General features: G+C 36.6%; 2 protein-coding genes, 2 long non-coding RNA genes, 1 other non-coding gene and 1 pseudogene across 8 annotated transcripts; 3 read left to right on the forward strand and 3 right to left on the reverse strand.

Annotated features, from left to right (window-relative positions):
• Positions 1 to 26,240: 26,240 nt before the first annotated feature.
• Positions 26,241 to 26,313, reverse strand: Trnan-auu (transfer RNA asparagine (anticodon AUU)). The gene has a single exon. It is a non-coding gene; the product is annotated as a tRNA-Asn (tRNA).
• Positions 26,314 to 33,872: 7,559 nt separating this feature from the next.
• LOC134651184 (voltage-dependent T-type calcium channel subunit alpha-1G-like) lies at positions 33,873 to 82,576 on the forward strand. Of its 4 annotated transcripts, none has more exons than XM_063506226.1 (34): positions 33,873 to 34,029; positions 35,189 to 35,322; positions 35,783 to 35,880; positions 43,905 to 44,076; positions 46,563 to 46,842; positions 48,246 to 48,338; positions 48,448 to 48,680; positions 49,092 to 49,206; positions 51,122 to 51,202; positions 53,601 to 53,754; positions 53,890 to 53,928; positions 54,344 to 54,537; positions 54,646 to 54,829; positions 54,905 to 55,115; positions 55,241 to 55,450; positions 56,387 to 56,504; positions 58,760 to 58,915; positions 58,992 to 59,126; positions 60,068 to 60,238; positions 60,652 to 60,846; positions 61,197 to 61,498; positions 63,395 to 63,567; positions 64,593 to 64,759; positions 66,276 to 66,384; positions 67,957 to 68,105; positions 68,794 to 68,942; positions 71,752 to 71,944; positions 72,366 to 72,515; positions 74,413 to 74,574; positions 75,337 to 75,555; positions 76,179 to 76,371; positions 76,504 to 77,073; positions 77,485 to 77,714; positions 80,494 to 82,576. In XM_063506226.1, exons 1-34 carry the CDS (start codon positions 33,937 to 33,939, stop codon positions 81,265 to 81,267), a joined length of 6,606 nt encoding a protein of 2,201 aa, XP_063362296.1. In that variant the 5' UTR covers positions 33,873 to 33,936; the 3' UTR covers positions 81,268 to 82,576. The 4 variants fall into 4 exon arrangements, with proteins under 4 accessions (XP_063362296.1, XP_063362294.1, XP_063362297.1 ...); XM_063506224.1 differs by lacking the exon at positions 56,387 to 56,504 and adding an exon at positions 57,912 to 58,077; XM_063506227.1 differs by lacking the exon at positions 53,890 to 53,928 and having other exon boundaries at positions 33,874 to 34,029.
• On the reverse strand, positions 76,106 to 104,781 carry LOC134651222 (uncharacterized). Its single transcript, XR_010097084.1, has 2 exons — positions 104,636 to 104,781; positions 76,106 to 76,346 (listed from the first exon to the last, which is right to left on the reverse strand). It is a non-coding gene; the product is annotated as an uncharacterized LOC134651222 (long non-coding RNA).
• Positions 95,644 to 98,587, reverse strand: LOC134650729 (uncharacterized; annotated as a pseudogene).
• Positions 104,782 to 117,532: 12,751 nt separating the features above from the next.
• Positions 117,533 to 118,023, forward strand: LOC134651221 (uncharacterized). Its single transcript, XR_010097083.1, has 2 exons — positions 117,533 to 117,617; positions 117,956 to 118,023. It is a non-coding gene; the product is annotated as an uncharacterized LOC134651221 (long non-coding RNA).
• A 20,498-nt stretch (positions 118,024 to 138,521) lies between these two features.
• On the forward strand, positions 138,522 to 140,336 carry LOC134650730 (uncharacterized). The gene is made up of 2 exons (XM_063505662.1): positions 138,522 to 139,474; positions 139,932 to 140,336. Exons 1-2 carry the CDS (start codon positions 138,674 to 138,676, stop codon positions 140,331 to 140,333), a joined length of 1,203 nt encoding a protein of 400 aa, XP_063361732.1. The 5' UTR covers positions 138,522 to 138,673; the 3' UTR covers positions 140,334 to 140,336.
• The last annotated feature ends 3,188 nt before the right edge of the window (positions 140,337 to 143,524 follow it).

Below are 143,524 nucleotides of genomic sequence, written 5' to 3' on the forward strand. Positions count from 1 at the left end.
TTGATATTTGTGGCGTCTGGAGAAAGTAATAGCGATTACTTTATAATACGATTTGGAAGTTGGATTAATTAGAAATGTAGTAGAGTTTGGAGTTCTAGACTTAACTTGTCTAATAGGCTTACGGAATAGAAAAACCTAATAAATTCAGTAATTTAGAGAGGTGTACCTGTAAATGAAGCAAAACGCCTAATGTACACATAAGTGAGAAAAACGGCCATCTCGCCTTAAATATCGCTGTTGACAGTAATACACCAGGCGCCAAAACACAAATATACGGTTATCATTGTCCCCTTTCCACTCTTAAGTTTATTTAGGCACGTTACACATATTATTTCGATGGCTCATGGTGAGCTCGTGGAGGGTTCTAGTTAAGAAAAGTAATACATATATGTATATACTCGTACCTATTCAATTGAGACAGACAGTACACTTCTTCTCTTCATATTTTTTTATTTTTTGACAACACATTTATCTCGTACAAAAATATTGTATTATCAAAAGGACTGACAACGTTTAAAAGCTTGTTTTACATCGTCATTAATATTATTTTTAAGTTACTTCTGAAGCATAATTTCGGCGTAAGAGTGAACTCTTAATTGCGACCGTAAAATCTTTGTTTGTGTCCAAAATCACCGAAGCCCCGTTCGTTACCGGCCTGCATTCTTCTCGGGTGAAGCTTCTTTTCATCTTTACAGATCACTTACCGCACATTGGCGTTCTCGTATTACAGTGATATTCCGGAGACGAAAAAGTAGGCAAACTGACAGAAATTTGAAAAAAAAAACTGTGATTCAGCCGTCTTCCCTGAAAATAAAAGCCATAATATTAATATAAAAACGTTAAAATCAAATGACTCTTCCTCATTTATTAAATTTTGACCGTAACCATAACCACTCAAGTCAATTGTAAATATCTACAAAAATTTAGTTGTATGGTTATAGGTGCAGATGAAATTGAGCTATTTATGTGGTTCGTAGTAGTTTTCAAGTTAATGAGAGCGTTACTAAGAAATAAATGAAAATATTTTATTATTTTAAGTAGAAACACTACTACCTATAGGTATGTAAATTATAAACTGAAATATATGGCATATACATACGTGATGTGACTCGGGTGGCCTAATGGTTCGATCCTAGCCCCGGGCACTGGAGGCTTTGTTCACTTTTTCTTTCGTATGACATCTATTTTACTTTATCAAGAGAAATTATTTTTTATTATGTGTCTTCATATACCGTTCAAAATGTTGAGTCTAAGGGAGTTAGTCGACGTCTCTCCCAAAGTGCTCCATTTTATTCCACCTGGACGTTTTGTTTCGGCGTTCGGCTTTCGAGAAGTTCTTACTACTGTTTTAATGATCGCGCAAAACTGCCGGCTCGGATTTTTTCAAGTGAGCAACAGTTGGCTGGGTTTGTTGTAAAAGTAACCTTAATTTTATGTTTGGCCGAGTTTTGCGAGCATTTAATTATTTTTGTTAGTAGAACTAATTAGGAAAGTGAAATCAGGCAACCGAGTGGATTTTCATTATTTAATAACATGTTTAGTAGATAGAATACATTATTGAAGGTCGGGTTATTTTATGATGAAAAAGACACAGTTTAAGTAAGTCCGTGCGTTGTTTTAGGACTAAGCAAATAGGTGTAACCTTTTATCATTTTGCGAATAAAAGGAATCTCTAAAAATACATATAGACATCGACACACTGAAATACTGATACGAATATTTATTAGATATGTACCTATACGTTTTATTTTAACTCGTATGTGTATAAATGTATTTTATAAAGCAATTAAAAATACATCCCGACGTTTCAACTCAACCATCCTATGTACGGATGTAGGTATTATAAATGAATTTGTTTGCTTATTTTTTTATTAATAGTTATTGCGGTAACCGAAGAAAATTTCATTTTATGAATCAGCAAGAATGTAGTCGAAATAATAATTTACTTATTTTCATTACAAATGAAAAATATTACAATAGGCGTAATTAGTACAAAAATAACAATACATTAGCAAAATACCGTGATCAAAAGCCATATAAAGACGTGCCTTTGTCTGAAGCAGCGAATCACATCCGAGTTTCACAACAAAAACAATTAATCGGCATCTTCGTAATAGTTCGCTGGCAGAGTCGAAGTTGGATAATTCCCTTTTGTGGACATTTGGGATTACCTACAGATATACGAGTAATCGTGAAATAATGGTTGTCCTTTTTTGCTACGAGTACCTATTATAAAGTTTGTTGAACGCTTTTTATTTTTAACCATATACCCTCAGACAAAGATTAAAATGTAGCTTATACTGGACGTTTTTATAGAAAATCCAAAAAAATATTCCATAGAGAACATTAACTTAATTCACCGAAATAAATATAATATATATGAAATAGCTCAGTTTTTCACACAATTTTTTGTATCATAATTACTCACACTCTTACAAAGACCAACTTTAATTAACTCAGATAAGCAAAAGCTAGACAGATTCTAAGTCACATATTTACTATACCGACCTATAATCAGACAAATAATAAAAAACCGTAAGAGAAAAAAAATGTGTTCATTGTCAGAAATTACTAAAATGCCCTTGCTAGGATGAATATGAAATTCGATCGCTAGGGACCTCATCCCTCATAAAAATTTAATTCCTTGACCGTACCAAGTAACACTAACTTAGTAGACACCATCATTTTATCTACCTGGGCTAGAGTGGTCGTAAAGTTCAAACTGCATATTGGAGCTTTGGCACCACTGGCACACTTTATGGCGCTACTCAGAACTACGTATTACCGATATTAATATTTGATTAATTTCAGAACTGCAGTATAAGTTATTAATGGTTAACGTAATTGTTTAATTACCTACAGGCACTATTGTGTTGTTGGCAAAGCATTGGCGTATAATTATGTATTAAACTATGGTTAATTAATGGCTTTTATTATATGTATTATGTCATAGCAATTTCGCCAGCGCATGGTGTGTGTATTAGTATTAAAGTTATTTAAAACGATAAGAAAATGACAGAGTTTTAATGAATGACTTTGATCTTGGTTTACTTTGTGTCACGAGAAACCGTAGTTTTACTCAACTACTTACGGGGAGGGTTCCAATTTTATCAGTATATATTGTATGTGTCTTGTGTAAATATACGGATACTTTTGTGCCGTGTGTTCCACCGTAGTGTCATTACTGAGGCTGAATACGTTGTCAATCTATTCATTTTTATAACAGGGGTGACAAAGGCTATGTTTTGAAATCGACTTTGAAAGAAGATAAAAGGTTTTACGAAAACAACCTTAGTCGCGTTATCTTTTACGTGTTACAAGTTTAAGATATTTACTTTATGAATGTTCTCTTTTGTTTCAGATAACAAACTAATAAACTTGTGACATTCCGCCATGGCCCCGCCTGCTCCGCTCGCCCCCGAAAGACACCACTCCCTCCGGCTACAGACTGACTCCTACCTATACAGTTGAGCTCTAAACATGGTTAAGTAGTGTAGCATAAGACTTACAATAGTACAATGAGCTTATAAGTTAAGTGGATGAACGAGATGCCTTACTACGGGTATCGAGAGGGGGAGTCGGACTCGGGAGGGGGGTCTGAGTCCGACGGGGGCGAGGACTCGGAGGGGGGGATGAGTACGGAGAGCTCGGCGGGGCAGGGGCTGCCTTATCCCGGGTTCACCCCCGTGGCGCTGCGGTACCTGACGCAAGACTCGAGGCCGAGAAGCTGGTGCCTCAAGCTGATCACCAATCCATATCCTTTTCAATATGATTTTATATTAATTATTAAGTGCTTTATATCTTATATTTAGGGCACCAACCAGAATTCACGGATTGATCAACATTACTCAAGAAGTACAGTGAAACTTCCAATACAATTAAATTTAGCGAAAGCGACCCTTAAATAAGCAAATTGATTATTAATTTTGTCACAGATTTCCCTTCATTTGAACATCAAACTGCCTCAATAGATAACCGACGACCAACTGTTTTTCTTGTGCAGATTATAATGCAGGTGAATTTCATGTGAACCTGTTTTTGTACAATAAAGTGATTTACTACTTACTACTACTTAATACAGTTTCCCCAGAAACTTCAATCGTAATAAGTATTAACATCATCAATAACGTCTATCATATTTGCCATATTTAAGAGCCCATCAACGTGCACACTAGCGCCACTGCTAAATAATCGTTATTATTTAAATTTAAAGAAATATATTTAAAAAGGGGGCCGCTACGTACTGTATCTTGTATTAAAGTACCTTTTGAATACATCGAGCCAGTTTCTATGTTGCTGGATTCGTCAATCTATGCGTCCAAAGTTAAAACGGCCGTTTTTGTTTTGAGTTTATAGATTGACGAATCCAGCAACTAGTTTGACGTATTCAATAGGTACTTTAATACAAAATACAGTACGTAGCGGTCCCCTTTTTTAAAATATATTTCGTTAAATTGAAATAATCACGATTATTTAGCAGTGGCGCACTAGCGCACGTTGATGGGCTCTTAATAAACTCGGGGCCAGTAACTACCCGTTTACCTAGTTCAGTAATTTGTAGACAAACTTAAACGCAATGTGCGTGTGCCGTACATTGGCCGCTAGAGCCTGTGCGGAAAGAGAAGAGTCGTGAAATGTATGGGGCCCAATACATTCCACGACTCTTCTCTTTCCGCACATACTATATTATTTATTTATCCGACCGGGGCGGGAGGAGCGACATTTCTTCAGCCACGTTTTCCGTGTGATTGCTGTGAGGTCAGACCCTGAGCTATCGCTTTGTAGCTGCGGTACATTATTAACAAGGGCCTGAATAATGAAGCGAAGCAGACCTATTCGGCCAGCTGAACGAAAATGCAATATGACTTTGTAATTTAATAACGAAATATAGCTATTTTAACAAGTTATTCTTGAAAACCTGCCAGACAAATTATAGTGTTTACCTGACAGGCAAATTATAGTGATTCCACTAAAATACATATGATGTAATCAACCTTTCTGTAACACCTATAATTATGCAATATATGATTATCTTATCTTTAAAAACACGAAAATCAACTAACTTGACACAAGTTATGAAGGTACTAATTCTTACCTTAATTAATTTATATATTTTTCCAGCACAAATGGAATAGACATAGCTCTGATTTGACGTCAATCGAAAACATATGTTTTACCTAAAATTCCATGTCTGTTATAATTTGTTTAGTAACGCACGTATCACACATTCATTCTCATGTAATTTTTCAAGCGATAACTTTATTGTATAGTTATGTATAGTAATAATGGCATGTCCATCAGAATCAGCTCACTGGCGTAACTCAAGCCTACCCGTTTCACATGTAAATTCATCCGAACGAACGTCAAGCCGCTCAGAGCCCGTACCATGAGTCACTGACAGTGTCAAAACTGACATATACGCTATCGAGAATGTAATTTACTTTCTATTCAGCTCGTTCGCACTAACATGCGAGTACGAGCGAGATGTATAGAAAGTAAATTACGTTCTCGATGCGCGTTTATGTCAGTGCCAAACTGATGGTAGCCGTACTGTTTATTTGTTCCAATGTTTTTTTATGCTCGGTGCTCACAAAGCTCTCAAGAGCACACAAATCGGTTTGAAACATTGACATACGTACTGTTCCAGGCAAAGATGCACAATTTCTGTTTATGTCCTTCCTCGTTTTACTTATCTACATTTAAGTACAGTTAGTAAAACTATTAGAGTTTGTGCGGAAAGATAAGAGTCGTGGAATGTATGGGCTCATTACATTCCACGACTCTTCTCTTTCCGCAAAGATTCTAGCTCAGTTTTACCACAAAATAAGTTTCAAAATATAAGTATAATACAATTCAAACGGATTACATCGCGTATCATTGAAATTAAAATACATCCCGATGTTTTGAACCCTTTACAGCGTTCGTGGTTTTCCCGTTAACCACAAACGCTGTAAAGGGTTCGAAACGTCAGGATTAGGTATTTCAAATTCATAATTTCATGAATAACTAGTATGGTAACCGAAGACAATAATTATTTGTATATCCATTGTAGGTAGGTACCTAATACCCGCTGGATTTCCAATAATAGTGCCCAGTAGTATTACTAGATGGGTCACTCACTAAATCTCAGGGGGCCGCAATCAACATGGCTGAACTACTGTCTACAGGAGCCCATTGATACCAATAGTACCAATACTTGACATATTTCCATGCAAAAAGCTATGACACTACTATGGCAAACAAATAGGGTTTTCGATTTAAAGTTTAAATTACAGTTTTGCTATCATGTTTGTTCACAACTTTTTGTATAATCCATCCAGTGCAGGGATGTTGCGAACATCCGCATCCGCATCCGCAACCGCGGAACTTCCGCATTATTTTCAACATCCGCATCTGCATTCGCATCCGCATAAAATCGATGCGGAGCTTATGCGGATGCGGATGTCAAACAAGTCGGTACAGGAACGTCTTAGCGGCGGCGTAAGTGCTAGGTAATTTCGTCATTACCTATAACGAAATCGTCTAGATCCAGAAAAGTCGGCCAAGTTACTGTTTATTAAATATAACGCACCTATATTCTTGCTCAAATACTAAACGTTTCGTTTTTTTTAATAAAAAAATACTAAAAATGTAATATTTGACGTTTTCTAAGTACCTAATCTTGACATCCGCATCCGCATCCGCGGATGTTAGCCTTTAAATATCCGCATCCGCATCCGCATCCGCGGATGTCAAAAAATCTGCATCCGCAACATCCCTGATCCAGTGTTCTAATACTTGTTTAATTTAAACTTAGCACGAGTATAGGTCTGCTGGTGCTCTAAATAACTCTATATTTAGGTAATCTACAATATTTTTATTTTTGAGTTAAACAGTTAGGTACAATACTTACAATGTAATACGATGCTCGTAGCATTACGCATTCTCCTATTCAAACTTTTGCTTTTCTTAATATGATTTCTTACCTTAGTGACGTAAACAAACTAACCTCAGACGAAACAAAAGGCCTGTAAAACTACGTCTGATTTACAAAGCTTAGTCGACGTAACAAGATATATGGCCGCTAACTACGTATCATATAAATTATTAAAAGAATCTGGTTAGTCTCATCCGACGAGCATGTGGGTAATAAACGCATATTATCGTGTATTCTCGCCGACGGCGCAAGGTAAAGGATTCCGCGGCTTGTACAGTCAGCAGCAGAAGTTGCTAGGCGGGCGAGGTGTTCAAAATTACCTTGACACGCTCTTATTCTCTAAACAATAAAGTCGCGTCAAGATCATTTGGAACACCTCGCCTGCTTAGCAACTTCTGCTGCTGACTGTACTAACAGCAACACTTAGGTATAACTGACCTTATGTGAACCTTGTGTGTTTACGATAAGGTTCACATGATGTCAGTTTAACAGAGTGGACGATGGTACTACCTATAAGGTTTATAATAACGCCGGCTTAGAATACGTTTGTGCCATATCCATTTTTGAGCAAAATCGTTTTTTAATGATTTTTAAATTAACAAAAAATATGCTATAATTGACACTAATCGGCACTGACGCAAAGGTTATTGACTGATCGGGACGAAAGGAATGCCTCCAAAAGGGGATCTAGATCTCAGAACCATTGCTTGAGGGCAGCGCACAACCGGTCGCTGTAATAATCGATGGACACCTTGTCCAGTTTAAATTAATGTCTATAAATACATCGATGATACGATACTTTTTAAAATAAAACGTAGAAAAAAGGTACCTAAACTGCACAAGCATAACTAGATATTTGATTTGTGTTTTTTTAAGTAGTCACAATACTTTACATTACATTTATTAATAAAGAATAAGTAACCAAGCTCTTCAGCGACCGAGGTCGCCCTGATAAATATCAGATTCAGTTTATAGTTTTAAATATGACTAAAACTGTATTCAACAGTTTTATTACAAACCATTACAAACATATTTGGGATGAAATCCAAATTTAATTTCACTGCATCCCAACTGAAACTAAACCCGCATGGCGGCCACAGATAATGAACAGCAAAATAATGGCTCCCCTACACGATGGGCCAGCGCCGGCCACTCCAAGGGACGCATTTATACGTTAGAGGGAGCAAGTGATATTGCTATCTCATTCTACCGCATGGCTGCGTCCCTTGGAGTGGCCGGCGCTGGCCCATCGTGTAGGGGAGCCATTATTTTGCTGTTCATTATCTGTGGCCGCCATGCGGGTTTAGTTTCAGTTGGGATGCAGTGAAATTAAATTTGGATTTTGGCTTCAAAGCAAATCAGGAATTCTTTGGAAATAGTTTTGAGTTACATAATACGATTTTACCTTGTTTGTGACTTGTGCTCTCTTTGTTTGCAAACTAGCGGCGGTAATGTGTGTTATGGAGATATGAACAATGAACTTTGTCAAACTATTTAATAGTTACACGTATAAAAAGTTAGTAATGTTTCTGAAGTATTAATATTACATTACATTTGCTTGTTGTATCTATTATGATTATACTGAAATAAAGACAAAAATGTAGCATGCGTGAAGTTACTGTGATAAGTATTGTGAGCTGCCGTAGAAATCAAATATAAGACCAATCATAATATAAGATTCTTACCATTTTTTATTTTATTTTGTGTTAATAAGTGAAGGTTTTGTCAAAATATGACTAAAAATATTACAGTTTATGATTATGTACGTATGTTTTACTGCAGACAAAATAAAGTCCCAACTAATCCCAATATAAATTAAATTTCATCTCAGAAACTTTTAGACATTACGATTTAGCAAAATTAGAAGTTACACAACTTTGGGAACAAATCAATATTTTGTTTCAGTTTATAAAATTAGAAGTTAATAAAATCTATCTGCACATTAAATCGATTGCGCTAATAATGCGAAAATGTTTGATCGCGCATGTGTAATACACGTTAAACGTACGTCTTATTTTAACGCATCTGGTCAGTTCATAAAATTGTCCATAACAAATAAACAACGTGGCATTGGCCCATTTCCAAGAGAAAAACTGGAGTCATGTTTGAAACCGTATCAGTCTGAAATATTAAACTAGAGGTTAGTGATACCAGCTGGTTAAGAGTTACTCGAAACCGCCGTCAAAAAGCCGATCCCAAAAATCTAGTAATTATATACATATGAAGAAACAGAGCCTTGTAGTGTTTTGTATTTTTGTATTTAAAACTTCTACTCGCTCTAATTGCTTCGTATTACAATATCTAGCAACGAAAACAGTTAAAAATATTTAAGTAAACCAAATTATACCTTTTCACAATACCTAATACATAATAACCTAAGTACCTAATATTACACAATAAGTACCTAATATTTTTCTGATCGTGTTCAGATTGAGATCGTAAAAATGATCGTGTTTTGTAGGTATAATTAAACTTTTTAGTTTTAAACTAGTTTTTAAGACAGTGCTACGCCCTTGCAGGGAGACCATGTACCAAATGTTTATGTAATACCTTATTATAACCATGGTTTATGCATAAAATAAATGAAAATGAAATGAAAATGAGATATGTATAGTTCTGAGGTGTTTTAACTTTGGTGAATTTGACTCTTTGATAAAATTAAAAAAGTGGCTCCCATATAAAAACAACTTTCAGTGCTTTACGACTACCTCAAGCAGAAAGGTATGATGGAATATATTCGGCGAAAACTCACAGAAGTCCATACATTATAATATGATTGTATTTTTATTATAAATTACAATAATTACAGATATTTAAAATAAAAGAACTGCTTTAATATGTGCATTCGGTAAAAAGATATACCAGATCATGCATGTCCGGGTTTCATCGTTTACATTATTTAAGTATTGGAATTGTCTAGTTCGATTTCCTCACGATGTTTTCATTCACCGAAAAACGACTTACAAGAAGCACTATACACCAATTTATATATTTATTCACATAAGTACAACATGTTGCAAGTTTCAAAGACGGTGAGCTGAAGATCTTACACCACCACTATCATCCCCATTGTACCCTAAGCAGACTTAAATTACACGTGAACCTTATTACCACTAATACGGCTTAAGTCACAGTTAAATTATCGTAGTATTTTGACTTGAAGAGAAAGTCGTTAAGGCTGCGTTGCCACCAAAGCTGTGCGAGGATGCGTAGGTAGGAATGTGTTTGTCATGATCCAATAGAAACCCTTCATTTAGGTACCTATCTTCGCTAAGCGCAGCGCTAGTGAAAACAGCTCAGTGGAGCGAGGTTTTTGTACATACAAAACAAGTGAAGAATGTGAGCGAAGAATGTGTTGCGAGGGATGTGGTGAGAGGAATGTATTACGAGGGATGTTTTGCGAGGTACGAACGCGAGCGAAAAACATTAAGTTTATGTTGTGTTAATGTACTGCATATGTTACTTACACCGAGTGTAAAGGTGTACATTGCCCTTATTGTATTCTCGTGTCCTGGGCACTGGACCGTGTAAAGTGTATTTAACTTTAAAGCGAAGGACAAGCAAGTTAATAGTATCCATTATCATAATATCTTCCTTGTTGCTATCTCGTAAATTAGAGGCCAGCTTATTCTGAATATATTCATGATGGTCGTTCTTATCTTGTCTACGTGACAGCGTGATAAAACGGTATCCGTCACTGTTGTATAATACTGGCTAATCAATATTTTGAATTTATACTTCTTCTACACATTATGTATTCCATTGATGTATGTTGTCACTTCAATAAACAAAGTCAACAAACAACATTCGTTATCAGCACGAATTTATATTTTAAATATATTTACACGTTTAAAACTGCGTATTCTAACATTTAAAAGTGAATCGGCAAGTTTTTACAATATGTGCGTGTATATTTTGTGAAAATCCGTGAAGATTTAACAGTTCACAAATTTTCCAATATTTTCTGTTTTGACATTGGAACAGCTGTAATCATGTCAAATAATACCCATAGTGCAATAAAACCACTTATAAATAGAGAGGGATATTCATCATGGAAGTTTAAAATCCGTATGTACCTCATACATGAAGATTTATGGGAGACCGTCATCGGATACCCTGAAGGTAATCATATCTCAGCTGAGAAGAAGTTGCGTAACGATCAAAAGGCGTTATCAAAAATATGTCTCACTGTAGATGGTATGGCTATTACCCATGTAAGGTCATGTAAGACAGCTAAAGAAGCTTGGGATGCCCTGGCGTCCGCTTACGAGGACAAAGGCTTAGGGCGGCGTATAAGCCTCGAACGGAAGCTGTACAGGTACTGCCTTGATGATTTTGACTCTAATATAGAAACTTACATAAATGCTGTCATGTCAACTGTGCAAGATTTAGCCGATATAGGCAAAACAATGGAAGATGCTTCAATAGCTGCAATTCTTCTTGGAGGCTTAAGTCCTCAATATGCACCCGTAGTAATGGCTTTAGAAAACTCGAATATAGACATTACTGTAGACCTTATTAAGACGAAATAATTGAATGAATTGAATAAGCCAGCCTTAGATAACCCTAGTACTGCTCTTCGAACCCGAATGAACCCGATTAAGCCTCAATCGAAACAAAAGAAGCCGGTAGTCTGTTATGATTGTATGGAGCCAGGACATAAGCGGCCAGATTATCCACATAAGAAGGATAATAAGAGAAAACCCGTTAATCATAAGAATTCTCTATGTGCGCTGAATGTTAATGACGGCTTTCAAGATGATAAATTCTTTATTGACTCTGGTGCTTCGGCGCATATGTCGTCAAGAGTAGATTGGATGGAAAACGTAAGAGGTTCTTCAACTGGGACCGTGACTATTGTAAATGGTGAAGTATTACCCAGCAAAGGCGTCGGAGATATTTCTATTACCAGTTGCGGTCACAATACTGATATAAAGAAGATTACGGATGTAGTTCACGTACCGAACTTGAAGTCTAATCTTATTTCAGTCAAGAAGGCGGTTGATAAAGGCTTTAGCGTAGTTTTTGATAAAACTGGTTGTAACTTTTATGATTCTGATGCTTTTTCCTGTAAAGGTGATGTAATTTTACATGGTTCTGATTGTGGTGGACTGTATTCATTAGACTGTACAGTCAACCCACCTCGTCAATTATCCGCATTTGAGACACACTCCGATGTTTCTAGCTTCAAGCTTTGGCATAGACGTTTAGGTCACCTGTGCCGCATTGGAATGGATCAGCTAAAAAAGGGTAACGCAGTAGGCGTCGACTACACAGCGGTAGACAAGGAACCATGCATCTCCTGCATTGAAGGTAAGCAAAGTCGAAAACCCTTTAAAAAGGTTTCACACAAAAAGTCAACCTCAGTTTTGGAACTTATTCATTCAGATGTCTGTGGTCCCCTGCCTGAAACTTCATTTCAAGGCAATAAATATATTTTATTTTTTATAGACGATTTTACTCGTATGACTTTTGTGTTCTTTATTTCTTCAAAAGCTGAAGTAAAGAATAAGTTTCGTATTTTTCAGTTATCTGTGGAGCGGGAAACTGGAGCCAAAATCAAGACATTGAAGAGTGACAATGGAAAAGAATATGTTAATGGTGAATTCTCGAACTATTTAGAAAGTCAAGGAATTCAACACCAAACTACAGTTCCATATAGCCCACAGCAAAACTCGATTGCAGAGAGAACGAACCGTTCTATTGTAGAGAAAGCCAGATCAATGCTTTCTGAAAGTTTTCTTTCTAAAGCCTATTGGCAAGATGCTGTAGAGATGGCGGTGTATCTCAAAAATAGATCACCCCATCGTGCTCTCGAAGGCAAGACGGCGTACGAGAAGTACGGTAAGATACCAAATTTGTCTCATCTGCGCGTTTTTGGATGTAGAGCTTTTATTCAGGTCCCCGAGTGCCATCGGAAGAAACTGGACATGAAAGCGTCTGAACATATTTTCGTCGGATATTCAGAAGATCCACGAAGCTATTATTTCAGGGACGTGAGATATCCCAGAAAAATTGTGAAAAGCAGAGACGTCACTTTCTTTGAAAATCATTTTCGCGATTTAAAAGGTAATAAGTCTGGTGTTGATTTAAATGAACCATCACCTATACGTCTTCTTCTAAGTTCAGATGTGAACTCGTCAAATAGTTTAAATGAACCTACACCTCAGGTAAGTACTGTCACCGATGAAGAACATAATCATCAAGATATTGTACGTGTATCAGAAAATGTTGACTCTGACTCTGAAGTTACAGAACCGTGGTACAACGCTACTAATGAAGTTGAACAAATTGAAAATGATTCTGCACATTCATCAGAAGATGAAGAGTATGATACTGAAGCTGCGGAACCAAGGTATAATTTGAGGCCCAGAAACGCTAAACCTGCTGCCAATTGTGTATGCATGCAGTCTTCATCCCTTAATACGATGAATGAACCTACAAGCTATTCGCAGGCTATGAATGCAGAAGATAGTGATATGTGGTATCGAGCTATGCAAGATGAATACCAATCACTCCTTGAGAAAGAAACGTGGGTTCTCGTTAACAGACCAGATAAAAAGGTCATACCTTGCAAATGGGTCTATAAGCTGAAGAAAAATGCACATGGTGACGTAATTAAATATAAAGCAAGGCTTGTAGCCAAAGGCTTTAATCAAACTTATGGTGTTGAATATTCTGAAACTTTCTCTCCAGTCGTTCGTAATTCTTCACTGCGCATGCTTTTCGCGTTGGCTGCTGAAAAAGGTATGAAGATGCATCATTTAGATGTGGATACGGCATTTTTAAACGGAGATTTGGAGGAAGAGGTGTATATGAGTCAGCCAGAGGGATTTGCTACACCTGGACAAGAAGGTAAAGTATGCCTACTTAAGCGTTCGCTTTATGGCCTCAAACAAGCACCGAGGGCATGGTTTAAAAAATTAACCGAAATTTTAAATCGTTTAGGTTTTAAACAAACTCCTTCGGAAGCATGCGTTTACACTAAGAAGGTTGGTACCGAGTCTATAATACTCGCCTTCCATGTCGATGACATTGTCATATTCTATAGAGAAAATAAAACGTTAGACAACGTCATAACTGACTTAAAGAATTATTTTAGCTTAAAAGTGCTAGGCCCGTTGAGCTATTATTTAGGTTCGAATATTAGTAGCAAACCTAATGAGATTAAATTATCTCAAGAAACTTACATTAAGGATTTACTGCGAAAGTTTAATATGTCGGATTGCAAGTCTGTACCTACGCCATTGGAAGCAAAGAAGTTGTTGCCGTGTGAAGATGGTAATGTAAACAATTCGTCGTTATATCCATATCAGCAATTAATTGGGTCACTGATGTTTTTGGCTGTAAATACGAGACCAGATATCGCTTATGCGATATCGTATTTAAGTCAATTTAACACTAAATATGACAAAAGTCATTGGATTGCCGCAAAGCGACTGTTGCAGTATTTAAAAGGCACTATCGATTTGGGCATTATTTACAGGAAAGGCGGTGGATGTCTACACGGTTATGCAGATGCAGATTGGGCCAATTGTCCTGTAGATCGTCGTTCCTACACAGGATTTTTCTTCACCATGGCCGGTGGCGCTATTTCTTGGGAGAGTAAGAAGCAGTCCACCATAGCCCTTTCATCAAGTGAAGCGGAATTTATGAGCTTGTCGAGTGCGGCAAAGGATGCTGTGTTTCTGAGGCGGTTGATGTTTGAACTTACTGGTAAGTTGACTACTATACCAATTTATAATGATTCACAGTCTGCGCAAAAATTGGCACTGAATCCAGTTCACCATAACAGAACCAAGCACATAGATACAAGATTTTATTTCATACGTGATTTATTAAATGACAATATTGTTAATGTCATTTACACTCCTACTTTGGAGATGTGGGCTGATGTGCTAACTAAGCCGTTAGCTCGTACAAAGCATCAGAATTGTGTGAAAGGTATAGGTTTATGTTTATAATCATAATTTTGATTACGAGGGAGTATGTTGTATAATACTGGCTAATCAATATTTTGAATTTATACTTCTTCTACACATTATGTATTCCATTGATGTATGTTGTCACTTCAATAAACAAAGTCAACAAACAACAGTCACTATCAATCGCGCGGTGTTAAAAAAGTGACGGATATTTTGTCACGTGGATAAAGCTATTCATAATAAGCCTGCAGAATACCACTCAACAACACGCTAGACGTCATATTGAATTGAATGCACAAAATAAAAAATAAAATATTTCTCCATCCAAATATCAACTAATAGGGTGTACGAATTTGATGTTAGAACTTCGAAAAAAGGTCACGTCAACATTTTATCGTTCCATTTTTGCTTGCCACGAAAACTAAAATTAAAAAAGTTTTCCCTCGCGAGTTTTTACGTGAAACGAATGCGTGTATAATGATCCGTACAATCAAAAAAAAGGTTCTTCATTAAAATGTGGAGGGTGGAGGAAAAAGGGAAAATGCTATAAATGAAAGATCCTTGGGTCTTCAATGTATTGTCTCCAAGAACTTTTCTTTGATATAGGTATTCCATTGTATATTAAACTCATTTTTACCACTCAATAAAGATTTTCACTCATATGTAATGAATTAAAATATGTAACTTTTATTTTTTATGGGAAAGTTTATTAAGAAAACAAGTGAAATATTGAACAAAAACTTCAATTGTCGGGCTAGTAGATATAAGTTATTTATTGATTAAATATAACACTTAAAATAAAAACTTATAAATAAAAAATTTGGCCTAGGTCGTGGTCGCTCGGTAGGGTACCCAGAAGGCTGGCCGCATTGCCCCTCTGCAGGATGGCAATGCTGATCCGCTGGGCAAAATATTGGTTATAGATATAGATATAAGTTAACTTTTAACTACTAAAAATATTTGGCTACTTTAATAATTGCACTTCTAATAAAGTTATTTGAAAAATTAAGAATAGTAATTCGGGGGTTGATAAATAATAATATATGTAAGGCTGTTAAGTAAAATATTGAAATGTATTTTGTATTGATCAGATAGAATAAGCGCGGTTATACTTAATATCTATCTCATTGGATTAAGTAAGTGACCCTTATAAAAACAACTACTGCTAAAGTTTTCTCTGCTATCTCAAACAAAGATCATCTGGTAAACATTATTGTATTATTTAGTCTTTGAACACGCTATTACTCGAATGGATGCATGTGCATTACTCTCGTTCAGACTCACGTTTGAAAGAGATGTCGAGATTAACATAATAGTTTCTACTAGTATAAAATGTAGAAAGGTTTCCTTTGAAAGCAACAAACAGAATGTTGCACAAGTTGCAGTAATAACTTAAAGCAAAGCACTGGAATACGCGCAAAAAACAAGCCCTCATGTAAACAGCGGAGAGTTCATTTTGAAATGGTTTTTATACAAAGCAACGCCTGTTCCTAAACGTACAAAGCGTTCTTGCTCCGCTTTTGATACGCCATGAGAGAAAATCAACGGAAAAAGTGTTTATTGTTGACTCCCCGCACGCCCGCTAACGCTATCACGTCCCTAAATAGAACAGGTTACCTATTAGCACAATGTACACAGCGAGGTCTACTGAAACGTTTCGTTTTACGGATCTTGCAGTTGCATTTTTTCTGGAGGTTGCGAGCCGTAATCCGTCGCAAAGCCTTCAAATGAGTGTGCTTTAGAAAGTATGTTACATGTTGAGAGTCGTGGAGAATAGTTCACTATTTGATGCTGAGTTTTGTGCTTTATCTGGGCCGTTGCGTCACTCTTAATGCTTCTGCTGCTCACTGTTTCTGCAATGCGTGGATCGAATTTTCCATCAAGTAAAAAATCATGCCGGTAGGTTGATAAATAAAAAATGAATGCAATTAAAATATATTATATATAGTATATATAGTAGTATAGTAGTATATATATAGTAGTATAGTAGTATAGTACTCGTAATTTGTACCTAATGAAATATTAATGTTTGATTGCTGAGGAAATTTATCTTTAAGTAAAGTTATGGTTTAACTTTCATAAACTGAAACTCTGATATAGAATAATGTTCTCGTGAACTTATCTGCCACTCCATTATGACTCAAATTTAAATTTTCTCTAAGAATTAAAGTTTAACACAGTTCAGTGAAGAACCGACCTTGTTAGCTAACAGTACATAACTTACAAAGGCAAACAACTTAAATTCTTACCCACGCTTGAGAATCAATGTCTTCAAACTTCTGTATCTAGCTAATGAGTTTGACTTACGCAAATTTCGTACAGTATCAAGTTCAGTACTTAGTACTTACTTGCTGCTTGACAGTAACTTAAGGTGTTATTGAGTTACAAGTTACAAGCAAGTATTATTTATTATATCAAATGACATTTTATTGGAGAAATTCACTCAAGAGTGAGTAAGATTACTATTTAATTTATGAGGTTCATGATAATGAAACATCTATTTTCTATTGATATTTGTATATTTATTCAATCTACCGTCTACAGTAGCTTCTTTGAAATCTGACTTCGATCGTTCCTATAAAAAGTAGACCCGTTTAAAGTTACAAATTGAACCATTGAGAAGAGTAATGGTGTGACTTGCCGTTCCATTTTCAACATATTTAACGAGCAATGGCTCAAAACCGTCAGGGCATTTGTAAAGAATAAAATATTAAACCGGGCTCGGAGATGATTTGAAATCTAGCGAGTTTCTTTAGAAAACGCACTGGCTGGAAATAATGTAGCGGATTTTGATTTTGTTTCCAAGGTAAATGCACTGTTACAGATCCATCACTGCAAAGTATGAAACAAAGTCGCTTCAGGCTGTCTGTCTGTCCCTATGTATGCTTAGATCTTTAAAACTACGCAACGGATATTGATGCGGTTTTTTAATAGATAGAGTGACTCAAAAGGAAGGTTTATGTATAATTTGTTAACCCGTGCGAAGCCGGGGCGTGTCGCCAGTATTATATAAAGTTATAAAATTTGACTTTATTTCAAAATATAATATGTATCATGCATATTTTTTGATTAACTATAACTAACAAGCCGATACTAATGTGCACTGACATCAAAACGGTTTTAGAATGATATTGGAATCAAATCAGTTGTCATTCGCGTGGGCGTCTCGCTCGCACTAATAGTTGTGCGGACAAGTCTAAAGAAGCGAAATAAACGCGCGTATTGTGCAATTAGGGCGATATAACAACATGTTAAACGGGAATCAAATAAAAACCTAAAATACGAAGACACGGTGTTCTGATGATTTGAGCAGAATTCAGAAACATTCTAAAACGTACTAGAAATTCATGTTACTTACCAACTTTCATTTACTTGCATCCACGTGCAGTTTAAAATGTAAAAGTACGACGCATTGATAATCATATATATATCAGATTATGATATTTCAATCGCTGAGATGCGTCTCATAGTCGATTAAGATACTACTAGGTTTAAAATTGTACATCTATCATAATTAAATTGAATTGTAACTATTTCAAATGATTGGTTAATACGTAGATGATACTAAACTGGGCGTATAGGCACTAAATCAATAATACTGTTAAATGTAATTCGACACCGGCCTTGTGTAACAGAAAATGTAATGTGGTCGACGCGGTCGGCCTTTGTTTGAGCTGTGGCCGATCAAATTGCTCCTATTGTAGGCCGAATGGATCAAATGGTAGGTACCCATTTGATCCATTCGGCCTACATCATGATCCTAAGGAAAGTAGCTAAAGTGACTAGTTACATATCGGACAAACCACTTATTTATCGGGTTGTTTTTAGACGAGTTGCTTTATAGGCCGCTTACGTTTTAGACTATCTGCCAATTTGCCCAAATGATTTTTAGGTGAGTTGACGCTGTAGACGACCTGCGTTTTTGACTATATGATACTAACCCCCTACTCGTAGGTATTTAAATTATGTTAAAATAGCACGTTAACTTTATTTGTAATCGTGATTATATTAGCAAACTTTGAGAAGCTACATTTTGTTTGGGCTATCTACATTTAATTAAATTATTTAACCTATTCATCCAAAGACGTTCCCAGTCTTATGGCCATCACTCATGAAGGTGTAGTATTAGAGAGCATTTTATATTTATTTATAAGTTTATTTTCAGTTTTACTTTTAATGATTACCCAGTTAGTTTTCAGTAGATATATAATTTATACTGTATATTGTTATTTTATGTTGTTCCATAAAATAAATAAACATAAAAAACTAATCATATTATGAATTATATAATAGCATATATCTAACTCCTCTAGAATATAGTAGTAACTAGGAACACAAGTCCGGGGTAAATTATTTTGACAAAAACAAGCGCATCTAAACATTTACGCTGATGATATTTTGAAATTAAACAATATTATTTTACACTTTTTTAATCTACGGTTACTCCCTGGAGCCTTTATCGAGCTCATTAAAAGATAATCAAAATTATCGGCCATTCTGAAAAGGTCACGAAGGTATTTTTGCTGCGACGTTATTCTATAATAATAATCGGTTGGCGAGCTCAGGGTAATCCAGTATGACTACGCTCTCCTACGCATAGTTGTTGCAGCAGGGCTAAGGAGTCATTCCTCAACAATCTCATTCCCCTGGCTATTCCTATTCGCAAATTCCCCGGAGTTTCGTTCAGCAGTTTTGTTTGTAGATGGAATTTGGCACGGGTTACACAGGCCAGGGGAATGAGATTTTTCAGGAATGACCCGAAGACGGTCGCCTCTTTATCGTCTGCCACCATGCCTGTCACGTTCTAACAAGTAGGTAGGTATGTATGTGCGAAAGTGACGCATGACACGACAGGTCCCAAGATCTCAGTTGCACTGGCGGCCTAGCCAAGGTAACAATCGCTTGCGCTTCGCCATAGAATCGCTTTGTATCTCTCTATCACTCTTCCATATTAGTGTGACAGTGACAGTTGCGTTTCGTTCGCTACGGAGCGTTAGTGATTAACACGTTGTCTACGGGGCCTGGTTAGAGTGGTTAGCCTGAGTTAAGTGTTCGATCCGACTGCTTTCAACGACACGTGCAATGAGAATATAATATATTATGACGTGTACGTTAACGCGCGCGTCCGACCGTGGGATTCATTTTACACGCGATTAGAAATTAAAAGGATGGATATAAAAAAAACCCTGATATCGCCTCTTTAAAAATATCCTGTTGCGATTTGTTGTTAGATTTTCCCTGAATTTCATTAGCTTAACGACGTGTTAATGGTTTACCGTTATATTATCTAAGTAAATTATAATATTCAGTTAATTGTAGGTATAATATTAAATACGTAAGTATTTGAACTTACCAAACAGTTATAGGTACTTTAAGTATTTTCGGGTACAATCGTTTGTTTAACGCACATAATTTATTGTCATGACTACATACATCAAGCGATTTCGCTTTTTGAGTGGAAGTCCTGTTGCGTGGCCACTTCTCGTGGCCAGTCCCTACAGGGATAGATGAAAGTGGTGATGCCGATCCCTGCTTGATTTTCAGAAAAGTTAACGACTGACAAGAAGAAATTAACTGATGAGAATCCACACGCCGCTACAGTGTGAGCGAGACATTTCTGCTCATATACCTATAACGATGTCCCGCTCGCACACCGGAGCGGCGTACGGATCCACATTCAATGTGGAGACCGCGCCTAAAACGGGTCGCATGCGCATGTCCGGAATAAATCGCGATCATTAGCGCGCAAACAGTTGACCAATAACCCGCGCAGACGTAAACTTCCGCCATCTGACGGCGACGCTCGAGTCACCATGTTTTCAAAATTTAACTTTATCGATCAACATGAACCTAGAATTCGATTTGATTGATCATTTAGACTATTTTTGAATGAGTTTTGCCGTAAATTGTTCTTCTTCACATCCCCAATATACCCATTAGTACACAATTAAAATCTAGCTGCCTAGTTTAATGCCTACATGTCATAACTCATATGCATTAAACTGCCTAGCTAGATTGTTTTCATACCGCGTCGGGTGCAATCGAACATATGGCCCGCCTGATAGTAAGCAGTCACCGTAACCCATAGACTCCTGCAACTCATGCTAGACCGCCTGAGGTGATAAAAGAGCGTTGCCAAACCTTTAATAACATGAACACTCCTTATTTGAGCTAGAAACATCAATATCATTTTACAAACAAGATGATACTGTTTCATTATTATTTGGTGATTTTGGATTTTTTTACGTTTATCCAGCTCTCCCTAACAGCAATTCAGATTATTGTTTTTTAACTTTTTTTTTTATTAATTTGTTCCAGGCATTTTAAGCTACATAGTTGTTTAGAACGGTTCAATTAGAAAATTAGATGCCAACTCGATTTTAAGATTTATGACACTGCAATTATGCTCACTAATCACTATCAAACTGCCTCATAACACAATCAAGTGATAAAAAAATCAAGTGATTCAATTAAAACATTATCGAAGACATTGTGGCACTGATAACCATTAGAGGCGATCGGTGTGAAACGACTTCCCTCGGTTCATTATTTAAATTACTCTAACGACGATCAAGATGAAGATTTTAAATTGCATTGACGACTGATTTTTTTTGACGACTGCCTGTGAAGCCGCGGTCCTGGGTTTGAATCCCAGCCACAACACAAGCCTTCTTGAGCTTACTGTGGGACTTAGTCAATCTGTGTAAGAATGTCCTATAATATTTATTTATTTATTTAAGTGGGGCTACTGGAAGGAAACAGTGGAACATCGATAGCACGAATCTCAAGAGAAACGCCAAAAACTTCGTGTTAACGAGGTTTCGTCTTATAGAGGGCATCAACTTAGGGAGCTAGGTCTAGGCTAGGGCCTTATGGGTTTTTGTTCGTCTTACGCAAATGCCCTGATTGTCCTGAACTCCTGAATATTTTTAAGTCTTGTCAAAACAAACTAAAGCTCCATTATTTAAATAGCCTGGATCAACATTACCTACTTTTGTTCCTGTGCTCCGCCACGGCGCCATTATTTATCTTGCTTAATTAATACTGAAGGTAAATAATAATTTGATGCATTCTTAAGTCCGTGAATAATGGCTCTATTTAACCGTGACGAAAATGTATAAAAGTAGAATTATACTGGTTGTTAAGGGGACGGTATATGACGTTTTCGATTTAGAGCTCACTTTGTGCAATCAATTTGTTCAAGAAATGTTTAATAACTGCATTAAATTATACGTAAATTTGTTCACGAAGAAGCCGTGTACCGGCTCTTCACGCCATAATATTTTTTATTTGCTGTAATTCTCTACAAATCGACACTAAAAGTATCCAAAAATCTAAATATGGAGTTCCGTTTGAGCAACACGCATTACAGTTTTGCCTTTGACAGTAATTGAGTTGTTGTGTGATTTTGAAAGCTAGATAACTAAACTAGCAAATTATTATCTACTTATATTTTTACTCACAAATACAACACAGAAATTCAATCCCAAATGTAAACTTTCGTACAATTTCCATACATTGACGACATCACTCAAAATTCTTCTTCGAGTCAGATGGCCGCTGGCCTTGGATCGAAGCAGACGTGTACGTCGTCGTAGCTCGTTTTTGACATTATTATAGACATTTCTGGACATTTCATCATATACGCATACGAAAATGTATACCAGTAGATAAATTGTATTTCAAAAAATAGGGTAAATAAATATAATTAAAATTTGATTTGTTGTTATTTACAGGTCGTAACGATCGAAAACAGCAGTAAACTATCCTGAAACAATACGATTAAAATCGAATTTAAGTAACTTGTTCCTTCAAAACCCGCTTAAAATGAAAAAAGTTTAAAGACTCGTTTTACTGATTGGGATTGATTTTCATTACGCTGGTATCGATTTTGCGTCATTAAAAAAAATGTATATGACTTCTGTACGTCAATGACTTTTGATGTCAATTGTAATCTTGTATTTACGTTAGAGAATTATATATTCATTTAAATATTACTTACCTATTAATACTAAGCGTAATTCGTTTAATACCTGAAAGTCTTACAGTGTCTACACCTACTTTGTTGCCGTTCGTTCCGTCTATATGTATGCGATTACGTGCTGTTCTGATAATCTTCAAGAATCTAGAACAACGGCAAGTCCAGCATTTAGTACTAACTAGTTTTTGCGGATTTGGAGACCGAGATGAAGCTTACAGGCCAATACCGCAGCGGCCTCTGGTTATTGTTATGTGTATATATCGAGTATTATATAAATTTACTATAAAAAAACAATGTTTTATTTCAATGACATTATGTGTGTAGGAATCGTAGGTATGTTTCGGTGATTATAAGAATTTTGTCCACACAATAATTGTGCAAAGCAAAGACATGCTTTCTTTACTGTATAAGCGGTATGGTACCGTTATTATTTATCAATACCGGTTCGTTTTGAAGTTAAAACTATACCGGTTGAAATATAAAGTACGGTACCGGTATAAAATTACAGCAGGGACAACCATTTTTATAGGTGTACCTACAGTCAGCTGCAGAGAAAAGGTACCACCCTTGCAAAGATGATTGTATGCAGGGGTGGTATATACCTTTCCTCTGCAGCTGGCTGTACCTAAACCATCATTGACCGAGCGTTAGCGAAGGTCTCCGATTCAACTTGGGCAAAAATGCTTTCGTATATCCGAATTCTTCTCCTTTGCAAATCAAATTTCTCAACTGATTCTGATTAACATTTGTAAGGAGGTTCGGTACTCGGTAGTTCGATATAATTATTCGGTTTCTTTTTTTTGAATAATTAAAAAAAAAACGTTTATTTCAGACAAACATGGTCCATATTTTGTTAGTACATCTTAACAATTTTTTTAAACTTATAGCTAAGGTTAACTTAAAATAAAACTTAAATAACTATCATATTAAAATAGGCAGAAATTGACATAAAGGACTTAAGCGCCAGTAGGGTCTGTGACACTTAAGACCATTGTGATTATTAGGTACTTACTGGCCCCTATTTCACCACGACCACGGTGACAGATGCGACAATTGTCGACATCACTGTTGCTGACGTCACAGGCCTCCAAAGGCTACGGTAACCGCTTACCGTCGGACGGGCGATGTGCTTGTTTGCCACCAACATTTTAATAAATAAATAAACTCCATTATATTGCCACTAAAAAAATCTTATTTTGTGGCAATTGTCACTAGAAACACGACAATTGTCACGAAATTGCGACACAGAACTCATTTCCTGTCAAAACTTACTGAAAACTCTTTGAAAAATCTTGTGACAATTGTCACAAGATTTTTTCGCAAGAGAAGTGTCTGTTTTATCCGATAAAATAAAGTTTTTTTAAATAATACAATGACGGTGGCAAACACGAATACGACCCGCCCGATGGTAAGCGGTAACTGTAGTCCATGGATGCCTATAGCGTCAATAATAGTGATGTTTTATAAATGTCGTACCTGTCACCGTGGTGAAATAGGGGCCAGATTACGCCGCGCCGCGTGAAACGTGAAGTGCATTGGGATAAGTGCATACCGTTCACTCAAGGAAAAAATATCCCTTATAAGATCACTCGTGTGTCTGCCATTTTGTTAAAGCCAATTTTCACCGTAATTACTGGACTAGTTCAATTGAAATTTGGTACACATATGTCAAGTAAGGAAGTAGTAATTAAGTCGGTGATCCGAAGATGGACTACTAACGTAAATAAATGAACTTTTTTTAACTTTGCGGCGATTTTGGTATCATGTGACATATCAGATATAATACATAATTAGAAGTAGGTAAGCAAAAATGTACCATAACCTATCTCAGAATTGTATTACATATACAAAAAATAGTTAAACGCCAAAAGATTAATGGAAGACCTATGTCCTATAGGTGAGTTGGTCTTAAACAAAACATGTGCAATAAAAATGTGTAACTGTGGAACCCATAGTGAATCCTACTCGTAGATACATGATCGGTTTTTATATTATGTACCTATAAGATATTTTCTACTTTATACTTTATAAGTGTACCGACATAATATTTACTTATAAGCAGTTGTTACGTAAAATATTTACAGATTTTTTTGGAAGTATGTGTCACATCATCATCAGGTACTAGTTTTTATGAAAGCGACTGCCATCTGACCTTCCAACCCACAGAGGGTAAACTAGGCTCTTATTAGGATTAGTCCGGTTTTCTCACGATGTTTTCCTTCACCGAAAAGCGACTGATAAATATCAAATGATATTTCTTACATAAGTTCCGAAAAACTCATTCGCGATCTCCGAATTGCAATTCGCACGCTCTTACCGCTAGGCTACCAGTGGTTCCTAGGCCTTCAGCGATTTTTTTGAAGTATGTATACACAAAAAATTATTTAAAAATGTAACATTTAAGGTAGGTACATTGTAATTAAAATAAGGTAAGGCACATTCGATGCGTGAAAAACAAGTTCTTTTGTCTAATTATAATCGATCGGCAATCACGCGAGCGCATAAATCGAAAAATATTTTTTTTTTCACTCCCTAAAACTCCCTTAACCTAATAACAGTAAAACAAAAAATAAAAGATATAGGGTTACCAACCAGCCAAAGAATTATAAGTAGATATATGCACTTATCCCAACGCACCTCACGTTCTACTCTGCACGGGGTTCATTGCCGCTCCTACCGCCGTAAGTAACTATCAACACCTACATTATATTTTTTATTTTCATTTTATTAATTTAATAGCGAAACAAAAGGCATACCACATAAAAGTAAATCGGTAAAGATATTAGGGGTACATTAGCCAACACTGTTTCCATATATTTTCAAATTTTATTTTGTCCGCCTTATTGAAATTTTGCACCCTGCCGGAACGTTATTTATTTAAATTCTCATTGAATTGATTTTGCGCTTTATGAAAAGTCGTATAAAAATTTTACATCTGACTTAATGACATCTGGTTTTATTCGGTTTAACTTTAGAAAACGCGTATCTCGACAAAGCCATAACGTAGAAAATTGTCAACAACCAAATGAATTATTAGAATTTAAATACGACACGTGTGACATGAACAGACAAGGAAAGCAATATTAAATGTATTGTTTCTCTTTCTTCTTTCAATGGAACGCTTTTCCTAAAAGGAGGCCACTAAACTCAAAACGCTATCTTAAAAAAAACTTGATGGGTCAATGACTTGTCCCAGTAAAGTGAGGTAGTGTGCGTGAAGTGCGCTTGTGTGTGAAATGGGGTAAATTGACAGAATCTGAAAATTTACCCACCTCTACCGTCACCTTAAGCAAACTAGCAAACCTATTGTAATTAAACAATAGATTTAAATTCATGCGCACTGAACAGTGCTTAGACATACGAAGGGTTAAGCTTAGAATAAATTTAAATGTTACTTTAAATACTAAATTTAAATTACTGTCTTGGGTGAGACTTGAACTCACGGCCTCTGGATCAATACTCCAGCGCTCTGCCGTCTGAGCCACCAAGATCTCATCCATAGCCAGCAAATCTTTCCACCATATGGGTCAAGGGGACCCGAGCGACATCTACCGTAAGAGCGTTACACTTGTTTAACGGCTACCGGAGTTCCAAGTCATATTGTAAATTCATCAGTTACGATGAGCTATACCCATACTATTTTTTAATTTTAACAAGCAGAAACGTCTGCGATCGATGCTATTAAGCTTTTTCCACTTTTAAGTTTATTCTAAGCTTAACGATTAATTCAATATCATATCAATGATTGTTCATGTTGATATAATATTGAAGATGTGTAATTTATTTCTTAGCTTACATAAAATACACACAAGTCTGCTGAAATTTTGGCAGAAGGTACTTATTTAAAGCGAAAAATGCACAAGTTACAAAAGAGTCTATTTTGTTATTTTAATTTCAATTCTCGCCAATTGATCTATTTAATGTGTTCACAGGAGTGAAAATAATCACACACTCCCTCTGTTTTTTCCATATTACTGCAATTGCTATCGAGCTTTACTCTATACACTAATACGTATCAGTGGACGAGAAACACTAACGAAAAGATCGAGGCAGTAAAAGAAAAAATAAGTACGTAATAAATAAATGAGGTCACAAGGTCACCCTAAGGGTTGTTAACAACGGGAAACAATATGCAAGAAATTGACGTTGACTACACAGACGAAGACGCAAGGACGAGTATACAGGAACCAAATACATACCTAGATGAAAGATAATAAAAACAAGCAACAACGGTTGCACTCCGGGAGTGCCGATAGAAGTGAAAACTCACCTCACTATGTTACCGACGCCCGGTAACACGATACATACGTTTAGTGGAGGTATTCTATTTATTTATTATATATTATTATCATTCTCAAATAAGATCACACTTTTTTATTGACATGTTTATATACATACTGCCATGACAACGTCAAATTATTTGAACATAGGCAAAGAGTCTTGAAAAGGAGTACGCAACATAAATGTCAAATAACATTGAGTTTTTCTTTATTGATTTAAATGCCATTTAAATTATGAGTGGCCACCTTACGGGGCTTACGGTCACGTGATCGCCTTACGCTGTCTCGAGTTTATCATTTTTTCCCCATCTCAAAAAGTGCCCAGCGAAAGAAGTTTAAAGAAGTTTTCACTTCAAAAATCCATAAAAAAAATTACTCTTCGAGGCAGTTGTGACGCTGCAGCAACAGGCGCAGGCAGGTAATAAATAGAGACAGATATTTTTCATACTAAATACGCGATTGAAAGAGACAGATACTGTCATTATCAAGCTGTCATGTAGACAAGACGACCATCATATTAGCATAAGCCGTACATTTGATTCCCAATTAATTAAGCTCTTGTATAATATTCGTAATTAAATACAACACGTGCAGTATAATTGCCGATTCAGAAGCTTAGCCGAGATTATAGGATTATTGTTATAACTATTAGTAATCTCACGTTGACACGTGTTCCAGAAGGTTAACCTATAATACTAATTGATTGTAGCGTTCCTATTCAAATGTATAATTATACATTTGAATAGGAACACTACAATTAATTAGTAGCGTTATAACATAACATAATTTATGTTACAGGATCTGGAGATGATTAAATACATAAAGTTTAAACCCAAATTTTAATATAAATGTGTTGAGAACTGACTACCACTATTTGTAAAATGTTTGTTAATTGTAACTTATAAATAGGTAAGTATTACATTTAGTCCTTGTTTTACGGTATAATACTTATTCCTTTTTCTTTACAGTTTTAAAGAACCGTATATTTTTGATATGCACAGTTATGTAGATTTCCTTAAAAATCATATTAATACCGTTTTTTGTCTTCATGAAAAAAGTACCTACATATTTCGACAATTTGAATATTAGACATGTTTTTGTTTACCCTACTCAACAAAAACAAACAGATCAGAGTGATCTATCAAGTAATTAAGAGCTCGCCCATAGTCTACCCTCATTCCTTGGAATTGGCCCTATTTGTAAAACAATTTATTTTCTTATTTACTCGTGGAACTATAAATATAAACGATAAGAAATGGATATGGGTTTCGCGAAAATAGGAAAAGTTTGGTTGTAACATGGCCGTCATGGTCTTACGAGTATGAATCAACGTAATTCTGTTTCAATGTCGATTAGGGCACAAAATCATATAGGTAGGTACCTATATATGATGGATGATCGCGGATTTTTACCATGATTCGCGTTTTTTTTATGAACGAGCGAGCCTTAGTGAATAGTGGGTGGCAGAATAGAAACCCGCTGTTATTTTAAGCGCGAAGAATCAATATGATATTTAGGTTTCCCATTTTAGGATTTTTAGGACATAAATGTGGCAGACTCTACAGCGCGCAAAGGAGCGTACGTGAATATCAAGAACCAGTTCAGATTATTAGCGTGAGCGTCAGTGTCAAGTTTAAATATATTTTCGATTTTAATTACCTACACTATGACAGACAGTCCAACGCCCAATAAATACGTCGTATCTTATGTTATACCTTTAAACGAGAAATTCTTGTATATTTATTTATTTATTTATTTATATACATATATTTCGGGGAACTCGGAAACGGCTATAACGATTTCGATGAAATTTATATGGTGGTATTTATATGGTTCGGGGGCGAAAAAACGATCTAGGTCTTCTCTCTGAGAAAACGCGCATTTTTGAGTTTTTTAATATATTCCGAGCAAAGCTCGGTCTCCCAGATATTGGTCCATAAACTCCCCTTTATTATTTCTGCAAAAAATATAAATACTCCAGGCTTCAGCGTTTTTTAATCACCTATTGAAGAAACCACACATTAAAATTCATTAACGGACAATTCTCGGAAACCGAACAAGTAACCAGTTGGCCAATCACCCGGCTCTCGGCCATGTGTGGCCACGACGTACGTTTAACGAGCGTTTTATGGCTGACTGGAGCCGTGCTGACTAAACGGCTTCGGTTAAACTCCAAATTAGTTCTTGATTACCATTCAAATATAGAACTAAGTTTCATGTGGTTAGGGAATATTTTTAAGCGTGCTGGAAAGTCGTGAGGACAAATTTGCGGCTGTATCAATTTTAATGGCAAACAGTTATTTTTATTGGAGGTTATTGGCAGTTTTAAAACTTAACTTCCGTTACTATGCCGGAAACTGGCGGCGAATACATATGTATGGGTGTAATATTCCGTTCAAATCTGTTCTTTAGTAAGTTCAGTCTAACAGGTTAATGTAAACACAATTTTGAATGAATAACATCACTTTTTGACACTATTTAATAACCTACTTACGCTTTTTTTAGTAACAAAACTTTATAAAGATGCATTTCAAGCGTTAACTTTAAGAACAATTAGCATTTAGGTCTGTCTGTGTTTTTGCTGCACATCGTACTGTAGGCTTTCGCAGTTCATAACGAATAGCAGTTAATAACGAAGTTAGCTCTGGGCCAGCGGTTCAGTTCGGACGGGTGCACTGAATAATTAGGCGCTACCTTTATTGCGGTTTGTTCCGTGACCACATTCACGTCGGTCTTAGCCTGGTAATGTAGACTTTGCCTTATAAAGAGTTCTTTTAATATAAAACACACGTTTAAAAGTCACTACTTTTAAACGTGTGTTTTATATTAGAAGAACTACCCACTGGTAGGAACATAATAAAGATAGTGATTTAAAGTTTGATTGAAGTAGGTACTCGTAAAAAGCCTTGCTTAATATGTATGGGGTAAATTATGAACAACAATAAAATTAAAACGATAAAACGATTGAACCAATGCAAAACTCGACAGAACGATGACATTTTATTATAAGCCCCTTATTTAGCCTTATAAGATCTTGACATTGGTGTTTCGTAGCAGGAGTTTAATCCCATAAATTGCGAGGAACTTTATCCAGCAACATTACCGGAATGTCAAGGTGTATTTATTTTCACAACAGGTGTTATTAACAACACTTACCAACCATACGTCCAAAAACAAACACTGCGTAAGTTTGACCTACAACTACGCATTGGTATTGTGTGACCAGGGACCAAATTACATTAGGCACATTACCACAGACGGATAAAATGACTTTTATGAACAGATAGGCAGGTGCTACATGATCCCCGCAAAGCCGGTAATGCGAAATAAAACAATATCGCCGCTATACTTACTCAACCTCGTATCTGCAACACTCATTTGATGACAAAAACACCCGTATTCCGAATGAAAGACGAGCGACATTTCCATCAAATGATTGTTGCAGATATGAGGTTGAGTAAGTATAGCGACAATATCCCGGCTGATTTTCATGGGATTTGATTCCCCGCTGCGACCTACTTTGAAAGTCATCGTGTTTTCCTCGCTATTACCTTGCAAATTTCATTCAAACTGGCAATAGAATAGTGTAAGGAGTAAACAAAGATCTTCGGAAAAATACTTTAAACCTTCTTTCCGTAACCTATTTACCGTACGATGTTTCCAAGCTGTTTTTCGGCTGTTAGAATTCGATAGATCTTGATCAACGAATATTGAATAAGTATCTAATTAGCGTCTGGTTGACGTAATTGGTGACCGAAGAGCTGGCGGCTACCTCGCAACTACCTCTACCTCTACCTCGCGGCTATCAGCATTGCGATACAGCGAGGAAATGTCGCCAGCATCCTTGGTATAATGCCTCAAGGGCCTATTTTAGATTTAAGCTAGTTTTTAATTTCTTTTAGTAATACACTGTATATATCTTGTTTGTAAATAAATGATTATTTTATTAATATTCTATAGCTGAGGTTACTTTTAGATTGTATCTTTGTTTACACGTTTACAGCAAAAACAATTTTACTTAACATATTCAGTAGGTAGCCATTACATCGTTTTCCCTTACTTAAAAGCTTCTCTAGCATAGTAACAAACCAAAACACTTCACATTACTGTGAAAATCTTTAGCAAAACCGCTATGGAAACCGAAAAGAAAAAGGTGCCTACAATTAGATACAACCAAGTCGGGAATTAGCCAGCTAAGTTAGGATTGCCACGCCTAATTTGCTTAAGCTTCCACCCTCTCTAACCCTTACGCTCTATTTATACGTAATTGGGTTCCCCTGAACTGTTTAGATGAATGCTTCGCACTCTTATAGACATTAATTACACTCAGGCGCAATAGAAACGGGTAACTTTAAGAAAGTTTTTATAACTTTAAGCAAAGCCTTTTTTAAATTGCATATCAATGTTTGATGGACGATTATTTAGGTACCTAAAATTAATGAGGTATCATTTCATTTTATTATATCAACTATGAACTCAAAACGTATGTGTCATCAACCAAAAAAACGTAAAATAAAAATATACAGACAAACCGTCGCAAAGTTTGTTCAAAATGAAACGCATATACGCATAACTCGCATAAGTACCTACTTACCATAGTAATTTAAATAAGAACAAAGACACTTATCACTGTACTCGAACAAACACATTTATATACGCCTCAGAGAAAAATCTCTTCTCCCAGGAAATAATTTCCCTTCACACGACTAAGCGGCCATTTTGGAATGCACAATCTTTCACCAAATGTACGTGACTTGCGAATTCTTTGTCTTCCATTTGCCTGTTACTTTTACAATGGCTTAAGTAAGAATGAGGTTATGGGATGATTTATAGTATTTTCAGCTACCTTACCTGTTTACCTGGAGAAGAATGATGACGAGATAAAAGTTGGCATCTATTTGTTTGGGAAAACTAGGCGAGTTTGAAAAAAAACAAGAAAATGGGTCATGGACAGAAAAAGCGTAATTGGCATAGATATATTTGAATAACTAAATGTTAACAGTGTGATCTAGCACTACGAAGCTGGTAATCCAAAGAACCCTAAAAAACCCACGTCCGAAAAAAAAACTAGTTTAAGCTTGTTTAACAAAAAAGATATACATTAAGTGTATAGAATTATTATTACCTACGTGTCTCAATAATTAATATGTAAAGACAATAATTGTTATAACAACTTTGACTGTGACATATTAAGTAGGCGTAGGTAAGCCGCAATTTGAATTTTATGCACGAACTTTCTTTCAAACTTACTTATGAGAATCTACAGATCTTAATAACGCCTTAATAACTATAGAGGACACAATAATTCTAAAGGTAAGTAATAAGTAATTTTGTTCTTCTACACGTTTTGTCATTCACTTGAAATTCAGTTGCTATTATCATAAGAACTTAAATGAGATTATATAGGTACCTATATTAGGCTATATTACACGAAGAAAATTAAAAAAATATAACTTTTTAAATGCACTCATTTTTCAAACTCACGCAAACAATGCAAAAGCAATTTGAACCACTAATGTAAACTCATTTGCAAACTTCCGTGAAAATTAATCCGTAAGAACGTCGAATGCGGGGTCTTCTAGGGCCAACAAGTCACATGGCCCTGAGGGGACCCCGGGCACTTGTGACGTTGTCGATGTAAGCGTTCACAATTATGAACATGGCCGAGTCCCGTAATGACTTAGGCCATTGTGCGTCATTATGCCAGGTATAATAGACGCCATTTAAGTAACCTTTTCATTTGAAGCTGGCTGAGAAAGCAACTTCGCGATTGAAATTTTACTCAATGACTGATGACGTTTAATAGATATTTAGGTGACAAGCGAAGAGAAAAACAAACGTTAAGGATGACGGAGTCGCTTATTTCAGTGATTTAAGTGTGTCAGCTAAAGGATTTGGGGTAAGCCAGAAATTTGGACATTTACCTCACAAAATTTCTTAAATAATATTGCCAATTTGTTAAAATCGAATAATCCTCCCTCGAATAATTAATTTTAATATCACAAAAGAGAAACACGTGTTCGTTAGTAAAGAGATTTCAATGTCCCATTTTAATCCTTTATGGTTGCATATGAAAAATAAATCGTTTTACTCTTCAAATACTGGATATCGTCGGGTGACAAGTAAAAGTCACTAACTAACATCATTGAAATTATTGGACAATAAACCGTGTTACAAGTGTAATAAAGTGCATTGTTACTTTAATTTTTTGATAGTACTTAGTGACTTTTACTTGTCACCCGACGACATATTATAACTATATTATTATATTCCTTAATAAATTATGTTTAATTCATAAATGTTAATATTTCAGATATGTATATAAGTGCCTAAAAAAAGTTTACGTTCGTAGTCGATTACTGCTTCATACGGTTTTTCCCGTGTTGTCGGCTATACTCGTAGCGCGTAGCTCGCGCTGGCAGTGATGTGTTATTACTGAGGGCTACACTACGGCGTAGCACAAGTGAGCACTACATAAAAGATATAATATTTTATGTAGTGCTCAGCCATAATATTCTAACTTAAGATACGTCAAATATTAGATATAGAAACGGTATGGACAGTGTCAACCAAGTGTCAAAAGCGACGTTTCTTCAAAGAAATACGTCACTTTTGACACTTGTTTGACACTGACATATCCGATCCATATCGTTTCATTATCTTATATTTGACGTATCTTAAAGTTCGAATATGGCTGTAAGTGTTTGCTAAAATAGCTCCTGATATTACGTAAAGCAAAAATGAACTAATAGCATTTTTTTTCTTTGTATTTTGTCTGTCCTTGTGCCACACTTATGTCCTTAACTAAGACCCACGTGGTTCGAGAGAATCTCCATGCTTGTGATCCTGCTCAACTGCGTGACGCTGGGCATGTACCAGCCCTGTGTCGACGACCAGTGTGTTACCAACCGGTGCAAGATATTACAGGTAAGCATTTATGGTAGACAGCCATATTCGAACTTTAAGATAAGTCAAATATTAGATATCTAGTTCATAATCCGAATCGGGCCCAGAGCACAGGGCGGACACGCCATACATCAAAAATGATTTGCGTTTATATGTGTGCGCGGCACGTCTGTACACGCGTCATCGTCATTGTGTATCTGACGGACTTCTGGCATGCTCTCAGTAGAGCGACTTACGCACACATTCATATCGCGGCCAGTCGCGGGGCGAGGTAATCCGAGTCGGGGCAAGGGCGGTGCGTGTCCGTTCTGTATGATAATACTATTACTTATTCTGTGCCGAGAGTCTGTCTGGATAGAGAAGAGTCGTGTGATGTATTGGGCCCCATACATTCCACGACTCTTCTCTTTCCGCACAGACTCTATGTGTTATCCACCACTGTAAGATAATACATACCACACATGTATGTACGTATAGATACTGAAAAGAACATAAAGTACTTAAATGTCCTGTTCATTACTGGTCAGCTGCCTATATCCACGATGCTACGACGACGTACCGATGTCTTCTTCTTCTTCTTCCTCGCGTTATCCCGGCATTTTTTTTTGCCACGGCTCATGGGAGCCTGGGGTCCGCTTGACAACTAATTAAGTAGGATTTTATGGCAGGTAAATATAATCAAGAGGAATAATGTTTAATTAATTAATTTAAATTTGGCTCCTCATTTTTAACAATTCATACATAAAAGTCAGAAGAATTCAAATTTAATTTAATATGCTTTCATGAATTATTTGCCTTTATAATTCACGGGCACAAACGCAAAATATTTAATTAATTGAGTCAATAGGCTTTACTGTGTGCTCGAATAAAATGAATTATAACAGTTGTGGTCTGGCACATTCGTATTTTAAAACAAATTAATTATGAATGGCGTGAAACAATTAAAGTCACTTTAATATTAAAAAAGTTAATCTAATAAGAGCGAGTCAAAGCTTTACGTTGTCTTCTGAACGTTTTTTTTGCGAAGACTGGCTGGAAAGAAAAGTAAAAGCTGAAACACCAACCAAAGACTTTCATTTGTTTAAAAAAAGAAGATTCTTTCCAAACGCGCGTAACGGGACAAACAAGAGAGTTTATACATTTTTGTTGAGACGTTTTTCTTACTTTGTAACATTTGCAGGTTTTCGACGATATTATCTTTGCGTTTTTCACGTTGGAGATGACGATCAAAATGGTCGCAATGGGGGTGTACGGCCACGGCACTTACCTCGCAGACTCCTGGAACCGCCTGGATTGTTTCATTGTTATGGCCGGGTAAGTGGTTAACATTTGCTTACTTCTTTGGTTGGTTTCCTGAAATTAAAATACTTTACATATGTAAAAAGAAACGCAGTGTAGTTTTGGTCGTAAATACCTTTACTACGTTACTTAGGGCTATTATAGAGGAGGGGCTAAAGACTAATTTTGCAAATAGAGCATTAGGTATAGGCTAGCAAGTTACTTGGTCGTGTTATACAAATACTGCCAATTGAGTTGCTATACTTGCTGTGTCACTACATAGTATAAAACAGAGTCGCTTCCCGCTGTCTGTCTGTCCATTTACTCGTATGCTTAGATCTTTAAAACTACGCAACGGATTTTGGAATTTTTTAATAGATAGAGTGATTCAAGAGGAAAGTTTATGTATAATTTGTTAACCCGTGCAAAGCCGGGGCGGGTCGCTAGTTAATATTAATAAAAAACTGAGTCGGTAAGATTATTTTTTCCTTCACAGGGTTTTAGAATACGCGTTACATGTGGAGAATATCAATCTATCGGCGATAAGAACGATTCGAGTGCTGCGGCCGTTGCGGGCGATCAACAGGATACCAAGTAAGAAACTAAATTAACTTTAAAGGGGCCTGTCAGTTAGAACAAAAAGTTGATAGTTCCGAACAACGTACAGGCACAGAATAAATAATAGTACTAAGTACAGAAGACTCACTCTCTAACAAAACGCGTCTGTTACGATCAGCACAGATATGGCCGCTAGGTGGCGGTGGCGACAGCGCCACGCGCGGCTTATGGCTTCCCCAAAATTGGGGCCGAACGGAATCGCGGAGTGAGACACGCCTGGCAGAGGCTGATATCGTCCGGCGGACTGATAATTATGGGGTCCCTTAATATTTCTAGTAATTAGAATGTTACGACTGATTTCGGAAAAGAAAACCGACGATCAAGGGTCTGGAAGGGCGTTTTCTATTGTTGATAAACATCTTATTTTTGACCTAGCAAGCGCGAAGCGTCTACGTACGTTACGTTTCTGCTTAGGCAAAAATACTGTCCGGCTATTCACCTCCATACAGGTCACGTTATAAAAAAAATGATTTTTTTTGTAATATAATTATTAAATACATGTTTCTTTCGTCGACTTACTTTTTGCAATTTTTTAAATGGTGGCTTTCTTGATATCTATCTTATTTGTAATAAGGCTACAACACTAACAGAATTATTCATAATATAACTACTAAATTCGAGCAATTTATTTGTAAGGAAAATGCTGAAAAAATAATTCAATTTTAACTTTAAGAAATTTTATAACTTCAATAAAAACAGTACCAGGAACTACTTTGAATAATTAAATTGAACAGCAAATTTCACAAAAATTTATGTTGTAAATAAACGCTTCGTAGCAATCTTCAATTACTCACTAAAAGCTTTCTCAAACTAAATAAGAAACTTAATATAAGAACCCTGTTTTAGGGTGTTTACACACTCATCAAGCGTTAACGTGGTGTGAGGAAACGGATACTTTTGTCGAGATAGGGTGAATTTAAATTGGGATTGCTCATTTCAAAGACAGTATTGAAATATGAGCCAGGAAACAGGAGTCGCAACTACGAGCATACATTTTGCTACAAAACGAGCATTATTTGTACCTATTAGAAATCGAGAACGGTTATAACGATCTCGATGTTACCTTGGGCCTGCAAAGATAATCCAGCTAGGTGTAATCATAATAGGTATACCCTCGTGATTTCTGGTACAAAGCAGGGGTATTTTACGAGTATTCATAAGCAAATCTTTTATTCAATGTTATTACTTGAAATATACAAATTACCTAATGAAGAACGACTGAGTTCACTTTCAGCTATGAATTTTACTATAGTTACATATAACTGGTTGTTCTTCACACAGAACAAGTAGAATGGCGATGCGAGTAGGGTACGTGTCGCCGCCGGTTATGAGCAAACACTCGCATGTTAGTACTCGCCCGCGCTGACCGAAAAACGTAAACATGCCTTTTGCGCCACAATAACGTTCAGATTAAGAAGCCAGACATCAAATCTGTCTAAAGGAGGCGTATCCATTCACCAGGCATACAAGTTTTTACTACCGTTGCGCGAGAAATGTGGAAATGTGGAGAGGAACGAGCGGCGACACCGGTTCCGATACTAACTGCGCGCGATAGCCGTTCTAACCTCTTTAATATGTTCTGTGGTTCTTCACATTTCAGCCTCCTTTGTCGACGTTTTCGAGGAAATCTAAGCTTGTTTATAAAAGAAGCTAGGTATATCAAAAGAAGTCTCTGACGTTTCTCCAGCTACTCTGTCCCTGACATTATCTCGATTGTCCCAAATTTTCCGTTATGAGATAATTAAGGAGAAGGATTTTGCACTGATGGAATTTGATAATATCATTAAGATTCGAGATATGTTGAAATGTTTCGTCGTTACACAACCTTGGTCTACGTGTGAGAATGATTACGTAACATAGATAAGTATGTTTGGTAGGTATATTAATATGAGCTATTAATACAATCGAAAAAAGTTTTTGAAAAAATCTGGTTAATTTAATATTTTAAACTTTTAAAGGAATACCTGCTTAACATATTTGTAATGCACTATAAGTATGTAACGCCCTCACTATACCTAAAATATACATAATTGTATTATAAACAAAACGCTTCGTAGCAAACTTCAATTACTCACTAAAAGCTTTCTCAAGCTTAATATATTCAATATTATTAGGTTTTTCATAAAATACTTTGTCTTTATTAACCTAAAAATACCAACCAATTACGTTTTAGAATCACGTTAAGTATAAGAGTATTACAAAAATGTAATATTCCGCTAAGCACAAATGCAGCGACAGAACATTAGAATTCTGCATTGCTTAAAATTTAACCTTTATTTACTCGTATTAAGGTTGTGTTCGGTACTGGTCGGTAGAATGTGAAGTGAGCTTTCGTAAGTAATGTGATCTTGCAGAAATAACCCTGAACTGGCGCCGAGCGAGCGTGGGTGCGATCGATCGCGCAACAAGTAGCCTGCAGCCCGGCCGCAGCTCGGCGAGGCTCGCGTTTGTACAATATCACAAATGCACACGATTTTCAACCTTATATCAATGGAATAAGTTGAAATTTTGTACACGTATTTGTAGCCGTGTGCACTGTACAGTCAAAATGGTATACTCATACTGGAACATGTCACTTTTAAGCAATACGCTCGTTACAGTTTGCCTACTGCTATAAAGCGCAGTCATTGGGTTGGGTCAATTGGGTCAATTTGTGCGATGAATGTCACTACCTATTGTATTATTTCTAGTAGGTACTATGTGTTGTTTCGCTAATATGCCCTATAAATTGCAGTGCTTAAGTGTCATAAGAAACTAGACGCCGCCAAACATTAGAATTTACGCTCCCATTTTAAAACGAGTAACGAATACAAATACAAATACACACAACTTTCCAAGAACACATTTTAAATATTACATGTACCTAGTTTTTTGGTTCTTTTTATTGTGTGATTTTTCTTTCTGGGTAGGTGCAACAGATATTCGGTATTCGGCCGAATAGTAGGAAACATTCGGCCGAATACCGAATATTCGACAAAGTGGCCGAATAGGCCGAATACCGAATAGTTGCCGAATATTCGTGGCATCTCTAATTTCAACATATCGTTTTAAAATGAGAACATAACTTAGATTTTATGGCGCGGCTTTTTGGCGGTGGGTTCTTGTAACTCTTAAACTGGTGTAACATTCATAAGTAAACAGGATTACCAACATTGAACAATAACGCATATTATACTAATTGGAATTAATAACACTAAGCACATCATAAGTAATCTATTATCCTGTACCATTTCCAACATTACACATAAGATCTGATATCAATATTTATCTAAGAAGCCGTTCAGGACCTACGCTGAATGAATTACAACACAAATATTCCACTTACACGAGAGAGTATCGATCGAGCAACAAGTAGGCTGCGCCACCAAACACCTTATAGCTAATAGAGACTGAGTGTTTGCTGACTAAGAGAGCTCCAAAGTATCAAGTCTGGAGAGTTGTTGCGTAGGTAGTCGAATAGCTGAGATTCTTACAAGTCGTAGGTAATTAGGCACCGTAAAATGTTACTATTTTGCTCCAGTATTTGTTCCAAATTAAGGAAATTATGAATATTGTTTACCTACTTACCTTACTTAGGGGTTACACATAACATACAAACATAACATTTGCATATTTTAAACGTTAAATGCCTATTACAATCAATAGAGGATTCACGTGTCAGTTTTTCCCATTAATGAAATAAATAATACTTGATAACGCAAAATAAGGCCTTTATGGTCGCTTGATGACGCCGTAAAAAGAAATCGACTAGATAATTTCAGACGAGTAATAAATAAATTATTACTAATGACTGGTGTGGATGCCACGGCTCCAAAACATTAAAACATCGTTTTGAGCATTTCTGAATAATTTAGTAACCACAATTATCAAGTGGCGCCGTTAATAGCTTTCGTGCTGCAAATTGCTTTGGAAGGGCCAATGTACCAATGAACCGAAAGAATTACGCAGCAATTATGCTGTTTGACCGTTCAAAGGACTTCTACTTACTTGATTTTTACTCGTAGGCATCTCCTAGTTGTGTCCGATTAATTTCGTTTCCTCATTCTACTTTGTTACATTATATTTATTACGACTCGAGTTTTTAATCTGTGGAGTACATAATTTTTTTGCTCTAAATGGATCTATATTTAAAGCTTAAAGCTCTCTCAGTTTGTAAAGAAAATGACTGAAATACAGTACAATAAAAGGAGTAGTCAAGTGCATACTTTTACCCACCAGAAAGAACGATAGAAAGAATAAAAGAAACAATAATAGGAAACAGAACTAAGTAAAAACCGTTGAAACACTGAGCTTAATTTATTTATAGCTGAGTAACGGTTTTGCGCGACCGACTCAATTAATCGCACTGCTGTGTAATGGACGCCAACTAGTCGTTATCGTGTTTTGTACCAGCATTTATAGGATTACTTTATTCTAGTGCTTGAAACTTTTATTAAAGTGTAGTTTGCATAGATCGCCTGACTTACGGTATGAAATTAATACTCGTTCCTCTAGTCGTACCTCCTGTACGAGGAGAGGCAGGGTTGTATTTTAACAAGATATAGTAAATTAATGGGTAGTTTAAAAGCAGTTTAACTAACAACCGGTTTTCTACTATGTATACAAAGAAACAAAAATATATACGTACGCAGTGAAAAGCTAAATAAAAATGTGTAATTAAATAAAACAAAGTGTGTCAGTATAAGTAAGTGTAGTAAATTCTTTTCGAAAATAAGACGTAGACGCTTCAAAGTCAAAGTCCGTACAGAGTTAGCTTAAACGGACTCTACTAAGCCAAGAGAACATATAGGTACAATTAGGTACCAATTTCAATAGGGAAATTTGTAAATATCAAGCTTACCTCGTCGCCGCGTAATTTTCTCTCAGCTAAGGCATTGCTTAACTGATGCTAATAATTTTAATTGAAACGAGTACTGAACTGTAAAGTGGTAAAGTAAATCTCCCGTCATCTCCGTGGTGCGCCTACACTCGGCGCTCATCGATTACCGGGGGATTAATTGAGAGTCCGCTCGCGCGAAACTGTTGCTCAGCGGTAAATATGTTCTGCCATCAGTATTACAGAGGATTTTTTCGTTTATACGTAGTTAAACTGAACAATTTTATAAAACTTAAAGTTACAGTTTTTAAAGTTTAATCGGGACTTATAATATACATAAATACATAGTTCACTTAGACCGAGCATTATATCATTTGAACGTCTACAGCACTAAGTGCAGACAACGAGCGGCGGATCCTAAATAAATAGCAATCCAGCCACGGCCGTTGTTTGAACCATTAAATTAACTTGAACGCTTGCAGAACTAGAACGCAAGTTACGGAGTTTGTGTACCCGGTCAGGGCGCGTTTAGAGAACTTGTTGAAACCTAAATAAAACAGCTTTAAAACAAACTACACTCATTCCTAATAATGTATTTACTTAGTCTGCACTGCCAATTTTATATGTATAAAGTACCATGCTGTGTAAACAAATTTACTAAGTTATACCTAGTTCAAAGTCGTGCGTCCCGTCTCGCGTCTCTCATTAAAGCTACCCAGTAATAAGCGAATGGTCTTTTAACAAAATGATTCGCAGCACTTACTTTATATGTAGCAAGTTATTTTATGAAAGACGTGTGATATTAATGAACGTATAATCAATCTGCCTTCAATAATTCCTTTTTTTCAGAGTTGTCTTTTTGAAACGTAAAATAAATAAATACTGTAGATACTGTACTAAAATATAGAGATAAGATCTAGCTAGCGCATCGCCTTCAATTTAAACTTAGAATCCTTTTTCGCTTCGTAAAATAATAAAAGGTATGTACTAGTTATTACTGAAATGAGAAAACACACGCCGCTCCGACCCCAAACGAATGAGATCTGGCCAACATAATGATGATGAGATACTTACGCACCATCTTGCTAGATAAATTGAATATCTTGAAAGTTTGACATTGTTTACAAACCGGTCCAATTTAGCACAAATTGATGTTTATTCCTTGGTGTTTACAAAATAAATTTACAATTTGAGAAAGGAAGTTTACCATCCAGTCATATTATTCAAATGAGCATCATTAACATTATATTCCATGGCAATTCAAGCCAGTCATTAATATTTAAGAGCCCATCAACGTGCACACTAGCGCCACTGCTAAATAATCGTGATTATTTAAATTTAACGAAATATATTTAATAAAGGGGGCCGCTACGTACTGTATCTTGTATTAAAGTACCTTTTGAATACCTACATCAAACTAGTTTTTATGTTGCTGGATTCGTCAATCTATGCCTCCAAAGTTAAAACGGCCGTTTTTGTTTTGAGTTTATAGATTGACGAATCCAGCAACAAAGAAACTAGTTTGATGTAGGTATTCAAAAGGTACTTTAATACAAGATACAGTACTTACGTAGCGGCCCCCTTTTTTAAATATATTTCGTTAAATTGAAATAATCACGATTATTTAGCAGTGGCGCTATAGTGTGCACGTTGATGGGCTCTTAACAAATCTCGCTAAGTCGGCACTGATCTCTAATAACCATGCCCTGCAAATAAATTGGGACAATGCAACTTACACAATTACACACAAACCATGGAAGGCAAAGTTGGAACGCTTTGTAAGTATGTAATACGAACATGTGACGTTGCTCTACTAAGCGAAAATCCAGCGCGCGGTTAGACACACATCGGCATCGGCACTAATTTGCTTCCCACAATTTATTGCCCCTCGGAACCAATTTTTCCTCAGCCAAATGAGAAATTTGATTTATTATGACCACTGATTGCAATGTGTAAGCTGCAGTCACATTTGCGTGGCATCCGAAACGCGTGAATTAGTAAACATCGCTTCAGCATTAGCCTGCATGCATACATCTGACATTTATCATACGTTAAGTGCGCAGTGGGATTTACTCTAGGAATTTGCGTATTTACATTGATGCTAGTTGGATTACTATGAGTCACACGTAAAACAATGTGCAATATGATTAAATTTGGCATATCTATTAGTTATAATTTACCACATACTTATTTGTTCTTTAATTCTAAAGAGACAATGCAATGCTAATAGGAGAAAGTGATCTTATACCCTTCAACGAGCAATTCTTGTATATATTTTTTTTGAGGATCATGGAAACGGCTCTAACGATTTCGATGAAATTTGCTATATGGGGGTTTTCGGGGGGAAAAGTCGATCTAGCTAGGTCTTATCTCTGGGAAAACGCGCATTATTGAGTTTTTATATATGTTTTCCGAGGAAAGCTAGGTTTACCAGGTATTGCTATTTATGTGACTCATGTGTTTTTACGTTTTTTTCGTGTAGATAGTTTAGGTTCGGATTTGTAACAAGATCGTTATTTTAATGCATTATATCGAAAACTGTTAAAAAACCCTAAAGTCGTATTTCAAGAAATTTATCATGGTGTTGTAAAACCCTTTATTATCCTTATTCGTCCCACTAAACCGTAATTAATCTGATTTCTTAAGTACAATTTATCCGTGTCAATAGCGGTAGAAATATCCTTAGCTGTGGACGGGACGGGGGCTTTGAAGGGGCTAATCTTGATTAAGAGTGACTAACTTATCAAACGAACTTTGCAGACCCAAGATTCACTTAAGACTTTAAAAACACTTCCTTGCCTGCTTTAAAGGGATCTTAACCTGCTTTTAGCCTGCCTTTAGATTCTTGAGAAAATCTTAGATTTTTGTGAAAGAGTTTTCGTAAAAGGGCCGAAAAACTTATTATGTATAAAAAGTAGTTCAGTTTGCTAACGGGCACAATATGTTAAGTATAATTTGTTTGTTTTTATGTATTGTTTAAGTTACGTCCCACGTTCGAACCAAACGTATGCTTTGATATCGTCAGTTTTGTATAAGTTTTGGTACAATGATAGTATAACTAAAAAGTTTTCTTTTCAAAGCGAGTCAAAGACAACCGAATTTATATTTAATTATATTTACACATTTTTATGAATAACAGCGCTCAATTTATTTAACCCATTAAATTTTTATGTATGTTTCACAGGTATGCGAATCCTAGTAATGTTACTGCTGGATACCCTGCCTATGCTCGGCAACGTCCTGCTGCTATGCTTCTTCGTCTTCTTCATATTTGGCATAGTGGGGGTCCAGCTGTGGGAAGGGATCCTCAGGCAGCGATGCGAGATGGTGCTGCCACCGGGCACCTTGCGACCCAAGTATGTCCAACCACCGTTCATTTAAATAGGGTGTCGAATAGATACTTTTGAATTTCGTATTCAAATTAATCATATGCAAACAGATGCAAATGATTTGTGGAATAATAAACTAATTAATGATAATTAACAATTAAGCTTAGCTTTGCGCTCGATTTCAGTGCGGTTTAATTATCTCCTATTTAATATATTATCTTCCATTACTAATATTCAAAAGTATCTAGACCAATACCGAAAGCAAAAAGGAGACTATTTTATCGTGTTGTCCTCTTTTTCATAAGCTCATATCATGGCGTTTATTTGCTGGAACAAGCCAACGCTGTCTACAAAGTTGGTTAGAACATTGTGGATGAAAAATTAATTGAAATGTTTGCGTTATGTTACATTTTGGTCTCTAGGCTCGTAGCGGCACGTCCCATGCTAGCGTTGACAGCATGCAATATTTAACGCTTCACTCGCGGGCACATCCATGGCTCCTCATAATCATTTGGCATTATATTTTATCGTTGCATACTCAAGCAAATGCAATGTCGTCGGTACACCTATGTTCACTGTTTACCAACGCGCATGTTTAACGTACAGAATGGCTTTATTGACAAGCTAACTACACACTTAAATATTGCATCCCGTCAATTCACATATTTAACAGATATATTTTTGACTGACAATACACGCATGACGAATCATTCAATAATGTAGCAAAAGATAGACCACAGACATTAGTAAACGTAGCATACATCAACATACCCCGTTGTAGTAGTTTCGACTCGCAGAATTTGCTACATTGTAACTGATTATAAAATCATAGCAACAAAAATGTAACCATTAGGAATGATAGACACTAACCAACCCTAACATTACATTGTTTCTGAAAGCTAATAGTTTTATATGATTGATTATCAATCAACATTAAATAATTATGTGAATGTCTGTTGGAAATATTGTGACAAATAACTCGTTACATATTCAGATACTAAATTTAAAATGCCTTCAAATAACACTCCTATAACACGCCACAGTTTCAACAAGGCATTCACATTTTTAGACATCCAAGTTGCAAGTAAGGTCTAGGTACATGACACACGTCACTGCTACCTCAAATTTATGTTCCAGAGACCTGTCCGAATGGTACAGAGTGCGCGTCAGAGTCAACTCGTAAGAATTAGCGATCAAAATTAATGTGTTTCTATTAAGAACATTGAAATCTGTTGTTTCGTGTATCTTCACACATCTGCGGTCCAGATGTGCTATTGCTAAATTGCTTCCCTTTCCCAAATTGGCATTTCTACAGCAACCTCCTAAAACAAATTAACGTTAACTAACATTTCAAATTAATCTTACACTAATTATTCCTGGTCTTTAGAAATCCCAGTTTGCCCCTAAACAAGCAATATGCTATCTCTGTTAACTGTACCTTTCAGATTATATTGGAAATATCCACATACTTCCACGAATATTTCAAACACAACATAGAATGAATACCCATTGAAATTTTGCTGCACAAATACTAAAATCTCGATTAAATCTTGAAGTCACTAAATTGATTAAAGTCTCTTAATATCACTATACATCTCTGTCAGTAACACACACATACAACTTATTAATCTAATCCACCTAACGTTTTACTTTACACACTATCGCTTCAAATTACTCGTATTTCAGTTTAAAGTCTGTCCAATTGCATTAAGGCGAGTATATAACGCCCCAGTTTAAAGGCCTCTGTAAAATTCTTACGGCGATGATCGAGGGAGGAGGAAGGGCTTAACGACGGTCCGTCGAATGATGTGGGTTACGACTTACGGCTACGTACCGTGTTCCGGCGGGTAATGACGCCCGTTAAACGGTAACGACTCAGCCACTGCCGTTTATCTGGACGATTCACTAATACTGACACTTTAAGCTGTTACGACTTTTACTAACTTCATATTTAACATTTTAACGTGTTGTTTCGAACCATTTTTCATTGGTGGGTGTATATAAACTATAAATATTTAAGTATTATTAGAATTTTAGGTGAACAATAACTTTTTGTGTCTCTTCTTAGGATTTATTTTCATACACCACTTAATTACAAATAATCTATTTCTTAAGTAGGATCATATTTATCACGTATCTTATGAGACAAATTTTTCGGATAACTTACCACTTAACTCTCGTCATTTATATCGTTTTGTAAAGAGCATTCGTTATACTTCTATAGTGAACACAGCATGAACATTGCATGAATCTTGTCTCGATCGTTAAAGCCAATGAATGTCTTTATTGCATGTCCCGTTAAAGAATAATATAAGTATCGCTTAATTTGCTTTTATCATAAGATCATAACGCTACCCAGATACTAAAACTACCATGGTCATTTAGCTTACCATCATTAACATTTCATATATCCGTATTGAAATCAATGTCAGTAACAAAATTCACGGTTAAGAAAACGAATTAAAAGCAAACAATTGCTTAGCTTCAGTTTCAAGCGTCTTTCTCTTACGCAGCATATCGTTTTACTACGAGTTTTCAAAAGAGTTGGACTACATTTGCACAACGCCTGAAGACAGCGGTATGCACCTGTGCGGGGACTTCCCGCCGTACCGCTACGGTCCGCTCGTCTGCAACGAGACCGCCAAACCGTACCCGTCCCGCAATGAGCCGACAAACGTGTCTTGTGTAAATTGGAACCAGTACTACACTAACTGCACTCAAAGGGGTTCCAACCCGTTCCAAGGCACGATCTCCTTTGACAACATCGGTCTCGCTTGGGTTGCTATATTTTTGGTAAGTTCTCTAATGTTTTACAAAATGTATACCTACGAGGGGTGTTCAAAATATTCTCGGTATGAGAATGAAAACAAACAAGTACGAAAAGTTTGATATTTTTATTTTTCGATATACTCCCCCCCCTATGTTCATACACTTAAAAGATCGATCAATTTTTTTTTTTAATCCTGCATAAAAATATTTTTTATCTTTGGTGTAAAAATGCTCCTCCACTGCCGCCTTCAATGCTTCATCATCGGAAAATTTATTTCCACGCAGATCCTTTTTAAGATTGGGGAACAAAAAGAAGTCGCTGGGGGCTAAGTCCGGACTATACGGTGGGTGAGTAACAGTTTCAAACCCACATTCAACAATAGCTGCCTTGGCAATATGAGCAGTATGGACGGGGGCGTTGTCATGCAGAAGCATAACACCTTTGGTTAACTTTCCTCGCCTTTTTTCTTTGATTGCATCCTTTAATTGACGTAGAATGTTAGCGTAGTACTGTCCTGTGATATTTACACCTTTTTCTTTATAATCGATCAGTAATATTCCTTCACAATCCCAAAATATCGTGGCCATGACCTTTCCAGCTGAAGGGATGACCTTGAACTTCTTGGGATGAGCTGAACCCTTAATGTGCCACTGCATGGATTCTTGTTTACTCTCTGGGTCATAATGATGAACCCAGGTTTCATCTCCAGTAACTATTCTTTGCAGCACCTCATCAGGATTTTCACCGCACAGGTCAATAAAATCGGAACAACAAGCTACACGCATGTCTTTTTGAAGCCGAGTCAGCATTCGCGGAACCCATCTTGCACTTACTTTTGACATATTAAGATGGTCATGGATAATATCATGTACGGTACCAATAGAGAGATTGGTTACTTGTGCTATAGATTTTACCTTCACTCGACCATCTTCCAATATAAGTTTTTCCACTTTATCAATATTTTCTTGTGAAGTAGCTACTACAGGCCGGCCAGGTCTAGGGTCGTCTTCAACACTCTCCCTTCCACGTTTAAACTCGCTTGACCACTTTTGAATGGTAGATAAAGAAGGAGCAGACTCACGGTAAACACAATCCATTTCCTCTTTTATGGTTTTTTGATTTTTACCCTGTTTTGTCAAGAATTTTATCACGCATCGATGTTCTAATTTAGTTAACATTGTCAATTCCCACATGATGTTCATGTTTGTTCAGCAATTGCAGAAAAACAAAAGAACATCTCGGTTCGAATGATACTTTTTTTTAATGTCAATGAATAAACCTTAGCGGCCAGTAACGAAATAAATTTTAGAAGAGGTTGTAAGATATCAATACCGAGAATATTTTGAACGCCCCTCGTAACTACTTACATTTACAAATGTTGTACACGTAGGCATCTCCGTTACTCATAAACATTTGTTATTTTAAGGTTATATCATTGGAAGGCTGGACAGATATAATGTATTACGTGCAAGATGCTCACAGCTTTTGGGACTGGATCTATTTTGTTCTTTTGATTGTGGTAAGTGTATACAAATCTGATATTACGGACTTGAGCCAAGATGGAATCGTAACTTTATAGCACATAGGTAATCACTATAAAAAAAATGAACTGTAAGGAATATTTCTAGATCGGATCATTCTTCATGATCAACCTCTGCCTCGTCGTCATCGCGACCCAGTTCAGCGAGACGAAGAAGCGTGAGATGGAGCGCATGCGCGCTGAGCGCGCTCGGTTCACGTCCACCTCGACTCTGGCGTCGTCGACCAACAATAGCGAGCCAGCCACGTGCTATGCCGAGATTGTCAAGTATGTGGCGCATCTGTGGAGGAGGTTTAAACGGAGGATGGCCAAGAAAATCAGGTTAGATTTCTAACTTTAGTTGCAAATTAGTACGGAAAGATGCGGTTTCTGCCTTTGTTTCTTATATATCACGAAGTTTTCTAAATAGGACAATTAATTTTCCAAAGAGTATCTAAATATTATAAGGACAATTCATCTATGTAGACTCTAGAGGGATATTTAATTGTTTTAATTTTATTGTATTTATTATTTAAATCACTACATGGTATAAAACAAAGTCGCTTGCCGCTGTCTGTCTGTATGTATGCTTAGATCTTTAAAACTACGCAACGGATTATGAAGCCGTTTTTTTAATAGATAAGGATTCAAGAGGAAGGTTTATGTATAAATTGTTAACCCGTGCGAAGCCGGGGCGGGTCGCTAGTACAATATAAAAGACAAACCAACAGTACATGAAACTTTACTTTTTAGGCTATACCGATACCAGCGAGCTCAAGTACAATGGCGAACAAGCAGAGAAACACTTCAACTGCCAGCAAACAAGCCTAAGCAACACCATCCTTGCTGCCCGCGGGTACATCCTCAGGTACACACATATTACTTGCAGTAAGACCTTCTAGCATCTTTAGACCTGTACAGACCTACTATTAGTAAATGGAAATTAATTTATGGACCGTCTATCTATTGACTACTTATTGTAATATGATAAAAGTAGTCCTGAATTGTATCGTCGCAGCACATAATAAAATTATACGACTCCTATTTCCTCTGAACATTTTTATAAGGTGTCCTGCATATTTTAGCCTCCTAAATATTTAACCTGTTTTGCCGAGACACTACTTAACACAATTCACAATGAAAAAATATTCGTCCATTAAAATTTATGATATAATGTTCTTCAACTTTCTACTAAAAGTAATTGAAAATGTTATAGAAAAACAAAAACTAAGTACTCGTAAGTTCTAAATTGTTGGTCTTAAAGTACCTAATCCCAAATTCTCGACCAAATTCACTCAGTAAAATATTTTCCCCGAATCTATTAAGCCTGACGCATCATGCCCTGGGGTAATTTAGGAATATCACTGTCTCGCTTTCACTACTTATGAAATTTATGAATGACCTGGGGACCCTACTCGCCCGAAACAATTACATTAGGATCAACATAATATTTTCACAAGCCATTACTTAATTCAACATTAGGCTTACTTTAAGAGTAGGCGCGCACGAGCAACTTTGTCTCCGCAACTTTGTGTTTTGTCTCTGTCGCACTTGACTTCGACACTTGAGTGCGACAGAGACAAAACACAAAGTTGCGGAGACAAAGTTGCTCGTGCGCGCCTACTCTAAGACGACATCCCACTTTGTCCCCCACGATGTTGCTTGAGACCGATTTAGATTTGACCAGTTACTAACGCCAGTACTAATACCAGGGCTAATGCAGGTTACTTGCTCTCTTAGTTCGCATTGCTCTTTTGCAATTAGGCCCAAGAGTATTTTTATAAGTAGTGCCTATATGGATACTATTTTTTGTGGCTTTAGTCATAAGAATGTTAGATGTAGGTACAAAAAAAGCGGCCAAGTGCGAGTCGGACTCGCCCATGAAGGGTTCCGTATTTAAGCGAATTATGACGTATAAAAAAAAAACTACTTACTAGATCTCGTTCAAACCAATTTTTGGTGGAAGTTTACATGGTAATGTACACCATATATTTTTTTTAGTTTTATCATTCTCTTATTTTAGAAGTTACAGGGGGGGGACACACATTTTACCACTTTGGAAGTGTCTCTCGCGCAAACTATTCAGTTTAGAAAAAAATGATATTAGAAACCTCAATATCATTTTTGAAGACCTATCCATAGATACCCCACACGTATGGGTTTGATGAAAAAAAAATTTATGAGTTTCAGTTCGAAGTATGGGGAACCCCAAAAATGTGTTGTTTTTTTTCTATTTTTGTGTGAAAATCTTAATGCGGTTCACAGAATACATCTACTTACCAAGTTTCAACAGTATAGTTCTTATAGTTTCGGAGAAAAGTGGCTGTGACATACGGACGGACAGACAGACGGACAGACGGACAGACAGACAGACATGACGAATCTATAAGGGTTCCGTTTTTTGCCATTTGGCTACGGAACCCTAAAAAGGAAATTCAGTTATCTTTTTTCCATATTATATATTTAAGGCAATTAATATTTCAACTACTGACATTACGCACGGTCTTCAAGTAACATTTTTTCGCGGGCTATATTTGTCGCCAATCAAATCTTCAATCAATCAATCACGTCTTTTATTATATATTTGTTAACCATCTCTAAAGATTTTTTTATTAAACCCGAATTCACTTCCATTTGTGATATTTTACGGAGGCGTAAGATTATTATAGTCGATGAACGAGACATATAGCTCATCCAATAATAAGCCACTCCACCGGTGTTCTCATTTAGCTACTTGTACAAGTACTTGTATCAAACTGAACCATCTCCAATATAATTCTCAGACCGGGAAAGAGGAGGGTGACGAGCCGCTGGGGCGGCCGAGCCTGTTGCGCGTGCCGTCGCTCTCGGCCGCCGACCTGGAGGTAATGTGATAATGCTTCAGATAATTATTCTACTCACTTTGCTGACTGAATGAGCCCTTCATTTAGACGGTGCGAGAATGCATGCGAGTTTCATTACATTGCGTCATTTGATCGGTCGGCAGAATTGATGTAACCTCAATAGTCCGCAATGTAACTAAAATCGTATACATGTTCACGCGCCGTCTAAATGAGCCCTGGCTCATGCATGTTTGGCCTCTGTTTATTGGGCTAAAGGTATAGGTAAAGTCAAGTTTAAAAATATAGGTGCATACAATTTACTCAAAAGTATGTCCCGTAGTTCTTAATCCGGTGACATAAGAGCTATGAGACTATTATATAGATATTTTTGAGTATGACGAGTGCATATTTTTACACTTGACTGTACACTGACATTTCTACAAAAGAAAGCTCCAGAAGCGTCACTTTTGACACTGACAGATCATATCCCAAATCCAGATCAAATTCATAACAATCATAACCTGTTATTACAATCAGAATAAGCACCCTTAAGCGTACCACGTAGGCTCGTGTGTGTTTTTAGCCGCATTTTATTGGGAAAGGGATAGGGTACACGGTACACGGTATACTGAGGCGCTGTGGATCCCAAAATAATCATCTTAAATCAATTTATATTATTATATAGGTACCTACTTACGTAAATGGCATGTTCGTATAATCTTATTGGTATAAGAGGCTCAAGGTAGGTAATTACTAATTTAGTAGAAATTGTGTTATATTCGTGATAACAACATTATAGAAGTGCTATAACTATTTCAATTTATAAACTTTACATAGTGGAGTCTCCCCGATAGGTACGAGTATGTGTCTTAAAAGCTATGATATGAATCAAAGAAGAAATGACAATTTCGCGTGCAGTGAAATCTACTCATGTTACGCCAAATACACCGTGCACTCAATTTTACAAAGCGCTCCTCTGTACGGTATAGTTACGACAGTGCACCATCTCGTAATCTAGGCTAGATCAATCTGAAAGTTGATGCTGGAAATTTACATAATATACAGTATAGGCGCTCGGTACTCCGGCACCTGAAATTTTTCGGGGTCCGGGAGATACCGTAAAACGGGGTGAGTAGGTTTCGCGGGGAGAGGTGGGTTATGAATGGGGAGAGAAGGTTTGAGAGGGGGGTGAGAAGGGATTTTAAGGCTACTGCTACAAAAATAATGTATTCCAATTTAAAATGGAGTTACAGTAATACGCATAATAAAAAAAATCGATCCAACAATCTGCCAAAATCACCTTTGTATGAAAACCCCTCTCACCCCAAATACGAGGCACCAGGCCGGGTGAGGAGGGTTTTCCTCTTTATTTTCAAAGTTATGAAATGGAACTACACAAAATAAAATAAAAACTAAAATACAAACGTCCGGAACACTTATTATATATGTCACCGTAAAATTGTAAACACTCGTCATATTATAATCTCGCTAGTTACATTATAAACTGACGGTAGGGAGATTATAATCTAACCTAACCTAACCTACGTTAGATTATAAACAAACGGGTTCACAATCTTACGGTGTCATATACACCATTCAGTTTTCATATGTAAAAATAAAATGTTATCGAGGTTTAAATTTCAGTTTTGACCCTACTCACCCCATTTTACGGTATACAATGGAATTTACTTGAGGTTATTATAGTCGCTTAAAGGATAGATTGCAAAAAGATAGTACAGCAAGCTGCAATTTATTCATTAAGCGGTCATGCAGTTAGGTGGCTAGCTGTACGTAAAGAGTTTTGAAATCGTCTACATTTTAATTAATGTTGATTATATTGCTGTAAAAATATGTATAATTGTATCAGAAGATTCCCTGTTATATTTTCTCAACTTAGAATAATGGATTATAAAAAATATCATAACATTTTTGTACAAGAGATCATATAAGTATGTAATACTTGTTCACTTACTAGGTTTTATTGATCCTGATAAAAGTTCATGATACCTGTTGCTTTTATTTACTCGTGTCATGGATGTACGAATGGAACAGATAATGTTAGGGGTGATCTTTTAGGCGTACGTGACGGCTCGGCTGATGCGACGGGGACGTGTATGTTTACAATTATGGCTCTTTTATTAGGGTTCAAAAGGCTTCTATTTTACATCGCCATATAAATAATTAAGGGAGCGTAAAGACAGAATTACAGCTGCGGTGAAATAAAAATGTGGCTCACCTGACATGATGTTTCAGCTGTGGAGCTTTACAGTCACATCAAAAAGCTATCTTGTTTACGTCTACGAAATGAAGTAGTTGAACGACATGTTGTGGACATTTTAAACTGCTTCAGTTTATAATTTAGACTAGTCACGTGAAACATTCCAAGCGCTTGTCTGGATGCGAATAAATCAGGTGTAAAGTAAGCAATGTAATATTTTAGAACGCGTCAAACCTATCGCTCCTGTCACCGCCATCACTGGCTCGAAGGCGCTCATCAGTAATGTTCAGCGATACAGTTCTGCTACACACACCGAATTCTCCCCACGGCGGCCATCCTCACAACGTCTGCTCTTCGGAGAAAATGACTCAAACAGGTGCTGTATCTAATTAACTTAAATAACCGTAAACCTCTTGACTTTGCAAACTAAAAAACTTCGCTAAATTCCTTTTCGGCAATCATTCTATTTAACAAAATTTTCCAAATTTTATAACATTATAAATATTTATAGATTCATTGTGTCAACGTGACTGGCTTAAGAGCCACAGCGGTGAGTCTAGAGACGGTAGATCTAGACGATCTATTAGACGGGCATGAACAATCTGGTCTATACTTGCTTCTTTTACTCTTCATAGAGATCAATAGGACGGTTTAGGTACTCTTTGCGTTAAGAACTACTATAATCTGCTTCTATGTTCTTAACATAATTGTAGTAAACTTCCTTCTCTAACTACTACCTACTACTACTTATGTACTTATATATGTATACATACTTAAATCTATTGTTTTTAATTTTTGCTATTCAGTCTAAAGCATCGGTTATAAATAAATCTATTTTATTAAAGATTTTTTTTTAAATACGCAATTGTTGAATCATCATTTTTCCGATGTTTTTGATGTGTTAGAAAACAACTTAGTCACGAAACTTATGAACGCACTGTAGTGACATTAATTTGGGGGTGTAGAGTTCGACCTGCCGACAGGCGAAACTGCAGAGGAGAGAGCGGCGGCCGTTGGAACCATGTCCTGCCAAGAACTCCTGGCACTGTCGGGAGCCTTATCAGCAGCACTGCCTTCAGGACAAGTTACTTTGGACTCCTTTTTTGAAGAATTGACTAAAGGCATTAGCAAAAGGGCCGGTGAAGACAAAGACTGTAAGGTAAGGTGAAAATTTTGATGACCACCATAGAAACTAAGTATCCGTAATTAAATGGCGTTGCCATAAAATTTAAAAATCAACCTTAAACGTCTGCTTTGTCTCTTATAGGGTCATGACATAGAAGACTATTCATGTTGTGCGGAACTACTGGCAGCCGAGGCAGCCGCAAAAGAAGCGCGAAAGGGACGATTTGCTAGTGCTTGCTCCATGTTTTGGCGAAAAATATCAAAGTTTTTTTCTTTTTTAAGAAAACATATAAAAGATGTAGTCAATCACAAATATTTTCAGCAAGGTAGATAATTATATCACAAACTAGTTAAAAATTTAGAAAATATATAGGTTTACTGACTACATATTTGTATTTCAGGTATACTATTGGCTATACTAATTAACACTTTATCCATGGGAATTGAGTACCACAATCAACCCGAGGAATTGACAGTAATAGTAGAAATCAGCAACGTCGTATTCTCTGCAATTTTTGCTGTTGAAATGATTCTTAAAATCATAGCAGAAGGTCCCTTCAAGTATATTTCCAATGGATTCAATGTTTTTGACGGAATCATTGTAATCTTAAGGTAAGTTTTTTTATACTTTATAGTACAGGGTTTTGGTGAACTTCACAGAAGGGTTTAATATGGAGCTTTTTTATTTGTTTACTATAAGTTACAAAAATAATCCTTTATATTAATTTGTTAAACAGTGGATTTGAATTAGCGCAAAGCTACGGAAATGAGAAGGAACTGGCCGGCAACTCCGGACTCTCCGTGTTGCGCACATTCAGGCTCCTGCGCATCCTAAAGTTGGTCCGCTTTATGCCCAACCTGCGCAGGCAATTGTTCGTTATGCTCCGTACCATGGACAATGTCGCAGTCTTCTTCTCACTTCTAGTTCTATTCATTTTTATATTCAGGTAAATAATTAATAAATTTACTATTATCATAAGGTAATTCTGTGATGTGTGAACTATAAACGTTGTTGGGGTATATTAAAATAAAATTAAAATTAAACACTTAAATAATTGGATACTAAATTGCATGCCTTAAATAAAGTTCAAACCAGAATTGACCAATTTTTAATTTTACATGAAGGATAAAACAAAAATGTCGGAACTGCTTTAAGTTTTGTAGAATTCTTACAATTTTCCTCAACTTTGTGTTCATTTCAAATCTCTTCTTTGTCTACCAACAACTTAATTAAACGGTTTTGTTACGTTCTATTAACTGACGCTAAATTTTATTACAGTAAAAAGAGAGAAATATACTTAGGGAAATTTTAAATTAGTAAACTTCTGAATCCTACCTTCCTTTTCTTTTTCTTCTTTAACCTTCCCATTTATCACTGTAGGTACCTAACTAAGTAGTTTATTACCACAACCCCTACAAGCTCTGATTGACTGCTCAATCAGTTGTTAATTTTTCCGTAGCCCACGGCGGATAAAGCTGACTCTCAGTAATAAATACGAAATTCTGAATGTTTCTAAACTGTCACATCCGCATCCCTTCCCCTGTGCACTGCCTAACTGTGAGTGATTTCTCCTTTTCTTTCAATCTTATCCTATAAATGTGAATCATTTCTGTCTGTGACATTCTACCCACTACACACTACCACTGTCCACACTTTTAACATCTTTACCTCTTCTATTATTACAAAATTCATAGTATGTGTCTATCACGCTTTTGTGCTTTGCGTCCATTTCAGTTATTAATTAACACCTGCACATCATAATTTATAATTTTAGACCATCTTATTTTCTTATTAATTATTTCATCTCAATTTATCTCCTCCTTATATTTGAAAGGCCTAAAGTAATCGTGTTATCTAATTGATATTGCGTGGTAACGTTCAGCATCCTCGGTATGAACCTCTTCGGATGCAAATTCTGCGAGAAAGACAATGAGGGCGATGAGGAGTGCGACAGAAAAAACTTTGATACGCTCTTGTGGGCCTTTATCACAGTGTTTCAGGTATTCAATATTTTCAATTAACGTCCTAACAGATAACCCAGAAACAGACTGAACATTACTAAACGCTTTTACGGGTCCGTCAGCAGTCAGCACTCACGACAGTATGACAGTACTAATAACAACATTTTTGGTGACCGCTATATAACTAACCACGCGAGTACACAAGCGACTGTTCACTCTGCTGCAAGACACTCTTCAAATTTACTGCATAATAAAACGAAACTCAATTTGAACGACGGCTTGCAGCACTGTGCTTGTCAACAGACGTTCAATCGCGTATGCTACCTTAGAACCCGCGTAGTGACAACTCTAGAACCATCCGTATCTGATTGATCCAATCATTAGTCGATCACCATGTTGTGTCGTTCAGTACTCCCATCAGACGCCGTCAGGAGCACATACGTTAGTCAGTGAGCTTGGTTGAATGTAGGTTAGCTTCAGATGTATCGGAGCCGAGTCGCGGGTTACCCTGTTCGTCAGATTCTCTACTCCCACTACCACAGCTGCAATCAGTTTATACAGTATATCTCACTTTGCATGCTGCTTCTAATATACTATCTTATGCATTATTTTTTCAAAATTTGTGGGAAATTTTGGTCAAATACTCTCCAGCAGAAATGGTACTATAAATGACCAAAAATGTCCACTGATTTTGCTCTCAGATTGGCGTCTTTATTTTTCTTCAGTAACATAATCTAATTACTCTGACCCTTTTCTTCAACATTTTAACTTTTAACTTATTAACGCTTAAAAGTTTGGCCCACTCACTTTATTTTCCTATTATCTTTTTCCTTTTGCATAACTAAAAAATGAACTTGAATTATTTATTGCAATTAAACATGAATGATATTTAATTGAGCATATATGAATAAGAATTACGAATGGTTTAAATCTTTATGCACCATTTATTTCGCCTTTTTCTATCTATTCATTATTTTATATATTGCATTTGTTATTTTTTTATCATAAGGACATGAGGCAGTTTATTATAAAAATGGAATGATAAACTAATATTAGTCATCAATTTATGGAAATTGGGATCTTAATGCACTTTATAACAAAATTTAATAAATATTATAACTTTAAGGTTTATCTAACACGTCCGCTGGTGTGACGTTCCAACGGCGATAACACTGCTTTGCATCGTACTTAGTTGTAAACTTTAGCTTACCATACCTAAAGCGTAATGTCTGGTGTTTGTCTGGTTACATTAAAAGCTATTACCAGACTCAGGCCAGAATGTGCACAAAGTAACATTCGTGCCGTAGTTCACATTTATTTAACACTAGTATATATAATAGCAGTGTTACCGTCGCACTGCACAGAATGTCGTCTGGATGGTTCGGTCGCGGCGATGCGCATAGCATTTTGTTTTTCTTTCATTTTTTCATCCGCTCCGCGACGCAGTATTCTGGGCATGTATCTATTCGGTGGTAAGTTTTGCAAGTTCGTCGAAGACAACGGCTCCGAGCGCGACTGCACTTGCCCCGAGATCATCTCGCACCACCCGAAGTGTGAGTGCGACAGAAAGCATTTTAATAATATCCTGTGGGCAACCGTCACCGTCTTCCAGGTAAGACTCGTGAGACTGATGTGCACAAGGTAATTTTAGAAGATTTATTTGCGATCCCAAACGAGTTTCTAGTAGAGGGTATATAGACACCGCGATTTTCTCGTATTTACCATTCATAAAAAAATCGGCAAGAAACGAGTTCATCTTATTTGACAGCTTTGGCAATGATGTGAAAAAAGATGAACGATGATTATCCTTGTCTGGATTTTTATGTCCATAATTAGGTATTTGACTTGGCATGACCGAGAAATTCGCCGTAGACAATTATATTGGTTGATGTATAATTTAGAGTTGTGGTATTGCATTTTATGGAGCGCTCCGTAGTTAATGCATCTTGCTTGTAGCTAGCTCTAGGAATGCTGGACCCTCTGCTTGTATATTTAGGTCGCCGTCCGTGTTCCCTGTCATTACCCTGTATATTTGCGTACACTAACACAACTGTCAACATAACACTAACAGTTATTAACACGCTGAATTAAAAAGTTTCTTTTGTTTTTTTTATTAATATTCAAAGTAACTTTTACATCCAAAACACCGAAAGGCACGACTTAAACACTTTAATGACAGCACACCTTGCTTATTTTGATTTATTAAAGAGATTTGTGAAATTTGAAGATATTCAGTGTGGTAGAGAGACATCGAGCGGATGATTTGAATTCTCAATGATCATATAATATTTCAGGTGTTGACGCAAGAAGATTGGAATGTTGTACTGTTTAATGGTATGGAAAAGACGAGTCATTGGGCCGCATTATATTTTGTTGCCCTAATGACTTTTGGAAACTATGTGCTATTTAACTTACTGGTGGCTATTCTAGTAGAAGGATTTAGTTCTGAGGTAGGTCTGATCTACGGATTTCCACTTCCTTTTCTAAAACCTTTGACATTTGACGTGAGCGATGCGATTCTTCTAGCGGAACGAACGGAGGGAACGAGAGCAGCGCGAGCTGGCAAAGTCTAAATTGTCTAGCGAGTGTTTCTCTGACAACAATGAAAATCAATATGACGAGTCGAACTCGGGATCACATTCCAGTGACAGTTTCTCTCAGGTGAACCCTTTGTGTTGGTGTTAGTCATAGACTAGGAATCCTCTAGACGGAGTTTAGAGCAATTATTTCATGAAGCCGATGCTGCCAAAAATATTGGGGTGCGGGGGACGAGGTGAGCGAGTCCCGTGCCGTGATTGGTCCGTTCAAAGACACGGACGTCACACAAAGACACTTTGACTCGAAAATGGAGTAAAACTACCGTAACATATTTGTGGCAGAGGGGGTAGCGCTACTATGCTCAGTCTGGAGGATGTCTTGTCTGTGGTGTTAGTTGTTCTTGACTGCGCTTTCTGCTATCCTTCTTGACGTGCCTCAAAAATGTCTAAACCTTCTTCTTGATTAGCCATCTAGAATTAGGTAGGTATTTGTGTGTGTTCAAAGAGCAAAGAGTTTTTATGAAAGCCTTTTCTGTCGACCATTTATGTGAATACAGATGAAGAGTATTGTTGTTAATGTTTCACAAGAACATTAATTATTATTGCAAAATTTTCATTTTTACCCATTAATGCCCGCGGTACACATACACACTTCAGTCAAGTTACTTTGGGACACATCATTTGATTATATACAATATTTTGATCTGATTTAGTATAGTGAGCGTGGTTGTTAATGGGTCAACTGTTTTGTATTGAAATAAAAGGGATTTTGGTGAAGGTATCCTGAAGATATTTGGCACACATAATATCTTTTCAAAATTTCCATGCATGCATCACACCAATCACAACTCCCTTTTTGAATTTAGCAAAACATACATGCAAGTAAACATCAATTACAATACTCTGAATCTGAACATACATTTGTGATCGCAGAAAAGGTTTATTACATGCATTAAACATGCTCTTCGCTCTTAGTATATTGAGTACCTATGTGTATCGTTGTGAATCCTGTTTGTTGCATACCTACGAGCAAATGGTTTTAACGGTTTATATGGTTTTGATTAGAACGAAATAAAAAACTATTGGAAATCAGCTGACGACGTTCGCAAAGCCAAAGACGATGTAAACGGACACAAGGATAAAACTATTCGATCACGAAGAAAGACGACCAGTTCAGGACATCATCCGACGCTTTGCAAGGATTGCGCACAGTCCAACAAGTGTAATTTACAAAAGGTAAACAACAATAATAAGTACATGTACTTAAAATGTATATACATACTTGAGAATATAATGTAGTGAGCGTCAGGATGACAGGACCATGATCGCTATTTATAGCGAGTGTTACTCCAAGTTTTAATACCTATTTAGTACTATTTGGTACCTGACATCAAATATTTGGTCCCTCAATAAACATCGAGAAATATTGAAAATAAAGTGGTCAGCCATTCTGACATCAGGTTGACAGGACCAAGACCAGTTCCCCTATTTGTAGGCGTTATATATGTAAACGATGTATAAAAGCAAGATGAAAGAAACTAATTGTAACTATTTACAAGAGTAGAATAACCTGACCATAAAATGTAGGTACACTATAGTTATCTCAACACTTCCCTCACCACATACTTAATACACAACGTTTGTTATAGGAATCCAAAATGCTCGCAAATAACACTGGAGTAGATGCACCGAACCTACCCATGATCACACACACAGCCGCCACACCACAGGACTCACCGTCCACCACCCTGGAACCCGGAGCATCGTTTAGGGACTTCCCCGTGACTCTCAACTTGGAAAAATCATCAATGCTGTCCAGCATGGAATCTATTGATAGGACTTCGGTATGTCTGATAAAATATCGATTAATATTCATACCAAAAATACTGTAAGAAGAATCGGGTATAATCAGGAATAGCTAGACGGACTAGAACTTATATTCCTGTAACTACAACGTTAGTTGGAGTTACAACAAATTAATGCTTATATTTTCACCCAAATGTTTAAAAGCGCGTATTAGAATTTCTCGAAGGTTGGCAACGCTGAAGTAGCCTTTATGCCGTTGCTTATTTCCATGGGCAACGATCATTAAAAAATCCGGACAAGTGCGAGTTGGACTCGCCCACCGAGGGTTCCGTACTTTTTAGTATTTTTTGTTATAGCGGCAACCAATAATTCAGTATTTATTTTCCAGTGCACCAGCATACCCGGATTACTTAAACCTCCCACACTCTCAGGGGTCAACAGCTATACTCTGACCCTGCACTCGGCCGCCTCACAGTTGGGAGCAGAGAAAGCCAGGCTACCCCCCCTGACTTTATCCCCCCACCCCGCGCGACCCCTTTCAGTGTCATCCGGTTCTTCGACCCCCACGACCACGAGATCGATGCCATCCCCAATGATGCCGGAGAAGAATCTCCAGATCGTGATACCGATCACAAAAGACGATAATTGTATCAATGCTAGTGATAAGTCTAGTCTTCTAAGCTCCCAAAAGTAAGTAATTTACTTGTTTTATTTCTAAATTGAGAGCGGGATATTCTAATCCTATTAATATTTCATTACTTCCCCGCTTTCAATATTTCATTACCCGTATTAACAATTTACTGGAAATTAATTCCTGTAAATTTGCTAAAAATCTTCTTAAAACCTCTTGCGATCTAATGAGTATTTTAATAACAATAGGCCAACCATAAATGGGTGATTCTTAAATTGTGTCCAATATTTTTTTTTCATAAACGTTTTTATTTTTCACATATTATTACATATATCAAAAGTACATACAAAAAGCAATTTTTTGATTCATATGGTCAAGCTTAATACCCTCGGGAAAGGTAAATAAAATGAGTACATAAACACGGTTGTGACAAAGTGTCCCTCAGTCGTGTCATTTCGGCATTTTGGTGGCCAACTCGGCTATTTTGATTTATATAGTTATTTTAACATTGCCTAATTCACTCCTATGACTACGATAAACCTAATGACAGCTCAGACGTCGAAATCCATCAAACTATAAAGGCTGTAGAGCGTGACAAAGAATTCGATACACATCATACATACATACAAGTGAAAATCATTTTTTTTTTGCTTTGGCAGTCGGGCAATAATAGCAAATGATCTGTAGCTAATAAAAATGCATTACTGAAAAGTGCATGTGCCTCTAAATTAATCAAACAAATTAAGAATGACACGACCACATGTCTATATGTCACTAACGTGGACTCAAAAGTCCGTGGTGGTGACAGATTTTTGAGGCCACGGTCGTGATAATTTGGAACATGTTCGATATTACATAAACATTTCCTTTGATTTTGCAAATGTTAAATAATTAGCTTAATCTGCAATGTATGAGGTATATCTTATGTTACAAACAATAACGTGAAACTGCAACTTACTTTTAAAACTCTAACACGGCGGTGATGCGTTAAGAAGGTTGACCATTTTATCAAATGAACACAAATAAATAATTTTCGACAAAACTTCTCCCTGCAGCCATTTGTAAACCTGACAACAACACAGTGTTGCTGTTCTAAAAAAACTTTAATAGGGCTGCCAGTGGTAAACATAATTTTCTACCGAGTACCGCATGTTTATATTACCACGCGCGGTGGTGACGCGAAAACTAATCACACAATGTATGTTTAAAATTATATAAAATCGTTATAAATCCATACAATTTTTAAACAGTGTTGTAGAACAAGGATTAGTGTTTTATATTTGACATAAATTATTGTAAAATCACTTCATATTTTTAAAAAAAAAAATCAAATATCACAAAATCTGGGGAAGTCACACTACACGGTCCGTGACATTTCACACTTGTAATTTTTTTTTAATATGTTTCTAATACTCTTAGGACAATACATTGGACTGTACTTTTCTTACGACAGACAACTAATACTCATCGAGACAATTCTAAAAACCCCTAACACAATTAGGTTGCGTTGTTTCATCACAGAGTTCCTATGGCCACTTCCTGTCTCCATCATCAGATCAGTTCGACAGTACCATATTATTGTATTGTCATCAGAACTACATACAGCTGCCAATTTTCATGACGCTACGATCCTTGGAAGATGGTTAAATTAGTTACCTTAGATTCCATTACATGTTAGTTACATACCTACAGGTCGAGAGTTCCTATGGCCACCTCCTGTCTCCATCATCAGATCAGTTCGACAGTACCATATTATTGTATTGTCATCAGAACTACATACAGCTGCCAATTTTCATGACGCTACGATCCTTGGAAGATGGTTAAATTAGTTACCTTAGATTCCATTACATAGTTACATACAGGTCGACCTAATAAAAGCTTGTTAAAAAGATTCACGTCAATCCAATATTCATCATTTCTGAAAGATATATTTCAATACAAGCCCACACTAACAGATCGGTGACTCTCCAAAGTCCACCATTAACCGGAGAGGACAAATGCCGAGTCCAGCGCGGCTACAGCTGGCGGCTGTCCCGGCCGAGCCTCAGGAAAAAAACCAAGCACCGGACCGGATCCGACTCTGAAGCCATCATACTGAATAACGGACGTGACCATGTCGCTTGTAACGGTAAGTTTAGAAGAGTACCCAGTACAGACAAGATATCCTCTGCCACAAATATACGGTATTTTTACTCCATCTTCGAGTCAAGTGTCAGAATCCCGTGTCAGAATGCCGTGATTGGTCCGTGTCTTTGAACGGGATTCGCTCACCTCGTCCCCCGCACCCCAGTATTTTTGGCAGCATCGGTTTCATGAAATAATTGCTCTAAACTCCGTCTAGAGGATTCCTAGTCTATGGTACCCAGAAATACAAAACAGTAGAACAAACTTCAGTTGCTTGTATACCTATCTTATTATAAAAAATACAAAACTTCAACCATTAACTCTTGGTCTCCACGTTAAGCAATAAAATACTAGATGAAATAAAGAGCAGTTAATATTTTAATGGCTTCAGACATAAAATCAAAAAGCTACTGAAGCCGGCTATTTACGATCAGTTTCAGCTGAAAACTATTGTTTGAAACTTGTCGTAGATCCGGTTTTACGGGTCATTAATAACTGGTCTTGCAAAATGATACCATTTTGAGGGATCCGGAGATTTGTAATGGATTAATGTTTCTAGATCTTGAGTAGGTACTTATTTTATATCCCAGATAGTAAAATTACAATTGATTGGTTCATTTGCTACCCAATAATTATATTTTTGTACCAATTTTTGAGACAGTCGTATTTTCAGCTGAGAAATAAAGAGGATTACAATTCATAATTGCCATATATGAGTCAGAGAATTCAAGTATCGTTCAACAATAGACATATTTCGCAATTCATTAAATATTTAAAAATCCTTCATCACAATTTTAAGAGCCTGGCTCTTGTCGGTGGAGTAATCGCCATTCCGTTCTTCTCTCTGCCACTGTTTTGAGCTCCTGATACGTAGTGACGTATCAAAAATCAATAAAAATCAATGTAGTGACATTGATTTTCTCTTTGCCTTGGTCCAAAAACGCACGTCTCGGCCTTCCTCTGCCTCTCTTTTTTTCTATTTTTTTCCCAAAATCCTTAACATATTTTAATTCCTCACTATCAATCTAGGGTCCGGCCTCCGCAAGAATGAGCTCCTCCTCTCCTCGTCCATTATAAAGAACGACACGCAGTCAGAGATGCCCAACAACAGGACCAAGTCGCAGCTGCCGGCTCCCAGGGTGTTACCACAGACCGCCAGGAAAGTGTCCGCTCACACTGCACCTCTGCTTCCCGATGTAAGTAAAATACTGATGTAAGTAAAATATTGTGCAGAGGCACAGTGAATATGAAGCCAGGCGACACACAGAACTCGACACTAAGCGTGACGAGCTAAAGGCCAGACCACCTGTGGCCATCACATATAATTACGTCGGAGGGGTGCTGACCTGCAGCGAGTGTGGCCGCACATTTGCTACAAAGATTGGCTACGTCAGTCACCTGAGAGCGCACCAGCGACGCTCTCAGCAGTAGAAAGCAGTCGCTGTGGCCGAAAACGGCTAGGAGATTATGAAAATACTAATCAATTAGACTTCTTGAATCATAAGAACTTGTTTAGTTCTGATATCAAGATCAATGTATAATGAACGTAAGACTTATTTTTAAAGTCTCAACGAAAATAATGATAATATAATACCTACTTATGAAGCTCTTCCTTTTTCTAAGTACTTTGCTTTTGTAATGTTGTTCAATGTAAATTTTAATTGTTTCCATAGAACGTAAGATAATTTTAAAAACTTAATTTTCTTAATTGATTAACTACCTAGGTACAGTATACGAGAGCTCATTGTATTTGCTAAGAGTAAATGTTTAACTAGGGCAAACATGACCTACTTAGGTATTTGTCTAGATACTGCCACGCTGCGCTGCCGCTAACCAAACTCAATTGGCATTACCATTAATGTCTCGTATTACAATTCGCATTTTGTTAATAAAATGGTTTTTATGGGCGGGCTTGGGTTAACTTGACTTAACTTTAACACATTCACGCGCTACGACCGTAGCCGATAACACGCCTTTTCCGCTTTGTAGCTAAAATCTCCTACAAATAATGAACCCGCCTAGCAGCTCGCTGCCAGTGTACAAACAGTAACACTCTTAAATAGATCTTATTACAAATGGCATAAGGTCCACCCATGTACGGTTAAAAACGCGATGGTATATGTTAACCATAAATCCCTATGGCTGATTAGAATAAAACCGCAAAGTCACATTTCCAGGCTAACGCCCGTAATCAATCAAATGTCGTATTCGTCAGTTATCAATTATTATTACCGTGCAACGACGTCACGTAACTTTTCGTAATGTCGTTTGCAATGAGATACTGAACGAAAATGGTTTATTTTGGTTCACAATATTATTATTATGATGAAGTTGTACTTGTCTTGAATATAAATTCGATAATTGTAATACCGTCAGGATTCTGTTGTTACAGTTAGTCAGGTTATTAATATAATGGAAATTATAAGATAAATTCATGCTATCGCTAATTGTAAAAAAATATTTGGAAAGTAAAACGCCCTATGGTCGAAACATATCACTTTCGGTTGAACTTTATAGAGATTAATAATGAGTCAATCTCAGAGCATGAGAAATAAAAATGTTTTCTATATAGCTTCCTATTCCTATGTATTTACAAGTAAATAAGTTTATTTCATGTGGGAGGATAGTAATCCTTTTCCTTAGCCGCAAGATTAGGGGTACAACTGTAGAAGAAATAATATAATAAACTTTTTAACAGATCTAATGTTATAGGAATCTTGGAAAGCACCAGAAGCTGGATTCTCATCGGACTCGACTGTCCGCCTCGACACCGTTAAATCACCTCCTCATCGGCTCTCCCTCACCAACGATTACTTAACAGGTAATTAAATTACATTCCAAACTAGAACTCCACAAAAATAATTCCACCAACATTAACAGGTAACAAAAAAAACGGTACGTGTTTCGCCTCTCGACGAGGCATCTCCACAATTTGATTGATAAATTGCCCTGTTTAACATAATGGCGAGTTACCGGCATTCTCACGGCGTTCACGTATTTCAGCAGATCGATATTAAAGACTCTTTATTAAACATGCCTCGGGCGTAGACTTCGAATTTATAATTTACACGTACGAGATGTGTGAATTATAATGTATAATTATCCTTGGTGCGTCGTGAGCTGAATGACAACAATTTATTTATGCACAGTATTCGAACGAACCAAAAGTAATGAGACTTAAAACTTTTACGTACATTATACGTCCGTCATGTAAAGTAAAATTCTCAAAAGAGCCCTTTTTATATCCTCAAGATCTCTTAAATACTCTTCTTTACTTCAATGAAACCTAAATCATATTTAATTGGAACACATTTGTATTTTAGTTTGTACATAACTGACAATTTACTCTTACACTAGTTCAGTCGTCTTCACACAATCGGGTCTCAGCAGCTGCATGTATTAATCACACACAACTCACGAGAATGCACAAAGCACATTGGAATCAGGCATGAATAAGCTTGCTAACAATTCTCTATGTTGTTGGGAGAGCGGCAATTATGTCGCTAGAATAAACCAATTAACAATATTGGCACAGGACACGCAATAATACGGAAATCGTTTTAGTGTCTACACTTGTCCGTATACGCATCTAAGTTCCCAAGGTCAGTCATTTAAAAATATTTTTGGATAAATATAGTAATAATCGAATTTAAACTAATATACGATTATTATTATTATTTATAGTAATGTACGATAAATCGTTGTTATTTATTGAAATTGCACACATACATGGTACAAACGCGCCGGTTATTTGAACGTTCCGTTATCGCCTTGCTAATTAAACTGAGATTCGGTCAAGTTTGAGTCAAACTTCCGTGAAGGAGTGAGATGAATAGTGTTGTAAATAACGCTCATTTCGAGGCTTAAAGACTCGAACCCTTAAAGGTGACAGTCCATTTCCAACTGCAGCTGCACTACTGTTCATTTTACTATGGAAATTGACAGTAACAGCGACGCGTTCAGTACCAGTAGTGCAGCTGCGGTCAGAAATGGAATGTTACCCTAAGACTCTCGAGGCTTAACGCCTCAAAGGCGGCAAAGACGATTTCTTACATCCATACGCGTGAAATAAATAAATACAATTCTCAAATATAGTCGTGTCTTCAAGATTTACGAGTCTTGAGGGCTCGAGTCTTTAAGCCTAAAAAGAAACGTTATTCACAGCACTGGAGATGAAGCATGGCCTTGCTGAAAAAAAAAAAGCATTATTCATTCACACTGTTAGAATGGAATAGAAATAATTTTATTCATGAGCACAAACACAAAATAGAAACCGATGTAACTTATATAACAGAGATATAACAAGAGATATAACGATATAACAGAGAATAAAAGGATAAAGTGCCACGAAATGGCATGTTCAATTAGACTCAACTATTGTTTTCTCCACAAGTGACGACAGTGTCGGAAGTGAAGACGAGCAACCTGCCTCCAACACCGCCGCAGCTGCAACTAACACCGAAGTCTCCGCGCCACGAGACGCCTGTGCCAGCACGACCCAAGAACCAGTCGCTGCCGCTTGTCAAGCAAATTAATGAAGAGGTAAACAGCGTAATTACGTTAATGTTACTGAAGATTACTGTGATCTACATCGACTACATCCACATGAAGAGCTTTTCTTTTAAAACGAAGCGATGTCAAATCGGCACGTAATCTACTATTACGGCTATTTTAGATTTAATCAAAGCACAGAGGAGTTGAAACTGAGCGGCTCCGTTTTTCGACTTGTTACTCTAATCACGCGTAAGACATGTGGTTAGTGTTTTGTAAGTTGCCTTAACAGTAATTCATTATAGCTTAAGGTAATATTTAATGTTAAATGGAATGCTCAAGTATGTAAAAATAATTCCCATAAATATCTCAGCGTTCATACTACGTCTACACTTATTCACCTTATTTATTTTCGTCATATGTGAAGGTTTTAAATTTGAAAGGTCGTTAAACATTTATAAGTATCCTGTTTTTTTTTCTATGTAAGTAACTAGTATTGTTAATGGATGTTCAAATACACGAGTTGCTTTCTTAATTGTCTGTGTATTGTATTAATGGGACTATTATACAAATTAATTCACTGAAAAGGTTTAACCCTTCGTATGTATTAGCACTGATCAGTGCGAACGAATTTAAACCTTTTGTATTAAACAATGGGCTTAAATTTGTGCGCACTGATCAGTGCTTAGACAATACGAAGGGTTAATTAACAACATTATTAATAAGCTTTTATTCCCAGGTAACGATTAACAACAACGTCAGTATAATAACATCGAGGTTCGACCGGCAACGGTACCGGTTCAAAGACCTGTTCCGATTCATGGAGCCCACGGGGTGCCTCAAGGAAAAAGAAGACTGGGCTCTGTACATATTCCCTCCGGGAAATAAGTAAGTCGATATCTCTTCCATGTGTAGCTTTGTGAGTGATGTGAGGCAGTCAGGGGAAAATTAAACATCTAATGATAACATACTCGAAATAAATATGTCTGCGTATGACGTTAATAAACATTTCTTGTAATATATTTAGGATGAAATATATGAATATCAGCTTTTAATATGCTTTACACACGGTTTTTAGTACTTAAGAAAAATTAAACTCCACAATTTGTCTGTTACTGTTACCGACATACTCGTAGTTTTTTGACTTTCTGGCGAAAGTTGAAAGCAAATTATAATTAATTAATCAATTGGAAAAATATCACAGATCGACCTAGTTACAAACTAAATAAGAGTTTCAATTTAATAGGAAAGAACAGTTTGTCCGAATCTTTCATAACCTTAAAATTATAGGTATGCAAATTTTAGAATAGGTACCGTCATTGAACTGTGACAAACTCAAGTATAATTTACTTCGATCAGTCGAGCAAGACACTCTCCTTCAAACTTTTTAATTAAGTTTTAGTCAAAGTAACTCTTGGGCTTATTTTAGCTTGAAAAATTGAACGAATGCTAGCTATGAAACACTTAATTAAAAAATTCACTTCTACTCCAGTTTTCCTTTATTTGAACCAAACGAAAGAAAATAGAAAATCATTTGGAATCCCAGTTGTAAAATCATTCTATTGGAAAATTTAAACAAAGATCCACATTGGAATACAGCCAAGATTCACTTAGGTTTAATACAAGTTGCAGAAGCAAGTTCTCATTGTGAGCGGCCTTGTAGGCGAGTTGTTCTTTTGTTTCCGTAATAATAGCGCCGTAAGAGAGACCAATTCTGCAGTTTGCCTACGCCTAGCTAATTAGTTCAGGTACGGTTTCTTAATAATAAATGGGAGAAAACAGAATAGTTGCATTTACTTACAGCACAGTTAGTTGTACAAACGGATATTCTGAGTCTGACTGCTCAGCAATGCGGATTACAATTAGGCCAGCTGTACCGTTTGTGGCCAGTAGGTACACCCTTTTTAGCCTTTTATTATTTTAATATACGATAAAATAAATTGAATTCCGACTCGTTACCGTAGGTATAAAACCTAAAATAAAAAATATTTGCATATAATCACTAAAATAACTAAGAAATACAAGCCTATAACTATAAGTAAAACTAAACCTAAACTAACCTATAATAACTACCTACTCGAACAACCCACCCCGCATCGTTCCCGGCGAAAAAGGTGCCCATCACGCTAGCCGCGTTTCCGCGTTAAATCTTCAAACTCGAACTGTTCCTAAATAAATACCTATACCTAGGTTCTATGTTTTGCGCAATATACAGGGTGGCCCATTTAGATCGGTCAGTATGGGAAAATCTGAAACTATAAGACATACGACGATCTCTTCTTAGGAACCATGTCATCGATTTTAGTAACGAGAAAAACTGCATTCATACATTTAAATTTTTTTTATGTAAAATGTATTGAAAAAAATGGTGGCTATTTCGAAAACATACTAAAATAAATTAAAGGATATGAATACAATGCATTTTATTCATTTCAGACATCATGTTTCATAGTAACATTTACTGCTTAAGACCTACACAATCGATATCTAAATAGAAATAATTTTAGATATTTTTTTTTAAAACGTCCGGGTTCGATTCCCGAGCTGAGTACACATTTTTTTTAAATGTATGAATGCAGTTTTTCTTGTTACTAAAATCGATGACATGGTTCCTAAGAAGAGATCGTCGTATGTCTTAATAGTTTCAGATTTTCCCATACTGACCGATCTAAATGGGCCACCCTGTATAAGTAGTTGTAGGTAATTATTCGAAGTAACAATATATCTGCCCAACATTTTAATTCAAATTTAAAATTCAAAAATACTTTTGTCCAGCTAATCCAGAAGATTATTTTATTCAAATTGCAAGCTTACTCGGGAAATTAATGTCTTTATTGTAATTTTATGGGCTATTAGAAATTAAGAAGGCTTCTCTGTCTTCGGAAAATGTTCCGACATTGCGTTTTGACTCTAGATTTTATTACATACCTATTAATTTTAACATCCGTCAACTGCCTTAGACTGCCTTAATTTATTTATCTACAAAAAAATATTAATGTATGTTTCAATGAGATAGGAAAGGCGAATATTTTAATCAGGTAATACCTATAACATATACCTATTACCTTAAAAGGTAAATAGTCATACAATTGAAATAAAACTATTAAAACGGATTATTCAATTCAATTTCGGACTGCATAGGTCCATACAATTATATCGCGTATATTAAGTTTATTCTACATCCCGACGTTTCGACGCGCGATATAATCCGATTTAATAGTTTTATTTCATGAGTAACTATCGCGGTAACCGAAGACAATATTAGTCATTCAACTATTATAGATATACTTAACAGATTTAATGCATGATTTAATATTTTTATGGTCGATTGCACCACACCGTCTGTCACCGTTAAAACGTTCACTTTTTATATGGGATGTTTCATCGTTCACTGTTGAGTTGAATGACATATATTGATCAGTCCGTCTAGAGTAGTTATGTGCGGAAAGAGAAGAGTCGTAGAATGTATTGGATCCCATACATTTCACGACTCTTCTCTTTCCGCATAGACTCTAATGTGGTTGGTGCAACTGGCCTTTGAACGTCACGCCTATTGTGTGCGGCGTGTCATCGTGAACCTTGTCGGAATGCACATAGGTTGATATTGGGCTGTAGCCGCGCGCGTCAGTTGACGTCTTTGATGTTCAAAGGGTTAACCAAAGACTTTTTAACAATTATAAACTGGCTGTTTTCGTAGGATACGTCAGCTATGCACGTGGATGGTGACCCGCGGGTGGTTCGACAACATCGTGCTGCTCTTCATAGCCCTCAACTGCATCACGCTGGCCATGGAGCGGCCGAACATCCCTCCCGACTCTAAGGAACGGGCGTTCCTGGCTAGTGCTAATTATGTGTTTACTGTTGTCTTCGCCGTCGAAATGTTCATCAAGGTGAGGAATTTTCTAGCATCTTACCTTGTCTTTTTCAACTATAAACTCATTAGATCTTCGGGATTTAAAACGTTCAGTAACCTTGAATAGAATAGAAAAGTTTTTATTCGTAAACACACAGACAATACACATATATGAGCCGTGGGAGTGGACGGGTTAATTACACAAAAAGAACATAGTACATTTGTACATCATTTGTACAGTGTAGTAGTTAGTACATTTGGGTTTCCGTATGCTTTGTATTTTGTGTATGTGATTTGTGAAAAATAATGAGTCATTTGAGAAAATTAAAAGACCGGCCACAAGAAAAAAAAAATGGCGATCACTCCGCCGACAAGAGCTAAACTATGACTAAACTATGATGATGATGCTTTGTCATGTATATTTCAAATGCTAGAAGTTATACAATAGTATTTCACAGGTGGTGGCGTCAGGCATGTTTTACGGGCCGGATGCGTATTTCACGTCTGGCTGGAACATCATGGACGGCTCGCTGGTCATCATCTCCATCATCGACCTGCTCATGTCACTCGTGTCCGAGTCCAGCCCGAGGATCTTCGGTATATTGAGGGTAAGTAATTATAATATAGGTATGTAAGTAATTATGGTCTAGTTTAGTTAAATATTTTAAAATGAAAATACATTTTTAAGTACAAAACTGCTATCGGTAAAAAATAATCATAATACAAAAACCATCCCGGAATCTCGACGAAAGCTCTGCTTTTTAAGCGTATAGAAAAATAAACTATGATTAAAACTATTTTACAGTACATATGGGGCTACTTTTCCGCACTAGTGCGTAAAATAGCACTTTTCGTGCGTATGTCGAAACTTTAAAGTGCCATATGTACTGTAAAACGTTGTTCGATACACGTGCGAATAGGTAAAACTATTTTGGTATAAAAAAATTAATAAACATCCTTTGTACACTGAACGTGCGTGAATCTAAACACGCTTAATAAAGTGTTCTCTCTAGCGTATTTCGTAGCGTCGTAGCGTTTCGTAGCGTAGCGTAGCTTTGACAAAATAAAACCTATTTTCCATGGACCTCTATTTTCAAGTAATTTCCAAGAAATCGTAATTTCTAGAAACGTTGAGTTCGAACCCGTTAGCCATCATTTTCACAAATAAATCTCTTCGAGGTTTCCAGAGTTGCGAGTGATTGAGAGCGAGATTTATCGAACTTTTTACTCGACTTTCACCCGCCTTGTAAGTTTTAATAGTGTAGGTTTAGAGTGGTCCAATGTTTAAATTTCTTTCACTGACGCTTGAACTAATAATTACCTATCGCTGAAATTGGGAGTCAAATCGAGAGATAGTCCTTAAGATCCTTAATAATTAATCTTGGTTTGGTTTGTACTGTATGAAAGCGAAAGCCTTTATTTTTAGGCATATTACAATACGCCTACGAATTTCAAAGACTACCACTGATTCTAACCCTACACACTTCGCCCTGAGAAGATACCGGCTTTTCCAGATTTTCAAAATAATATACATCGAATCTTAGAAATACGTATTTCTTCCCGAAAACATATGATTTTTTTTACAAAAGGAAAATAAATGGAAATTAATATTAAACCTACCCTAAAATAACCCAAAAAATAGTAAAACAATCGTTGTTTGGTGAGATATTAGCTCACTATTATAAGGATATCATTCCAAACGGAAGAAGTCAAAACACTCAAGTCTCATAATGTGCAAATGTAATTCCTTTACAGTAATTAACCGAGCACTAGCTTTATGCAAACATTCTTAGCATTCGTTAAAGTTTAAGTGCAATCCCAAGAAGTTAGTTCTACAGCATTCATAGCAGCTAATCCTTTTTGCTTTGCAAATTTCTTACTAGTGGAATGTGCCGCTTTCTAGAGATAGCATTTTATTATGGTACAAATAAATTTCCATTTACTCTGAAAGTGGGTCATTGTTTACATCTAAGAAGTGACTTGAATGTAATATACTTTGACCGTTATGGCCAGCTGTTTGAATGTACGAAGTTCACGTACGGACGTCAGATAATAGTTATTTTCGATACAAGTGCGAAAAAGAGAAAATTCGAAACGAGTGACGATAAATTAAAACACGACCGAAGGGAGTGTTTTAAATCGACACGAGTTGCGAATTACCTATTCGCACGTGTATCGAACAACGTTTTACAGTATATATGGCACTTTAAAGTTTAGACATATGCACGAAAAGTGCTATTTTACGCACTAGTGCGGAAAAGTAGCCCCATATGTACTGTAAATGTCATTCTAATATTGGTGTACGTTCGAATTTACGTGACGGTTTTGACACGACCTTGAAGATTGCCACCCTGATTAGTGATTGGTGCACGCGAAGAGAAGATAACTCGTGCATGAGACACGCGCCAATTGCCAAGACAATCATCGAGGTCGTATCAAACCAGTTCAAAACCATAACACATAAATCTGAATCGGCTTCCTTGTCACACTGGTGTCCATTTCTAGGTATTCAGACTACTAAGATCCCTGCGGCCGCTGCGAGTGATCAACCGAGCGCCCGGCCTCAAGCTCGTGGTGCAAACCCTGCTGTCCTCGCTCAGGCCCATCGGAAACATTGTGCTCATCTGCTGCACGTTTTTTATTATTTTCGGCATCTTGGGAGTACAGGTAAATATAACGTTACGGTAACGTTACTGCCAATTATTATCAATGTGTCTCGTATTAGTGGCTACATTATTTTATTTACTATCTACAATAGCCTCCTAAGTTCAAGAAGCAATTGTTATGTTTTTGGACATGAAACCTTCTATTATTCAATATAGGTTTGTACACAAAGCTTCACAATGTAACAATAGATGGGATTCAAGTACCTAGTTGGATTAATCCAAACGAACAAATTCCAAAGAGTACCTACTCGGTACTCGTATGCACTCTGAATATTTTCAACATTCACGAAAGAACGTAGGAATGCAAACGCTCTATTTGGGACAGGGGCGGACGTGTGCTGCATTTGCCGAATTTATCCGTAGCAATACCGCATCCTGCTGCACAATGTCATCTGTATGAGCCTTGAGACCGCTTTAAGTTACATTAACATGTTGGACAAGTTGGTTGGTGACTTTCGTGTGGGTTTGACAAAATTGTCTCAATAAAAATAAAACGCTAACAAAATTTCAGTTACTTTAGAATCGATAAATTGAGACGAAGCTTGTGAGTTTGTATTTGCCAGCTTTCTTAACTCTATTGAAACGTACTTTAGGTTATTCACCGGTTAACGTTTTAACTTTAAGGTAACGTTTTGAAAAATTACAAATTTAGTTAAATTATGCAATTAGGTTGTTAAGATACGTTTTTACGACATATTACCTATTTGGAAAATGTATTATCCAATATAGCCAACGGAATAACCTAATCTTTTATTTGTTACAGTTGTTCAAAGGCGCATTTTTTTACTGCGAAGGGGCGAACATAAAGAACGTGAAGAACAAATCCGACTGTTTAGGCATCGAAGGCAACGTGTGGGTGAACAGGAAGTACAATTTCGACGACCTCGGCAAGGCTTTGATGTCCCTTTTCGTACTGAGCTCCCGGGACGGATGGGTCAACATTATGTATACGGGGCTCGATGCCGTTGGCGTTGATCAACAGGTACTTACCTTATTTAGTTTAGTTTATTTAGAAGACATTGATTGTTGCTATTGTGAATGGAACGGAACTTCTAACTTTTGTAGACAATTTCTAATGGTTTTCAGATTTTGTTCTTTGAAATTCTTATAAATTCTAGTTCAAAGTATTCATTTAAAATGTAATGTATACTAACAATCGCTTTATATTATAATACAGATATTTAATTAAGTATTACTTAGAGATTAGACCATTATACTAAATCTCGGCTTTAGTTTAACATCAATCACTTATTCTAAGAAATGCCTCGTAACATTAGCCTAAAGCTCATATCAAGTTTATTCAACTGTTATCGTAGAATTTCTCGCAGAATAAATGTTACCACGGACTCGGCTCACCTCCGCACGGTTTATTCTGAAAGCGAACAACTCGAGCACACTTGTTGAATTTGTACCAGTAACACTGACGACCGTTATTGGAAAAGTTTAGACTGCACATAGTTTTTCTTGAGTTGAGCGACTATCGGATTTTTTACCCGATTCGCCTTTTCAAGAATTTAAAGTACATTCCATCGTTTACGAAAACACTTTACTGATAAAACGTTATTAAAAAAATTATAAACATACAAGTGAACTCCTTGCCAACAGCCAATAGTGAACTACTCTGAATGGCGTCTCCTGTACTTCATCGCGTTCATACTGCTTGTGGGGTTCTTCGTGTTGAACATGTTCGTGGGAGTGGTGGTGGAGAACTTCCACCGCTGCCGCGAGGAGCAGGAGAAAGAGGAGCGAGTGAGGAGAGCGGCCAAGAGGCAGCTGCAAATGGAAAAGAAGAGGCGAAGTAAGTTTAACTAATAAATTTCATATCTCTGATGAGTTCCGGTTTATCTGTATAACCAACCCTATGTCCCAAATTGTAAAAGTTTATGAGAGAAGACTGATTTCAGAGAAATTTTTGTTTTTTCTCTTTCAGAAATGCATCAAAGACCTTACTACGCGGATTACAATCAAACGAGACTATTCATCCACAACGTAGTCACCTCCAAATATTTCGACCTGGCCATCGCCGGAGTCATCGGCTTAAACGTAGTGACCATGGCCATAGAGTACTACAGGATGCCTCCAGTACTCCAATACGCCTTGAAAATATTCAACTACTTCTTTACAGCCGTCTTTATTCTAGAAGCAATCATGAAACTAGTAGCATTAGGGTTCAAGATATACTTAAAAGATAAATGGAATCAATTGGACGTAATAATTGTTATTTTGTCTATAGTTGGTATAGTGTTAGAAGAATTAGAAACAAATATAATACCAATAAACCCTACAATAATGAGAGTGATGAGGGTGTTGAGGATAGCAAGGGTGTTGAAGCTGCTTAAGATGGCGAAAGGAATCCGGGCTCTGTTAGACACGGTGATGCAGGCGTTGCCGCAAGTAGGGAACTTAGGACTGTTGTTTTTCTTATTGTTCTTCATTTTTGCCGCTTTAGGCGTTGAGTTGTTTGGACGACTGGAGTGTTCTGATGAGATTCCTTGTCAAGGTGAGTACTATATTTTATTTATTTATTAGCACGCAATTATTCACTGTCTGTCATATTTGATTTTAAAAGATAACGAGATCACCATACCGAATAATTATTTCTTCTTCTTTCAAACCCATAATTAAAAGGCCACTTTCAGTATGTATCTTGACGTTACACGTTCTTATAGAATTACGTATTGTACCTATGTCATTGTTGAAATAATAAATCTCTAATGTCATATACACATTTATGATCAAAGCATCGATTGTATTTGTGTATATTGTATTCACATTTCAAGACAACTTTTATTTATCCCTGGGTAGCTGACTGCCAATTAGGCAGATAGCTTTAAAAAAACATCTATAAGGTTTTATTTAGCATCTAAGAAGCCAGCGAGTGCAGAAAGGTTAATCCTACTCCACTCCTCAGGTCTTGGCGAGCACGCCCACTTCGCCAACTTTGGCATGGCATTCCTCACGCTCTTCAGAGTCGCCACCGGCGACAACTGGAACGGCATCATGAAGGACACGCTGCGCGAGGACTGCGACAGCAGCGTGGACTGCGTGCGCAACTGCTGCGTCTCCACCATCATAGCACCCATCTTCTTTGTGGTGTTCGTGCTCATGGCTCAGTTCGTGCTGGTCAACGTTGTGGTCGCTGTAAGTATTTTACAATGACAACCAAGCTCTATTAATACCAACCAGGCTATGTCAATGATCCAAGCCATATCGTGGATTGCGTGCCCAACTGCAGTTTTTGTACCAGCATAACGTCCATCTTCTTTGTGGTGTTCGTGCTCATGGCCCAGTTTGTGCTAGTCAACGTTGTGGTCGCTATGAGTACCGTTACCGAGCTATGTCGCTTCAGGGTTGCCACCGGCGACAAATAAAACGGCATCTATCATAAAATTCATAAAGGATATGCTGCGCGAGGACTGCGACAAGCACATATATTTCGAATATACAATCAGCGAAACTATTAGCCACCAAATTTGTATGCGGGGGGTCCTAAGCTAATTACTTACGTAACACAATGATATTAAACATCAGTTGATTAAGAGAAAATTACATTGAAGTATAGCATCAGCGAGGTTTACTAATGAATGGGCCAAAAACGTTTCCCAAAGTATCACATCCCAAACTATGTTTCCCAAATTATCATTTCCCAAAAAAATGTTTGGCAAAACAACTTATCGCAATTTTTCAGTTAGCAATAGTCTTTTTTAGCAAGTTATTGTTTAGCAAATAATTACTTGGTCAAGTTTCATTTTACTAAGTATTATTTAGTCAAATGTATCATTAAGCATAACTTACATGTCCCAAAATATTACATGGCATACCATTTACATACCAATAGAGGGCCTGCAGTATTTTTATTTTTGCTTTCATTTGAAATACTTTATCATTTTGGTTATGTTTTACGCAAACGGATGTAATTTGTTGAACCATGAACAATAATATTTCTGCAATAATATTTTCTAGAATTATATAAGGACCTAAAATAAAAATTAAGTAATTAAGATTCGGTAATCAATGGGATTGGCCGGTCAAAGTATTTAGCAGATGGCGCCAGCATAGATTGCTCTGTCAATCCCTAGAATTGTGTCAAATTCTTGTTTTTTATATAGAATTTTATGCCCTAGATGCCAGCCCTTTAAGCCAAATCTCACAGAACTCAACTAGAGAAGGGGCAAGCCCCGGCAAGCTATGATGGTGCCATCTATGCAAACCATTGACAGTTGCCAATCCTATTCAGTGTAGTGTAACTGGTAAAGCGGTATCCAGACGGGATGATCAAATCGATCGATTTGATCAGAAGTGAAATTGACTTGATTTTGACATTTTGATGATTAAAAATTTAAAAAACATAGTAATTTTTTTGGTACTGCATTGTACCTACTATAACTTAATTTATGAAGATTACCCCCAGTCTGCATTACACAGAACTGTGATTTTTTGGTATTATTTCCAGTCAGAATCACGAGCTCTTTCGACCCTAATACGAGAAAAAAAGTGTCCCCAAAATTTCATACAAATGCACCAAAAATTTTTTCTCAGTTAGAATGGAGAAAGCTACTGATTCTGAGTAGAAATATTATATCAATTCAAAATTCTAACAGAATGAAATTAGGTTCAAATTTAAATAGAGATGCCTATTTGCCTGCGAAGCGACAATTTGAGCAAACATCTTTTTGGAATATAATATTAGCCAATAAAAAACGTTTGTTAAATAAGTTTTTGTCCTAATAACATTTGACAAAGTAAAATCATGCCAAATGATAATTTGACCAAATAAGTTATATGCGAAGTGTAACTTTGCTAAAGGTTCCTTTGGGAAATGAAACTATTGCGATAAGTTTGTTGGGAAGTGAAATTTGGCGAAATGTATTTGGGCCAAACGGAAGTACACCCATCAGCGAATATGGGAATAAAATGGTGAATATTTAAGACGTTTGTGTGGGCTTGAACGAATTTCAACAACATTCACTCAGGCCCGATTTCACCTCGCTCGGACATACATATTTAAATATTTAAAGCGCTCCCTTTAGCGGTCGAAGACGCCCGTCTTAATAGTCAAACTAGCTTTTACAGGTATCTAAATTGCACGCAAATTTGCCAGACAATACTTACCTTTATTTCAGCCTTATCACAATTTAAATTAGGTACGAATAACTGAGTTGACTTTTGTTAAGAACTAGCAACTATAAAACTGACTATAAACTACATACATAGTCCCATGCCTTTAACATGCAAATTTTTGCCCCGTGCGAGTTGTGACCACTCCGACCCTTTGCTTTACATAACAGAACTTTGCCACATGAAAACTACCCACTATTAAAATTACTTTAACTGTAGATATATTTAAATTCAGAATATTAATGAGCACGTGTCGACCCCGCGTTAATGGCAACTTTTCCCAGATAACATAGATGCGATTCGAAAGTTTGCACAACTTCTGTACCCGTATCTAATTATACTGTCATCGCCATAACCCGCTGCTTTTATGATAATAAACTTAAGTAAGTAATTGCGCCTCGAATTGTCGAGAAAGTCCATTCAATTACGGCGACGGAAATTCTAGACAAAATTTTCCGAATTATGGCGCGTGTTTCTGGAAGGATAAGACATTTGTAATAACAAAAAAATTTAGATATATTTATTCAATAGCCCATTTATAAATTACGTCATTTCAAATTAGGGGGGGGGGGTCTGGACATCGGATGATGGTAGCATGACGTACGAGGAAACGGGGTCATTAGAAGCATGATTTTTGGATGATTTTAGGGGAGGGGTCATAAATCGTCAAAAATAGATGACGTAATTTATGAACAGCGCCTTAGCTGTAAAATTTGAGAACTCTGTTTTCTAAATTGTAATCTCTTCGAAGGTATTCACAAAAAAATATAGGTAGGTATTTATCGATATTTCTTTCTTGTAGGTCCTAATGAAACATTTAGAAGAATCCCACAAACAAATGGAAGACGAAATCGACATGGACGTAGAGCTGGAGCGCGAGTTGGAGCGCGAAATCGACGACGAGGAGGACCGCGCGCTGTGCCGCGCGCTCGAGCAGGTGGCGGCGCCGCGACCGCTCAGCAAGGTACCCTCCCTCCCGGCCAACTTCACCTACAGCGAGCCGAAGCACCCGCCGACACCGTCCCCCGCACGCCTCGCCCGTCGCCGGCGCACGCTTCACTCGCACCACGCTTTGCTCCCGACGTCGCTACCGCCGAGACGAGCTTCCCTCTCACCTCACGCGTTTGGACGTCGTCGACAGGATTCTACCACCGAACCCCCTGCGGCTCTCTACGAGGAAGACGCGCGGTTCATCGACGCAGACGACGCGGACGAACTCGACCCCGGCAGCCCCCCAAGACGCGACTCCTTTGCACAAAATCGTAGGCAGCGCGTGGACAAGCGCAACTCTTTGCGCGGCGAGGAGGCGAGGCTTCTCCGGCCGGTTCTGCTCGCTGTGCCTACAGCTCGACAGAGTGCTAGGCCTAGCGGTCCTAAGAGAAGAACCTCCGAATCTAGTGTAAGTGACGCGAGTCAAGGCTCGGCGCGACCTCAGCTCGTGCCCGAGAGCGTCGAACAGCCACAACCTATCAGCGAAGAAGAGAAGATCAGGATAGTAATAGCGGAGCGGCGGAAAATGGACGCGACGCGGCCGGAGCCCGAGGAGGGCGTCGAGCTGGCGGAGCGCGGCTCCTAGTCCCGGCGGGGCCGGCCGCACCAACACCACGAGGTCTACATCTAGGCGCCCAGCGCCCGGGTGAACCTCCCTCCCACCTTCCTCCCTCCGTCTTCTTCTGTCGAACGGTTTGGAACTATTGATGTTTGAACTCGGTTGCACGACAGTGATACATTGACACAGATTTTAAAAACATGCTTATAGTTTCGACTTTAGTGCGGTGTTACGTTTTCGGTACGACCGATTGAGTGATAACGTGTATGACATTTGGTGTGATCATTTCCCGTCTGTAGTCTTCGTGTCCTTCACTCCGACTCTTACTTTTCCTATGCGGCCGGTTCAACAACTAGCAAAGAGACTTCAATAAATTTAAGCTAAGGTGTAATAGAAATAGGTAGATAGGAGTTTAGGTCTAGTCAATTTGTTGTGGTGAGATTTTTTCTACGAGAGCTATGGGTACTTCAAATGTTAATTAAGTATTTTCAAATAACGGTGCTTGCTGTTGAATTGTATTAGTTATTCGTTAAAGTTCTCCTAAAAGTGTTTCCAAAGAACCTCAACGAAGAGTATGATTTATTGTATATTTGTATAATTTATTTTTTGTTATTGTGCGTAGCAAAATTATTTTATTTATTACATGTAAAAATATAATATTTAATGTTGTTAAAATGTAAATTTTATGACTTAAGAATGGGTTTCGAATCATTGAATATTAGAATAATGTAATCCAACGAGTTGAATGAAAAACGCCTATGGATATCTATTATTTAAATGTTTTTAGTTTGTACTTCAAAACAACCTTCTAGTCAACGACTGTCTCTCATACTAACTAGTAAATTGTTATAGCTAGACGTTGATATAGTAAGGATCTAAAACAGAACCAATAGTTGGCGAATTGATTATAACTCTCTCTAAGAATGAAAAAGTATTTTCTGAATATAAAATGAATCCTATTTTCTTACAGTCGTGTACGTAACTTAGACGTGTAACTGGCAATACGCACATACAGTTAGCGTAGAGTATTACGTAGTGTAACGCAGTGAACTTAGGGTGAACAGAGATTATTGTGAAATAGTAGCCGATATGTTCTGCACAAAATTATCGTTGGAATGTTAAGTGCTATCATTATTTGTGCCAAATTTACATTACTTTACTAAACATGGCGTACTGAATATAAATGAATTGCTACTGATTAATCAGTCATTCTTACAAAATGAGTTTGCGGCTTAGTCCCTCTACATGCATTTTATATGAGGTCTCGGTAATTATACCGCAGACATATTTTCTCCGAATGTCTGAATTGCTTTTCAATTATTTTATGTTAAACTCAATCTATACCTATCTAAGCAGAGAGATCTACCTAATCGCATGAAATATTTTTGACTTGTTTATTCTTTTAAAGCAAAGCAAAAATAATGCCAAAATATCTTAAGTAGGTAACTTTAGTTTTAGGAATCCTTTCAGTACCACTTCTGATATGAAACTCTAACTCGAATATGGAAAAGATTTTTAAAAGGCATTTAATGTCATCTTGGGTATAAAGTTAAAATACTCATAGGTACAAGGGGTGCCGAGTTGTTGTAGGTATCATTATATACTTTCGCTCTGCAGTCTGTCGTTCTGATTGATGAAATTTAACACGAAATTGAAACAGAAAAAACACAACGAAATTGGCTGCCATAAACAATTAGATGCACGACATCGGTACCTACAGAGTCACGCAAATTATTGTTTCTTTCTTTCGTTGAATCTACCCCAGTGTCTTTAAATCCGTTTAAAAATCACAAGAGTCGGTCCCTGGCCTACGAGCGAATTAAAAGCGTAGTTAGGGAAGAGAGCAATAAATTTTATACTTCAACTGTGCCTTTCCTATTTCTAATGTACTAGCTTGTGAAGTCGATTGTTGGAACTCTGAACTTATATGTATACTGTAGGATTTGGGGACTATAAGCTATTTATTGTAATATAATGTTAAATTCTTCAAATATATATTTCCAAAGAGATAGCTTCTAGCGGTTTCAGTATTTTGTTATTCTGAAGAATATCTTTGTAGTTTAATTTTCCAAGCATAATACTCATATATTAAAAAGTCTACAGATATTTGGTTATATGCCCAAGGATTACATTCTCTTTACTTAAGTATGATGTAATAAAAGTTATTATTTTGCTTTCGTATTGTTCTATGACATTGAGAATCCATTTCGTTAAGCTTTAGAATTGAAAACGAAAAGGGTTAATCACTTAGATTACTTTAGATTTGTCAAATTCGAGATTTCAATTTAGTAATAAATCAACATTTTATTAAGGACATCAACAATTGTTAAATGTTAGCTTCAGATCAATACAATATCTAAGTGTTAGAAAAGTTCATAAATTATATGTCAGATTTATTATTGAAACGGAATATACCTATGGCATCATTGTAAAAAGTTTAAATGGTGAAGCTAAACGCTCGTGTGGGTACCTACTCCTTTCCTTACTGTCACTCGTATCTGTATTGATTGTTACATACTTTTAACGTAAGTAATATTACAAGCTGCGGTAAAATCATGCAAAAGCAAATGCCATCAGCGTGTGTTGTACGTGACATTTCGCTCTCTGCGCAAGTTTGCTTTACCGCTCTAACCATTTTTTTGCTCGCATTTATTCAAAATATTCTACGTTGAGTTTACAAAATCCTCAAACATTGAAAACAGCTAGTTTGTATTCAAGGAAAGACAAGCTAACGTCCACATTAAATATTTCACTTGTTGCTCCTGTGCTGCGACTGTGCCACTGCATTTTTAATGTATTTTTGATTAACCTGCTTACCTTTTTATGATTTTACTTTACATAACGTCTTCCATGTCTCCTTATACAAATAGGTTGAAATTCTATCGATCGGGGTTTTCCACAAAGTAATCTCCTAAGATTAATGGTAAATTGTTAGAAGCGATTCTGAATTACTTATTCCAGCGTCACGTGGTTGAATTGATTGAAGGGAATTTAGTAAAATTAAGAATAGCATTTCGTGATAAAAAGTAAAATTCGTGATAAAGATTAGGTATTGTTTTTCGGTACTGATTGTATGATATTTTTAAGAGGTATGAACAATGTTCATTAGAGTACACCTGTTACAATTAGCTGGTGATCTGTCAAGTTACGAAAATGTTAGGTTGAAAAATAAATCTAAAGACAACATGCTGCGTTTTATTTCCACGTGGTCTGTTCCAGGCGTCTCGAAAGCCGAGCAGGTTATTTATTAATACTGGAGAAAACTATCCGATCGGAAATATAAATCAGAGAGCAACACGTGCAGCTGACAGAGTAAGTTATTGGATTTATTGTGATATCTAATTTAATTTTTTTTTTCTTTTCAAGATGTTATCTCTTAAGAGGAAAGGGGACGAATACATTTTTACTTTTATTAACCATAGCTACTTATGCTGCTGGATACCCAAGGAGAAAAATGGGGACTAAGTTTGTATGTAAAAGAAGACGTCCACTCTCGTCTTAATGATGGAGTTGCAGCAAAGCTTATACTCCATATAATATAAGCGTAAGTGCCAAAACCTTGTATGGCGCAAGATCTACGCATACAAGGATGCGAAGAATGGAAGAATGGAAGGAAGGATGGAAGGAGGAGGAAGGATGTGCGCATACAAGGTTTTGGCACTTACCGTTATACATATATGGAGTATAAACTTTGCTGCAACTTTATCATTAAGACGATAGTGGACGTCTTCTTCTACATACAAACTTAGTCCACATTTTTCTCCTCCTATGTATAACAACATTAAGACATAATGAGAACAAATCCAAAGAAATACAATCAACCATCTTTTCTTTTTTAACACGTTTTATCAAACAGGAAATCGATGACAATCTAAATTCATGACAGATCTATCCTATCTTTCTGATCTGATCACACTGGGTTTACGAACTGATCGAAAAATTATGCGGAAGGACTCAATCTATTTGAGATAGTTTGAACTGTGAACGTATTGAGTCATCAAATTCATTATACCAACAGTATTTAATAAGATATGATCTAAATTCCATTAAGTGAGCCAGTTTATATTATAATAAATAAGTAAATAAAAATGATTGTAGCTTTAAAGTAGCTTAAAGAGGAAAGGGGACGAAGTCACTTTATCGCTCTCCATATTTATTTATTTTTCGTATGGTAATACGAACACTTATTAAATTAACACAACAAACGTAACGTCCATACAAACGTAAGTCCTCTACTAATTCTTCTCTGGATACTAACTAACACTAAAGATAATATTTTTATGTAGTTTGATGTATGATTTATAAAAATCAGAAAAAAGTCAAAAGAAAGAGCATAGCAATGGTTAATATCTATACAAAAAACGTCTTTTTTCCATAATATTAATATCCATGGAGGAAAATGGGGACTACGTTTGTATGCAGAAGCGGCCGTCCAATAGCGTTTAAATTAAAGACAAAGAATCATCAAAATGCGTTCAGTAATAGTCCTATACGTATACGTATAGCATAGTTATTGAATCGATGCAAAATACGCGACTGAAAGCAAGTAAAGGATGGATGGAAGGTTGTATAAAGTGCTGTATATCGCGACAGTATACGTGCCGAAACACGACAGAATCACTGTAAAAGCAAAAAGCCATCTACATCAGACTCGTGATTTCAAAAATTCCTACCAAACTTTCACGTCTAAAAAGGCCGCTGTTTTTGCTCCGTCATTGAATTTCGGGTCACAAAGGGCAGAGCAACAGGCGTGCGCAATTGAGTTTAGCAACAATCTTTGCGAGCGTCCTATCTTGTTAGCGGGCGCTTACAATCTAATTTGCATAATTCCTTGAAACGAATTTTAATAGGTTCTTTATCGTGTTCACAACATGAAGCTGTTTTATTGTCCCGTAATTCGAGGGTGTGCTAATGTACTGGCTGAATCAGCAAGATTGTTCGGTATTTTTGCAACAGCTCTTTTTGTTGTTTTTGTTGTTTTTTTACTTACCTATTAACTTTATAAAATACTAACGTCTGCCAGCGACTTTTTCTGCGTGGAATGATGATGATGATTCTTGATAAAAAAAAACTACCTATACTATGTCGTTTCCCCTGATCTCAAACTATGTACATACAAAATTTCATCATAATCGGCTCAGAGAAGCGGAAGAGGTAACAGACAGACGGAGTTTCCTTCGCATTTATAATATTAGTAGGGATCTTGGTAATTAATCAGTTCACATTAGGTAGATTCTGATGTATTATAGCCTTGGTTAAAATAATAAAAGATTTCGTATTGGTATTTTTAATACTTCATTATATATGCTCAGTATAAATTGTGCATTCTAATGTGAAATTGATCATTAAAATTGAATACCATGCAGTTTGATAACAGAATCATGTAAGTACCTACTTACAAACATTAAAATTATATTACTCAAAATTACTTAAACCACAATAAAACAAAGTAGCCGCGACATAACAACAAAAACCAAACGACCATTTAAGTGGTTCCACTCTAAATGATTAAATTTGTTAATGAATGTCATGAAATCATATTTTAATGGAAACAATAACTCCAACTTCACTCGGCCAGAGTTGAAGTGGCACATTGACCTAATTGTAACTTTAAATTATTAATTTTCTTTACATGGCATCGAGCTGAATATGGAAATAAAAAGTTCTCCCGGCACAAAATACTTAACACTATTATGAAGACATGAAAAGATTTGCACGCAGCAATCATCTCGAAAATCCTTTGCGTCTACTAATACCTAACAGAGTATCGTGCAAATTTCAACCTTATTTTGGAATGGAAAAAGTTGCAAAAAATAAACAAGATTATTTTATGTAATACTGGTATAAAACAATTTACGATTCTAGTTGATATTACGTGTCGTGCAAGTTTCGATGTTACTTTTAACGGCAGGGGTATTTTATTGTTCGACCTTTATTGTTTTGTCGACGTATGCCAGATAATTACAAAAAAATATATTAGAAATACGTAACTATGTGGTAGGTATGTCATATGTGGACGATAACACACGACTCGGAGCTTTCTCAAAAATGTACCTACTTATTGTAACAAATTGCCTCAATATGTACTCATTAACATTTGTTTAAAAACCCTTGTCAAATTGACTTCCTAAATCACGTTCACGCCGTAGACCTTCCCTCTCCTAAATCTGTCTTTGCTATGCAAAGACTATCATGCCAATTTGTCCTATAACAACACAGTCCAGCCTCTAGGTCTATTGACACCTCTCATCCTTCTAGCTCTTGCATGAGTCGGTCCCCTCGACTTGGAACACGGGAACGGTTTTAGGCTCCACGTAACTTAGTTTCTTTCTCCGTATGTTCCATTCAAAGTTTTACAAGACTAAAAAAAATTTTTTTTCGACATTCGACTAATTATAAATATGCGAAAGTTTGTGGTAATGCTGACGAACATTAATGTTAGTTTTTTTATTATATTAGTTTGTAAAAAATGGCTTTATTTGACAATTTTTGTTTTTTCTTCTGTAGCTTAGAATAAATAGGTCCATTAAATTTTGATCAATGTAAGTTAGGCCATTTTCTTTAGTAGTACACGGGCTCGTTTTTTAAATTTGGTAAGTAATGTTATATTATTTCTACCCAGAATAATTTATCTGTTAGAGCCCCCTAATAGGAGAAAAAATTGTCCCAAAACTTCCATACATATTTCGAACCATCCATTCCGTTACCGTCATACAAAATTCTTTGAAAAATAATCGTATCGGAATGGAAATAAAAATCTTGGTACACTTTTTTCTCCTATTAGAATCGAATGAGCTCGTGATTCTGAGTAAAAATTACATAAACATGTAAAAACAAATAAAACGGCCCACATATGCGTTAACTCAATTAAAAATTAATAAAGGAAGGAACATTCCGTGTAATCTCAAAATACTTATTTAGCATCTAAGCCGAGAATAGTTTTGTACCAGGGACTCATGCAACCGGATTATATTTTCCCATTATCCCATAGCCTCCTTCCCACTAAGCTGCGCTCTTTCCTTTTCTTAATGAATACCAAACAAACTCATTAAATTTTTTACGAACGCAATGCTCGGTGTTCTAGTTCCGCGAAAGCACCTTTACACTCGTAACTACTGCAGTCTAATAACTTCATGGCCTGAATAAAAAATATTATAATTATTTAACTCGGAAGCGAAAAAAGCTTTGCAACATGCGAATTTTAATATTTTCCTATCTACATTTAGACCAAAGAGATTTCACGTTAGAAAATCTTACAAAAAAGCATCGGTATTTTACACTGGTACAAATTAGACAAACGTGTTAGTGTGTGGCGATCTCAATAAATTATAAAGGCTTTTAGGGGCTTGGGAATTCAATCAGGCATCACTTTATCCCACACGTTTATTATCGAGCAACCGTCCGACATTTTACCGACCCAATTTAAAACCTTTATCTTCATAAATTAAAGAATACCTACTCGTAATAGGGTTAACATTTTTATAAATGTATAAATAGGAGGGACAAAAAGGTAAGATTCACAGGTATACATTTTTCATTGCCTAAGTTAGGGTATTTATGTAATAAAACGGTAAGATTGATGGATAGTTCATCTTAACTTGTACTTTAAAACGCATCTTAAGTTGTGTTTAACCGCGGTATTCGAAAAACAAGATCCGTTCTAGAGAAGAGAACGATACGATATTATTATGTACTAGATACCTGGTAGTTTAGATTTCAATTAGATATCTTTTGGAGCTCAATTCGGGCAACCAATGTCACTTTTACGTTAAATAATCGTAGTAAGATCATTTCAAAATCGTTTTGAGATCTAAAAATACATAACGAGACGTTTTAGACATTGTGGAAATCGTTCATTAGAGTATCTCCAGAATCGCGGAAATGTCAAATTTGACATATCTTTAAAATATCGTTGTCGTATCTTGGTGATGTCTAATAGATATCTGGTTCAAAATCCGAATCGGGCCCTAAGTCACGTCTAGCTGTCACTTTCCTAACAGTGTCTGGGATTTGACATTGACCGTCAGTTTTGTGACGATTGCTAACAGGCCGTTACTGGTATGCAGTTAAGTGAAAACGTTTAAAATGTACTAAATGTACCAACCTCAGATCTCATCTCGTAAGTTGTTCAAAATGCAGGATTATTAAGCGCGGAATAGCCACTTAAGTTTATTATTTTAATAAAAAATGGCCCGTAGTACCTAGGTACTCGGACAATCGCCCGCAACTCAAATGGATTACCTACACACAACGGTGTTATGCTTACAAAGCATCTAGGCGAGTCGGACAACTAAGCGAAAATGTATGCTCTGATAGCGCGTAGTTATAGTAAGCATATTAAATATCTGTACATAAATAGGTAGTACCTGGGTAACAGTGTTAAACAGATCCTGTACCTACTAGATGCAGCACATTATTATAAAACTATGTGTATAGTGTGTGGTATGTCTGTTGGCAGGTGGTATTATGTAGGGTGCGGGTGGAGGTACTTCGCCAATTGTGCTGCTGCAAATTTAAGTGAAGAAATGGTTCTCCGCGATGCCTCATAGTCGTAGTGTATTAAGTCGTTGCGGATATCAAGGTCACTGTAATTCTGGCTGGTTTGGATGTTCAACTCACTGCAATGGCTCTCGGTAACAATAGGAACAAATGGCCAGCCACGAGTAATATGATGAGTTTGTCACAATGCACAAAAGCGCATTGTCCATCTGTCCGATGCGCGAGGCAGAGCTTTTGAATTTACGCTCTTTTGATGTATGACCATTTGCTTTAGAGGCACAATTATGTTTGGGTGCTGATTTTAGGACGATAGGTTAGTTTAGTGTTGTGAGATAACTACTGCATTATTTGCATACCGCTCATTTGAATAAGACCACAAACAGCATACGAAGCAGGAAGGCAGGAACCATTAAAGGTCAAGCAACACCTAATTGTACAGTCGAGGTCAAATATATGTTAACACTTCTGCACCTTACTCCTTTGTCATAAGGCGAAAAATGTTAACATATTTTTGACATCGACGCGTACTGTACATGTTTTCTACATGGTTAAATTCTCGCTCCCTGCGGAGCGCCACAAGCGTGCAATGTGTGGAATTATATGTCAAATAAATAATGAACTTGGAGCTATAACCACAAAAATAGTTCAAGTATCGCATTTTACCTGTTTTCCTTTTCTTCTTTTTTATGTGTTTTGCGTTTAATTATTATGTTATATTCTAAGTTGCAAGAGTAACTATCGTAAATATAAAGGTATTATTTATATTACCTCAACTGCCCTTTGCGGCTGTAATTCCTTTGAATCCCAAAGTTTGCTGAAGCCGACAAACAAGCCACATGTGCCTCTAGTCCCCGGGCAAACGTGGGAAACCGGGACATATTGGAAAACTACGGGATCGTGGCTTCTTTGGAGAGGGGAAAACTTTACTAAGTAGAATGAGACGTTTATGGCTAAGTTTCCATTGATATGTAGGTAACATTTAAATGTCTGAAATTACATTTGAAATAACAAGGAATTGCCGCAGTCAAATTGAGTGCTTTCATTAAGATACAAAAGATCTAACATTTTTTACCTACTACCACTATTTTCTTCTTCTTCTTCCTCGCGTTATCCCGGCATTTTGCCACGGCTCATGGGAGCCTGGGGTCCGCTTGACAACTAATCCCATGATTCATTATTTATTTATTTATTATTTGTTTATTTTCATAAATTATAATTCGTTTGAGTTCACTAGAAAAGACCTTTTGTCACTCCTTCGTAGCTTCGTAGCCAAACTATAGATCAGCCGGCCTAGCCAAGGTTACAATCGCTATCGCTTCGACAACGAAAAGCATTATGTCTCTCTATCACTCTTCCATATTAGTGCGACAGTGACAGTTGCGTTTCGATCGCTACGGAGCGTAAGCGATCGGCATCTTGGCTACGCGGCCAGATCGCGTAGGCGTAGCCAGGGCGTAGCGCTGCCCACAAAACAATGCGAGGCCGAATTGTGGGCGCATTGAAGGTCAATCGAAAAGATGTTGCTACGCGGCATCTTACGCATATATATGTCACCGTAAAATTGTAAACACTCGTCATATTATAATCTCGCTAGTTACATTACAAACTGACGGTACCTAGGGAGATTATAATCTAACCTAACCTACGTTAGATTATAAACTAACGGGTTCACAATCTTACGATGATCTTTGGATTAAGCTACGTTCGCCTAACTATGTGTTTTAGACATTTTAAGGGATTACTAAAGATTTCAGATCAGGCGTTATTGATGGTCATAGGGTTCATTGTATGTACATCTATACGTTATATTTGAATAGTAAATGCAAAAACATGCAAAAGTAAATACTAGTAATTATACTAATTATATTGGTACATACAGTCCCGTGTCAAACGTCGCGTGACAAAACTTATTATGACCTCTTTTTACCAACCTCCGCCATTTCTTCCACAACATAAAGACAACAAATAAGAGTTCCTTTTGTACCTTTTTGTTACGGAACCCTAAAAACCAGCAGCCTACAGCGACACAGGTACAGTAATTGATCCATGTGCAATTACATCTACAATTCAATATGTGTGTTTACACAGGGCCGTCGCTAGTGGAAGATAAACAGTGGTAAATTTAACATAACAGCGACCCTTCACGACTAGGCAGAATATACAACGGGGCACAAGCTGGACAAACTTTAAAGGTACGTATTGATGAGGGTGTTTCTAGTAAGTAATAAACAAATTAATATTGCGATTGCATTGGAATAGTCTAGAGGTATGTACGGCGAAGAAATAAGGTAATGTTATATTTAAATAAATTTACAGCTACATTTGTGAGAGGTGATTTTCCACAACATTTGAGTTTTTGTACATGTACAGAGTTTAAGGCCAAGTTGCAAAATAATTCCAATACTGCGAAAAGTTGCAAAGGAAATATATAATAAATGTTTTAAATATTTACCCACGCTAGTGTAGGTTTAACCCTTTATAGGGCAGACTTAGATATTACAAGTATATGGCAATAGAGAGATAATTTTACGATTAGATACCTGTTAAATAGATAAACTGCCGTATTCGAACTTCAAGATATTCACAAGAGACGACACGTACTAGATCTATTCTAGATACGTTATAGTTTAGATTTCAACTAGTTCTCTTTTGCAGCGCAATTCGGGCAACCAATGTCACTTTTACGTTAGATAGAGTTAGATATCTAATAGATGTGAATTAGATCTCTAAGCCATATCTCGTGGAAATCGTTCAAGAGTATCTTCAGAATCGCGCAAATGTCAAATTTGACAGGTTAGATCTTAAATATATCGTTATCGTATCTTGGTGATGACTAAAAGATATCTTATAGATGTCTATTTCAAAATCCGAATCGGGCCCAAAGTCAGGTGGGAGATGGATACTAACTAAGGCAAGAGGAATATGAGTAAATACGTATTGTAATCTTCATGCTGTTTGAATAATTTTACGGTTTAGACTCACTTGTTTTAAGTCACTCGCTTGTTTCGCTTGTTGCTTGTTTGTTTTGTTTTGTGTGCTTGTGGCTCACTTGTTTTAAAACAAGTGAGTCTAAACCGTAAAATTATTCAATGTTAGCATGTCTCACAACAGTTTAAATTCGATTCATGCTGTTTATCTTGCCCTGTATTAACTATGTTCGTTTTACCCCGCCTGACTTTAAGCCTTATAGTAAGAACCACAATTCCTATACCCGTTTAGACTTTAAGCAAATAACTTGTTTGAGAAGCCTTTACACAAACAAAACAAATTACAGTTTGACAAAAAACACCTTTCAATCCCATAATTCAGAAAACCAATCGCATACTTCAGCTCCCATTCGAAACATAAAAACGTCAGTAAAATTCAATTAGGAATATCAGACTCAACTGAAATAGAAAACGACGTCTCGCGTAATGCCGTTGGAAATTCATCATTTGATTTCACCTTCGTAGACCTTTGAGGGGCGGGCGTCGCGTCGTTATCTCGTCAAACCTGGGCGGAATTATCACCGCGTGCCAACCTTTTAGCCGAAACCAGGCGTGGCTCACTCCGCGATTTCGTCGCTTTGCTACAGGTAGCTAAATGTAAATCCGTTCCGGCCCCAATTTTGGGGAAAGCCATAAGCCGCGCTGTCGCCACCTAGCGGCCATATCTAATCGGCCGTAATAGACGCGTTTTGTTAGAGAGTGAGTCTTCTGATGTACTTAGTACTATTATTTATTCTGTGCCGAAACTCAACCAGGAAACGTGTGACACCTATGTGTGAGTGAGACATTTATGCAGTATAAAAATAAAAATAACACACTAAACTTATACTACACACTTACGCAGTAAAAATGACTACGTACTTATTCTTCTTATGGATTCCTATCGGATTTCGGCGATCATCATACTTTTTCAACGTTTTTTCTACTCTTCGCCGTTCTTTTAAGTTTTTTTAGTACCTGTCAAATCCCTAATATTTCTACTATTATACTATACGAAAATACGGTCTGCTTGTATTTTTTCCATTACATCTATTACTTAGCAGATGGTCTATATTTGACCTATTGAAAATATTTCTATTATGTTACTTTAGGAGCAGTTCTAGTTATGTAAAGTCGAAGGACTGCACTAGTAATTTTCATTTGCGACAGTCTTGGTATTCATGACATAACACATAAATAGCAAGAAATGCTAAAGAACGCTTCTTTTTCACTAGCACGGGTACGAAAACCGGCACGTTATGTGGTTACAGGGCAACAAATATCAGGCTACGCGGCCACCGCTCTTAATAGAAAACAGAAACCCAAGATATAATCTGATTTGGAAAGATTTCATCATCGTTTCACTTTTTAGCCACAAAACTCGAGTAAACCTCGCATAATTCTGTATTTACTGATGGTGAGAACCTGTAATTGGGTTTTGTATCACATTTATATAACCTATAGACATGTTAACAGCTATTAGATCTCCGAGTAGTAATAAATAAAATAGTAATAAATAAAAATAATTATCCTGGCTTGCTTGAGACGATGTTTTGGTAAATTATAAGAATAACACCAATGCTTTATTGAAAGCCGCGAAATAAAAGCGGAATCTGAGGTCTCGGCACGTTCGCGGCTCGAGTCGAGGCTCTCATCTGCGTAGAGACGCACCGGGAAACTCGGGTACGAATGTGTAACACAACCTGTCGGAAATTAGGTCAATAACAACGACAGTAAGTGCTTTTTTAGGGTTCCGCAGCCGAAATGGCAAAAACGGAACCCTTGCGGTTTCGTCACGTCCGTTCTGCTGTCTGTCCGTATGACACAGCCATTTACTCGAAAACTATTAAACTATTTTTTAATGAAAATTTAAACATTATATTGTATTTTGTGAGCCGCAACTTACCTACTTTAGAAATTAAAATATAAATTACACACTGGGCACACGTATTTGAATGAAAAAAAGGTAGGTACTTACAGCTTAATAAATACTTTCCACGAAAATTTTCCATGAACATGATCGGTTAAGTATTTCGTGAGTTTTTTTTCAAAATGCGTGCTATCCAATTTTATTAGAATCCGGTGTAAGTGCCACGAATATTAAAAATTAGAAAAAAAATACTTAATAGTTAATATCCAGATTCCACAGAGGCTTGAAATGTCTTCTGTCGTCAAATTCATAAGAATTTAAATAATGATTTATGATCCCCCTGAAGAAACGAATACAAGAAACGAAGGCAAGAATCGAAAACAATACGCAATTTCTCAGTTATCTTAACAGTAAGACGTAGTAATTTAATACTTTTACATGTAAGCGGGTGCAATCCGAACTTACGCTGGACTACAGGCCAATTCGAATGTCTCGCTCACACTAAAGGGGCCGACTGATTACCAGTCCGCCGGACGTTATTGGCCTGTCAGTTAGAACAAAAAGTTGACAGTTCCGAACAACTGACAGGCCGATATCGTCCGGCGGACACTTATGCGGATAAGTCTAAGTGAAATGAACGCGCGAATGACAACTATATTATTCCAATATCATTCTAAAGCCATTCTAAGCTATATAAGATAAGATAAAGATAAGATAAAATTTATTTCATTAAAAAATATCCAACAATTACAAACAATCATAATACGCTTAAATAGTTACTTAAAAATTATAAATGTACAATCATGGTTTAGAAAAGTAAACAAATAAAATAAAAGATCTTGTAAGCAAAAATTGTAACTGGCTCTAACATATTTTACATCAATACCTAAACTAAGTAACTTAATACTTGTATCTTATAAAGGTATTTCGTGTTAGTAGGTCAATGTAGTGTAAGTTAGGTGCTTATTGTGCATAACAATAAAGATTATAATTATAGTACAAGAACGTAGGTAAATGACAGTGAATTAAATCGTTTCAACTTTGACAATTTACAAGGTAGTTACAAAATAGGTAGTTTTTTAGAGATAAGTAATGAGGCGTTTTAGGCGCCCTCATAGTCTATGTTATTTAAATGTCTTATTTGGGCACTTTTTTTCGCTGGGCACTACTCATCTCCGGTTTTGTGGTCGGATGGTTTTTTGAAACGCATACACGTAGCGCATTTCGAAGGTTCAGATAGTTTGGTGCATTCTTTGATGGTGTGTCCTGATAATCCGCAGTGACTAAATGTAGATTCAGCTTCCCTGCAGTACTTGGCAGAGTGACCGTAGAGCTGGCATTTGTAACATCTACTCAAGAGAGTAAAATCTCGTGCAGGGCAGGAAGTCCAATTGATAAATACGCGCTGTTGGCGAATGAGGATCCGTCTTAGTTCGGCTGAGCACTCTAATATATAATTACATGTGGCTAGGTCCTTTTTGCCGGATTTATGGCTTAGTTTCATCGAGCTCATAAAAGTTTCCCTAGAAATATTTGGATGCTGATCTACAATATTTTGTTCATAAATGCATTCAAATAGGGTAAAGGCACCAGTAGTCAGCCTTATAACGCCTTTTTTAAGTTTGAATGTTCGGCATTTCTACAGGATTAGCCGGATATTTAAACAAATGACATGGTTAGATCAATTGTTTATCATAGTTTTAAAACAAAATATTAAAAAAAATAACAATCCTCTTTATAATATCTCTAATTAAGTTTAAACAAAAAGTGGCACTTTTCTCCAGTAGTCAGCCTCCAAAATCCAGTAAGCAGCCTCTGTGTACCCAGTACTCAGCCTATATAAACTATTCATAATAATTAGATCAAAATCACTAATATTTATATCAAAATCAACGATATTATAATATTTATTTTTTCTTTATAATTTTTGTTATCGTTATTGTAGTTTAGTTTATAATTTTTTGCATATATCATAATCAACGATGTTATACAAATATCTATTTTTTATTACTATTTTAGTTAGTTGTAGTTTTTAATTTTTGTTTATAATTTTTTTGCATATACATATGTATTACTTACCTACTTGTTTACTTATTTAATAAAGAAAAATCTTATAGGTACATACAATTCTTATGACACGAAATTTGTTGGCCATAGGTACTTAATTTAACTAACACTATTCTTGCAAACTAAGAATCGCAATATTTATTTTCTAATAATTAATCCGTCAAAAATTAATGAGGTAAATCAGGTAATATATAATTATGTTCCTAGTAGGTATTCGGTAAAAAATAATTAATCGAGTCTATGCAGATCTAATTATCATTAATAAACAAAGTCATATACCGACCAGGAAAAAGCAAAATGATATATGAAAATATGTATACACTTTTGAACCTTATTTCAATGAGATAGGGTTTAAAAATGTGGACATATTTTTGGCGGCGACGTACCAAGCAAGGTCAATGGCTGAGTACTGGATCCGCGAAACCCAGTGCTCAGCCGCATTAAAACGTTATTTCAAATGCGGCTGACTACTGGGTTTTACTTTAAATTGACTAGGGCATGCCTAACTAAATTTGAAAATGTAAATTTAACGGTCCTAACGGTCGCATTGGCTCGAAAATAATAAAATAAACGAATAACCCAAAGGTCAGCCGTGGGGAGCTGGGCACTGGATTCTTTGGAAAAAAGTGTTATCCAGTGGCCAGCCCCCTCAATTTATAAGTGAAATATTGATATTTTCATTCAAATATAATGCAATTTAATAGATAAATTAATAAAGAAACCAATCATTAACAAAAACAATAACTTTTAACATTAAAACATAGTTTTTCTTGCCTGTTAAGAGAACACCACGTGCAGTAAAAAATATGGCGGACATGACACTATTGCACTCGTCGACAAACAGCACCTGTATGAACGAGTATATTTCTTCCCCCCGTTCCCTCACCCCACCTGTCGTGTGACGTATTAACCAATAAGGAATCAAAGCTCCTATTTGAGTACTCGCGATTTGTTTAAACGAATATACCAGATATTTATGACCAATAAACGGCTCAAAAGGCTGACCACTGGTACCTGGCTGGCCACTGGTGCCGTTACCCTACCTCGTTTTCTGTGATATTCGAGGGAACGCCTAGCAAGATAATTTTGGGTCTCCTTTTGGTGGTTTCTTCCAGTTTTAATCCTGATTTTTGAAGCTGCTGGGATGCTTTTAATTTTTCTAGATCGTCCTTGCGGTCGGTATTTATAATAACGCCTCCGTTCTTCGTCCTTCTCATTCCGTGAACATGTAGTTTAAGGGCTTCGGGTTTTATTAGGTCCTGTACAAGTTTTTTGGTGTCCTCGCTAGACTTGTCCTTCTCCGTAGGGTAAATTACAATAGAGTTGCTCTTGATAGGTACTCTAGATGAGTACCTGTTCTCACTTTGTCGGCGAAGGATACTTTTGACTCTATTGTAGGGGCAACTTGTAGACTATGCTGGAGCTCCTTGATTTGTTCTCGGATGTTCTTCTGCTCGGATAAAGCATTAAGATGGGCATTGTTGACTAAAATTTGCTGCTTGGCCGCTTGGTACTGCACGGCCAGCTGGGACACTCCACCTGCCACATTCCTGCTTATTTTATTTATTCTAAGCTTCTGGTCCGAATTTAGTTTTCCTTCATTTGCAATGGTGCATATTTCGTTTAAACATTGTTCTATCGAGGATAGCCAACCTTGGATTTCACTGGTCGACACCACATCAACCGACGCGGGCTGCGCTGTAGGTGCTGGAGAGGGCACAGTCGGGTCCGTTTTCGTAGGTCTTCTTTCGGGAGGAGGGGTCCTTAGAGTTCTAGAACTTCTATTAAATGCGTCTTCCATGTTTGCGTAATTTTGTCCCCATTACACACTTTGATTTGCGAAACGTGTAAAATTCGCAGTTATTGAAAAGTGCTGATGTTGGATTGACACAGTTACACAATTATTGTTATTTAAAATAAATTCAGAATTTTAGATGACACGACCGCCCACGACGGCGACCACGATTTAATATTAGTTACCGCGGTTTTATATGACTGTCTGAACCCGGAAATTTTTATGCTTAGAAACATACTTGTCATGCGTTGCGTTGCGTATGACAAGTATAAGCTTCTAAGCATACAAATTTTAGGGTTCAGATTTCATAATGCATAGAGTGGAAGCCGATCTCTGGGAGCTCGGCGTCAGTGAAAGCTGGCGTGAATCCGCGCAGGACCAGAGCCCGTACCATGAGTCACTGACAGTGTCAAAACTGACATTTACGCTATCGAGAACGTAATTTGCACTAATATGCGAGTACGAGCGAGATGTATAGAAAGTAAATTACGTTCTCGAGGGCGTTTATGTCAGTGCCAAACTGATGATGGTAGCCGTACAGGTAAAATGGCGTGCTCTTGTATTGCAGGCCAAGACTCATTTTGAGTCATCGCGCCAAAGTAGTAAGTAAGTATTGCACACGGTGCGTACGCGGGATAAGTGTGTCCCGCCTTAAAATCGGTTTCATGTCAGTGCACGTTAGAATTGGCCTGTAAGATTTTCAAATCAAATGTCAATTAAAACTTTCACTTTTTTAAATTCAGCCGCAAAGCTTCAAAGGCATTCAAAGTCACACAAATAGATCGTCAACACCGCTAAGCACCAATCACTCTTCAAACACTTGTCACGTCCCGAATCTAGGTAGCCTCCTAGCCTCTACAGCTGCCTCACCGCATTGTTTTGAGACACTCCATCCACGTCCGTAATATCAGCTCGAGTTCTCTTAAATATTCAAACGTTGAACAAAATTGCGAGAGCAACTGATAAATTCTACTGTCTTGGAGAATCGATTTGTTTTTATACTCTTTATTCAAGGCGCGTTCGGATGTGGAGTGTGAATTGTTCATTCGATGAAAAATATGTGGAAAGAACGCGCGTAAACAATGTAAGTTAAATCTGCGCGGATATACATTTTCTTCTGTATACTTAATATTGTAACTAGTATCATATCAACACTTACTTAGCTCTAGATAATACTAAAACAGTAAATTACTTCGTCTGATCGAGTTTAGCGATGTTACTTACGGACGTGTTTTTTTGATATTTCTGAAGCACTTACAGGGTAATCCTTCTAGGATAATTACATTTTTTTATAAATGTTGCTCGATATTGTAAGACTCTTTCTCTTTTACCAAGTTTAGGGTGAAACATTATTGTTATAAACATCAAAAAAACTCTTTGAAACTTTATTATCGCGAAGGTTTGCCAACTCACGTCTTTCCTCAAATTTTTTTTCAGTAGAATATTCCGTTAAAAAACTGGTTCATAACTTCAGAAACTTCGTCGCTCTTCAACTTGTGAAAGAGTTTCAAAAGTTCCATTGCTCTATAGTCCACTAATTGGTACTAAATGTAACAGAAAATCTACGGAACTATATTTTAATATTTTTTAGGGTTCCGTACCCAAAGGGTAAAAACGGGACCCTATTATTAAGACTCCGCTGTCCGTCCGTCCGTCCGTCCGTCCGTCTGTCACCAGGCTGTCTCACGAACCGTGATAGCTAGACAGTTGAAATGTTCACAGATGATGTATTTCTGTTGCCGCTATAACAACAAATAGGTACTAAAACAGAATAAAATAAAGATTAAAGTGGGGCTCCCATACAACAATCGTGATTTTTGACCGAAGTTAAGCAACGTCGGGCGGGGTCAGTACTTAGATGGGTGACCGTTTTTTTGCTTGTTTTGCTCTATTTTTTGTTGATGGTGCGGAACCCTCCGTGCGCGAGTCCGACTCGCACTTGGCCGGTTTTTTTACCTTTACCTAGTTTCCTATTAGTTCTTGTGTTTCTGCATGTGGATAATCCATTGCATTCAAAACCGCCTGAAACCAACCCGCAAATATGCCTGTCGTCTTGTAAAGCCAAATAATAGTTCAATATTAATATACCAGCGTTACTTTTCATTTTTTAATTATTTAATCCTGTAAAGTTATTTATGATGCTGACACATCTTTTTTAATTATCACATTTTTAAATAAACCGTAAAAATGTTTAAATGAGATAAATATTTACCTAAACGCAGCTTGCTTATCATGGAAATGTATATAATTTGAAACATCTCCAGGAAATTAAGAAGACCCCGACCGAGTGGCTCATTATTTATTCTCTGTGGTTGCCACGAACTTCACGAGGAAATAGAAAAACAAATATACCTTGAATTTTCGCGGGATTATGCAATTGTAATAATCCGCATGTCTTATCTACTTAAATAGTTAAGTGCTGTTATAAGTATAGTACATGTTTTCTTTGTCAGAAATATGGTATACGTTCCATTTAATGATATTATGAATAAATTTATAACACCATGTTTAAGTTACATAAATAAGAATAAAAGACAAGATACGTAATCAATATTATTTTGGTAAAACACTTAACATGTTTTTTTAGAAAATTCGTGATTCACTCATTTGAAAACTGTAATTTGTTAATTGATGTTTGTGTGTTCTCATCAAAATGTTAATATATTCAAATATAAATTAAGCTAAAAATGAATTAAGTTTTTAATTAATTTTTAATTTACTAATTTCACGGTATAGGTACATTGACATTTTAATTAAGTATAAGAGGTAGTTTAACATTTTCCTCGATCTTAGTGCTCTTGAATTTTGTACATAAAGTGAAGTTATTTGGTGCAAGATTTTTCAAATAAGACTACAACAACAAATAAAAATATAGTAATACTTAAATATTATATTATTTTATGAGGTTCAAACCTCAAGGTTCATAACGCTGCTGACAAGGCTACGGAGGTCAATAAATATTTAAAAATAAATAAATATATAGTAATACTTAAATATTATATTATTTTATGAGGTTCAAACCTCAAGGTTGATAAAGCTGCTGACAAGGCTACGGAGGTCAATAAATATTTAAAAATAAATAAAAATATAGTAATACTTAAATATTATATTATTTTATGAGGTTCAAACCTCAAGGTTCATAAAGCTGCTGACAAGGCTACGGAGGTCAATAAATATTTATTATTTTTTCATCTAACGTCACTAATCAGCTTTATATGTCCATTGGACGATAAATAGCTTGGGCCTGCTTAATACCATAAATAAATAAAAGTCGTAACTCCACAAAAGTATTATATTCTTACTATCTTACTGTTTTGGGAGGCGAGGGTATTAGTTAGCCCGGGATGAGCCGATAATGAATCTTCGATCCACTTAACGAGGGATTTAAGTTAATTGGGAACTAAATATTTGATGCCACGAGTTATAGTTATATATTATTGTGGTCGTAACTTCGGCCATTATGGGTGATCAATTAACAGTCCATTTTCGAGTAGGTTATTATTAGAGAATGCCTATTTATTTGTATAAGTACTTTTGCGGGAGTGAAACCATGTGAAAGATAGTGACAGAGCGTGGCGATCGGAGCCATATTAAAATTTCGTTTACTTGCTATAAAAATACACTTCCTAGTTCCTACTAAATACTAAATAACAGAATATTTAATATCGGGTATAATAAATAGGTACCCAATGTATCAATTTTGATGATGAGGGTAAAACTGGCATTTTGTTTTTTGTCATTTTGTTTTCATAAAGTTTTGTGGGCAGGTACTGTAAGTTTTAATGTTTTAAGTAATAGTTTTATGTTTTCCTTCCTATACGGCGAAGTTCATCGAACAATATTATAATTAGATTTGGATCTTAATGGCAGTTACATTATTATTGTACATACGTTATATGTAGTAATATGTACATACCTATGCAATGGGATTATGGCATTTACTTATTCATGAATCATGAATAAACAATTGTCACCTGTTCTCTCAATTGGACGCGCTTCAAAATCACACGGCTTGTTGGTTGTGGGCAGATAACATAGTATCAAGTTTCGTCTATCCCACTTCAAACGTACTTGTAAATTGGTGTAGGATAAACCTGCTCGTTGATCGGAACTGACCCGCTTGGAAATTATTGCTCACGTTGCAGTTTGTTCTCTGCGATTTGATTACTGCAAGCATAGCTCGACTTGTGCTCGACTCGTTCATGTTTTATATGTAATTGTATATGTGTACCTACCTATATTAAGAGTCATTAGGAATGTATATTATACTCGTATATAACGCTTACTCATTATCATCTAGTTGTTTTTCTTTGCATTTTATCATCTCTATTTCCAGCAAATATCATACAATAAATTACTAAATGGGTCCATGCCGCAGGCCGAACTGTTGGACGGGGCATTTCTTTTATGATTGGGCTCTTTATAAGTTTTTTTTATACAGTATTTATAGGAAGGTACTAATTTATTTAATTTTTAATTCTAATGTTCTTTAATATAATTTAATTTGAATAAATAAAAATTGAATCCAATCCTATAAGTAGGACTAAAAAACATTCACAAAATAAATCCGGCTGAAAAGTCAGGCAAAAATTAAGTGACGTTAAGAAAGGAGCTTAGTCAGCTCGCAAATCGAGTGGCCAGAAATACTTTTGTGCCATTTCACACGAAATGCCGTCGGTCGGGATTTCACGACGTCTATACGACATAAGTGAGTGAATATTTAGTCTTGCGTGAAATCCATTTAGTACCTACTTCGGTATGTTCGTAGTCGCAATGGGACTGAAATACTTAGAACTAATAGGATTGAAATAACATACATACATATTAAATATCTTAAGTACGTTGTTTTGAAACCATAGCGCTTAGTTTGTTTTTAATTTTATTTTGTCGAAATGTTCGATAAATCATTCTACTGAATTGTCCACCGTAATACTCCATACAAATGTGATTTATCCAGTAAGTAATTATAAGTATAAGAATTTCCTTTTTATGTGACACACGGATCCAAAATGATCAGAAAAAATAACGACTTGATAACTCTGGAAAAAATATTATGATAAAGAAAATACCATGCGTGACGAGACAGCTCTTGCGAATATGAGAATATGAAATGTAATATTGAAACGTACATTTCTACATGTTGGCTAACCTTGCTTCAACTATATTAAGCAACAAGGCTGACATCTTTTTGTGGCCTAATGTAAACCAAGATCAACGGGATTGAAACCTCAGCAAAAGAAAAAAGCTTTATTTCAGTAAATTTTCTAACACAACAAATTCGACGTTCTTCCCTACACAATTGGATCGAAATTCCGCTGAGAAAGTATATAAACCGTCGTATGTGGAACCGGAAGCAATAAATATCACTTAATTCCGTCAAAAGGGCAATACGCATTCTTATCATCCCGCCTCTGGCTGGGCCACTACTCCATAAAAAATACATTACTTTGACTGATAAACGACCTTTGAAGTTCACTGTAAATTTAATATATTAAACTATTCTATCTTATTTTCTAAAAAAATAGCGTTTCAACTTAGGAAAATTTAAGGAGTTAGGACGTTGGTTTATTGAGTGTCAGCGAGATCACATTGACTCCTACAGCCATTGGGCCTATCCGATGCTCGGAATGTATTACACGGCTGAACACAGACGATTAGATTTGATTTCGAAGTTCGCTACCGGTTCGGCGGTTTACATGGATGAACCTTATTCACAGACAATTCAATAAGAGGATCAGTGGGTTACGGTCTAACACATAAACCTGAAATACGCACATTCGTTAAAATGAAGTCGAATCTCAATAAATCTAATACCTTTAAACGAGCAATTCTTGTTTATTTATATATTTATTTATTTATATATATATATATATATATATATATATATATTTCGGGGATCTCGGAAACGGCTCTAACGATTTCGATGAAATTTACTATATGGGGGTTTTCGGGGGCGAGAAATCGATCTAGCTAGGTCTTATCTCTGGGAAAACGCGCATTTTCGAGTTTTTATATGTTTTCCGAGCGAAGCTCGGTCACCCAGATATTCTTCTTTAAATAGAAGAATAAGTTACTTGTAAGCTCACATTTTCAACTCAAATGATATCAACAAACATGAAAAATAGGACAAAAACTGACAATATAATCCAACCTCTATACTATAGAACCACTCCACGCCTAACCGGGAACAATACTCACTTGGTACGGAAAAAAAGGGAGATGTAAGATAATTCATCCGTTGACGTCACATCTCTGTTTTAATGAGACGGAGACCTCTCTGAATAATTTCTCATTTAGCCGACTTGCCCTTGCATCTCAAGAAATCCGTATACTTTACCGGCTGAATTATGACCTTTTTTTTCGGTTTCTTCTAATTTAAGCTAACAATATAACTTAGGTACTATATTTTCTCAGGCTACTGTAACAAAATATAGCACACTAGCGATCTGTCCCGGCTTCGCACGGGTAGTGCAAACAATTTACACAACACGGTAACAAATTATACATGTAAATCTTCCTCAAGAAACACTCTACTGATAGTTGAAAACCGAATGAAAATCCGTTCAGTAGTTTTTGAGTTTATCGCATACAAACAGGAGACGCGGCGGGGGACTTTGTAATTATAATCCGTCAGTCCTGTTAATATTATGTAGTCATTATACTCTCTTAGACATATTATATTAGTCAGTTTGTTTGCTAAACTGAATGTGTTATCTTCTTACGTATATTATTTATTTGATTAAATCCAAATAGCGTATAAATAAACGTCATTTACCGAAACCACGATTGAGAAAGACGAACACCATTATTATGAAACTATCACCACAGGGCGGACACGCCATACTCAAAAAACCGGCCAAGTGCGAGTCGGACTCGCGCACGGAGGGTTCCGCACCTTCAACAAAAAATAGAGCAAAACAAGCAAAAAAACGGTCACCCATCCAAGTACTGACCCCGCCCGACGTTGCTTAACTTCGGTCAAAAATCACGTTTGTTGTATGGGAGCCCCACTTAAATCTTTATTTTATTGTTTTTAGTATTTGTTGTTATAGCGGCAACAGAAATACATCATCTGTGAAAATTGCAACTGTCTAGCTATCACGGTTCGTGAGATACAGCCTGGTGACAGACGGACGGACGGACGGACGGACGGACGGACGGACGGACGGACGGACGGACGGACGGACGGACGGACGGACGGACGGACGGATGGACGGACGGACGGACAGCGGAGTCTTAGTAATAGGGTCCCGTTTTTACCCTTTGGGTACGGAACCCTAAAAATGATTTGCGTTTATATGTGTGCGCGGCACGTCTGTACACGCGTCATTGAGTTTCTGACGGAATCCTGACATGCTCTCAGTAGAGCGACTTACGCACACATTCATGTTGCGGCCTGTCGCGGGCGAGGTAATCCGAGTCGGGGCGGGCCGGTGCGTGTCCGTTCTGTACGATAATACTATTACTTATTCTATGCTATCACGTACTTAGGCAACCAGTTTGACAACAATTATACCCGTTTGCGTCTGACTACAAAGCAAGTAGTCATAGAAAAATTATTCAAATACCTTTTAGGTTACTTTTCTAAGCGTGACAATGGCAACTGGATCTCTCCTTAAACCTTAATTAACCCTGAACATTGCCTTACCTAAGGCCTATAAATTACCATATCAATTAACAAAAACAATGACTATTCAGCACTCAATTAAACCCTCGTCTCCTTATCAACATCACTAGAAATGTAAATAGGCCCATTAAAATTGGGTTCGGTATATTCTTTCACCCAAAAGCGACTGATAAAACCTATGAAATAATAATTATCTCGGAAATGTGGGTCTTACTCTTGACTAGAAAGTAGTGCTTAGTTGTATGCCAGGTCTTTAATCACAAATGAAGTCGACGAGTTTTTAGTATCTATAGAAAAACTGAAGAGCGTTAGGATTAGGACGCCACGAGCCAAGGGTCTCAGCTTCAGGTAGGTTCCAAGAAACTTCTTGGTTTTGTCTCCTATATTACTTAGATTTGTAATTATCAAAACACAACGCGCCCCCAACACCTGAATAAGTAAGTCGTGGAAATCTTTATTAATCCCGTTCCTTTCTACTCACGCACCGCTTGGATTTAAATTGCCTACTTATATATTAAAGGGAATAAAATGAAAGCTTTGTCAGCGAATGTGGTTTTTAAAATGGTGTGTTTCATTTGTCGCGTAGAATCCTATGTGCGTAATTTGTATCTATCGAGATAGGTACCTATCAAATAGATAATTTGTAGGTACTGTTTTCAAGCAAAAGATAATTTTTTCTCGTGACGGTGTAAGCTTTGTTATGTAGAATTGGTTCGGAAAGAGATGAGTTGTGGAATGTATTGGGCCCCATACATTCCACGACTCTTCCCTTCCGCAAAGACTACCGCGCATACCTAGATTATATTAGACATCACCCTAAAGGGTGGGTAATAGATAAATCTATTATATGAAAACACTACATTTATCTCCTGCGATAGTTTCACGTTACATTAGTTAGATTATTAAGATAAAGATAAAGGCCCTTTAGTTAAAAGTTGCGTAAGATATAAGCTTCAAGATCACTGAAGACGGATTAAAATCTAAATAGCAGTAGGTACTTACGAGTAGCACGAGGCTTTTCATTACTTTTGGCGCTGTTTTGTTCAAAGATGGAACAGAAACTATTTTCAAAGCTTTTTGGGTTATTTAAGTTAAACGTCATCTGTGATCTGACACCATCAATATACAGCGTGACAATTTAACAGTGTAACAGTGTAGAGCCAAATTTTTCTTCGCGATTTCGGCATTGGTCCGATAATAAAAGTTGATCAGTATGACCACAGAGAAAAAAAATACATAGATTGCTCACTCCATACATCAGTTTTACTAGTACTACCAAAAAGACTATTAATTTAGACACTGAAATTAATAGTCTTTTTGGTAGCAAAACTGATGTATGGAGTGAGCACTCTTGTCTTACTATATTTCTCTATGGTATGGACCTATGAAATCACTACACAGAGTATGGCTGGTGCATGGTTAAAATTTTACCCTATATTTTAAAATCTATTTTAATCTGTCGAATGAACAACTTCTAGTATCCTAGAATTCGTAATCATATCTGTATAGCGTAGTAGCGAAATTGAATAGTATAATCACATCATAGCCATATTGATGCATGTCGAATATAGTCGCTGAGTACACACAATCATTTTCATTGCCGTATGAGCGCGCGACGTAATCCGATCCGTTGCGTGATTGATCACGGATTGGCGTGTGCAAACCTTCGAGGTCCATATTGATGGTGGACTCGTTTACCGCGTGACAGGGTAATTGAGGTAGTCAGTTGTATTTGAATATATTAATATTAGATTCTTCCCACGACCTTGCGTTGAATGATGATGATTTTTAATATTACCCTTTGTACTTCTCCGGGTAAAGCTATGGAGCCAAATTTCATCTAAAAAGTTTGTTTCTATTGTAAGGAATTCTAGGTATCTCAAAATGTAACGTACCTAATGTATCAAAATAGAACCGTACAGTTTTTCTTTTCAAGAATAAAATATTAGGTAGCTACTACTTATTTATGTTGACCGCTGTTATGTCAAGGGCACCTTATTTTACTTTCAAGTACAGACTCGCAAAACTACAAATCGTAATAAGCATCCAATCAGCCGGTCCTCGATCCATGTTCGGCCACAAAGGGTAAATCCGAAAAAGGTCAACTAAGACAGATCGCCGAATTGTGAACAAACAAAGCTTTCCAAAGAAATACAGCTGTGGTATTATTCGGGGCGAACCCAAAAGAACCTGTAATATCTTTGTGGTCTCCCGCGGGACCCTAATCTATTTCCAGTCTGTCAAAGCTACCTCCCAAAAGTCCCTGCACGGAGCCAATTTGTCCCTAATTATTCGAGCGCCGACGAGACTGTTTGCTCTAATCAGAGATTAATTAAAATCAAATTTGCTTTCACGGTACAATTAGATAATTCAAAGAATCAGTCCAATTGTTTTCTTGACGACATTGAAATTTGATTTTGTGATATTTCCTTTGTTTTTGTCCGCACAATTATTTTAAAGGGCACATTTCGCTGTTGGATTCCTCTACGGTGGAGCTATGGAGGTGTATTAAGAAACGTAAAATAATAAACTGATTTTATTTTAGTATCGATGCATTATGCCTGGTTATACGAATGTATACCTCATGTATACCTATTATAAACACGTTTCTACATATTTGCCATCATTTTTTATATATTCGCTCTCTATGACATCGTCGTTACACCGACAAAAAAAAACATGAATATACAATTACACATTAATAATCTTATACTTTATTCATGTTTCAAAGTTATAATCTTTGAAACATTGTATGCTATCCAAGAAAATTCCCAAGGCACGAGACTTAACTACACTTGTCACTAGCAAAGCAGCAAGCAAGTCTAGTTACTGAAATAAACCAGAAAGTACCAAAGTTCAGCGCACTTCCCTAATTGATAATGTTTCCACAGAATATGTTACCTCATACAACAAACAAACAGACCAATATTCCTTAGGTTGGTTATAAACATAGGCTGTTTTGTCGTTAGTGGAACTATCTAATGGATTACAATGTCGGAGTCGCTCCAGAGTCGCCGGGAGCACGAACTTGGAGTTGGAGACTAACGAGTGGTCGTGAATTTCTGAATACTTGCGGACTGTTGCGATCAAGTTAAGAGTTGCTCTTGAAATGCGACATAGTTTGCGTACTCTAGAACAACTAGTGTAGATTAGGGACATGAAAGTTCTCGAAACCACTCCGTACTCAGAATTTTGCTAATTGAAATCGACAGTCGCAGATAGTGAATAGAGTAAGCTAAATTCATGGAGTTGCCGATTGATATCTGGGTGTTCTGTATTTAGGAGATTAACAAATCTACTGACAGCATGAGCTACGCGCTACGAGTGTAGCCGATAACACGGGTTTTTCCGTTTGAAGCAAAAAACGCCCATGTAGTGAATGTGTTAATGGAAAATTTAACTTTCAAAGATAAAGTAGAACCAAATAGAAAAACAATTTAATTTTTGGTTCTATGTATATATACCTACCTAACTTTTCGGTAATAATTATTAGATTAGGTATAAATAGATATTTATTTCTTTATTATTTATTATATCTAATCTATCTAATACCTTTAAACGAGCAATTCTTGTTTATTTATTTATTTATTTATATATATATATATATATATATTTCGGGGATCTTGGAAACGGCTCTAACGATTTCGATGAAATTTGGTATATAGGGGTTTTCGGGGGCGAAAAATCGATCTAGGTCTTATCTCTGGGAAAACGCGCATTTCCGAGTTATTATATGTTTTCCGAGCGAAGCTCGGTCACCCAGATATTGTTTATAATTTACAAGGTTCAGCATAATTAAAATATATATATGTTTCTGAGAACGTTAAAACATTTCTTATAAACTAACTACACCAAAATGATGAAATGAAATGAAATGAAATGAAATCACTTTATTGCCAAAACATGATAGGTTGATGGTACAAAAAGATATCAATACAAACAATACCTAAATTCTAGGTTAGGATGTACTAACTTATTCTAGGTTAAGTATTAACTTATTGTCTAATCTAATAGGTAATCAAATTTAGCAAGACATGTTGGCCGTGGGTACCAAAGCTCAGCATGTGCTAGACTGGCGTCCAGCGCTGGTTTTCAGTTTGGTTTGATTACATAAAATGGTCTGTAAATAGATTTTTTAAAGCCTAAACACCTGTTTCTAACCCTCACAGCGTCATGTACAAAAAGCAAGAGTGCGCCTCCGTGATTAACGAGCGAGGTAATTTGTGCGATAGAGGTCGCTGGACATTAGCCGAACGTGAGGCGAGGAGAGGCCGACACGGTACGGTGCAAGCCAAAGGCGAAAAGCCACACAGTATCGGCCTATAAGCGGTAGTATGCCTATTGACCATTTTTCACATCCATTGTGACAGAAACTCATCATCAAGAAATTCGCGTTTGTACGGAACAACAGAACTAATCACAACACAACATTTTCGTAGAATGATCCTCACAGCATCATATACAAAAAGCAACAGTGCGCCTCCGTGATTAACGAGCGAGGTAATTTGTGCGATAGAGGTCGCTGGACATTAGCCGAACGTGAGGCGAGGAGAGGCCGACACGGTACGGTGCAAGCCAAAGGCGAAAAGCCACACAGTATCGGCCTATAAGCCGTAGTATGCCTATTGACCATTTTTAGGGTTCCGTACCCAAAGGACCAAACGGGACCCTATTACTAAGACTTCGCTGTCCGTCCGTCCGTCCGTCGGTCACCAGGCTGTATCTCATGAACCGCGATAGCTAGACAGTTGAAATTTTCACAAATGATGTATCTCTGTTGCCGCTATAATAACAAATACTAAAAATAAAACAAAATAAATATTTAAGGGCTCCCATACAACAAACACGATTTTTTTGCTCTATTTTTTGTTGATGGGGCGGAACCCTCCGTGCGCGTGTCCGACTCGCACTTGGCCGGTTTTTTCACATCCATTGTGATATTTGTGATAGAAAAATAACAAATCATCAGAAAATTCGCGTTTGTACGGAACAACAGTAGACATTTTCGTAAAATACTCCGATGGAGATCGCCGGACAATGGACATTCGCTGGACGTGAAGCGAGGAGAGGCCGACATGGTGCGGTGCATTATCTTTATCAAATTTTTGCGATAGTGGTCGCCGGACAAAAGCCGACGGTGCGGTGCGAATCGCAGACGGGAGGCCTTACTGCACCACTTTAGATTACTTAAGGGGCCCACTGATTACCAGTCCACCGGACGATATCGGCCGAGTTGTTCGGAGCTGTCAACTTTTTGTTCTAACTGGCAGGCCGATATCGTCCGGCGGACTGTTAATCAGTGGGCCCCTTTAGAAGCCGCTGCGGAATAGAAGTCCCCAGACAAAGGGACCTATGCGAGGAGAGGTCAAAATAAGTGTAGCAGTTGTGGCGCGAACACGCTAACGCTTACTTTTTGCTCCATTAATCGTGTTGATAAACCACCTACGTCGAGGTACACACAAACTGAGAGATTTGTTAGGTCCCCACAAAATAGAATTTACGTTGAAACTAGGTAGTTTACGTCCCAGTAATTTGAAACTATGGGGTCAATTTGCACAACAAAATCTTTTAATTCAATTCTACGCGCGTACTTATTACGATACGCTTACGCGTCTCTTACGTTACGACGCCGTGTGCTGAGGGCCTAAAGTCTTGCTGTTTACTACGAAACATTAAGTAAATACGATTGTAAAGTTGTGACGTGATTAATGGTGGCAAATCGGGAAATGGCAGCAAACTAACGTATGCAGCATCAGTATGAGTAGGTACTTATATTGTCAAGTCCTGTAAACATTTTAATGGACTTATGTACGAGTATTAGGTCCCTGGCCTCGCCGTCAGCGATATTGCGCTTATCAACTTTTCCTTTACTTTTAAATGTCTTGTCTCTCTTGTCAAAAAGAAAAAAAATCCATAGGCCAATCCCATCCAATATTTTACTAAGATTCGACATCATAATCACGTCAGCAGTAATTTGATTTCCACTCAAATTTTCAAAGTACTGATTCGACACAGTACTCAACTCAACTGGCTCAGCGTAGAATATTGCCAAATGTAAATACGGTATTATTTAAGCTTTGAAGTACGATTTCTCAATTGATTTCATTACTTGAAAATCTTCCTAAATTGACTCACCACGGGAACCACAATTATCTATATTATTCTGTGAAAAGGGCAAATTCTGTGGTTGCCTATTCAAATTGTTCAACTATCTAGAAACTTGTACCGCACGTTTGAGGCCGAAAAAGTTGGACAATTAATACATTAATTTCAGAGAGACTAGGGCAATTTTCACCATTGTATACCAGGAAAAACTTGTCATAATAATTTCCGGGGAAAGCATAAGTCTTTTTTGTTTGTCGGTCCCGCAGGCCACTTTGAATAAATCACTCGCGACCGCTGCTCCTGAGCGCCTATAAGTAATAACTACATGATTAATAAAATAAAGCCGGTTAAGAAAGGCATTTTGGCAAAATGTTACGTTTAATGGTTCCACGACTTAATTCCGAGCGGAAATATAGCAATTGCAAACAAATGCTTTCAGATGGAATGCCTTTGTGGAATTATTACGCGTATTGTGTTACGCGAGCTCCTTTCCGGTGCCGAATACTTAACAATTCATTGCATTCAGAAAGCCATATACCGTTCTATCATGGATACTATTTAATATTATTTATTTGTAAACTTACCTATTAGCTGAATTATTTATGTTCGTAGGTAATGTTTTATTTTATTCCATTAATTATTTTGACGTGAACATTTGCTGCAATACTTAGGTACAGTCCGCAGCAAAAGTTGCTAAGCGTGCCAGGTGTTCAAAATGATCTTGACGCGACTTTATTGTTACAGAGAATAAGAGCGAGTCAAGGTAATTTTGAACACCTCTCCCGCTTAGCAACTTCTGCTGCTGACTGTAATTATCTATTAACATTAATGCCGACCTCTACCATTTCAACACAAACGGGCAAGAGAAATTTTGAGGATAGGATTAAAAAGGCGAAGGCATGGTAAATATTGGATCGGCCAACTTTAGGGTCCTGCTCAAACAAGGGGCTTAGATCAGGCGCATTCCTACTTCTCACTCGGTGCATGAGAGTCGAACAACAGGCAAACCATCGTAAAGCCTAAAGGTACATTATTACGCTGCGTCTTACGTAAGCGAACAACTCGCGAACGCGCCCACGGCGTTCGGGTTCGCTACGAGATGGCCCACGTAGGACACTTCTATAGGTACCTATCAAAGAATCGCTTCCTCAAACCTATATTCTTCAATTGTGTTCATCTACTATATATATGTATGTACCTTATGTACCTAGACCTTTTGCGAATGATACTCGTACGTTTTCATTTTTTTTTTTTATTTAACAAAATACAAAGTACTTATAACTAAAGTTTCGCCAAACTGTAAAACTGTTGGCGATTTGTGAATAACTCTTTGTTTCTAGAGAACATGAGTTAGGCCAAAAAGGGGAAGAGTATATAAATGTATTTTTCTGTTATTTTGCTGTAAGGGTAAGTACATAGGGTAAGTTTTATTGCGATCCTTATGTTATTTTCTAATTAGGTACCTATAGGTACTGCCGGCCTAGCCAAGGTGACGATCGTTTGCGCTTCGCTATCGAATCGCTTTGTGTCTCTCTATCACTCTTCCATATTAGTGTGACAGTGACAGTTGCGTTTCATTCGCTACGGAGCGTTAGCGATTGGCATGTTGTCTACGGGGCCTGTTTCGCGTAGGAGTTGTACTCGACTCCAATGGCAATAGATAGGAATGACATGGCACACAGGCCTATCGTTGGGCGATATGCTCTTGATAGCATTGTAGAGGCCACGAATACGAGATTTCAATTTGCGTATCGAAGCACTTTCGGCTAGCGACGCTAGTTTGTAAAGATCTTTTGCGAAAACATGGCACCCACGACAAATTGTAGAGAAATAAAGGGCAAATGGTATATTTGTATTCCATATCCAATATCTAATTTGTGGAATTGTCAGAATGAATCCTCTTATTTATTCGCGGTACAAAGGGCGATCTACAAACAGTTTTCCAGCATCTAAGAGCGTCCTATCTACCTACTCTAGAGAATGATGTATCATAGAATTGTCGAACACCCTATAAATATGAGGTATCTATAGATACCTCATATTGTCTAGATTTAGAATTCATCAGATATATACTGTTTCTTTTTACAATCAATTACCACGCAGGTGGACAAAATATTAAGCTTAGGTATCTTAAGATCATTTCTCAAGTGTTTTATCAAGAAATTAATAATATTTACCTATAAGTAACTCAATACCGATGAGAGAACTAACACTAATTTTCATGTAAGTATATTACGTTGGTATATGAAAATATCGTTGTTTTACTTTAGCGTCACACTGTTTACCGTTTTGTACAGTATATAAATCAGCTTTAATAACATAAGCTTGGTAGTCTATACAATTGTTTGTCTCAAAATCAAAGTTTCCGCGGACAAGTTTTCCACTATTCATCTTAGGCTGCCTACCAACGATGGCTGGTCGCGAAATATCTAGGAGTTTAATGAAGCATCCCTGAACACTTTTAAAGCCTTAATATTTAAGTACAATTTAAATGTGCTTAACATACCTACGGCATTAAACAGAAATTTTAATACACACTACACTACTCGATACTATACTAGTCAATCACACTACCAGGTACACTACATACTACAGACACACACCAACTTTACTATATACTACTACTAAATACAACTGATACTAGGTACAGTACTCGCCAAGTGAGTCCAAGCTTACCATTATAAACATTTACTTGAAATCATGCAAGTTACATGGCCAAAACGTACGCCATAACAATGTAAGGTCTGAGGGCCTACCGCGAACCACGTTCGATGTGTTGCCTCCCTGTCACAATTACGTACGAATTTACAAGTGCGACAGAGAGGCAACACGTTGAACGCGGTTCCCTCTGAGTGGACGCTCGAAGCGGAGCGTTCGGCGGGGCGTGCAGCGCTGCGTGGCGTCGGGCTCACTTCAAGTAATTTGAGCAGCGTGCACTAAGGCCGGCTCCTATACGCTTGTATGTATTTAACATGCACGCCGCACGCCCCGCCCCGCTGCACGCCCAACTCGAGCGTCCACTCAGGCCTTACACCGTTCTTGGCCCACATGGAAACGAATAGACATCTGACAACCATGGACCTAGAATATAGGTTCATGCTGACAACTATAGTTATTTTTGTGGTATTCCTGGCGTCCAAAAGGTAAAAAATATTTCTCACATTTTTCCTAATTGCGTCTTAATGGAGCTTGGAATGGGATCGGGAATCAATCACCATGAATTGGCGTCTTAGCGAGAACGATTACCATCTGACCTCAAACCCGGGGTCAAAAATAAAAGTGGTTCTCATTTAAATTGCGTTTAGTAAATTTTGTCTAGTGACTAGGTTCCTTAACTTGGAGCTTAGATGCGACTTTTTTATCGTACTTTCCACAATTGTTAAGCCGAAGTCTTCAAATTCTGCTTGAATTAAGTATTGTATGTTATAACCACATATAATTATAGGCTGAAGGTGTCTTCTAAAGCACGAAAGCACTCAGTAACCAAACCAGTATCCACCAAAGTAGGTACACTTAACACTGTTAAGTGACACTTTATCGTTACAATAAGGGTTTGCAAACTATTAATTAACTGTGTAGAATCGAGTCTGTAGACCATAGTACATAAACTATTCCCTATTATATACCGTGGAGGAATTTTGACGTTGCGCTTAGCAGCGCCATACATTCTGTCACCTACTATATTGCCAAGAGTTATATAAAGTTTGACAATATCACACCGAGACACATTTTCCAGTGGCTCTCACGTTAGTAAGAATTTATTGATGCCTATGTTAACCTTTCAATATAATTATTTTAGGCAAGGTTTCAAACTAAGTGTCCAGGAGACATAATTTATTAATTCTTGGATTAACAAGTGGAAGTTGCAACTTGTCCATTAAGCAAATGAACCGGCAAGTTCGCGCCGTTACGGGCTAGTTCGGCGTCTGGGAGCTTTCGAATTAACCGAGTACACTTTGCTAATTGATCTACAAACTAGGCTTGTAAAGAACGAGAATCGAGCAATCAAAGTTACGTTTAACTTTTAATTTATTTAAGAGCGTAAAGTTTTCACGCCGCACGAAATTGACAACGTAAGAAATGGCCATCGCACGGGTTTTTACTTTTTACATTTGATACACATTTCACCTACAAAGTAAATACGTGTAGGTACCTATATTATCATATAGATAGGACACACATTTACTGCAGAATTATTTGTTAATTTTACGTGCTTTTATACTGAAATGCAATCTGTTTGTTTTACTAGGTAAATAATGTATTTATTTAGGCGAACTAGGCACTAGACGCAACAGATATAAAAAAGTCAAATGTTTGTTGTTTGTTATTTCGATTCTAGCTGTTATTATGTGGCCAATGCAGTAATGTAACAAATCAAATTAGCTTCAAGCTGAAAGTTATATCAATGTTGACATTCTTGCCTGTTTAATGTTTATTAATTAATTAAAGATTTGTTATTTTTCCGCGACAACCAAACATTTTTATTAATTTAAATTGACGTAGGAATTAGTCATACGGTATTTAAACTTTAATACAATGATTATTTATTCCATGCTGATATATTCTTTCGCAATTTGATTTTATTAACTACTAGCTATGCCCGTTTGTTTAATTTTATTATATTTTTTGATTATTACAATAATTATTAAATTCGTTATTACACTCGTTTGACGTTGGTAATAACACCCTTAGCTTAAAGCTACCGTTTACAAACTTTTATTCATAGTTTGTATGTAACTATCTAGAGGGTCTTCAATATTTTAAATCAATTGGTATACGAAAGAACTGAAGTTTGACGTACCTTACCTACTTATGTAAAACCCGTGATAATGCAATATTATGATACCATCGAGTTAATCTGATAGTGGGAACCTCGGAGTAAACATAATCATCTTGCTACTTATAATATCTTCTCCTTCAATTAATTTGATGTCGGTTAATTTTAAGCAAAATAATATAGAAGTAGAAATTGTCAAGCGTATTTAATCTATAAATTGTTTCGCATATGAACGTAAAACTAGCTATATAAGTACCTGTTAATTGAATGCAATTACATTTGAATTCAACTCGCAATGAAAATTGTTATTCTTCCAATATCGACGCTGGCATTGCTCAGCGCGACCGTGTGCGCAGGACCAATATTACCAATATACAACATTTCGGAGGCAAGGTCATTATTTGATAAATACATTCTAGAACACAAGAAAGAGTATTCAGGAAATGATGAGTACAACAAACGGTATGATGTATTTGTGAAGGATTTGAAGGTGATCAATGAAATCAACTCTAAGGCAGGGGGGTGTCACTCCGCAGTTTAGGTACATTTTGAATTGAAGACGATCAATGATATAAACTCTAAGTATATCGCACATCCGTTGCTGATATTAATGAAGTAGCTGACTGTACCGAGGAGAAAATTGAACCAGTTCGAGGTTTCGTATTTAACATGTAAGTTCACATTATTTCTTTATCTTTCTTAGAGTATTATCTGCTCAGGGGGGCTAGCAAAGTGGACTATCGTACATTGACAGACGCCCAACAAAAATAAAAAATTATATCGTGATGTGTTGACAGATGCTACGGAAAGTCATGTAAATAACATTATTTAACACGTAACATAACGTATTAATAACATGTAACAATTGTTATCAATAAAATTTTCATTTTCATTTTTTTTAAGTTTGTAAACTTGGATAGGCTGTGATAGGTACTTTGGAATAGCAGTAAGCATATATGATTGATTCAATATTACCAGTAATAAAGTATTGTATATTTTATTGTTCTAGACGTTTCGAAAAACCAAGGAAGAACCTGGTATATAAAGCTAATTGCTGCTGCGTTTGGCATCGCCGTCTTGCATGACCAAGTCCACGAACCAGGAGATTTTTTATATAGATTACTCTCACCGTATTAGTAACGATAATAAACCGTATTTCATGGAAACAAAATGTATTCTTCTGCCTTTTATTACCTTTATCTCAGCTAAAAAAATGCACAAGAAGATCTGTAGCTCTTCTACTGTAGTACGGGAAGAATAGTGACGGATTGTGAAGCTTGCCACCGGCCCTGATATGACGACCACGACCAGTCTGACCGAGAAAGAAGATGTCAGTTAAAAAATGGAAGTTGAAAACATTTGCAACTCACTATTTGACTTAGACCACAACAAGAATCCTTAATTAAAAACCACGAAGAAAATATTTATTGAGAAAAGACATTTATAATTGCAACGCACAATTTGTAAGATGAGCTCATAATTAAACACAACGACAGTTATCAGTTGTCTAACTAGCGACAGTTAGTTATGTTATGTTATAGACTATTCGCAAAGATATACGTAGTTTTGGTTTAATAATTTAGTGCACATACAAACTGTATTTACACAGTTGTCGATTTTCATTCAGTTCAAATCTCGGTTCAGATCCTATTGAATAAAAAAATACTGGCAAAAACAGTATATATGAATACCTACTCGTTCGCGTAAAAGCGAAATATCTATAATTCATAACCCGTTCACGGATGACTGACAAACTGAGCCGAAATAATGTCGTCCCATCGTCCCATTTCCGCGACCGCTCGCTTATCGCCCATCATTACGGAGAATTTCAATAAAAAAAACATTGTTGCCGCCCTTGGGACCTTTCCCACTCTACTCGTATCTCCGATAAGCTGTGATTGATATTAATAAATGACAAAAATAACAATGATCAATTTGTAAAATAAATAGGGTTAGGCGCGACAGAAAATGGGATTCCGAATATTAAAAGAGAAAACGTTTGAGTACTTTGTAATAAAATTATACTAGTGACGAACCGGAAAAGGAGAACTATGCTTGATTCAAAGGCATCATAAAGCTACATACATCTTAAGATGAGGTGAGACAAGGCAGATTTTATGAAATTTTGGATACGGTTTTCATTCAAGCTATCTACATTTGTTATCATTCCGAAATATTACTGCATCGGAATTTATAAATAAGTAAATAGTGACATTGCAAAACGGTATGCAAAACAAATCTGAAAACAAAATTGAGCGGATTTCACTAATCATAAATCTCCCTTTCCCTAGACCGGGATATGGACCGTGATTACCTTTTGTATTGTTTTCGAGCTCCCGATATTTCGACGCAGTTACATGCATCTTGTTCATGTCACGGGTAACTGAAGATAGCGGGTGTGTCAAAGTTGTTTAGACCGCGCGCGGTCTACCCTCATTCCCTCATGTTAATGTCCCTTTCTTTTTCTGAACCGCTGAAGCAAAAACACGTAACACGAGAAGAGCGTACAGGGATCAAATAATGAAAAAGTCACGTCGAATCGTATCAGACTATCAAGGCGAAGGCGGAGGGCAGACAAACACGGAAACTGCTTCGCCGGTCGGAAATTTCGTATTCCATGAAATCTGATCAATTCCTCATCGAAAATAGACGAGACAAAAGACTAATATTATTATGTACATATTATACTAGTCCCTGGCAGTAATGGACGGTAAAAGCAATTATGAGGGAAACGGAACTTGACATTATACCTTGAGCCAGTTGGGCCTCACTCTTGCGTAAAAAAATATTGGATTGCAAACTTGTATCGTGTTCTTACTAATTTGGTTGCTCGTGAGAGCGGTTTCGCACTACGTCCGATCTGAATCCCTCCGAATCCGTGAAAATATTGTCCGAAGTAGCCGTAGAACTATTTTTACTGTAATTTACGCACTAGATCCGTCTGATTTCTTTCCGAAATCGGATGATGGAGATCAGATCCATATTTTCACGGGTTCGGATCGGATTCGGATCGGACGTAGAGCGAAACCGCTCTGACTGTGAATAAAACCGACGTTAATAATCTAACAGATAAACGAATTTAGCGTTAGGTACTGGTAAAGCTCTGCAGCGGGTGAGTAAAATAAGAGCCTTTATTTGATATGAGCCCTAGCTTATGCTAGTAAATTATATTTCCAACGTCCTAGCTCCTTTCTCATATATTAGCAAATTTATATTGACGTTATGTACATCAATTTGCACAGACCGGGCTTTATCGGGCTGAATCACAAATCAACAAATTCCAAACAGAACCAACGTCAAACATATCAGTAACTAGCACATATCACAAGTATAAGTTAAAGATTTTTCCTTATATATTAAAGCCTTTCACACTATCTTATTTTTCTATCAATCTCGTGAACTCGTCATAGACATTTAATACTATTTTCCTTATATACTAGTATCCAATTACATTTCTAAGAGACATTTCACACAAAGCTCTTTCAAAAGAAACATTCATAAAAGATTCAGGTATCATCAAGCTATCGAAAAGTAAAAGTGTATCGGCATGACAGAGAAATGCGAACGAAAAGTGACGTGATCATTTCCACGTCTTATTTTAATAGTTTCGTTTTTTATAAACGATTGTCACTTCGCTAGCCCCTTAATAGGTAGTACCTACAATAAAAAACATGTTACATATTTGAAACTAAATTTGTCCCTCGTGCTAATTTCAACTTTGTTTTAGAGGATTTTCATGACCGCGGAAGATTGTATTGCGTAATTAATTTCGTGAAAGGGCCACTCGGAACGATCTCGGCAACTGTTGTTGTTCGTAAACTACTCGTACTCAAATTATTTAATTGGTAACGTAAAACCACCCAACCATAGTCCAAAATCTCCCAACGATGGTCTAAAACTAACTCGCATGCCTTGGTAACGACCATTATTTGAATGACTTGGTTCTGATACAAAAAAAAACATAAATGCAAGAAAAATTCTAGAAAATCCTAAAAATAGCGTTGTTAAACTTGTGGACCATAGTTGTACCATTGGAATACAGTTGGCTATGATATGTAGTTGGTAAACGAGCTCCTAAACTACGTTGAACGTTGACGCTAAAACCTAGACCCAGCTAGATTTATTCACAACCAACTTGGAACATTTTGTATTAGAGAAATGCTACTCTCCATTTTTTTATATGTAAATATTGGTTACGATTTCATAAATACAGCTAGCTAGAGGCTTACCTTGTCAATGAAGATCGTCAGTAAAGTGAAAGGCAGTAATCCATTAAAAATCATAAAACACACATAATTTATTCATAACACTCACATTCCATTAATATTAAATGTATGTTGCTGTCCCCTTTTTGCATACAACAATAAATAAAACTATGATTCAACCATATTCGCACTAATATTATTTTTTACCAAATTGTTCAGACGCAACAAACACTCGCAGTACATCCTACATTTTGTTTCACGTGTTTCATTTTATATTAAAACAATATATGGTAATACAAATGATCCATAATTATTTTAGTTTGTCTTGAAGACCGTAAGATTTCCATTTTACCGAATCACTTCTTTAATTACTTTAAATTTTGGTGAGTCTTGCCTACTCGAAATTTTCTTGACAAACTGACAATGTCACTTTATTTTTTAATTTAAATACGATCGACCGATTTAGTGAAACAACGCAGGTCGATTTTGATTTATACTGGGGTTGATTTATACCAAATCTTGTCAGTAAAAAGGAACAAAAAAAACTATACTCATCCTTTTCTTTTGGGTGCTAGTACTAGTGTAAGACAAAGATAGTATGATTCTCTGTGTCTATGTTTGAAATCAAACAGACCTATTGACACACTATATTTTCAAAACAGCACTCTCTATCTTGGGTTATACAGTGTGTAAGTCAAATACGGGCAATAAATTAAACCAGATATAGAATTTACCCGTCTTATCATTAATTAAGATGTTTTTTAAGTTACACTTAATTATGACCCCGTGATTAATTTTTTCCACATGTACCGAGCAGCAATGTACTGTAAACATTAAGAAACAGAAGATGATAATGACATTACGAGATACGAGCTTTTCATAGTAACTGCCAACAAGCGTTGACAGTTACTTTAAAAAGCTCGTATCCCGTAACGTGTGTGGTGTATTACATTGCGGGCCGAATTATTTTGTATGGTTAAAATTTTCAATGCATTTCTAAGTAAAATCTATCTCAATACCTATACTTTTTAGGTCCTATGCTAACCACCGTTTAAATATTCGCCCATATTTATTAATATCTGGGTGACCGAGCTTCGCTCGGGAAACATAAAAAAATTCGAAAATGCGCGTTTTCCCAGAGATAAGACCTAGCTAGATCGATTTTTCGCCCCCAAAAACCCCCCTATAGCAAATTTCATCGAAATCGTTAGAGCCGTTTCCGAGATCCCCGAAATATATATATATATATATATAAACAAGAATTGCTCGTTTAAAGGTATTAGATAGATAGATAGATAGATAGATACTACTCTTTGCTTGGGTCTCTCTGACAGATACATACCTATGTACCTACCTAGAATCTGCTTATGCGAATGGAGTAGCTGTCACGTAAAATGTTTGTAGATATTTTATTGGAAGTTTAGCCCAATAATGTATTTAGGAATATAACATTTCAGTAATAAAACCACAGTAAAAACATATTCCATTTCATATTTAATAATTTAATCCCATCCAAACAAGACTTGAAGGAACTGTCATAGGGACTTAGGGACCATTGTTTGACGTGGGAGTAGGTATTATTATACTTACGTAAAATTATTATACTTACGTAAAACAAGGGAGGTAAGTAAGTACTGCCGTCATAACTGGTAGGTAATTGTGTTTCAAATCTTTTAATCGTTTAAGATCTCGTCCGGAAAACTTTAATCCAGTTATCCAAGAACTCTAGACGTCTAAATGAATAAACTTTATAACTTACTCGTAGTTCAATATTGCCTTTCTAACAAAAATATAACGCAATTACAAAGCAATTTTATTATTAAATAAAACTGCCGATTGTTAGATAAAATTGATACACTGAATAACTTGGGAACAATAATGAATGAACTTTAAAACTCACGCGGTCAATGCGGAGTTAGATCGTCTATAAGGGAAGACCGTCTATAAGCTCTCGTCGCCTTTAACTCTTGTGTGTACACTAGGGTTTGCTCCCGGGAAATACCGGAACCGAAAGTACCGGGAATTCCCGGGATTTAGAGCCAAGCAAAGAACCGGGATTTCAAAATTTAAATCCCGGTACTCCCGGGATTTTCGTGGTTTAAATTTTCCGGTATAATATTTGACTGCTTTCTGTTACTTAGCATGAAATATCATGTTTTATAAAGAAAATAAATATATTTTTTCTACTCCCGTACCTTTATTTGTCATTTAAAAGGTCGTACACACACCTTTAAACCCCTATGTTATAGTTGTCAAGACAAGTCTTTAGTCTATTCCCCAAAAAAGTATTTGTGCATACACGCAGTATCTTTTTGGTACTTTTACGATACTTCGTGTAATCACCACTTAAAAAATAATGTATGAAATACATTGTTGCCAACCTAATTTTAATTGTCATCTCTGACAGATGAGTACTAAGTGCATTGCTGTCAATTTACAAAATTGCTTCAGAAGTCAGAAACGCGCATGTGACACCCGTAATATAGCAAGATCCATAGACTACGAACACCGCTTAGCGTTGCTTGTTAGTCTCCATAGGCTACTGTGGCCAAAATCGAGAAAAAAACTATCCAAAATTGTAATTTAACTAAGAGCAAGTACCAGGGCCTCATGAGTTACAAGAAGGTGTCGCTGACCAACCGGACGTGGGGCGCGGGGCGCGTTGGCCGGGTCGCGTATCTTAGCTGTATACTTTTGGTTTGTTTACCTACATATATGTCCTATATGATTCCACTTTTGTTGAATGAAAAATATTTGTTGAATTTACATTTTTTTTTTTTTTTCAAATTAAGTGCTTGGTCGTAGAAAAAGTATTGTATGCAACGTTGTTTAACTGAGTCAAAAAATACTCGTGGCGTCTTTATTAACAATTTTCGGCTTCGCCTCAAATTGTTACTCACGCCACTCGCCTTTTTTGACCCCTCTTAAACAACGGTTGCATAAAATACTATTATCAATCTAAGGCTGATGGTAATACTTTTACGGCTGACCACTACATTAAAATAAAATTTAAAAAAAGTCAATGGGTTTGACAATGCCGACAATATAAAATTGCGTAATTTGATACTTTAAGGGCATAAATGTTTGTACGATAAATAATTTTATACGAACAATTAGTTATTTTTTATTAACTACTAACTAGAACCAAAAATAGAGACAATTTTCTAATGAATAAAATACTACTTTTAATTCAAATTCAAACACGGTATAAGAAACTCACATATGATAATGATATTTTAAATGAATTAATAATTCTGGCTGAATAATTTCTTGATTTGTCGTATTGATTTCTGTTATTATATGTTCGAAGGTCCACGGCCCATTTATACGGAACGCATGCGAAAATTATCCATTTTTTTATCCTTTTTTACAAAACGTCTTACATATTTAAAAAAATGATGATATTACTGAGCCACAATTCAGTTTTTGCCGATCAACAAAGATAGTAAAAATATCACATGTAGTTTAGGAAAAAAAAAATTAATGATTGTGTGACTTAAAAACACATATTATGGTACAAAAGAAGTGTGTACCTTCACTGGGCTACTTTTTTATTGTTTTAAGAAAGATTCGTGGTCGTTTTACGCTTTTTTTTTACTGAAAATTGATGTGAAAACTGGTTTTTGAAGGCAGTCCCGAAAGTACCGAAAATACCGGGAATTCCCGGTTCCATTTTTGCCCGGTACCGAAAATCCCGGTTCTTTTAAACAGTACCGGTTCTGCAATCCCTAGTGTACACAGACTCCACTTACAGAAGGTCGGTAGAGCAGAAAGGAAAATTCTGACCGTCTGAGCTACGCACATAGGGCCATTGCACTAGTTTCCTTCCATGCTCTAGTTTTCGTCCACTTGACAGATTAGCAATTGTTTTTACATTAAGGATTGCAATACGTACAAATTTGTGCAGCAATGTAGGTTTATATTCAAATTACGTCAAATGGACGAAAACTAGAGCTGGACGAAAGCTAACGCGCCTACCCTATACAAATACGAGAGTTTTTGCCCTATGACGATCTTCCCAGAAATACATTTAATATGCCGATCTTCTCCATTTTGACCTTACCCAATTAAGTAACATTATACTTTTTAAATTAATTAAAGCATATTGGTACATACTATATTTACTAAATACACTATATAGAACATGTAAAGCTTGTGCTAGACAAAATAAAGCTTACAACACAGTAAACAGATACCCGTGTTATCTAGAATTAACTCTACTCCTCAGACTTCACTTAGTACAGGTATCTAGATAAATGGACCTAACATTTTCCCATCTGTTTCCTGTTTTTCTAGACCTAGGTTATTCTCCTACACGTGCCAGCAGAACCAATTTAAATAGAACTGGAAACTCTTAACAATTGGAAGTAATCGGAGGTCCTACTAATAATAGTTCTCATGAGACGACTCGCTCAGTACACAACGAAAATAATGATCCTGGACTGGTTGTATTATCATTGCCTGACGAGTGCTGGCAGTTTTTGAGAAAAACACCTGCAAAACAGAAGGAACGAAGCTTTCGACCAGTATATAAATGGTCCAACAAGTAAATATTGACCTAGGTACAAACCAGGGATGTTGCGAACATCGGCAACCGCGGAACTTCCGCATTCTTTTCAACATCCGCATCTGCATCTGCATCCGCATAAAATCGGAGCTTATGCGGATGCGGATGTCGAACAAGTCGGTACAGGAACGTCTTAGCGGCGGCGTAAGTGCTAGGTAATTTCGTCATTACCTATAACGAAATCGTCTAGATCCAGAGAAGTCGGCCAAGTTACTGTTTATTAAATATTATATAACGCACCTATATTCGTGCTCAAATACTAAACGTTACGTTTTGTTTTCATAAAAAAATACTAAAAATATATTTGACGTTTTCTAAGTACCTAATCATGACATCCGCATCCGCATCCGCGGATGTGAGCCTTTAAATATCCGCATCCGCATCCGCTGATGTCAAAAAATCTGCATCCGCAACATCCCTGTACAAACAGCAACACTTAACTGTCCATCGGTGGACCTTATGCCTTTTGTAATAAGGTTTAAGAACTGTCTGTTAACAGTGTGGGCGATAGTACCATATCGCCACTTATCGACCTGGAAATGCACGGGAAAATGGCAGTGTCATGTGTAAATTGTCAGCGTGGTAAAATAGGCCTCTGGTAACCTCCGTAACAAATAACTTCCTGAAACGCTTTAAGAATTGTGTGTCTTTGTTGGGATATTCAGGTAAATATAGACGAAATTAATTATGCCCCACTAGTTACCCTGGATCAATTCAGGTATCCGGCCGCAGCGCCTTTCGTCAGCCACTCGTACCTACAGTCGCCATCAGATATATCGGAGCGGCCGAGGTGCTCACAAATATCTGAACACGACTCTATTGTCAAGGCTTTAGAATACGTGTTCATATTTTTGAGCACCTTGGCCGCTTTGTTATACGTAATGGCACGCGAACTGTAAATAAGTATATTGTTTTTTTTAGTTTAACTAGTATTATTCTACCTATCTAAGCTAAGGTAGCTAAGGAATAAGAGCCAGACTAGTGGACATGGCCGGTTAGCTCCGGTATAAAGCGGTTCTAAAACTGAATTCGCAAACTCGAGACACAAAAGCGTTTTAAAGCAATACAGTTTCGGATAAAGTTTACGGTTTGCTGTTGTTTTCTGTTTATCCCAATAGGTACCTTCACCGGTAGTACTATTAGTTATTCTGTGCCTTCACCTTGGATTTTAAACTCGAAAAATGGACAAACAGTAGAGATCGAATCGGATCTTTGTATGTTGGATTGTATATACCTACGCTCAATCGAATGATATCGTATTTTTATAGGTAGGTACCTACCATTATAACTGCATCATGGTGAATAAAAGCTGTAGAAACCAGAGAGCCTAACGCAAAAATAAAAATCGAATCGAAATTTCGTTATCAACCTCTTTTTTGATCTTGCACATTTGAGCGAAAAAGTGGCTAAGCAGATGAACGAATAAAGAAGTAGACTTTATTAGATTCATAAAGCCGAATTCCATGCATAGGGTGGTAAACTTTTTTAAAATAGCAGCTTAAATAATCATTGAAAGGAACTCTATAGGTACTAAGTACTTTCGTCTCGTTTCTATTATCCTCCGGGTCTAACACTGAGTTTAGTAAAAATAAAGAGCAGGGGCCTTATTCGACATGCCAATTTTGACGTCGCATGTTGAAGTTCATTTGAATCTGAACTATCGTGGGTTGTCGAATAGGTAAAGATCATTATCTGTCAGTGAATCTCATGTAAACAAATCATTTCATCGCTAGACTTGATTGTCTATTGGTATGGCCGCCATGTTTGGATTTATGACATTTAAAAGGGGATTCTATGGCATAGAGTAAACTGCATTTCTATTTTCTATAGTTTTTTGATTCCTCTACTCGACGCAAGATGGAGTTAACAGTCAAATTTTGATCTTGGCGTTATAAAAATAAACCGCAAGAACATGACATGCAGTTGCGTTGGTGTAGATCTATCATGAAAACGAATATATGACAATTGTCCAGAATTAAAAAAAACTTGACAATAAACATACAGCAATACATATACCACTAAATGTCAAAAAGAAAACAGATTTATTATAATTAATTTCGATATAAAAATTGTGTATATAAAGGACAGCGAAACTGGTTCTCAGATTTGTATCCTGGGTTATTACTAGGTAACAAATTATATATAAAGTTTAAATTTTAAACCAATCGTCGTGGTTCTTAGCAATGAACTTCTTGTAACTTGTGTGAAAAATATCATTTGATATTACACCAATTACTTTATGGTGAAGTAAAATATCATGAGTCATGAGGAAGACGGAGTAGCCAGTAGCCACAATAAGCTATATTTTTGTCCTCTGGGTTAGATGGCAGTGAAATAGGGAGAGATAGTGAAGAATGCGGCAAAATAAGCATTTATTGTGTTGTTAGTAGTTAGTAGACTAGTTTTTTTTTTCTAAAAATGAAAATTGACGCAACAGCAAGCTCATAGCCCCCTATGAGCCAGTCTATTAGGTGCAGGCTTAAGGGCTAATCCCGGGGGAAGCGGAGCGTCGGCGACTAGCTGGTGCATCTGCTTATTAACCTCTTCTCACTTTTACCTCAGGTCCTTTGATTAATAAATTAAGGTAAAATTCGTAAGAACTAGTGCCTGTGTCATATTCTAAATTGGACGCTATGCCTAATTAGTTGTTATAAATAAAATAAAATAATTATTTATTTAATTAAATTTATAACAACCCAACGTGGGGTTATTCATGATGAATTTTAATGGCTTATATAAGACAGCGGTCGTATATTGCCTTAGAAATTTGGATTTTGTCAGTTTGAATGAACAGCAAACTGGAGACATTGAGATTAATTTTAAACTTATTATTTTAGGTGTTCGTAAGAAATAAGATATTGACAGACATTGACGGAAAATCGCGAAAACCCGGCCAGGTGCGTCGGACCACGCAAAACGGAGGAGGATTCCATACTTACTTCTTCTACCATGTATCCATATGCCAAAATAGCAACAAAAAAGCCGAACAAAAATACCGTTTCTTCGCAGCACTAGATTTCAGTCCTTTTTTTAGAAAAGTAATATGTTTAGGTACATAATATATATATGTAAGTAATTTTGTTATGTGAAACTTATATGTTGTGTTACGAGACTTACGAGTAGGTAACTTTAAACTTTAACAGCCTAACAGATCCCAATAAGGCCTAGTTTACCCTCTGGGTTGGAAGGTCAGATGGCAGTTGCTTTCGGAAAAACTAGTGCCTACGTCAATCCTTGGGATTAATTGTCAAGAGAACAATAGGTTCTCATGATCCGTGGGAAAATCGAGATAACGCGAGGAAGAATAACTTTGTCACAAGAATATTTGGCCAAATATAAATCCTTATTTTAATACTCTCGTGTATTTGACCTACCTACTCGTATTGAGTCGTATTTTGCCACCTAGTAGCCTCGAATTGGTTGTTATATGTGGCTTTCCATAAATTAAGGGTCCTTATGCTTCAATAAGGACGTTTTCATGGGTCCCGTTGTTTCCCATAAAGTTTTAAGTCATAATGTATTGTTTGTCATATTATCATTACTCATAAAACTGAAACCGTTAACATTTCAAGATTTTAGTTAGGTTATCCTATAGATAGGTTAGGTTAGGTTAGATTTGTTTTATGGCAATCCTGAAAAGTGACGCGTTTCTGAACTAAATGAATTATGACTAACGAAAATTCGAGCAAACAATACATTATGGCTTAAAACTATTTGGGAAACAATAGAGACCCCGTTTTCATCTGAAGTTGCAATAGAAATTGAAAAAGCCACATTTTTTCAAGCTTTTACTTAGTTTTATCTGTCCCGTTGGTTGTCTGTCTGTTCCAATGTGGTTCCAATCAAATCATGCAAATTAAATCCCAACAAAAACATAAATGTGAAATGAGAGCCAAGTTCAATATTGAGAATACGTGTCGTTGTTGACTCGCCGACAAAAGAATTGAGATCTATATGGGTGCCAAGTTCTGTGCTGTGTAGAAAATCCTGAAATTATAAAGGATTTGTCTTGGCTAGTTTTTAACAACAAACCAAGTTTTTGAAAAACTAACAGAAAAATATATATTACCTATATGCCTATACGTAAAAACTAGCCAAGACAAATCCTTTATATAAGTTTCTAGGTCACCTGGAAGTGGGTTAGGTTTTTGATCTATATGTCAGTCAGTCACAAAAATGCCGGTTTTTAAACGTTAATTTATCAATAACTGTTTGAGCTATGTTTATGAAATAGTGTATTTTGAACAAGCTAAGGGACTTGAATACATGTGCCAAATTTCATGTGTGTAGGTTAAGTAGGTTTCAAGTTGTGAAGGGGTCAAAAGTAGCTCGAAATGGTTCGTGTAATATTACACACGGTTGCTGCGTCGCCAGTTCCTTTTTCTTTGAACTTGGCTGGACACGCTACCGCGTGTCTAGATTTGACCCACTTCTCGGGTGTTCAATGATGCTGAAAATTTACATAAGTACATAATATGTAATATGGGTGACAATACAATATTTTTATGGTTACCATCGAGTTGATCTGATGGTGATGATACAGACAGTGGTCTTTTAAGTCTTTTTAACTTTGTGATAAAACAACGCAACTTAATTATATTTGAAAATATTTAAAGAAAAATACAGTCAGAAATTAGAAATATTGTTATCTAACCTCTCTATCACTCTTGCATATTCGAGCGATAAAGAGGCAAATAGCTGAGTTTCGATTTTCGCACTTCCCGATAGGCCCCTTTGTAAACAAACCGCCTTGATGTGTCTATGTCAAATTATTAATTGTCTGTGAAAACTTGTTAAAAAAAGTTTAAAGCAAAGGCGTAGGCAAAGAGTAGTATAATATGTATATAGCTGGTCAACCAAATCTTGTCAGTAAAAAAAGGCACGAAATTCAAATCTTCCATGGGACGATATCCCTTCGCGCCTACATTTTTGAAAATTGCCGACTTTTTCTACTGTCAAGATCTGGTTGACCAAGTATACCTATATAGCGCTGGCGGTACACCGAGAAATTCAGTAAAATGCTGCAAATGATGTTAAAGGTATGAAAATCGGTACGATTGATCTTTAGAACATTTGAAACAATTTGACCCGAAGAACCAACAAATAAAAAAAAAACGAGAGGAGTTATGACGTCATCTTTTTTTTGTAAGGAATAAAAAAATATTGTTTAAAAACCTATCGTGTTTGGTATTAAACGAAAGGGCTTTCTGAGCCGATTCCAAACATATCACATCATTACATTTCAGTATTTTTTTTTAATTATAATATAAATAATTTTCAAAACATACCAATTAAGTTTGGGATTCTCCAGATACAATACGGTAAAATTTTTTTTGTAAAATATACCTCTAATCTTATACCTAATATCCTCATATCTAACCCTAATAAAGCAATTTTGAAATTATATACATTTAGGTTTTTTTTATTTTTCAATTTTACATAGTGTGATCTATGAATCTCTCAATTAAATATTTAAAAAGAAAGCATAAAATTAATATATAACGGTTTTTTTCAGAAAGTCGCTTATATCTCGGAATCTATAAGTCGTAGTAAAAATTGTCTATATAATAATTAAGAAAGAATTAACCGAAAAAACTCACCTTTAACGTCCCCCCTTTCCCGAGTTCTCCACCCCCCACTCATCAGAACTTTTTCTTACTTAAAGCTTAGATATTACCAAAGGAACATGTAATAGTATTTTATGCAACTGTTGTTTAAGAGAGGTCAAAAAAGGCGAGTGGCGTGAGTAACAATAACAACAAACAACAACCGAAAATTGTTAATAAAGACGCCACTAGTATTTTTTGACTCGGTTAAACAACGTTGCATACATTACTTTTTCTACGACCAAGCACTTACTTTGAAATGCAATGAAATAATAATAAAAATGGATGATGATGATTGTTTCATGTCCTAATGTGATAGGTTGTTCAGTGCGTGGGTTTCTTAAGGGGAACGAAAATTTTATTATTTTTGCGCTACGACGCACGGTTTAGGAGATACAGCCCTATAAATATTTTTCTTCCTCTTTTTCTTTTTTTTTTTCTTTTTTTTTTCTTTTTTTGTGTTTTTTAAATCTTACTTAGGGGTTTCTTAAAGGGGAACGAAAATTTGATTATTTTTGCGCTACGACGCACGGTTTAGGAGATACAGCATTATAAAGTTTTTTTTGTTTTTTTTAATCTCTTTTTTGTGTTTTTTTTTAAATATTAATTAGGGTTTCTTACAGAGGAATGAAAATTTTAATATTTTTGCGCTACGACGCACGGTTTAGGAGATACAACCCTATAAAAAAAATCTTTATTTTTTTTTGTTTTTCGTGTTTTCTAAATATTACTTAGGAGTTTCAAAGGGGAACGAAAATTTGATTATTTTTGTGCTACGACGCACGGTTTAGGAGATACAGCCCTATAAAGATGAAAATAATCGTACCATTAACCAAAACATGTCTATGGTTTACTCATCTGTCAGAAATGACAATTAAAATTAGGTTGGAAACAATGTATTCCATACAATATTTTTTAAATGGTGATTACACGAAGTATCGTAAAAGTGCCAAAAAGATACTGCGTGTATGCACAAATATTTTTTTGGGGAATAGACTAAAGACTTGTGTTGATAACTATAAGTTAGGGGTTTAAAGGTGTGTGCACGACCCTTTAAATGACAAATAAAAGTACGGGAGTAGAAAAAGCAAGTTTCAATACTCTTATTTTACCCGAATGACATTATTACTCGTATTGAGTAATTCGGCAGGGCTATTATTACACTTTGTAAAATTGAAAAATTAAAAAAAAACCTAAATGTAAATAATTTCAAAATTGCTTTATTAGGGTTAGATATGAGGATATTAGGGATAATTTGAGGTATATTTTACAAAAAAAAAAATTATGGTATTGTATCTGGAGAAGCCCAAACTTGGTATGTTTTGAAAACTATTTTTATTATAATTTAAACAAAATGACTGAAATGTAACTATGTGATATATTTTTAGCATTGGCTCAGAAAGCCCTTTCGTTTAATACCATACACGATAGGTTTCTAAACATTTTTTTTTTATTTCATACAAAAAAACATGACGTCATAACTCCTCTCGTTTTTTTTTATTTGTTGGCGCTTCGGGTCAAATTGTTTCAAATGTCCTAAAGATCAATCGTACCGATTTTCAGACCTTTAACACCATTTGCAGCATTTTACTGATTTTCGCGGTGTACCGTCAGCGCTAGAAGTGGGCAGCAAAGAGTAGTATAATATATAGGACAGTCGGCAGTCAACGTTTGTTCCTAATAAATATAACATTGATGAATCAAGGCGGTTTGTTTAAAGAGGGCCTGCCGCGAAACCAATTTCGTTATCTGCCACCATTAAATTTCGCTCGTATATGCAAGAGTGATAGAGAGGCAGATAACGAAATTTCCCCCGCCCCCCTTTGGATGGTTCATGTTTGAGTTATAATGTCACTGTATTGAGGACTCAACCTTTCCATTTTTAAAGTGTTGTTATATCGACATGACACTGGCTCATATATATATTATACTACTCTTTGCACTGGCTACTGTAGTAAATGCCAAAAAAGAAAAAAAAACGCTGTCATAGTAACGAAAATAATAAACACGTCAATCGAAATAAACAACGTAATATCCAAGAAAAATTTGCAAAATAGTATATGATAAATATGTAAAACATCATTAATTATCGAATTAAGATTACATACAACTTTGTGTAAAAAAAATTGAGGCAATTATACAGCCCGATTATACGGGTTACATTTTGAAAAAGATGATTATCTTGGAAAGAAGAGTAAATATACATAGGTGAACATAATGGTGAACAAAGGTATAGTAAAATAGGTAGGGACATAATTCAGGGTTTGCTTGTCTGGTCCACGCATGCTGTACCTATCACGACCACGGCACGGCCGTCTCCTGCTAACTTTTCGCTATAATAGTAAAATCATAGGTCTAATACCTATGATTTTAATATTATAGCGAACAATATTTCATGTTCATGATCTCGAATTTAAGACTTTAGCTTAGATTTATGGCGTGCGGCCTAGCGCGCGTTGCCTCTATGAGGAGCTGTCAAAGCGCTTTATATCTGTATGCTTTTGATGATGCGGATCAGCATTCTTATCCAGCGGGGCAAGCGGCCAGCCTGCAGAAGGGCACCCTACCGCACTTGGTAGGTCACTACACTCACTACCAGGATTTAGGGCTAATAATTTATTTATAAGTTTTTAATACCTTTAAACGAGCAATTCTTGTATATTTATTTATTTATTTATATGTATAATATATTTCGGGGATCTCGGGAACGGCTCTAAACGGATTTAGATGAAATTTGCTATATGGAGGTTTACGGGGGCGCAAAATCGATCTAGCTAGGTTTTATCTCTGGGAAAACGCGCATTTTTGGGTTATTATATGTTTCCAGAGCAAAACTCGGTCTCCCAGACATTAAGTTTTTAATTTAAGTGTTTTTATCATGTTTCATATTTAAACTTACAGATGTGAATCACCAGCAGAGTTTTTGGAGAGGTGTGGTTTTCTTATTTCCTGTTACCAACCTGAAACACCATACCTACCTAAATATCAGAAAATAATAAAGTGAAGAAAATTAAATAAAGTTGAATGCTTAAAAACTTTAATGTTTTATTAAAATTAAACGAAAAAAAATGTGTAAACTGAAATAGATAATTTTTTTTTATTTGTAGTTGAATAACATATGTATTTAATCTCCTTTAATTAAAAATCATCTCTGAGTAGATACATATTAAACAATAGGTACTTTTAGGTCTTGGTAGTAATGTTAGGTCTTATGACCTACTGTATTTGACTATATTACTTACCAAGACCGGAGCCTGACCTGTCAGTCGCCAACTATTTTGATGCTCTTTGTAGGTAGCATCAAAATAGTTGGTGACTGACAAAGTTACCAAGTTACTAAGGTAGTAGGTACCTATATAGTAGGTAGCAGTAGCGCAATATTTAGTCAAAATATTTTGACTAATTTAGATTATTTTTATGCCAAAAAAGTAATACAAGCTATTCATGTTCCACTTAGTAATAAAATACGGACTTTTCTGAATATGTGGTTTACGAAATGTGTTAAGGTACAACTTGTGGTTTATTAACGTGGTTTAGAAATAGGCAGCTTGAGTTGAGAGAGGTGATGAGTAAATTGTTTCATTTTTTTACAATTTTGAGCGTTTATAGGAGAATGTGTGGAGCAAGCATTATTTGACGTGTAGGTGTGGGTTCTACAAAAAGATCGCTTGTCAATAAGGCATTCTTGCTGTTAAAATTCAATTATTAATAGCCTTTATCGACCATCAGCAATGTAGTCCCTTTTTGATTGATGGAAATTGTCACGTAAGTTCCACTACTCGCCGCCGCATCGCCTACAGCGCATTCGTTGGTCTATCGCTCACAAGATGTCATTAATTCATGTAAACTTACGTACTGAAAAAAAAAAGGTTTACTCTTTGCTATAAATTACCCTTTCGCACGTCAAAAACTCCAAGATGGTGCCGAAGGTCATAGAGAACCAAGTCTACCTTTGGAATCATTACTTGTCAAAATTTGACATTAGCAATCCACAGTTAGGTGACAACCAAACCAAACCATTATAAACCTTAAAGTAATAATAAAACAAAGTTGTTTTTTGTTAAATTATTGTTTGTACCAAATGAACTTCAGCACTTGATGAACTTCAAATGAACTTCAACAGTTGAATTTCAAATGACGCGAAATTTGACAGTTGCACATGTCGAATAGGGGCCCAGGGCACAATGTTGCAACCACTGATCATTTCCCCACTAGACGGAACATACAAATCGCAGTCGTCAGGGTGTTCTGATGATATTGATACATATAACCTTTTGTGTGACAGACTTACAGTCTAGAGGCGGCCTAGTCTATTTCTATCCTAGTTTCTATAGGATTCGAACGTGTCAGTAGGTATATTTGACATGATATTGTCCGAAGTAACAGAAATCGCTGTAATGGTTAAATAATGATAATAATCAGTTAAAGGTATTAAAGATATCACGTCCTAGTTAAGTAGGTATTCTATAGAAATATAGGTACTGGCATTTCGTACAATGTCGAGGTTTTTAGTCAGCATTGTACAGAATGCCTAATCAAGTAATCAAAGAATAATTTATATTTCAAAATACTAGATCTTCGCAAAAGGCTTCATAAAGCGGAGTCTTTGGATGTCAATCTATGCTCGCAATACAATGTTAAGTTATCCGTAAGTGCTCGCGTACCCGGCACGTACCTATGTTACGTGAGTTACGTGACGAACGACCCGTGACATAGTAGCACTCGTATAGTTTGCAATTTCATCGTTTGAACGGCGACCATTTATAAGAAGCTGATTAACAATTTAACAGACTGGAGATTGGATTCGATGAGCAGCCATATTCGAACTTTAAGATACGTTAAATACTAAGATCTAGTATTTGACTTATCTTAAAGTTCGAATATGGCTGTTGGACGTTCGATGGTCCTGGGTTCGACTCCTGGTAAGGGTATTTATTTACCATAACAGTATAATTTTAGTACTACAATAGCTATGTCAAAGTCATATAGCCGAGAGACACCTGACGAAATTTAAAACAGAATTAGCTACCTACACGTCTTATACCTTTAAGCGAACAATTATTGCATATTTATTTATTTATATATTCCCGCCGAGTTTGTTGCCGGGTTAAATCTTCTCGGGTCAGAGGTGTAGGGTTGGAGCCGGTTTAGTTTGACTTTAATAAAGATTTGAATGATTTCATGTGATCCTTTTATTTTAAATCAAATCCTTTTGGATCCAAATAGTTATTGGTCGTTTTGATTATTTAGTACTGAAATATAGTAGGCACTAGTATGGTTAACGAGTCCGAATGTTTATTTCATGCGTTGGTAGCATACCTACTATTTTGGCTGTGAAGTAATACATAGAGGTACCACACTCCACCACCCTGCACAATAGCCCCTCTTCCTTTTCGATATAGATATTGAGGATCTCGGAAATGGCTCTAACGATTTCGATGAAATTTGCTATATGGGGGTTTTCGAGGGCGAAAAATCGATCTAGCTAGGTCTTATCTGTGGGAAAACGCGCAAGTTTGAGTTTTTATATGTTTTACGAGCAAAGCTCGGTCTCCGAGAAATATTTTTTTTTAAATGAAGTGAAATACACAACTTTGCCTTTGGGAACAAATCAAATTAATTTATTAAATATTTTAATTTGTGTTTATTAACTAGTCACACTACTACATATAAAAGTATAAATAGTTTTTTAAGTATTTCTCTTAAAAGTATTGCTTTGTTAACAGGCTAGGTACCATCAGTTTGTTTGAGTTTGAGAACGTAATTTACTTTCTATACATCCCGTTTGCACGAATATGCGAGTGCGAGCGAGATGTATAGAAAGTAAATTACGTTCTCGACGGCGTTTATGTCAGTGACAAACTGATGGTAACCGTACAGGGTGTATTGTGATGGCAGGCAGTTTTGCTTGTATCTGTAGCTGTAGCGAGCTATCGGCGGCTGAAAAGCGTGCAGCGAACGGTGATTGGCAGCAGTGGGCCTTTATCACCATATCCAGGTCTGAGGGGTACCAGTGAAACTCATCAAAATCTCGACAAAACAAAGTCACTTCCCGCTGTCTGTCTGTCCCTATGTATGCTTAGATCTTTAAAACTACGCAACGGATTTTGATGCGGTTTTTTTTAATAGATAAAGTGGTTTATGTAAAATTTGTTAACCCGTGCGAAGCCGGGGCAGGTCGCTTGTACCAGATAAAACGCTATTTACGAAATAATGACTTGAAAAAATTAAAAAAATGATGAAATGAATGAGGTACAGAAGACGCTGATGGTTCGATCCAAACCCTGGACACTGGACGCCTTGATTTGATGTTATCGTACAAAGGGATAACAGATTGAGAAAAATGTTTTAACATAGGTAACCTCTTGTCCAGACCAATTTTTTTGGAATATTCTTGCATTTTTTTAGAACGCTTGTTTCTGTAGGTACAAAAACAACTACGGTTTGACCCATCGATTTTGATTTGACCACCACACACATATGTAAATAGGGTCACAACAGCAGTATTTTAGAAATACTTTAGTATTAGTCGAAGCTTTGAAATGGTTATGATAAACGTACAACCTTGACACTACGCGCAATACATCTCGCGCGCACCAATCACCACGAGCGATCACATCAATATCAGCAACATAACCGATTTCAATTTTTTTTTATAGAAAGATAGGTACGTCAGTACATCGAGTTTCTGTAGTAATCTGATGCATAAGCCTATAAGCCTAGTGCTAGCACTGATAGTAGAGCGTGCACGTTGCACGTTTTGCATGTGGCATTTGATATTTCCCGGCGTAAATGCGCTAAATGTTCTACATCTTCGGATTGGATCCAAACTTTACTACAAAATGAAATAGACTATAAAAATAATTTGAAATGCCATAACAATTATAAAAATGATGAGGCTGTGTAAAAAATTACATATTTGTGTTAGGTACCTACTCAATTTGTCAGTTTTTCAGAATAACTGTCAATGTTTAGGTATTGATTTCTTGGAAATAATAGTAATACCTAATAGCACATTATGTACAGTCGCCATCAGACAGGTACCGGAGTAGTCAACGTGTTCAAAAATATCTGAACAAAGCCTAAACTTACCTGTTATTTTGATTGATATTTTAGACAGCCTGAAAGGGCATTATGTTGAATAATTCGAATTGAAGACATCTAAAGGTTCATTGTAATTTGCTATTATTATGTCACCTTGTATCATATGATCACAGTCAATTTACTCTTGCCAAGATAACAAAGTTAAATAAATGAGTAAACGGACTCCATTGTTCCGATCTCGAGCAAGGAGCAAGTACGTAATTTAATCGGAATAAACACAATTAAGTGGAACAGTGTGGATAACAATGGAAATTAAAAGCATCTATGTGCTCGGAAGGAGGGTGATCGATATGTTCTACAGCAAAGGGTTCTCTGACGTTAATATCCAGTTTGAAACGGGACCCGCGAAAGGTGAAGGGATCGTTGGTGAGATATTTCACGCCATTATCAGTGCAGAAAACAAAGACGGAGTCCCGCAGAAGTTCGAGACGGTCATCAAGTGCGCCCTAACCAATATAACCTACCGCAAGACCATGCCAGTAAGGAACTTCTTTCAAAGAGAAGCTTTGTATTACAACAAGATCGTCCCAATATACGATAACCTTCAGGATCAATTCGAGTTATGTGTGCCGCAGGAAATGAGATGCTTTCTCCCTAAATGTTATGGAGTCTGTGACGACTTCAGACAGGAAATGGTAATCCTCGAAGACCTAACTAAGAAAGGATTCTGCGCCGCACCGATACAGAGTGTAGATTATGACCATGCTGTAATCATGCTCCAAACTATGGCAAAGCTACATGCTTTGTCTTTCATTTACGAACAACGCTATCCGAAACGATTTAGAGAAATGGCGAACCAAATTAGTCGACACTTGTTTAATCCATTACACGATGAAGAATTCATTGATACATGTATAATCCAACATGGAGAAAAGACTATGACACAATTCATAAGTGCTATTGCAGACGAATCATTGCGGAAACGATTTGAAACAGTCGCGGGAACAAATTCGTATAACAAACATATTGAACTTGCGAAAGCTGGAAAAACTATGGCTATTCTACACGGTGATAACTGGCATAATAACCACATGTTCAAATATAAGGTAAGACCATTCATAAACTGAAAAAATTTAGACTCGCATAAAATATAGGTATTTAGGACATACCTACCGTTTTTAAATTATGTAGTTATTTTATTTTTATTATGCTAAAACAAACCCTTTTTTTAATCACTGTCTCAAGCTCTGAAAACACTTACAGTGTGATGTAAACAAAATGTTAATCTCACCAAATGTAATGCTCTGGAAAGGTTCTACACGTATTACTTAATTCATATTAAGCTCACCAAATGTAATACTCTGGAAAGGTTCTACACGTATAGATAATTCGCAGATCATCTCGCACAAATTTTTCAGTGTACCTATCACTATCAGTATCATGGTTATCAGTACAATTTGACACCGGGTTAACGGTTTAACCGGTTAACCCCGGGTTAGTGGGATGGTGCAAGCGGCACTTAGTGGTCGAAGACTTGATAATCGTGCTTTTTTTTTGTTTTAGAACGGCAAGCCAATAGAAGGAATACCAATAGACTTTCAGTGGTCAAGATACGGCTCGATAGCCCACGATTTCATGTATTTGTTCTTCTCCGATTCCGGGGATTTGCGAAGAAATCATTTCCACCAACTTGTAGACGTATACTATGCAGAACTCAAAGGCTTTCTGTCGCTCTGTGGGTATGATGTCAACAAGTTTTGTACTTACGAACAATTCAAAGAGGAACTTAAAAGTTTGTTTTTAATAAGCATTGTCGTATTCATGATTGCTGCACCTTTCTTCAAAAATCCTGAGTTAACTCTCCCAGAAAGGCTCTCGTCCCCTGCAGCATACGCTGTGACTGAAGAATACAAACAAACTGTGAGCGAGATGGTCACTGATTGGGCCAATTTGGGATTCTTTTAAACTTACATTAACATTAGGTATAAGATTTTATAAAATAAAAAGTTAAAATTATGAAAATGTAATTATTTTTGTAGGGTTGTGGCCCCTAAAGATAAACCACTCCCAGAAGATGAACGTTGGGCTTTAAAGTCAAGACACATAAGTAATTAAATTCTATTCTATTTAAAACTGTAACTCTTTCCTGAAGTTTACATTTCAGTGCCAAGACAATATTAAATCCGCGTATGCGTGAACGGTCGTAACACTCGTAACACCATTTTAATCGTTCTCTTCTCTAGAACGGATCTTGTTTTCCGAATACCGGGGTAATTAAGTAGGTAGCCTTACTATGAGTCACTGACAGTATCAAAACGGACATATTCACTAACGTCTTACTTACTTTCTATAATTTTCGCTCGCACTAGTGTATACTACTGTGTAGGTATCTACGTACGAGCGAATTGCACTATTTTGGAATATACAACTCAAGCTATTGACCCAGTAACTAGACAATTCAGAATACGGCTCCAAGTTGTTTAACCTTTTGGACGCCAATGACTGATATATCCGCACCGTAGGTTCAACGCCAAAGACCGATTAATCGGTCACAGACCACAGAGCAACATCGACCTACGTGCATATACATAAAGTTCAACTTCAGTTTTGACACTTCAATGATGTGGCGTATGAGAGACAGCTTTTGTGTTTGACACGGCGTGGAAAAGGTTAAGACGAAACAGGAGCTGAAATTTAAATATTTTAGGTAAATATACCCGTCTCGCTAACGGAAGCGGGTCCTAAAAGTAGTGCGATAAGGACAAGGCGAAAAATCCTGCGTAAAAATCTCAAAAATCGAGGTTTCGTACTCGACTGTTTCCTCCTCCAAAACTTAACCAATCGTAACCAAATTTGGAAAACTAAATGATTATGAAATTATCTGTGTCGGAACGTTTTGATTTTTTAGCTAATTGATATCAGTTTTGAATACCACGCCTCTCATTGCGGCATAGTCAATTAGGCAATTTTGGCCATTTTTGAAGGGCTCTAGCGCCTTAAAAAACAAAAATATCAAAAAAAGCAAAACGGTCCGACACAGATATTGACAATATTAGGTAATCTGTGTTGAAAAAATCATTGCTCTAGCTTCAAAACCCACGGAGGAAACAGTCGAGTACGTTTGTATGGAGAAATGACCACTCCTGTTGGCTCGTAAAAACCTTGCGTTAGTTTTACATTGTTTTCGGGGGAAGTAGTTGTAAACAACTATTCCGGACTATACCAATATTTAATACTTTATATAAAATATTGTTTACTTGGTACATTTGACTTTGTTATCCACTTGCGGTTCTTAAAATAACGGTTATAGGTATCTATATTATATATACCTATATCGCTTTCAGTTCATTGAAATTTACTTTTAAAATGTCTCCTCAGTGTGTCATTTGATCGTGGAATCTTTACTTTATCCAAGATAACGGTCCCAGATAACTATGTTTAAATTGGAATTTCCCAGCAGCAATTGTAAGCAGCACGAGACTTAATGATTTTATATAATTTTCGTGACCCAATGCGCACTTTTAATATTCGACAGGCAAAATTTTAGACTAGTGGTCTAATTATACTCTTAAAAAAAAAACAGAGGCAACTCTGGCTCAATTGCTTGTATAGGTATAGTTATGGATGAAAAACGGCTGCTGATATGTACCTTGTATTTATGCAGGCATAATTTTATATGAACATGTGTATAAGTTATCTAGTTTTATTCATAATATGTAAGTACCGAATAAATATTTTTGGAAAATCTTAAGCCGCGTTTTCACGTAGTGTTCTGAGCGAGCAATCATTCGTTAGTTCGGTAATGGAACCACTTGCTCCAATAGTAAATGGAAACCGCAAACATTTGCTCAAAACAAAATGTTTGCACAGATCCCTATATGTGAAAACGCTTTACACGGATTGGCCTAGTTATACAAAGCTTGTACTATGGGTAGACGATATACATAGTGTGGCGAATCTCCCCGCCACTACCATAAGTTATGGTCCATAACATATGTATCCGTAGTACCTATATAGGTATAGAATAAGTTAAAGCCGACTGCGCTCGGCGCATAAGATTAGTGTAGTAGTAAACACCTACTACTGAACACGCATCTTTTAATTTATTTACCGTACCTTCTGAACCCAATACTCACTTACATACGGTAAAATAGCTTATAAAGATAATATCCATATATTAGATAATATCCATAACTCAGGAAGCTTGACCCCTACTTCGCAGGCAGGGTCACTTACGACTAGGTCTTGTTGGTTTTAAGGGGCCCACTGATTACCAGTCCGCCGGACGATATCAGCCTATCAGTTGTTCGGAACTGTCAATTTTGTGCGTTTAACTGACAGGCTGATATCGTCCGGCGAACTAATCAATAGGCCCTTTAAAATGAATAAACTATAACTATTCAAAAAGCAAGGTGTTTACAAACAATAAGATAATATCGCAGTTTCCCAACGAATGTCTCGTAGTAAGTTAAGGCGTTATTTTGGGCCAACTTGTAACTATAATTAATCCCAAGTCTCCCCAAGCCGCTTGTCACAGCCACTGCTGCAACTTGTCTCATTTTGTCGCAAACTTCACAAAACACACAAGAGAAATCGCTTAACGTCCTTCTTTGAGTCACTTTTAAAGTATCGTGTACATAGGTACCTACTGGGCGTATGCTCAGAGGAATTATAAAACTCAAGCCGTGGGAATCTGCCGAATCCTACACCAGAACAGATGAATGAAATGTTTTGGATATCTCATTAGAGCGATATTAGAGACATTAGAGAGGATTGAATTTTAAATTTAGTCAAGCAGTCAGTTATGATAACAATCCAATCAGCGCCTGCCAAAGATACAAAGTTTGATTATCTATCCACAGGGCCGATTGAATTATAGAACCATCAAAAACATTACATGTAATACGTATAATGCCTTGGCCATCGCACGGCTGCATAATGACAAAAGAATCATCGTCACCTATTAAAAATAATTCTAATTGAACATAACGCTAGCGCTAATTGCAGTTTGAGCATTACACATATTTACGAGTACGGTACGAGTAAAGCATTATGTGCGATTGCCAAGTCATTATATGTATTACAAATTAAAGATATCTTATTGATACGGTTTTATCACCCCCTGGCACTGATTAAAATAACCGACTTGGTTTCAC

Source organism: Cydia amplana, chromosome 9 (assembly GCF_948474715.1).
Source record: "Cydia amplana chromosome 9, ilCydAmpl1.1, whole genome shotgun sequence".
In the NCBI taxonomy this organism is placed as follows: Eukaryota; Metazoa; Arthropoda; class Insecta; order Lepidoptera; family Tortricidae; genus Cydia; species Cydia amplana.

Bases quoted from the DNA above. Each gene is read 5' to 3' on its own strand.
- LOC134651184 (XM_063506224.1), top strand. From the start codon at position 33,937: ATGCTTGTGATCCTGCTCAACTGCGTGACGCTGGGCATGTACCAGCCC. The intron at 53,929-54,343 runs GTGAGTCTAGAG...TTGGGGGTGTAG, and splicing joins CTGGCTTAAGAGCCACAGCG to AGTTCGACCTGCCGACAGGC. The intron at 76,372-76,503 runs GTAAGTTTAACT...TTTCTCTTTCAG, and splicing joins AATGGAAAAGAAGAGGCGAA to AAATGCATCAAAGACCTTAC.
- LOC134650730 (XM_063505662.1), top strand. From the start codon at position 138,674: ATGGAAATTAAAAGCATCTATGTGCTCGGAAGGAGGGTGATCGATATG. The intron at 139,475-139,931 runs GTAAGACCATTC...TTTTTGTTTTAG, and splicing joins ACCACATGTTCAAATATAAG to AACGGCAAGCCAATAGAAGG.